At 38.6% G+C, this 144,179-nt stretch overlaps 2 long non-coding RNA genes and 5 pseudogenes across 3 annotated transcripts; 6 read left to right on the top strand and 1 right to left on the bottom strand.

Annotated features, from left to right (window-relative positions):
* Positions 1-24,731: 24,731 nt before the first annotated feature.
* LOC122342041 lies at positions 24,732-71,570 on the bottom strand (annotated as a pseudogene).
* Positions 71,571-76,926: 5,356 nt separating this feature from the next.
* On the top strand, positions 76,927-87,516 carry LOC122342054 (annotated as a pseudogene).
* Positions 87,517-88,609: 1,093 nt separating this feature from the next.
* On the top strand, positions 88,610-91,443 carry LOC122341364 (annotated as a pseudogene).
* Positions 91,444-94,574: 3,131 nt separating this feature from the next.
* Positions 94,575-107,301, top strand: LOC122342052 (annotated as a pseudogene).
* Positions 107,302-110,419: 3,118 nt separating this feature from the next.
* Positions 110,420-111,108, top strand: LOC122342067. Its single transcript, XR_006250520.1, has 3 exons — positions 110,420-110,503; positions 110,667-110,743; positions 111,091-111,108. It is a non-coding gene; the product is annotated as an uncharacterized LOC122342067 (long non-coding RNA).
* A 1,792-nt stretch (positions 111,109-112,900) lies between these two features.
* On the top strand, positions 112,901-122,854 carry LOC122341363 (annotated as a pseudogene).
* A 7,177-nt stretch (positions 122,855-130,031) lies between these two features.
* Positions 130,032-135,742, top strand: LOC122342060. 2 transcript variants are annotated; one of them, XR_006250513.1, is made up of 8 exons: positions 130,032-130,056; positions 130,166-130,271; positions 130,423-130,500; positions 132,368-132,561; positions 132,818-133,656; positions 134,798-134,866; positions 135,046-135,119; positions 135,626-135,742. It is a non-coding gene; the product is annotated as an uncharacterized LOC122342060 (long non-coding RNA). The 2 variants fall into 2 exon arrangements; XR_006250512.1 differs by lacking the exon at positions 132,818-133,656.
* The last annotated feature ends 8,437 nt before the right edge of the window (positions 135,743-144,179 follow it).

Here is a 144,179-nt window from a genome sequence, read left to right as displayed (position 1 = left end):
ATGCAAGTAAAATACAAATGCATGTCATGCAGGAAAATTCCATTTATTAGGAGCCAGACACCAGGTACCGTTCACTTTTGACTGTTAAAGTCGGCATGATATGAAAATTAGCCTAATCTCTCTAATAAATGACTTTTGTTGTACTCTTGTTTTTACTTTTAGGTGTATACTGAAATATCTAATATTGAAAGCCCGTGGTTGAAATGGATAGACTGTTGTAGTCCATATTGAAAAAACTGGAGAGCGACACATTGTTTTTCACATCCCCTCAGATTCCACTCTCATGTGGGTTGCCAGATGCAACAAAGAACGAGCGCACATGACATGTAAGTCAACTTGCCTTAAGTTGATGGGTTGCTTTTATCCGCATTTTAATATTAATGATACAGATAAAAAAGGTGAGTAGAATTTGAGATCTAAGCTCGTTTGCTAGCTTTCATGGCTGTGCCGTGCCCTGTTTTCCACCAGCTGGCAACCTGGGTTTTTTTTTTTTAATAACTTTGGAAAAATGGGTAGTGGGCCGAATCATACCGAAACAAGAAAAGACATCTGAACACAGAAACGCACATAATTTGAATATCTGGATGTAGTAAAACAATTAAGCGAACTTCGTATCTGCAAATATCTATATTATGGGATTGTTATGCTTAGAATTTAAAACAAAGTAATTTGCGATAAACAGTTTTAAACGATTTAATTTGGAAGGTTTTACATAGTCGAAATTAGCCAGAAAGACTATGATATGCTAGATGATAAATATATTTTACCAGGCATTGCGAGGGTGCTCTAGATAGATAGATACATAGACAAACACCATACTATTCTCGTACATAACGCCGATGCTGTGTTCACTGTAATACACGACTGCGGTTACGGTTGCGCGAGGCCTCTCGCTAGTGCCTAGATGATGCTTAATGTTGCGCTTTACCCCCGTATTCACGTTATTTCGAGAACGGATGAGAAGTAAGAACAAAGAGTCGAGCAAAAGAAAGGCCAGAAAAGAGGTGACGGGGGAAAAGAAATGGCTATGTGTGAAAATGATTCAGTACGTCAGCTCCTGGCGGGAGTACAAACCCAAGCGGCGATCGGCTCCAGGAGGAGCGAGTCTCTGCGCACCATGCTCATGCATATTCCATTCTGTTTCTTCATAAGTCGTGGTCCGTCACCTCCACACGCCTCCTCTTGGGTGTCGAGGCACAGCGGGAACGTGGAAACAACGCACTCCACCTGGGTGATCCACGGCTGTTGTTTTTGCACCCGCGAGGCCGGCAAATCAATGGCCGCCCGTCTGCAGGGACACGCCGGTCCAAGCTTAATGTTCGGCAAGACAGTTAACGCTGAATGAGTCAGTAGTCGTTTTAGTGAGCAGTAGTTTAGCAGATGGTTTTGTGACTTGCGCTACACTTATAAATAAAGTAACAGCGGAGTTCATGGCTATTCCCAATCATTTTAAAATAGGTTTTTCTAAAACATTTTAAAAACGTGTACGGTCCTCCTTTAATATGACGATTCACTGTAAGTTCATATGACTTGCTATATCTATGTGTGAGACACATACTGAATTCAATCGAATCTCCTTTTTTGGATGTGCTATTTCTTTTTTTTCTAACAAAAACACTTTTATGCAAACGATATGGGTGTGAACTTTTTTCAGAATATCTCCTTTTTCGTTCAGTGAAGAAGACGTGTAAATAACGCCAGCTGTTTCTCTGTTGAGGTGAACCGTCCCTTTAAGAATCGTTAAGCAACACTGCGCGCGTTCCAACTCTCAAGAACACCATGTTAACGCAACGATGTTAAAGTTTGTAATATATGATTCACAGGCTGACATGCATTTATTGTAATCCAGAAGCAGAAGTGTATTGCGACCTGGCAACGGTGAACGACGCTACAAACAGGCATTCCCAGGACTGAAGACAAATTAAGTTGAGGATTACCTTAGTTGTTCCTATGCTTTCATCATTGGATGTATAATGTTCTCCCAGGGAGATGATGTTTGCTGTTCGGTCACTCGTGTACCCACAAACCAGAAACTGCCAAAACATATTGTGGTTTGCCATGTCATATGGTGGTGCATGGTTCTCTGTCTCTGTTTGCTTCATGTCTGTAGTATGCAAGGTTTCAAATAAGGAAAAACAGCATCGGCCAGCCTCTAGCAACCAAAATATCTGATGCAACCGATTTTATGACAAAATAAAATAAATTGCGCTGATAAATGAATGCATTTATTTATTTAAAAATGTATTTACAGACGTTTAATCGTGATTAAACCATTAATCGTGATTAATTGCATTCCAAAATAAAAGTTGTGTAATGTGTATATTTACTTTCTATATACAAATACACACTCATGACGTGTATATTTTGAAAGTATTTGGCTACGCTTTACTTGAAGGGGTGTGTGTGCATAATGCTGACATGACACCTTCATAATTATGCCATAATACAGTTCATGAATATAGGTTTTATGCATGTTTATGACAACTGTCATTATGTGTCGTTGGCTCAGTTATGTCATTTTAATGCAGAGATTAAAACATTATTTGAGATGTCTTTGTTATGGATTAGGTAAGGGTAGGGTTATGTTAGGGTCAGGACAAATAAGGTCATCTATGCATTAAAAAAGCCTGATTTTCAGACAATTACTTCAGAACAATATTAATTACACAGTACACACACATATAGTATGTTTACTTTTTTTTTTTTTTTTTTTTTGGATGCAATTAATTAACTGTGCAATTAATGCAATTAATTTTGATCATTGCCCAGCACTAATTTATACCATTTGTATTTTATACTGGTGGAAGACTGAATTTTTTTGTATGTAACTAGTTTATTCAACGCCTTTATCATCAATTGTAAAAAATTACCTGCTTGTGTATGTCATTTACAATTTTGAGTAAAAGATAGTTAAGTATATGTGTGTGTGTGTGTGTGTGTGTGTGTGTACCTGCTATCATGGAGACCAAATGCCCCAACAAAATGACACATGGAAACGCAACGTGTGTGAAGAGAGTCGTAACGAATGAGCAGAGTTTATAATGTTCTGACAGACACTGTGCTCATAAGATCAGAAACGATCAATCAGTTGACCCCAACAACCGCAATCAACGAGCGAGATCAGATTTCCTTCTCCCCGCCATCTTTATGCCCAGTTCATAACTGAACGTCCCACGCAGATCCGCCCTGCGAATTTAATGAACTATTAAACGATGGCGATGATTTTGACCGCGGACATTAGTAAGAACTGGCTTCCTGTAAACACGCAGATGTATTTGTGGGTGGCCGTGTGCGATAGGGTCAGCGTCAGTGCGCTTGCGTGTAGGTTGGTGTGTCTTGCGGTAAGACCTTGGTTTCCTGTGTTGACTGAGGGCTTTATTGCAGAGCTATTGTACCCAAACATTTTCTTTGGCCCTGATTTCAGATCCACCACAAACAGGCTCTCATTGCCAACCTTTGTGTTTCCTCAGCTGGGGGATAACCTCTATTAACTCTCGTCTATTATAAAGAATCTCTCGCTCTCCCTCTCTGTTCTTTTCCCTTGATCGTTCGGTAAAACGCACATTTCTGTCTTCATAATTCTCGCAAAATGGCTTTCTCTGCTGTAAAAATACGCGCGTCTGCGTGTGCTACTCTTGCGTGTCTGAGACCGATTTGGTCGAAGGCTTGATTCTTACAGGAAACTTTATGCTTATAATGCCTGAGTAATGCGGTCCAGGGATCCAAGCTAAAAATAAAACGACCAGTAGGGCCACTGGCTCCTAAAATTGAGGAGTTTAGGAGCCAAATGACTTTTTGGGGTGCCAAATTACAGAATCACTCAGCGTAGACGGTTATAATCTTCATTTGGACATGCTGCAGAATTACTTACGATTTACTTACGATGGGTACCTGCTTGAACAGTAAATGAATGAGTGATTAGGGATTTCAAAGTGTCAAATTCATGATTACTTTGTAAAACAGTTTGACTGATTCGCCTCAAAGCAGTGATTGGTTTGCGGGTTACGTAAAACGAGGACGCAGAGACGGATGAAATATAAATCGGTTTAAGATGATTTTATTTTTCCAATTTATGAACGATAAACGCATTGGCAGCCAATCAGAATATAGACCACTTTAAAGAGCATTTAAAGTCGTGAGACGACAAATCTGCTTATAATCAACTAAATGTTGTATGACCATGTTTGTCTTTTAGATTTATTGTTATTGCTTATTGTTAGATTTGCTATTAACTGGGTTTGTATATGAACTGAAATACTGAATGTTAAATGAAAACCATAAAGATTTTTTTAAACTGAACTTAACATTTAACTCAAAATAAGAACTTAGATTTAAATAAAAATGAAGCTAAATATAACGTTTTTTTTAAAACAAAAAAGGAGTAATTAATTTAAAAATAAAAAGGACTAATTAATATATTTAATTTCAGTTTTCATTTTAATTTTAGCTTAAGTCAAATTTTATTTCAGTAACGTAAAAATATAATAATGAAAGCTATAATATTCTATAAATAAAAGTAACACCGATTGCTGTGGTTGTACTTTTTTGAATTTGCAAGAAAAAAATTACTTTTACAAATCCAACTAAAGGGGTTCATCTGATTTGCATGGAATTTGTTTCATTTTAAACACTTTCCCTTGAAAAAAATGTATTTCACAGACACAATTAAACACACGATTAAAGATGTTGTAATGTGCCAATGTAAAAATAAATGAATCAATAATTATTAATAAATAAATGTTATCAACAGTGTTTATCTATAGTATCTTTATATCTCAATCCGTCAGTTATTTCTCCTCTTGACCCTTCTACTCGGACGCTGATGATTTCTGCTGCTTATTTATAGTCGCAATAAATACAGACTTGTGAGACTTTACTTTTGAGTAAGGGTTGATCGGTATAAATCACACGAACAACTAAGAGTCTGAAAGCTGAGGAAAGTCTGGCTTTATATCAAAGTTTATAGAAAAGGTTGAGGTCACAAGCACTTAACCTCTCTCATAGTGGGGAAGTGCACATCTGTACCGCAGCTTTCCAGCTGCACACGTCTCCCAGCCCTTCCTCCTTGCCTTTCTCCACGTTTGGAAATGTACAGGTGTTAGGTCAGCTGCTTTATGTTGTTATGATATTGTTGAAAGAGAGTTTTGAATTTCCATGACTTCTTCAAAGAGTATCACCATGAAAGCGCTTTATGACGCTTGACAGTATGTCCTCTTAATATTGTTTTAACAGAAGTTATGAGAACAAAATTTCCTCACAATTCCGCTCTTTTTTTTTCCAGGGGGTGGAATCCGTGTAAAACTCAGATGCGCAAAGCAAACGAATTGTTAAACCGGCGAACTACTCGTAACACTCGGTGGTTTTAGCTTAAACGCTCTCGTGATATTCTCGAGCATGAGCTTTAGCTCTGAGAAAGGTTCAATGTGTCTAACTTTGAACTGTGGGAGGAGGATAAATTTACATTTGGCTTTAGGGATACGAAGCGGGCACGGGAGTGTGGATTCAGAATGAGATGTTGCTGCCTGGGGAAACGCTTGTTGTGGAAGTGGCAAAGATTTTTAAAAGCTCTCGTTGAGAGTCGTGTGGAGAACTACGAGGGCAGGAAGATGGACGAAACAGGGCTTTCTGTGAAAAGCACGACATTTTGAACAAAACGCGCCAAGCTTGTCTAAACCAAGCTATTTAGATCAAGATTAATTGATAGAAAATGAATGAGAGGATTATTAAAAACAAAGAATGTGTATTTTATTTTTGATTATAATAACGCTGTTGAAAGTTAAATGTCACACATATGCGCTCTAGAAGTGTGGTGTTTTATATAAACTAGATTGCCAGATATAAATTTGGAATAGTTTATTTATAATTAAGTCACACCAAGGCTGCATTCTGTTTTATGATAATACAGGAAGAACAGATTATAACTGTGAAATGTTTTTCTACTGTAACAGTTTTTTGAGAATTGAGGCTGAAATACCGCAGCGGACACCAAGCGCCAATTCTTAAATGTGATTTATTGATAATTAAAGTATTTAATTGATTTATATTACCTCATGACTGCTGTATTCGTATTCAAACACGCCATTATCGACAAAATCGCCATTTATCTTCGTGAGCAAGTATGTTTAATGTAATTATTGTTCAGTCTTCTTCATGCTGACAGCATTTAGGCTTTTTTTCTATAGATGAAGTTATTTAAAATTTGGAGTTAACAATTAATTAATAATATATACTTTGACTATGACAATTAATTAATTACAAATACACACACACACACACACACACACACACACATATATATATATATATATATATATATATATATATATATATATACATACAGTATATATATGAAATGTTTATCCTCCTCTGTTTTAGCAGCTCTATTATTTACCTTTAGTGTGATTTTCTGATTATTTTCAGGATAGATCTGCAACCCACAGTCTGTCAATCCAACAAAACAACAAACATTAGAAGCTATTTCTGATTTTAGTCAAGACAAACGTTCAAGATGGTTCCCCTCCCCTGAACTCTCTTCAGCTCAAGGAGTAGTGTGATCTGCTGGTGTAAAGTGAGGTATTTGTCCATGAAGTGATTGATGGATGAAGTGCTTACGGTAAGGTCAGCAGATCCTGACTCGTTCCCGGTCACACCCTCGCGTCCAACTTTCTTCCCTCGCTAACATCCAGTTTCCTGCTCTAACACCTCACTGACTCAGTCCTCATTCCTTCACTTGTCACTGCTCATTTTCCCCTCTGAGCGTCTCTCGTGCCCTCTCGAGGTCAGCGGAGACGGCAGGGCAGTAACGCAGAGGTTCCAGCGACGGACTCACCTGGAGCTGTGAAGTCGCACGTAAGGTCTGAGGTATTTGTTCTGGTGCTGCTGCGTTATGGGTCTTGGGTGGCCCTCACGGGCCCTTGAAGATTTCGGAGAGAGGAGCAAGCGGGACAGGATTAGGTTCAGGTCCAGCCGGGAGTGGAACTAATGGGCCCATGTGTGCACAGATACTTCTGAAGACCAGATGCTGAGGGGAGCGGGGTCTCCTTCTCTCACACCACTGTCCTTCAATACAGACAGGAAGCCAGAGGGCGAGCAAAACTAGGTTTAATGCTGCACACATGCTTTTGAAGTGTACTGACACTGTAGTGTTTGATGCAGAGCAGAGATAAATAAAGAGTTAAAAAGAATTTTTAATTTTACATTTATTTCTATATTGTCTTTTACAATGCAGTTTGTGAAAGCAGCTTACAGAGACATAAACAAACAGAATGAGTTATGGATTTTGCAGCACTGTTGATGTCCTTATTATCACTTTTGCTCGGTTTAACTTAACCCTATGGGAGCCGTTTCTGCCACTGAATAAAAAAAAAAAAAAAAAGGTTCTTGCAACTTTGTGAGATATAAATGTGCAATTACGAGCTATAAAAGCAGTCAGATATGAAGTTGCAATTCTTAGTTATAAATTATCGTTTAGAGTTATAAAGAATTCAATTCTAAGAAAAAAAGTCTGAATTGTGAGATAAAAAGTTTTTTTTACCATTGACTTCCATTGTAATGAACATAAAAAAAAACCCAGGAAGTCAATGGCTTCTGTCGGTTTATAAATACTGAATAATTGACATTTAAATTACTGTAATTAATGTGTGTGTGTGTGTGTGTGTATCTATACATATTTATATATATATATATAACATGAAGTACACTACAATATTGATTTGTAACAGATGATGTTTTGTATATTGTGTCTGATCGTGTGGATGAGTCAGGTCTTGGCTGGGACGAGGACTGGGAGGTACTGTTTCTTGGCTGAAGGCTTCTTCTTTCACTTGGATTAATCTCTCTCACCTTTCTCTCCCTCTGAAAAGTAGGTCCCGATAATGATTTCTGACTTAATAGACTAGAATAAAAAAATAATAAAATGATGTATTTTTTAAGTGCAGGCCAACAGATTTAACGTTAGTAATTTAACATCTGCTGGAGCGCCTTGAATGTGCGGCTTGAATGACTAGAAGGCAGTATCTTCCTGAGGAAAAGATGATAACTATTAGTGATTAGTGTTTTTAATTTCCATCTTTAATTATATAACAGTGTTCATGGATCATTATATGAATATCAATATATATATATATAATTCATTTGGCAGGAATGAATGTACCTTGTGCCACTGCCACATGTACTTTTTCTGTAAGGTACTTGAACAGAATCCATCTGATTTTTATGCTTTTCAATGCGGTCATCATTTCCCATCAAGCTTGTCTTAACACTTTGTTTTAGATCATAGTTCAGGCTTGACATCAAATCCTGAAAGTCTGGGAGCTTTTAAGCAGAATTGGGATCAATCAAAAGGTTTCTGCTTTCTGGCTTGCAGTGATCAATGCCTGACTTGTAACAATTTACAAGTGCAGGCTTTGGCAAAACAGGCAGAAATTTTGGAGGCGAATCTTTTTTAAAAGCACCGTGTAGTAGCTAGTAACATAGTTTTACATTGACATTTAAGGCATTTTGCTGGTGATGTTATCCAAAGCAAATTGTAAACATCTTTTAGCGTTTTCAGGTCGAAAAAAAACACTTTTAAACGAATCCCCGATGATCATCATAAGAGCTGGACGAATTCTGGCAAAGACGGAGAGAGAAACTCTGACACATTTCAAACAGGTGTCATGTGATTTTGTTCTTCATGCATCCTGGCTCTCAGAGCGATTTCAGCAAGTAGGACGTGTTCCTGGATCAATGTCCTGGACCTGTAACAAAAATCCTGATCAACCAATCAGATTTTAGGATAGGGAAGGAGTTAGACTTGGCATTAGGGACTTATTCCAATCAGTACGTTCATGGATCATCTAGCAGTCAACGTGTTTAGGAAGCGTTCAGTAAAACCTTGATTAATAACTCTTTATCTAGGAGGCATGTGTGTGGAATTGTATCTTCGTGATATTTGTCGGTAAATGAGTGTAGATGACAAGGGATTTGAGAGCTCTATCTGTTCACTGTCAGCAAGCGAGGACTTCGCCTCCAGCACGTGTTTATCAGAGTCTATCCTCCGTCACGCTGACAGAGGAAAAACGGACACAAGGCCAGATGGGAACTATTACTACCCCTCTCAGAGTACTTTATTGGCATGACAAGTTACGCTACATTTGTGTAGCGCTAATGCAATTGTGGCTTAGCTGAAGACAATAGAAAACGTAAACTCTAAACATAGCAAGAAAACAATATTAGTAAACTGAGGTTACAATATGAAGTCAGAAGAGTTGTTTACAGTACATTCAGAAACATGTCAAATCGTTTAGGCGCTATCTGAACTAGGAGTCTGCTCAAAAATGGACGTCCAGGATGAGAACTTGAACAGATTTTGGAGCCTCGTTCTCACCAGTGGATCCTCTGCTGTGAATGGGTGCCGTCGAAATGAGAGTCAAAACAGCTGTTAAAAACATCTGTCCATCTGTAATGTGTTGTGAGGAGAACGTTTGTAAGGAGCAATTCTATTATTAAGACGTGTTTCTATTATTAAGACCTTAAATCACAAGCCCTCTATCCATAGTAACTAAGTTCTATCCATACTAACTCCTTGCTCAATTTATGTAAAACTCATTTTAGATGGCTTAAGAGTAAGTATATTTTCAATATATTTGTTATAATGTTCATAATTCTTGGCTGAACTACTCTTTAACTATTCTTTTAACACTACAAACCTGCTTCACCGACATTTGAATAAATGAATATCATATAATTGAATATATTTTTATGACATAATAGAGGAAATACTTGTATATTGTAAAATGTTGATATAATAATATATAGAAAAATGCACAGTCTAAAAAAATCTGTAATTGGCAATTGTGTTTGCCAGAAAAATGTGTAAAAAAATGTAATCACATTTATGGCAAAAAACTGTACATTTTACAGCATGAAACTGTAATTTATAAACACGTTATAAATTTTAATGTAAACCAGTAAATTCAACACTTCACACTGCTATTAAAATCTGTTTTGTACTTTTGACATTTTGACAATAAATTACACATTAATTTGTTCCATTCACTTCTAAAAGCTGTACAATTAACAGCATTTTACTGTAAAATCACATTTACTGTCTGGTTAGATGTTTTACATTGTTTTACAATTTTTCCCTGTATATAGTATTGGAACGTTACCGTTAATCTATTATAATAACAACTTAAAAATGATATTTGATGATGACATGTGGCAAGTTTTCAAAAGTTGATTACATCACTGTTTTCTATAAATTAATTTTTTTATTTATTTTGATGGCTGACTGAACGGTGTTACAATTATTTTTCATTGGCTTTTGCTGTAAAGAAGTTCATGCGCATTCTAGGTTTGTGTAAATGCTACCAGGTTCGTATGTTCCAGTAAACGCTAGTGAGACCGAAGGAGGTCGATCGTGATAAATACATGAGGAGGATTTCATTCTGAATTCATCTGTAACCGAGCTTCTCACGTCTGCGTGCGGCCGACTCTCTGCGTCTGGTGCTGATTTAGTATTCATAGTTTTAGACGTCAGTCCTGCTGAGAGAACAGCGTGAGTTTTGATGTGATGGCCAACATCAGGTGAAAAGAAGCATGATGCTATATGACTCACCCTGAGAGCTGACCGAAACGAGTCCGCCAGCAACAAGCCAGGCCTGGTCTCCAGTTGCACTCCCTCCATCATCCAGAAGCGCTGGCAGAGGTGAAGAAAGCCGAGCGAGAAAAGCCGAAAAGAATGATGTAGGAATGTCGGAGAGAAATCCTTTGGCAGAACTGGGTCTTGTTTGCACAGTAAACCTCACAGTCCTGTGTACCGCCGCGAAAGGAAATGCCCACATTGTTGAGTTGGGAGACCCTGGTTACGGTGGAGCGAGGGGCCCCCACCAGGCAAGTTTGGAGAAACAACAGGATGAAGGTCAGCTAATATAGCAGTTAATTCCACTTCCCTGTCCCCATGGCTCCCAGCTGGGGTTTATTTGAAGATCCCAGACGTCAAAGTCAGCGAGTACTTTGTTCGGCTGGTGAGTGCCGCGGGCCTGTGCCAATACTCCCGAATATTAATGTATTCTGATGAAATGGGGGTCAATAGGGATTGCTTGTGAAGGATGGAAAATTCCATGCTCTCACCGTGCTGTTGTATTTCTGTCCGCGCTTTTTTGGCCTTCTCTTTCTCCCCGTATTCCCACTGGGCTGTTAATCCAACGGCTCTTGACAGTGGACTCTCTTTTTCACAGAAATCACTCTTGAAATATTCCGATCTGATGTTCTTTAATGCGCGATGAATCAGTGCGTGAATGTTTTTATCTTCTGGGGATCTGCGCTGCACTTTGTTAATGAATGATTAGCTTTTGTCAGTGGTTATATGTTTTGAAGCTCTCTTAGTGAAGATCTCTCACTAGCACTATTGTGTTGTAGTCATGAATGACACTTAAACGCTCAGGGATGCTTTTGTGGAAGGAGATTGAAGTGGATGATAAATCAGGTGAAGAATCTTATAGACTTACACCGAAGGACGAACACAAACAGCACTGGAGAGGAGGGCTAAGCAACGTCCTAGCAACCAGCCAGAACACACTCCAGTCATCGCATGTAACAACACACTAGATAAAAGACGTTAGATTTACTGTACGAAGAAAAAAATGACTGACCCCAAACTTTTGAAAGGATCCTTTGAAAAAGTATCACAGGTTGCAGAAAAAGCAGCGCAAATGTTTCCAACGGTGATTATAAATCATCATATTAGAACGATTTCTGAAGGGTCATGTGACACTGGAGTTATGGACGCTTTGAGGATGTTTTATTTTGCTGAAAAACAAGACAAAAATACATATTTAGCAAATTTTGCAGCACAGTCGGCTGCATGTTTTCTACAAAGATTAGAATATGCTTTGCAAAAAGGTTTCACATTCAATTCAGTGTTAGTTGTCATTTTTCATAACGAATAAGTTAATAAAATAGTTTCTGCACCAATTCTGTTTTCAGTGTGCAAATGCTGCTTTATTTTTTAGCATTTTTATTTCTAAATTGTTATAACTTTGGTATAACACTTTACAGTTTTGTCTATTATAAAGCATCATCCCAACTTTAATAGTCATTAGTAAGCAGTTTATAAATGCAGCTAAATCACTCGTTCCCGATTCATAAGCATATCTATTACAAAGGAGTTTTCTTTACCTAACAGAAAAAACAGAGAGATACAGAACTCAGACATATTTTTTTTTCAAGATGTAAAAAGTTTAACTGCACAACTGTAAACTTGAATTTCTTTCCCTATGAAATTATTTTTCTTTTCTTTTTTAATCAAGTGTTCAGTTGTGCAGTTTCCTTTTTTTGCATCTTGAAAAATATTTCTGTGTTCTGTATCCCTCGGTGTTGTATTTGGATAACTTTTCAGTTAATAAATCTTCAAATCTACCTTGCTTTACAAGGTATAAATATTCCTCAAAAATCAGGTGGCTGGCAACTACTGAATGTTTTACAACTTGACTTTATCATTAATTACAGTAGGGATATGTGTTAAAGCGCTATGCATCTATTATGTGCACAAATAATGAGATTTATAAATATACATTTTAACAGCTTTTTTGGAAATGATCTTATGACCTTATGAACAACCGACAACTAAATAATTGGTTTGTCAACAACATAATAATTTAGAAACGATAAACTGAAAAACTCAATGCGAAGTCGCTATTATTATTATTTTACACTGACGTAAAAAGCGTCCTCCCTAAGTTTTAATTCCTAATTAAGTATACATAGTGTTTCTAAAGTTTTTTGCCCCGGAATGTGAAGAGTCCATCTTAGTTGTCATCCCGTCGTGTTCACACCTGCCTTTGCCCTTTCTTGAAAGCGTGTGAATGAAAATTAAGAGCGCTTGAGCATTAGCGAATTGTCTTTTTGGTTGTTTACTTGCAGCCGGCGAGAGTATACCTATATATCCCAGAGAAAGGCTGACATATATAACATGCAGGTCCTGAGGGCCAAGTGCCTTAATCCTGTATGGAAATGTTAATGAGATAAAAGCAACCCAACCTCACATTCCTGTGCTCCGTGAGGAATCCCAGCCGCTCTTATGCACATAAGTGGCAGCTTTGTGCCCGTGTCTCGTAAGCCAGAAATTAGCGCTGAAAGAGAGGGGGAAATGGAGAGAATGAGTGAAAGGAATAAGGGAAAAGGACAGAGAGAAATGCCAAGGGCGTAGGTGTCAAACACTTGGGCCCCCATTTTGTGTGTAGGTGTGTGTGTGACCGGGTGAAGCGCTTGATATTGAGCACCTCTTTGAATCCTGCTCTGATTTGGACTCCATTAAGGCGCCTGGGCATTTGTTTCTCATGGAGCAGTTCTCAAGGGCTTTGGGCCATTCTGTGAAAACCATGTGGGAGCAGAGAGGGCGAGAGACGGGGAGAATTAGAGGGGTGGGAGAAGGAGAACTGGGAAGTGCACATGCTCAATGTGTATTCGCTTTGTTTCCAAACTGGCAACAAGAAGACGCTGAACCCTGATGCTCACGAGACAAGACACCAGAGAAGCATCGCGCCTGATTGGTTTGGTTTTTAAACAGGAGCGCTGTAACAGCCCGGTTGATAAGTAAAGGATTTGACTCAATCACTGATGTTGTGTTGCCTTCCTTTTGTGTTTTTATTGTCACAACACCGTAAGAGCTAAAGTAGAAAAATAAACAATATAGAATCTACAATGAATTCACATTCATATAAATGAAACAAAGTAATTACTCAAAACTGCACAATTAATACTAACAATTAACTTAAACTACGTAAAGGTGCTCAAATTTAATAAAGCAAACACATAAAACACAATACAACATGTAATTTACGTATATATTAGTGAAATGCTCTACCTTGTTCTCCCTTTCAACCAGGTGTTAAAATATCAAAGTTAAAATAAAACAAAACGATGCTAATTTCCTTTTCCTTTTTAAAGTGTTCTTAATTATTTATGTTAACTTTGTTCCGTCTCCGTTTCTGTCGCGTGCTCTCCTTCTCTGCGATCTCCGCGGTCTCTGTTTCCGTGTTTCAGCGGGCGCAGCGCCTTTTTCGGCAAGCCGTCTTTCAAAATAAAAGTCTCCATCGGATAAATAACTTAAAGAGTGCAAAGAAGCATTTCAAAACATCACAAACATATAATTATTATCTAGAAAATACCTAACTAATATCAAAATAACATATAAACGCAGGAAATTAACTCAAATAACCAGAGGGTTATTTATACTCCCACCAATCAAGAGTAATTTTTTTTTTTTTTTTTTTTTTTTTGTAACATTTAAAGAACAAATTACAAATGATTTTCAATTAAAGATGACCTTCTGCTCAAAAGCACGCACATAAAGTGTTCTTACTAAAGTAAATTAATTCTGGAATGTAAGTCATATGAAGAAAAGGATACACTTGGTTGCTCTTAGAATTAGCTAGACTGTTTCTAGCAACAGGACCAGCTTCTGTACTGGGCGCTCAATGACAGACAGCTTGTTCAGGCGACGACCATCCTTTTCTAGATTCCGGTCACCAAAGCATATCTTGACTCTTCTCACAAGCCCGTCTTTATCTGTAGTAGTCTCCGTTACTCTGGCCAGTCGCCACTCATTTCTGGGCAGATCTTTTCCATGACAATGTCTCCTACTTGCAGATTTCTCTTTGCTGTGTGCCAGCACTGTCTAGTGGCAATGTTGGACAGATATTCTTTACGCCAACGACTCCAAAATTGCTCTGCAAGGTACTGAACATGACGCCACCTCTTCCTTGCATAGATGTCTTCTCTAATAAATCTGCCGGGTGGTGGCAATGCTGGGATGCACTTCATTGTAAGCAGGTTATTAGGTGTGAGAGGTGCAAGGCTGTTTGGGTCGTTTAAGTTATCAACTGAGAGTGGTCTGCTGTTTACGATTGCCATAGCTTCATAAAAGAATGTCCGCAGTGACGCATCGTCCAGTCTTCCAGAAGAGAGTGAGAGAGTTGAGCGAAGAACATTCCTCACTGTTCTGATTTGCTCTCCCATACCCCACCAGTATGACTTGCATGGGGTGCATTTAGGACTGCTTCTCGGCTAAGAACACAGTCAGTCGATCAGCATCAATCTCCTTAAGAGCATTTTTCAGCTCATTCTTGGCTCCTACAAAGTTGGTGCCTTGGTCACATTTAATTTGGCGCACTGCTCCACGCAATGCAATAAAACAGCGCAAACCATTGATGAAAGCATCGGTAGACATATTGTCCAGCATTTCGATATGAATAGCTCTAGAGCTGAAACATGTGAAGATGAGGCCATATCTTTTATTCTCCCTTCGACCCTGTTTAGTGATAAAGGGTCCAAAGCAGTCCATACCACAATATGTGAATGGTGGGGATGGATTTGTAAGCTCTGGTGGGAGATTGGCCATTCTTTGTTCTTCGGTTGGTCTTCTGAGCTTCCTACATGTCACACAGTGATGCACATGGGATGCTACTGCTCTGTTCATTCCTGGAATCCAGTATCCTTGTGATCTGATCTCATTAACTGTGAGACCCTTTCCTTGGTGCTTGACATTCTCATGACAGTGAGAGATGATCATCTTTGTTATGTGGTGATCTTTAGGAATGATCACTGGGTGTTTGATTAAGCTAGGTAAAGACGCATCGCAGAGCCTTCCTCCCACCTTGAGTACTCCTTCTTGATCTAGGAAGGCATCAAGACGGTACAACCTGCTGCTAGGTGACAGCTGAGCCCCCTTTCTCAGTAATTTGATTTCCTCTGGAAAGTTGTTTCTTTGTAAATCTTTAACAATTAAGCATTTTGCATCTTCTCGTTCAGCTACAGTACTGTAACTGTTGGATTTGTCTCCTTTTGCTCTGCGAATGAGGCGAGCCACAGCTTGATAACTCCAGACCATGAAGACAGCTTTGACAAGCGATCTGAGAAACAGACTTCTGTTGTATGCGAACTCAGTGTCTGAGCCTGTCTGACTTCAGGATCTCCAATCGTTAGTGCTATGTCAATATTTGCCACAGGAGGTTTATCCTTCTTCCACAGGAAATCTGGCCCTGTCAACCAATTGGATGTTAGAATCTCATTAGTGTTTAAACCTCTTGATGCATGGTCAGCAGGGTTTTCATTAGTGGGAACATATTTCCACTGTTGAGGAGTAGTGCTGAGATGTATCTTCTGCACTCTGTTCGCTACAAATGTGTGAAAGCGACGTGCTTCGTTGTTAATGTATCCCAACACCACTTGAGAGTCAGTCCAGAAGTGCTCTTCTATGTCCGCATAATCCAGCTCCTGTTTAAGCATATTGCTCATAGCAACTGAGATGACAGCAGCTGTCAGTTCAAGCCTCGGAATAGTCTGGACCTTGATGGGAGCAACTCTGGATTTACCAATGACCAGGGCACAATGTATGTTTCCTTCTTCACTTATTGATCTCAAATAGGTACACTGGCCATATCCGCTGTTGCTCGTGATCAGAGAAGTGATGCAGCTCCTTTTGACAACCTTTCCAAAGTTTGCAGGCACATAGCAGCGGATATGCAGATTTTTTCCAAGTTCACGAGATCAGCTTTCCAATGCTCCCAACTTGACTGCAATTCTTTAGGAAGGGGGTCATCCCAACCAGTTCCGTTTCTGCACATTTCCTGAAGCACCAATTTTCCACTGAGCAGGAAAGGAGCAATAAAGCCTAGGGGATCATACAGAGACGCAACTGTGGATAGTATGCCACGACGTGTTGCTGGCTGGTCTTTGAGGTCAACAGAGAATCTGAAGTTGTCAAAATCAACATGCCAGTGGATCCCTAAAGCTCTCTCTAAAGGCATGTCATCAAAGTTGAGTTCAAGCGCCTTTACTCCAGTTGCTCGCTCCGGTTGGAATGCTATTCAGTACAACTTTGTCATTTGAAATGAATTTGTGAAGTCTAAGACCACCTAAGGCACACAGTTGACGAGCTTCTCTTGCTACCTGGATAGCTTCTTCTGTGTTATTACACTGATGACACCGTCATCTACATAAAAGTCTGTTGTGATGAATTTTGAGCCAAGAGGATACATACACTCATTCTCTTTAGCCAAATGTTTCAGACCATAGTTGGCGCATCCAGGTGATGAGGTTGCACCAAAAGATGGACCTTCATTCGATATTCTTGTGGCTGTGAAGCCAAGTCACCATTTTTCCACCAGAGAAATCGGAGGTAGTTTCGATCCGCTTCTTCTACATGAAATTGGTGAAACATCCGCTCAACATCGCACATAAGGGCCACGGGATGTTTTCTGAATCGTGACGAGAACACCAGTCAGATTATTCATTAAATCTGGGCCTTGGAGTAAGTGGTCATTGAGACTGGTTCCTGGTACTTGGCGGAGCAGTCGAAGACAACACGGAGCTTGTCTGGCTTCTTAGGGTGAAACACCCCATGATGAGGGACATACCAATTCTCACCATCCTTTCCTTCATTGTGCACTTCTTCTGCATCACCCCTTTCCATGACTTCTTCCATAAACTTCACATAGTGTTCCATGTATTTTTCATCTTTTAGCAATTTCCTTTTAAGATGATTGAGTCTTACGATGGCTAGCTGCTTATTGTTAAGTAAATAGGGTCTCCTTTTGAAGGGCAGAGGCATCTCGTAATGCCCGTCTTCATTCTTCCTTATGCCTTGTTGCAGTTTGGTCAAGAAGAGGATGTCATCCTGTGAAACAGTTTTATCATCTTTGCCAGCATCTTTGAAATCAGACTCCAATACTTTTATTACATCTGCTGGGGTCACTGGAGGAGCTCTTTAGTGCTGACTCTGTGACAAATGGTGTTGAAGCTTTGTGATTCATGGTGTGAAGACAGTCGACCAACAATGCTCCATCCTAGGTCTGTATAGACTGCGTAAGGTTCATCGTCTCCTCCTAGAATTACCTGTTTTGGTGCTAAAGCCTTTGGACAGCTGTAGCCTATGAGGAGACCAACCTCACAATCCTGCAGAGGTGGAATTTTGTCAACCAGTGAAGAGAGATGCTTCCAATGTCGTGCTGTGTCACAAGTAGGGATGTGAGTATGGTTCACTGGAATGGAGTCTTTAGTGTAAGCAGGGGCAGGTTGAGGATAACAGAAGAGCTGTAGCCTCTTACTTTGAGACCTGATACCTTTTGACTTGGCATGATAACATCCTTTGCGGTCATGGTTGTCAACTTCAGTCTCACAGGACAGGAGTCAGCTTGTAACTTGTTGCTCAGCTCTCGGTCAACAAACACAGTATCACTCTGGGTGTCAAGCAGAGCATAAACAAGCCTTTCACAGCCTGGATTCCTCTCCGTTGATACCCACACTGGCACGATCATGGAAGTGTTTGTGGATGGCTCATCATTCTCTACTTTGTGAGATGTAGCAGTTGCCGTCTCAGTGTCACCTTGGTTTGAGATTGGTGCAGTGTTGACTTTCTTTCCATAATTTTCATCATGTAGACACATTGGATGTCTACGCTACAGATGTCACAGGATAGACGGTGACGGCAGTCTTTTGCGCTGTGGCCTGGTTTCATGCAACCATAGCAGAGTTTGTTCTCCTTCACATAATTTCGTCTATCTTCTAATGATTTTGACAGAAATTTAGGACAGCTATGAATGTTATGCTTACTGTCTTTGCAAAAGAAACACCTTTTGTAATTTCCTTTAGTGGGCCTTTGTTCATTTTCATCATTTTGTTTATCTTCCATGGCTGTTTGAGTATGAAAGACATTAGCCCTGTTTCTTTTACTGTCCGTAAGGTTCCGTTTTTCCAAAGTTGGTTCAGAGGCACGAAGAGCGCTGAAGGAGGTGACAGGATTACAATTAATCTCTGCTTCCATTGACATGAAGGTCACAAAATCGATAAACTTTGGAAAGTCGTGAGTCTCAATCAGTGTCTCTGTTACCCGACGGTTCCAACGTGCTGCTGCCCAGTCTGGTAATTTGTGTACAAGTTTCTGATTTTCATCACAGTCATTTAGTATTTCAAGCCCTTTGACATGAGGCATAGCTTGCTGACATGCATTCAAGAAGTCAGAGAAATCTCTGAAACCTTCAGCATCCCTAGGCTGAATCCTAGGCCATTTGGCTAGCTTTTCCCTGAATGCCTTCTGTATGACAAATGACTGCCCATACCGTTGGTTCAGCTTGTTCCATGCATCATTATAAGCCTCATTATCATTTCTAAAAGATACCACCCAGACATTTACGAGCAGGTCCATCAACATACCTTTTAAATAGTGCAGTTTGTCAGTAGAAGAAATGGCCTTTCCATCAATGAGCGACACAAATGCAGCTTTCCACTCAATGAACTGGAGAGGATCACCACTGAACACAGATGGTTCTGCAGTAGGCAGCCTGTTCAGAGCTATGCTATCTTGAACAGCTTGAGCGAGATATGATATATCAGATTTTGGAGGTGAGGATGTTGCTGCAATGTTGGTGGAATTTTGGAGAGGAGATGGAGTCACATGCTGATGTGGCACTACACTTACATCCCGCTGTTCCTTCCTATTTAAGTCTGAAGAATGAATGACGTTTTCCAGCGCCATTTCTTGATCATAGGCCTGCAGTCTGGCTCTAGCTGCTTTTAGATCCTTCTCTCCCTTTAGTTTTTCCAGTTCACACTTCTGAGCCTCGATCTCTTGTATCATTGAGTATTCTGCTTCTTTGACTGCTAATTCAGCTGCTGCTTCTGCCCGCTTAGCTGCTATGGACATAACTGTAGACTTTGATGATGTGGGGCGTGAGACTGTGGATCCGTAGACAGAACGTGCATAATCACGCTGCAGTAACTCACGAAGACTGTGTTTCACATTTTCTCGGTCAAAGTCCTCAAGGCACGCCATTCTGTCAAAAATGATCTTCGAAATATCTTTTGTTACAGCTTCACAAGTATCGATTCTACGTCTAGTGTCACTGGATGGAGCGATGTAGTCTCTAATTTCTAGGTAGGCCTGCATAACATCATCTCTTCCTTTCTCTAGTGTATTAATAAGCGCTATGAGCTGGCTTTCATGAACATCTGTCTTTAGCTGTTCCCTGTGCTGCGAGCCAGGTCTTTCCATTGTTCGTACAACTGATTCAATCCTTTTTCCCTTTTCAGGGCCTCCTCTCTTTTATACGCACGCATCTTCTCTGTAGGGTTCCGTTGTCGATCAGAACGGTGAAGCTCCTCTTTTCTGTTCCATTATGAGGGTTTTCAACCTGCTGGTCTGGATCTTTATTTTCAGAAACATCCATTTTTTTATTTTTATTTTTACAGGACAATCACAGACTCACATCAACTCCTTTGGTTATCATTAGACAGCTTTCCGTTGTGAGGTAAGACTCCTGAGGTGAAGCAGTAGATCTTCTACGTAAAGCACTTACTCTTCAGAGTAAAGGCAAGCTCTTACTGTAACAGCCCGGTTGATAAGTAAAGGATTTGACTCAATCACTGATGTTGTGTTGCCTTCCTTTTGTGTTTTTATTGTCACAACACCGTAAGAGCTAAAGTAGAAAAATAAACAATATAGAATCTACAATGAATTCACATTCATATAAATGAAACAAAGTAATTACTCAAAACTGCACAATTAATACTAACAATTAACTTAAACTACGTAAAGGTGCTCAAATTTAATAAAGCAAACACATAAAACACAATACAACATGTAATTTACGTATATATTAGTGAAAATGCTCTACCTTGTTCTCCCTTTCAACCAGGTGTTAAAATATCAAAGTTAAAATAAAACAAAACGATGCTAATTTCCTTTTTCCTTTTTAAAGTGTCCTTAATTATTTATGTTAACTTTGTTCCGTCTCCGTTTCTGTCGCGTGCTCTCCTTCTCTGCGATCTCCGCGGTCTCTGTTTCCGTGTTTCAGCGGGCGCAGCGCCTTTTTCGGCAAGCCGTCTTTCAAAATAAAAGTCTCCATCGGATAAATAACTTAAAGAGTGCAAAGAAGCATTTCAAAACATCACAAACATATAATTATTATCTAGAAAATACCTAACTAATATCAAAATAACATATAAACGCAGGAAATTAACTCAAATAACCAGAGGGTTATTTATAGCGCGCGCACATGCGACTTCGCATGTATGGGGTTTAATCAGGCTCGTGGCCGCTTCTGTCTGTGGGTTGGGGCAAATTAGGTAATCTGGGACGGTACTGAATAAATAATAATTAAGCATATATATAAATAAATAATACAAATAATAATAGAATAATCAAAGATGACTTTCAATTCCATTTTGTATCTTTGCATTCAAATCTTTTGTGTAAAAAAAAAAAGAGATCATTAGCATGAAAGGGTTTCATTTTATGTCGAGGCAAGAGTTTTAAAAATACATCCGTTTTACTCTGTTACTGTAATTATAAGCACATTTTCAAGTATCTGTGACCATAATTTCCTTTTAGAAACCTTTTACTTACACTTCGCGCATTCTAAAACCTTATATTTACATTTTTATTAAAATATCTGAACTTTTTCGCACTTAATCGAACGATTTGTTCGGGAATCAGACTGATTTGATCAGTTATTGATTCAGTGAACTCAGCCATTTAAAAAGATAAGACAGAAATCAGGTAATTCAATAGTATTAGGTCTTGAAGTAATATCAGTCTAATACTGCTCCTGTCTGTCATAAAACATGAATGAAATAACAAAAACTTTGATAAAACTTGTGTGCGGACTGTGCATTTGCACTGAATTATTTCTGGGGGGGCTAAGCATGCAGCGGTGTAGAAGCAGGCCTTGATCTTCTTCTGTGGAGGCGGTGCTTATCCAAACTCTTACGTCACAGAGTCGAACATTTCTCAAGCTGTCTTTTTGGCAGACTGTTTTCAGACTAAGTTTCGAGGAAACTTACAGGCACTTTTTTTGCACAAAGACGCTTACTCACAAACCCTTTTTGCACAAAGACCTCAGTTCATGAGATCCTTAAAAATGAGCCCTCGGAAATGAAAGAGATGCCGATTGTGGATTGTGATAGAGAAAGCGATAGTTACTGCAGAAAAGAACTTGTGAGACGGCAAACACTGCATTAAACATTTCTCCTTCAGCCTTACAGGAATGAGAGCGATATACAAAAGCAATGTTGACTGATCTCTAGGAGTTAAATGAGATTCCCGTGGAGTCATTTCCCTCTGAAGCTGAGGCTGAGAAACCCTGAAGAGCGGTGTTAATCCATCCTTCCCGTCACACTACCCATCTGATGCTCTGAGAGAAAAATACAGCCTTTTGGTAGTCGTCCTGTCTTGGGGTGATCTGAACTTGACCTTTCCAGCCCTCCACACACTTACAGACATTCAGGAAGCTGTTGTTTTAGGAGGTGCCTGATGGCCGTTAACAGAGACACAATGGTGGGAGTGTGTCTAAGATAAATGTTTTGAAAGCAGGCCGGGGAGTTTGCATGTAGCCGGTTCTTCCCTTAAAATATCACCCTCAATTATTAGACATTTACATTTTCCATTTAGGCATACGTCATTGTCTCCTCTTTCGTTGCTTCAGTGGTCTGTTCTCATATTTTAGTTTTTTTGCCATTTTGCTTCTTTACGCTATCGCTGCTTTTAATACACCTGCGGTACTTCTCATACGGATGGACGAGAGGCAGCTTAGGCCTAGCGTTTCGGTTCCTCCGCGTAGAAGATTTCTGATGGAAGTGAACTTAAAAATGGTGCTTTTCACGTGAGTGCTGTGCTTTGCCTGTTTGGTAGGTTAGTTATTATCTTAAAATACACACACCTTGACATTTACGTTGAAGACGTAATTCTTCAAAACCCTTCTCTTTATTGAGGTCCAGAGAGCCAAAGTAAATGATGATGCAGCTTATCGCGTCTGCTGCTGGGTTTCGTGACAAAAACAGGACTGTATTTTACCTGCGTGTGACATTTATTGTTCACACTAACTCTTTGCTTCACATTTAACAGGCCCATTCATGCGGCAGTTGGCGTTATTCGGTTGTTTAACTTGGCTTTTTCTGGCTTTTGAAATTGGTCAGTTTGATTATATGTGTGTGTGTGTGTGTGTGTATGGCCACAAGGTTAAATTAGGCCATTTTAAATTTTACTACTACACATAATATCAATTTAATACTACTACTACTAATAATAATATATATTGTATAATAAAAGTTACTTTATTTAAAGGATTTGTTAATATATATATATATATATATATATATATATATATATATATATATATATATATATATACAATAAAAAATGCATCTTAGATACTATTTATGGACATTTGTACGATTGTGCCACAATACAGTTGATAGAAATGCAATTATTAGTATACATTTAGTAGTTTTTTCTCCTAAAAATATTTAATAATGTAAATGTAATAATATGTCATAATATTTAGAAGATCGTATTTGTGACCAAAAATAAACACACAGCCATGTGAGTTCACGTATCATTAAATATGTTCATTTATGAGAATCATAATATATTAGTATGCATTACGGGACAATACACAGCTTTTGCAAAGTACACAGTAAAACATCATATACAGGAGGAACATGAACATTGTAAATGTCTCCAAAAAATAAAACTGTTCAGAGTCATTTTCCAAAAAACGTCTGGAAAACTGGTCAAAGTCTACTTGTGAGGTCAAGGTTCCTCCAAAGAACCAGACCATCTGTGAGTTTTAATAAACCATAGCCACTGACTTTCAGTTCATGAGGACTGTTTCAGAGCTGGACAGTGACTGAATGTTAAAATGTGTGTGTGTGTGTGTGTGTGTGTGTGTGTGTGTGTGCGCATGTGCATTTTCCTGTCACACAGACATCACAGACATGTACAACAACCTCACTACACTATCGACTCATGTAAACAAAGAAAATCTAAAAACAAAATAATAATTTTCTTATTTTCAGAATATCAAGTTCGTGGCATAAAAAATGGTTAATTGCATGAGAATATAATCTACTAAATATTGTACAAAAAAAACCAAAACTATACAACTATACAAAAACAGTAGAGCATATCACCTTAGTAAAGTACCAGAACAAAGAAAGGTCCCACGTAAGTGATAACACAGAACGTTGTTTCTTTAGATAGTAAGAGCCATTTTTATCTGATTTATTTTGGCTGACGAAACATTGCGCTAGCATACACTGGAAAATACAGACCATTCAGGCCTGTTTTTTATCTTATATCCTCCATCACTTTATCACTTCAGCAATGACGTACATAATATCTCTCAAATTTAGTATCTAGAACATTATAATTTCACAAAAGTCTTAATGGCTTTGATTTTTGTCACTCTTCGTGATGTTTTGACTTCTACATCTGTGGAAGTCTTTGTAAATATTGTAAGATTATGCTTATTATAATTGTGACCTTCATTTTTAACAGTGAAAATAGAACTTGATCAATAAAGTAAAAAAAAAAAAAAAAAAAAATTTAAATCATAAATTGGTTAAAAATAATACTCTATTTTTATAACTAAACTCAAACTACAGCTAGTTATGGAACGGAAAGTAGAGTTCACACTTTAAAGATCACCACAGTTAATATCAAAGGCCAAAACTGTCGGCATAGCAAATAAACATTATGATCTCATTATGATGTCATGCCATTTTGAACCAATCACGATTCTTCTGAACAGCAACAGTGAGGTATTGTCAAAAGATACTGAGAAGAAAGTAACGTAAAGGATGCTATGTGTCATTTTGGCAAGTATCAGATCTTATTTTTATTTTTTACTTTTTATGATTCTATCATAATCACGCAACCGCTACCTTTTGAAATCAAGTACAGTACCGTGGGGCCCAAAATGCTTTTATTTTGCTTTTTTATGATAGTGATAATATTTTGAGTCGGAAATTTGTATTTTATTGACTTGATTCTTGGAAATTTCTACTCAGAAGGCGGGGCAATGGTTTTTGAGACCATTTTTAGTTACATTTGAAGAATGATAAATATTTTGTCCTTGGAATGCATCTTTGTTTTACATTGTTAAAACACTACAACGTTCTGTTTTAAATCCATATTATCAGTAGCTATGCTTCCATCCAAAACCGCAAATTTAACTTATGCGCAAAACGAGAATATCGCATCGAGCATGTGTTAGGATGAACGCAACTTCCATCCAATGAGCCCAAGAAAACAAAGTCATTTTATATGACAGTTATACAGAAATACTTGGACAGACATTTCAGAATGACGACACCAACAAAAGTTATTCGACTTTTTCAATGAGCATGGTGGAAATTATTCCGTTAATGTGTTTCCTTCATAGCTTATGTGCATCTTTTCTTATTGGATATAAAGTTTATCCTGCTTTTTTTAATGTGCATCTTATTGTTTCCATCCAGCGTTTGTTTTTTTATGCAATATTCCAAAATGCGCATAAAAATTGTTGGACGGAAACACAGCTAGTGTGCCCCCCAGAGTTTTGGACCCCACTGATTGTACTTTGACATGTCGACCGCCAGCAAACTTCTTCACTTAGATAAACTGACTCAGTAGCTTGTTTCTTTTTTTTATCTTTTGTGGAAAAAGACAGAAATCATAGAGACACCAGAAAGGTTCACACATAAACGACTTTACATATACGTATACTTAATAGTAGGTGCAAATTCTGCAAAATTGAAGATATGAAAAAATAAAATCTTGATGGGAAAAAAACAAAAACAAAAAAACGCTAAACAACGGAAGGCAAAACTGCACAACTGGTTGTCCTTCACCACAGTTCTGATCAATCGTCAATCAATCTGCTCCGAAGCTGCTCGGGACATTATTTTTCTTTTCTTCTCTGCTGATCTCTATGTTTCTCTAGCACTTGCCCCTCTTGTCACGCTGCTGGAATTTCCTGAGCCGACGGGCCCACAGGTCCTTCCACGGGATGAGCAGGCTGCCCTTGTCCGCCACCACCCCGTTCTGACCGCGGGAGTCCTCAACGTCGGAGCCCATCAGCAGATACTTCCGGCCCGCTTTGATTTTGGGGCATTTGCAGGCCACGTCTTTAGCGCGCACCCACAGGAGCTGGTCTCCTCTGCGGATGCGATGTCCGCCCTGCTTATAGACCGAGATGATATTGATGGTGAATTTCCACCATTCACCCGCCTTATCTCCTTTTAGCACGTGAACCTGGACAGCTGCGGAGAAAACAGATTAAAAAACGTTAGAGCAGGAAAGATGGATAGATAGATGATAGTGTGTGTGAATGTGTTTTATATATATATATATATATATATATATATATATATATATATATATATATATATATATATATATATATTAGTGATTTAAAATGATTAATCACATCCAAAATTATAGTTTTTGTTTATATTATATATTCACGAGTACTGTGTATATTTATTATCAGTATATAAATAGACACATACAGTATATATTTAGAAAATATTTTCATTTATACATTTATTTTTATTTGTATTTAAATATATACATGCATGTGACTGTATGTATGTATATATGAATATTATAATGAATATTATTGTTATTGTTGTTTTTCTAAATTGACTATTAACTATTATTGAATTATTAAATGACTTCTCTTTTTCCATTAAAATAACCACAGTGTAAGTTTCCATAGAAACTCCTTCCTTCCATCTCCTGATAAAACGGAAAATCAGAGACCAACCCATTCCGTTCTCTTCATTATCTTTTGTGTGAAACTTTTGTAACTTTAAGACGTTTATCTGAGCACCACCCATAGAAAAGAAAAAAAGCACAACTGAAATCTCTTTAGTAACCTGTTTCTCCTAGTCAGCAATGCAAGCGATTTATCTCTTTTAAAACTATTTTATACGCATTTTTATTTAACTGAGGTCAAAAAAGTAATTTCACTTTATATTAATTTTATTAATTTCATCTCATTCTTCATTTTTATGTAAACGTTGTTTTAATTAACCTTAACATGAAAGAAAGTCTTAAATTTATGTAAACGTATAATTGAGATCATATACTAAAACATTCAAAATCCTATTGGATATCATATAAGCATAACAATTCTAATCCTAAAACTTTGAAAGGTTTACATAAAAAAAAAAATCTGATTTTTCTCAGTCTTTTTGACACAGTTCAGTAACAACGATGCAAATGTTAAAGGTCTGAAATCAGATGTTAAGGTCCATGTGGTAACCGCTAACAAACGCAGAGATCCCTGCGGGTCACACCATTTTAACTATCATCAGACTCGCAGATTTCGAGCTAATCTGTACTTGACGTGAAGTGGTTTCACACGGGGAGGACGCCCAGAGGGAGAAAAAAAACTGCTCTATTACACATTTAGCGCAGAGCCGGTGCGTAACGGCGAGGCATGGCTGTGCCGCCCTGAAACCCTCGCTCACACACACACACACACACAAACACACGTCCTGCGGCCAGTAACCCATGAACCAGTGGCACGTCATGTTTAAGAAATATGCCATTACAGCATTGTGTGAAAATGACACAGGAAGTGCTCTTTCTTTCCTAGAGCTCTTTCTTTCGCTCTTGAATGTGAACACTCTCTTTAGAGAGGGAGGCAAGGATCGCCCCGATCGCTGAAAGGAATGTCCCAATTGAGCAGCAGGGGGGGAGGCTGTGAGCAAATTGCACCCAATTTGAGAGAACGCACTCCCACAGGCCCGCCATTCATCGCCTGTGTTTCTCTGGGCCGGAGCCCGCTTCGCCATCCAAATAACAAGAGATAAAAAGAAAAGAAGGGTGTGCGGAGGGTAGCGCGGCCCAGTGAGGAGGGGGGCCGCTGTTTATCATCCCAGCCACAGAGAAGGTGGCAGAAGAATGGCGGATGTGTTTGGAGCTCATGAGCTATCTGAGCCCGGCCGGCGTGAGAATCCTGCTCCGGGTCTCGCTCTTGACCTGCTCTCGCTCCTCCACGGCGGGAGACGGCAGCGAGCCGAAAACGGACTCAAAATGTGCCGTTGGGCTCCTTGAAGCAGTTGAAAACAACCGCTTTGACTTGTTAGCCGTGTTTGCGGATTGGTGCTCATGTGTGTTAAGTGCCGCCGCATAGCTCGTCCGGGATAGAAATAAGTTTTGTTCATGATTCAGAAAGCAAACCACCCAGAACACCTGAGCAACCGTTTTACAACCACCTAGCCACAATCTGGCAACCACTCAGAAAACGTTAACCTGGATTAACTATTTTAAAATAACATAATTTACTCAACCATTCTTCTTCCCTGATTTACGTCGTCCGCCATTTTGGGGAGTACTTTAGAACGTATTTGACGTAATAAGCGTTGTTTATGCTTAGACATATTTGCTTCATGTTCACCATCCTAGATAATCACACTCAACTTCATGTGATGAATTAGGTCAAAAGTAATCTAAAAGTAATCCAAAACGAGTCAGATTAGCTAATATGGCTATTCCAGGCTACTGTATTTTGCTAACTACAGTTTTCATCCTGTACTGTAATTTGTAATCAGCAGCAGACTGCAATTTCTAAGTAATCTACCCAGCACTGCTTGTCAAACACCCAGAGCACTGCAATGCCCCGGCAACCACAAAGAATATGTTAGCAACCACATAGCAGAATACTGGCAACTGCTGTACGGTAGCAACTACATAGCAACAACTGCACACAATACATTAGGAACCACAATGCATCGTGTATATTGCATACGTTGTATAACCTTTGAACGAACACAAGGAAAACCAACCTGCACGCTTAGAGCTGAAAATATATTAAAAGTGATGTCACCACTGTTTGTTTTGCACGTATGAAGTGTGGTATATTGAGAATGTGTTACTGTAATATTTCAAATCTTTCCCCTCTCTCTGTGTGATGCTTTAATGCTGTGATCTCTGGCATCGCTTTCATTAAACCCTGCCAAACGGGCACAATTCCTGTCTGAATGCAGCCCTGAGCCACAGATACACGCCGTGCGGGTGGCAAACACTTTCCAGACTTCGTCCAGGTATTGAGAAAGACTCCCGGCGAGTTTTTTTTTTCCTCTGAAAATGTTTTGTTCGTACATGCTAGCGGGTTAACTTCGTCTCTGCCCACGTTACAGCTGTAGAGAGGAAACTGGACAGAGAAAGGCGACTTCTTTAACAGACAGTTTCTCCTAGTACGCAATGACTTTAAATGGAGAATCTGCTGATTTTTAAAAAAAAAAAAAAAGACCCTGGTAAACTCAAGGTGAGGGTCTCTTTTGGAGCCTCAGACAGAGAGGTTTACAAAGATACCGGATGAGAAGTAATCACGCAAAATGAAAACGACAGATCCACGTCAGATTCAGCAGCAGCAGCTCTTAAAGTAATAGCAGCCAAATAGCATCGTAACCCTGCTGCTGTGATGTCTGTTAATCAAAGGAAAAAACTCAAAATCTATCACTTTTGTAGCTTTAAGGACTAATATGTTTTACGTAGAATTCAGTGATGGGAATAACGGCGTTATATTTTTTTCAAGTAAACGTGTAATCAAACAAATTACTGTTCCCCCGTTACAATGGCGTTACCGTTACTGACAACAGCATGCGGCGTTATCGTACTTTACCACAGGCTCAGTTCGTCTTAATGGACGCGCAGTGTCACGTACCTATATTTGACGTACCATCAACTCTAGCGCGAAGCTCTACTTTGACACAGACAAAGAGAGACAGAGTGAGAGGGTCTCAACTGACGCGTGCGTAAACGATATTCTTTGTTGTATTTTCCTTTGGAGTTCCTTTGGAATTCTCCAGCTTTTAAGAACTTTCTCTGGTAATGGGCGGAACTAATGCACTAACCAGAGCCGTTTAGAAACAGAGCTGCGACTCTCCCACAGGCTTCCATAGGAACCGAGGAATGCGTGTCTTGGAGCGGCCAATAGATCCAAACGACCAATAGTTCCAGCACCGAGGACCATTCACGCATGCTCGCCAGGATGTTGAAGAAATTACAGCACTTTTTGGCATTTTAATGAATTAGTTTGCCTCCCGGAAATCTGGCCACTAGTTGTATTCAATGTGACGTGTGTTACAGTTAATGAGAAGAGAAACACCTCGATATACCTCGTCATATTTGTACGTTTTTTGAGTTTCATTGAAGACTGCCGTTTAAAGGAATAAAAGAAAGAGTTTCCCTGAATGCAGTCGGTGCCCTTGTGTTTATTGAATGTTAATTACAATTTTTATTGGGTTAAATGACATATTTGTTCAGCTATTTTAACATTCACTTGATACATAAATGTCATAAAATAAAACTGAGATGCGAGTAAAATGATACTTTTTAAACTCAGCAGCTAAACATTAAGCGTTTGATAAGGTTTTCAGGCAAAACATAAATAAATAAATAAGCTATTATGACCGCTTTATGTAAGTTATATTTATTTAACAGCCATGTAGTGTTTAAACCATGGCATACCAAACATCTCTAATTTGCACTAAAGAAAAATTTTCTTCTATTTTAACCCTAAACACTAAGCTAATTTAATGAGTTAATTAGTTACTTTTATAATGTTGTAAATCAGTTACTAACTCAGTTAATATTTGTGGGAAGTAACTATACACTCTTGATAACTTCATTCAATTTGTGTATGCTTATACTTGCTAAAGGGCTTATGAAGATTGTTTTAAGTTGATTTAAATTATGGCCTGGTTTCACAGACAGGGCTTAGGTTAAGATAGGATTATGCCATAGTTCAATTAGGACATTAGTTATAGTTAAAGTTATTTTATAAACATGCTGGTGTGCATCTTAAGACAAAACAAAGTGACAGTTTTAAGATCAGTCATTGCAATTGTGATTAAAAAAGTTTCTTTATGAAACAGCACTATTTTGAATTTCTTTTTCCAGTTTTCATTTAAGCCTCATTGAATTTTCATCAGTTTTTAAAGATGAGTAATTTAATCAACAACAACTAATTATTCAATATCAGCTCAAAAAATTGTCATATCATTCCTCGAGTCACCTTCAAAAACAAAATAAACAAAATAATCAAAATAATAAAGCTGCTATGATTTTTACAAATAATTTTTGTGCTTACATAATGTTTGTATGTCTTTGTATGTCTATCGTATCTGCTTATATCTTTTGTGTTTTTATTATTATTATTATTTTTAAATACTTTTATAGCTATTTACTCTTAGAGCATTTCAGCAGTTCTGTCATTTATTTCTCTAAACATATTTAAGTTAACAAAAGTTGATATAAACTCAATTAAACGTGTTTAAACAAATGAAAATGAACGAGACTCCAGTAAGTCTGAAGAGAGTCAGTGAGCAACGTGAGCAAATTTGGATTGAATTTTCATGTCTTAGCATGAATTATTGTACTCATATTGTACTCAAATGACAAAAACTTTAATCTGCTGTGGTCTGACATGCCATCCATCCGACATTAGTTTAAAACACTGTTGTTAAACGTTTAAAATTTGTATGAATGCTGCATATGAACATTTGCATTTAAAAAAATATATTTCACACAGCAGGGGAGTTGAGATGCACAAGTGAAGACAACAAACTGATAAAAATAATGTAAATAAACTCTCGAAACGTTCCTAAAATACACAAACAGATGTCTAAATGTTAGATTGCAACAGTTTCCACTTTTTGTTCTACGCAACATTAAAAACCTGCTATATCATGGTGATAATAACATAGAATAAAAAGCTATGCACAGTACAATGAGACTACGTTAAAGCGCCTGTTTAATCTGCCGAGTTAAACCCTCTTTTGCATGAGGCCACACGGCACAGGCCAGCAAAGCCATCCGTCTCCAAAACTCCATTAGATCGGCTGAATGGGATGAGACCACTTTTCTTCTCCCGTCATGACAATGTGAAGAGAAAGAGCTAGAAGGTGAGGGATTTCTCTCCTGATTGAGAGTGGGAAGAGAAATGAATTTAAAAAGAGGAAGAGGCCCACAGATTTGCCAGGTGTCCCGCTGGTTTTCAGTGTCCGGGGCCAGTGTGCTGGAACACGAGCGCACGCACGGTACACAAGCAGGCCTCTAATCTAATTAGTGCGCCTGATTAGCACACTGAAGCTCCTGCGAGCTCCCCGCTGGGACGCCCTACGCCCAGACGCTTACGCCGGGGCACTGACTGCTGCTCCGCCGTGCGTGTGTGTGTGTGGGGCAATGCTAAGGAGCTCCGCACGCACACACACACACACACACACACACACACGTTCTTTTGATTCATTGTCATTCTCCCCCCACCCAAGAGTAGGAGAATGCGCCCTTTCAGGCCGCTGTCTCCGTAGTGACGGCAAACAAAAGCGGATCAATGGGGAGTATTTCTTTCTCGCCTCGCCTCTGTGTCTGTCTCATCCATCCAGCGCTGGGCAGATTTAAACTTTTGGGCGACGGAGAGCTGGATGCCACAGCTCTACCCGTTAATGTCCTGTGGGTTTTGATATGAGCATTCGCTGCCATTGCAATAACCTTTGTCCGGCATCTTTGTTATATAAGTCGTATTGTGTTTTCCTAATATACATTTTTGTGGAAACTGTGATGCAAAAATATAGGGTAACTTTTGGATCAGTTCCTTAGAACACATCAGAACGTAACACTTTAAAATAGGGTTCAGTTTGTTAACCGTATTTAACTTCGCATTAACATTAACTAACATTGCGCAGTTTTCTACGGTAGGCTGTTTATTCTTTGTTACCCGTTGTTAGCTGGGGTCCATTAAATACAGCTGTTTAGATACAACTATTGATTTTATTAACGCCAAAATTAATTAATAAGATTGTATTTTTAGCCCTATCTTGCAGCAGTTCGTACATATTTCCCGAGGTCGCTAACTCTGCACAAATTTTTTTATTTATTAATTTTACTTATTTATTTCAGGCAGCTTTTTTTTTTACAGCATGGAATAATCATATAAATATTTTTCCGGATGGATAATGTGACACAGAAGATGATGCCGGAATAATTAAAATTAAAAAAAAAGTATTTTTACTGTCGTTTTAAGCTCCGATTTAAATGCGCAGAAAAATAAAAACCATGGGGTCTCTCTGACACGTAGGGGGCCATTAGCCCTTTCATACTCCCCACCCGACCAGATTTATACTGCAGTCGGCTCAGTCAGTGTTACCCGTCCTACATAACCCCAACATGATGAACGACTTCCCTACGAGAACAACCTCCGAGTATGAACACTTGTGGCTAAGAGTGAAAAACGAATGAAACTTAATATCACGGCCTGAACGATAGCGGCTACAGATGACCAGCAATGTCATTAATAGCTCCTTCTCCCGCTTTCTCTGCTAGATTTTATTGTTCTGCTAGTCTGAGCGGTTTCCGAATCGACCGGTGGATATTATCTGTATTAATATTATCAGCTTCGCCCCGGGGCATGCCTAAAAAATGTTTTGGAAAGCAGAGAGGGATTGTAAATGAGTCATCTCAAGTAATGAGCAGCAAGAGATGTTAATATAGATAAGGTGCTACTGATTAATGAGGAAATTGCACTTCAGATGGCCTGCGTGCGTGGGATAAATTGGACACCTGTGCATCTAGAACTTTAATTCTCTTTGCAGCGGTTTTCTTCGCAAAGTCACATTTCGGCGTGCGCTAAATGCACCCTATACGCCCGTGTCTGAAAATCTGGAAAGTTTTATCGAAGCCTCGAAATAAATAAAGTTGCCTCTCACCATTTTTAGGTTAAATGGGCAAACGAGCACGTTAAAAACTTTGCACAGATGTTTTTTGCTTCAATCCAGCGAAGATCAAGATGCTCTTTGGATCATTTTTCAAATCATTTTTGCTCGCAGGCTTTGTTGATCATTTGTACCAATTCATACGAATCGACAAATCGTAAAACACCTACGATTTAGCAAAAACTGTAGGAGTTTGTATGAGTGAGCTCGCATTTAATCTGTAAAGAGATCGGGCTGGAAAATCATGTTCATTTTTAATTTCACTTTAAACTGCTCATTTTAATTGTTATGCTAATCATACGGAACGTTATTGAAATAAATGGGGAAATGGTACTCAATTTAAAAATATATATGTATTTCTCGTGGTCTGAAGACTTTTAGAGCTCATTGTAATGTACTTTAAGCAACAGGCAAGCAATATTTTCCATATTAATCTGGAATTGAGCCAAAAACAGGCAGCGATGTAATTTAAAACCTAATTTTTGGTTTCCAGAAGAACCTTTCAGTGAACAGTTCTTAAAAGAACAAATGTTCTTAGAGCGAAGAACATCTAAACAAGCTTTTGAGTAACAGATAAATACATAACAGATGCCAATACAGAACCTGTATTTTTACACACTATGTTCAGTTATATTTTTTCCTGTTTAGAAACATTGCTTATGTTAGAAACTTCATTGTCTTTTTGTTCTTTCTCTCTGGCGGTGTTTCGAGCAGAGTCGGTTGGGTTCTCGCTCTTGGACGCCGCACATCTCAGATGTGTTTCCAGACTTGAGGCCAGTCAGGGATGAGTTTATGATATCACACTGTGAAATCAAACATCTTTCTCTCCACTCTGCAGACAGCCAGAGGACCTGCGCGCAGTCGAACACAGATTCTGCTTCTGACGCATTTGCATTTATACTGCACCCTGACAGTAAAGAACTACAACACGTGTACTTTACATGTGCACTTTCATTTCATAAATACAGTTATCAAAGAATTAATTACATTTAAAAGCCTATTTATCATAGAATGATGAAAAAAATGCCACGGATTCCTCCAAAAATATGAAGCGGCACAAGTGCTTTCCTAATTAATAATAATAATAATAATAAATGTTTCTTGAGCAGCAAATATAACAATGACTTCTGAAGGATTATGTGATACAGGACAATGAAGTAATGATACCGAAAATTCAGCTTTGCATAAAATTAAATTTTAACTTAGTTCTTTTAAATTGTAATAATATTTCACAATATTACTGTTTTGATTTTTAATTTTAATTGGTGAGCATTATTCGGTTATTTAGTTAAATTCATGAAACTGCAAAGATTTTTTTTTTTTTATAATAATTTTCTAATATGTTTCTCATATGTGGTATTCATTTCTCAAAGAAGACGATAAAAACCTGCGTGGAGCACATTTTTAAGAATCCGGCTATCTGCTGTCCCACTTCTAACCTTAAAACCCATAACTGCATTCTTGAAGTCCGTTATTATATTAACTATATTAGTATTTAAACCTGTGAAATCTCTCTTTCAACAGGAACCAGCTGTCCCCTTTGTCCTCTAGATGCTGCGAGGCACTTTGAGCGTGTCCATCTGGAGAAACCTGCTGGGTTCACACGCTTTGATGCTATAACATAAACCTTTAGCCTCTGAATAAGCTGTCAGCACTACGAGAGAGGGGCACACATAAAGAGAGATAGAAAAGACGTAGGAGAGGAAGACGTCTAGTGACGTGAAGTGAAAAGGAAGCAGGCGTTTCTCAATAGGAGCTACTTACCGAAATCTTTTTTGCAGTATTTTTTCATGGTGACCTTCATCTTGCCCTTGGGAGTCTTACAGTGGGAGTCGCAGTCTGAGGAAGATAACAGACAGACAGCTTGTGAAATCTGCGTGAAATTACAAAAGGGGGTTTGGCAGATGTGGAGGAGGAAAACCTGAGGTGGCAAAAATGGCATTTTTTAAAATATATTTGCATTGGAACATGCATTTTTTGCATTGGAACATTTATCAAACCTCAAACCTCTGAGATCAAAGGAGACTACTTAAAATGCATAGACATGTCAGCTGTCACTCTATATTTCCCAAAAATATGTTTTAGTGAGACGATATTTAAATGTTTTATGATCAAAGCACTGTAGTTTTTATCGTAAGGCAAAATATACAATGAGAGGTTAACAAATAAACATTTCGGTTACACTTTGTTTAGGTTACTTGCTTGTAATAGTGCATGATTTATTATTATTATAATAGCAAGTACACCTTAAAATAACGTTAACAACATTTCTCAAATGCCTGTTATATCATATTTGTATCATAAACTCATGGTGATTTTTCAACAAAAAATATAATCAATAAACCAATGTTGCTTTTGTCCAGCAGCCGTTTGTTTTAAAATATTACAAACAATATAAAAGTTATTAAAAGCATGAAGATTTAAAAGACATGAGAAACATGACGGTGATGGTTCACTTATTGAGTGCCTGATTTTTTTCTTTAGATGAACACAAGCAAAGATTTTGAGTCTGTATAATGCAGGACCTCTACAGAAACCACACGAAGTGAACACGACAGTCAAGTTTAATATAGTAGTATTTCTGATCTTCTTACATATGCCTCTGTTTCTTAACAGAGGTTGTATTCACATTTTCACTGTAGTTTTAAGTGTCACTTTTGGATACCTTCCCAAACTTACGTCATACAAAGAGAGATGGTTTAGACCTTAGTTTGTGTTTATCAGATAAATGAAAGTCCTTTGATTGTTATAGCTGCACTTGATATGTGTTTGTTTGCTTTCTCCCTTTAACCAAACTTCTGTATGTCTGTCAGAAATAATTTGATATTTTTAATACCTGAGCATGAATTTAAAGTTGTACTTTTACGCAAGTATGATTTTGTCCAGATACGTTTAATTGACTTTTACTGAGTTTCTTCGCTTTCACTTAAGTAAAATGTTTGGGTACTTTTTACACTTCTGGTAACCCATGAACAATAGGTTTTGAGCCCAATTTTTGCTCACACTGATAACTGAGAGGCCTTAGAAATGTGCATATCATAGGATTTAGGGTAATCAAAAATGGACGACATACAAAGTGGACAACATATATCACAAAATATCAAACCACGTGACATTTAAAAAGAGGTTTATGCAACAATCAATGTCCTGCTCGCAAAGCAAACTCTGGGACTAATTCAAAATAACAGCAAAAGCATAATTTCTTTGCGGATTCCACTTGTTTGGCATTATATTGTCTAATGCAATAACACTGACTCACTTTTAGGTGTGACTCAAGTGTCCAGATGGTTTTAAGGCCGCTGCTTCATTCGCACGCGTTAAAGAGAGTCACGTTAGACCTAATTAAGACTTAATGGCTATTTAATCATTTAATCTTTTCTTCACTTCACCCAGTCATTTTCTCACCCTAATTATCAGCGCCTCCCCATATCCCCCCACTTACTCAGCGATGTCAGGGCAGGGGGGGTTCACAGGTCATTCAAACTTCATTCAGACGCAGAACACCCCCGTCACAATGCCCACAATAGCCAACCCTCATTTAACCGCTGCTTTCCACGTATAAACCATGATTTATAGCTCTAGCGCTCAGCGGATCTATTCGACACCGCCGTGGAGATTTCAAGTTAGCCCGCGGGAGCTCCTTCAACGCCAGCCACCTTCTGGACCCAAACCAGAGCGCTGTCTCGGCTCTCCCGACGCAAACCGAAACCCGAGAGCCCCTCGTAGCTCGCAGCTACTTTAACGCAATAACCGCGCGATTTCTGGCCCGCTGGAAGAGATGGGAGCGAGAAGACCTTTCAGCTTTCGCCTGAATATGGACAAACTTCATTATTTTCTCCGGCCTCTGTCCAATCCACCCTTTTCATGTCCCTTTATATTCCGTCTGAATGCGGTTACCTGGGCAACGGCGAAGCAGAAGAGAACCACCAACCCGAATGAAAAAAAAAAAAAGTTTGAAGGGGAAAGAAAAAGGGGGTTGAGGGCTAGAAGAGCGAGATGTCTGGCAGCTTTGGGGGTGTGTGGTAACACAAAAAGGTGGTGCGCAGAATTAGGATGTGAAGGACCGTTGGGGGGAGAGCTGGAGGCAAGGAGTGAGAAAAAGTGGCGTCCCAAAAAGTAAATGATTCTGGCGAGTCCATATCAGCCACGCCTGATTTCCATGTAAATGCATGAACGGAGGACGGGACGGCTTTTGTGTGGCGACGGCCTTGTCCGCCTCATCCTGCCTCTCTTTGATAAGGCTGGGCGGACACTAGGCAAGCGGCACAATGCCTGACGCTGCCCCTTACACCCACGTCCCTCCATAATGGACGTCCCCTGCGGAGGGACAAATGTCTGCTTAATAGAGTCCCTGAAGCACAACTGTGCTGCTCCTCTAACACCGGACTGTCCTCACAGTAAACTACAGCAGGGGGTTAAACTTAGTGCCGTCAAAAGATTCATCGCAAATTTTCAACACTCATATATTATGTAAATAGGACAGTTTACTTCGGATGTGATTATTCGTGATTAATCGCTTGACAGCACTACTTACTGTGAAATAGGCTTTGGCGCCTTTTTATGATAAAATATATCATTTAAATATTAATAATTCAAATTTTTAACATATTCTACGTGAAACTTATTCTTTTCCAAAGTTTGCAGCCAGAATGTTTTTGAAAGTCTCAAGCCTGCATTTTTTTGGTCACACTGTGATGGCAAATGTCGAAAACAGTTGCTTAAGGGTTTTTTGATGACTATAAAGTTTAAAATAGCATTTTTTTGAAACAGAAAATACATTGAAATTTTTTAAAAATATATTTTTAGACAATTTTAATTTATATAATTTATTTATTTTAATTTATTTATAAATTTAGTCAATTTATATATATATATATATATATATATATATATATATATATATATATATATATATATATATATATATATATATATATATATATTTAAATTTGTATGTAACATTTTAAAAAGTTAATGTGGGAAAAACAACTGACTCGACACAAGCCAGACCCAAAATCATGTCTCCCAGATGCAGAATAACTGCCACAGATGTACATATGAAATTATTGTTTAATAATAATTATTGCTCAAACAAAATTGGGACCGGATTGCCGCAGACCATATTAGAACGTGCATGTCACAATGGCCACCACAACTGCGCTAACCGGGAAATGTAATTGCTCTTAGTGAAAGATCCGAGCGCTGATAGAAGCCAGAAAGCGTTCAGCAGCTGAGTTTGGCTCCATGGGACGGCTGCACGTCACAGGCGTTACTCCCACAGCGCAGACAGTGATCGGGCAGTCTGGGTAATTGAGTATGAATGAAAGTACAAGGGTGTGTTCTCCCTCACGGCACAGCACTGCGAGAGTGTGACGGGAAAGCAAACGCATTCAAATGAAGCATGTAATCAGATTAGGGTCCCAGCCAGTTTCGATGCTGACTGAGACAGAGCGAGCGGAGAAGGAAAGCCATGGCTCATGTTGATATCCTCCTGATTAAGAAAACCTCACGCTGATCCACCGCTGCATTTTTATGGCTCTGTTTTGGCAATGCTGTAAAATCGGCGTGCTGGTGGGGTTTATCGTGTGATATTGACACAGGTGGCAAATAAATACATAAATGTGCATGAAAGATTGATTAGATTTGTTTTGGCATGACATGAGAGACAAACTAACACAGAGACTTTGTTTCCTGTGACATTATACTAACAACTGGAAGTCCAATTACTATATTCCTATTTAATAATATTTTACATTTAAATTCCAGTTTGTTTCTTTTCTTTAGGTATTAAACATGTATTTATTTATTGTTTTTCTTTTTTCCACTTTCCACTTTTGACAGATATTTTTTGGTAGATATTTAGACCCTGTGAATTTTAGAATTTATACTATTAATTATGAAACGTTGAATTAGTGCATTTGCTTTTTTTTTTGTACTAACATTGTTTTGTGTTGGTTTTCATGAGGACACAAAATGTGATTTTTTGCACGTGAACTAGCAGCATTAAGGGCCGTCTGCTTAATATCTTTATTTTGATGGGTCCATGACATACCACATACTGACTATCGGAAACTTTTCAAGCATATGTCGAGTATGTGTTATTCTGCTAACCCTAAACCTACCCTTACGGTCTACTCTGAGAGTTAGCAGACATGTAAGTGGACTATCGTAATAAAGTGTAACCGAATGTTTGAATCACATCGCAAAAAATCACAAGCAAAATGCTAATTTGTCTTTGCAATATCTCCCCATATAGAGCTGCACATACGCCTCACTGAGCGAATGTGAAGCTCCTGAAAGGTTTTCTTTTCTTCTCACCTGTGGGCTCTTCTGAACTGCTGTAGGTGGCTGTGGGTGCAGCAACAGGAATCTCTGCAACAAACAGTCAAGAACAAACGATCAAAACCTCACGGACGAACTGCTTTCAACGAACACATCTGCATTTACATCAGGTTTATTACGCGAAGATGTGGCAGTGTCCGGTTTTAATGGCTTTCCGCCTGCGCCCTTCTTTTAGGCGCTCTGCTGTCAGATATACGCCGATGGGGGACGGGGGCTTGTTAAAATGCGCGGTTGGCAAAAAGTGTGATGTCGCAAAAAATTTAATATCAGGCTATTAAAACAAAAGCACGTCGTATCACGAAATATACGAGAAACCGAATATTTTCCACTCAATTGCCGGGGCTCATTCATTCTCTCCAGGTTTAACAGCACATTTGTTACCTACCCTGAGAAATTAAGGGAAATCTGGTTTCTCGGGGATCGGGGGTTTCGTTTGTCTACGCGAATTCTTGCCAAGCGAATCTGAATGGCTTCGTGTGTACAGTCGCTTTTGTCAGCGCTCCAGATAAATCTTTATTTCCATGTCATCGGTTACTGCATAATAGAAGCGGTTCACATTAATAGGCGAGCATTGTATTGCGCTCCCAGCCAGTATCTTATCGAGAAATGCCAGCTGCCGTGTGGGCCTGTCCTTAATCGCCACAGAGACGTCTGCTGCCTTGTTGATACTGCCAATAAACATATCACCCATCATGCCCCTGGAGCAGGCTGCGAGATTTATGAGTTGAAAGGCCGTCAGCGAGGTTCAGGGCAGACTAGGTCATGTCAGCCAGGGCTTTATGGTCTGTTTGACTTAGCGGAGGGCAATCAGCAAATGTCCATCCAAGGAAATAATGGAACAGGGGACCGATACGGAAATTAAATGGGCCGGGGCCATGAAATCATGAATAATAATAGGTGTTTATGCAGAATTTCTTGGGAGTGTTATTATTGATGTCTCTGTGGGTGGTAATGGGTCAACGAGTCATGCTGGACCACCTCATTTAGCTCAAGAATGATTTTTGAATAACAGATTATTATTTGCGCTTTTGTATCAACCATTTTGTGTCGCTGTGTTATTTATTTAGAGGTCACCCTCATTTTTCAAGAGGCAGAGGAGGGTATTCAGTGTGCGTCAGTACCGTTTTCGGACTAATGTGTCTGAAAATGGCTTTTTGTTTAGTTGTGGTAAGTGTTTTTATTAGTATTTTCATGTTTGATTGTATAGTAGGAGGTGTAGCATTTATTCTGTGGTACTCTGATAGATATGAATAAATATTTTAGACAAAAATACACTTATTATTTTTAACCACAACCAAGAAATACAAAGGTGTTTTACTTAGAATGAGGAATTAAGGTTTTAAGAATTAAGGATTGCACAAATTAGGACAGAAAATATTGATTTGGCTAATAATTATTCACCAGCAGTGGCTTATATTTTTATAAGTTTCATCAGGCAGTTGTATATTGTGTATTGTATATGTCTATTGGACTATTGTATATTTATGCGGGCTTTCTTATTTCTTGTTGATTATAATTTAACATACACACCTGTCCAAAAGTTCGGAGTTAGTAAGATTTGTAATTTTTTCCCCTTTTCTTTTATTCTCTTATGCTCACCCAGGATGCATTTATCTGATCAAAAATAAAACAGTATAATATTATGAACAATTTTTTCCGATTCAAACTGTTTAAAATGCAATTTGGTACTGTGATGCAAAGCTGTATTTTCAGCACTATTTAATGTGACATGATCTTCAGAAATCATTATTAATATTTTTGTGAAAAGCATGATATTTTTTCAGAATTTTTCAGACAACATTGAAATATGTATAATTTGTAACATCATGAATGTCTTTATTGTGACTTTTATCGAATATAATGCATCCCGCTAAACAAAAAGTATTGATTAAAATAAATAAATCTCACTGACCCCAATCAGAAGTGCAATTAAATTACTAATTTTAAAACACCAAGAATTTACACACAATCCTTAATAAAGAGAAAAAGAAGCCAGGTGAGTCTTACTGATGCAGGGGGCGATGGGTGATCTGCTTTGCTGGTATCCTTTAGCGCAGCGGTTGCAGGTGATGCCAGTCACGCCATCTTTACACGGGCACTGTCCGGTCGTCTGGTTACAGGTCTTACCAGCTGCACCAACCGGATGACAATCACAGGCTGAAGAGAAAACACAAAACCAAAGGTTACTACTTCAGTGCTGTAATCCCTAGATCTAGTTACTGAGCAAGTATACAGGATACCGATTCAGTTGCTGCTCTGTTTAAATCAGACTCGGCTTTTAAGTTTAAAACAAATGGCATGCGTTAGAGAATCAGACTACACAAGTCGACATGTATGTTGTTGATTCAATAACCAGATTGTTTTGATTTACAGCGAACCAGCTAATAGGAGGTTTCACAGATCACTGACTTTATTACGTCGCATGCACAATGCAGACTACAAACTGATCAAATATCATTTCTTTTGCTGTGGCGGTGAAGATTTCGCAGCAGGTTAGTGCAAAGTTATGCACCTTAAAGTGATATTAAAGGGTTAGTTCAATCCAGAATGAAAATTCTATCATTAATTACTAACCTTCATTCAACTTCAGAACACAAATGAAGATATTTTTGGTGAATTCTGAGAGCCATCTGACCCTGTTCACTACTTTTCTAGACCTGGATCATTTCTAGTTGTGTTTTTATATATGGGGGGATCTAAGATAGCTCTTAGATTTCATCAAAAATGTCTTAATTTGTCTTCTGAAGATCAACAAAGGTCGTACAGCCAACTTGAGGGTGAGTAATTAATGACAGAATTTTCATTTTGGGGTGAACTAACTCTTTAAGTCTGGAACTTTACTTTGTCATATCACAAACTGGAAACTTCTGTTTGAAATTAGTTTGTGGAGTTTCAAGAATAGTTATTGCCTGTGTGTGTGTGTGTGTGTGTGTGTGTGTGTGTGTGTGTGTGTGTGTGTGTGTGTGTGTGTGTGTGTGTGTGTGTGTGTGTGTGTGTGTGTGTGTGTGTGTGTGTGTGTGTGTGTGTGTGTGTGTGTGTGTGTGAGTGCAAACAGTGCCTGGGTCCTGTCCAGACTACTTCCACGTGAGGGTGTAAGTCTATATGGAAATAAAGGATTCCCGCTGTATGGAAGCAACAGATACCTGGCGTGTGTCTGCGTGTGTTAATTCTTCTCGTCATCCGACATAGCGCTGTCATATGTGGAGGCCACGCACCGTCTGATCAAGTTTCAAACGTAAAGTCATTTGGCCAAGCGTAACCCTTGCAAAAAAAGGCTGAATAACGTTCCTCTTAATGACGGAACGGCGCAGCATTTTCAAAGGTGCTCTGGCTGAGCTGTTAGTCGGGACGATCACACGTTAAAATGTGAGAACTTCTTTGTGCGCCGCGCTGCCAAACGTTTACCATAAAGCTGCTTGTTTGAAGTCTCAACTCAACTCTTCCCTTCAGCCATTTTTATGATGCCAGGGATTCATTTGGAAATTATATGAATATGTGGTCTAGCCGCAGTAAGAGCTCAAAGCTCTTGGGACTAAAAAAGTTGATGAATATTAGAAGTCACTTCTTGAATTAATAACAAAGGCAATTGTTTGTCTCAGATTTATTTTTTCCCCTGAGAAGCTGAACACTAGTCATTGCTCCAGTTAATCATTTGCCATTTTTCGTTTCTGTCTGCAAGTTTTATGTAGCCTCATAAGTAACTGATTAGTAACATACTGTAGGTATTAACTTTTCATAGTGTACCACACAAATAGCTGTCTGTCTGCTTGTCCATTTATTTGTCTGTCTGACTATCAACCCATCTGTCCGCTCTGTCCGCTTGTTCATCTGTCTGTCTGCCCGTTCATCTGTCCGCCTGTCCATCCGTCGCCTGTCTGTCTGTCCATCTGTTTGTCCATCTGTCTGTCTGTCCATCTGTCTGTCCATCTGTCTGTCCGCCTGTCTGTCTGTCTGTCTGTCCATCTGTCTGTCTGCCAGTCTGTCTGTCAGCCTGTCTGTCCATCTGTCTGTATGTCTGTTTGTTTATCTGTCTGTCCATCTGTCTGTCTGTCCGTTTATTCATCTGTCTGTCCGCCTGTCTGTCTGTCCATCTGTCTGTCTGTCCGCTTGTTCATTTGTCTGTCTGTCTGTCCGTTTGTTCATCTGTCTGTCTCTCCGTCTGTCTATCTGTTTGTCTATCTGTCCATCTATCCATTTGTTCATCTGTCTGTCTGTCTGTCTGTCCATCTGTCTGTTTGTTTATCTGTCTGTCCGTCTGTCTGTCTGTCTGTCTGTCTGTCCATCCGCCTTTCTGTGTTTTTCTGTCCATCTATTTTTTTGTCTGGGCTCCATCTATCCATTTATGTATGTAATTGTCTGTCTGTTTATCCATTCATCTATGTTTCTGTCTACCTATTCACCTATCTGTTTGTAAGGCCTGTAAACCTTTTTTTTATTTCTAACAAATTCAGATCTAGCTAACATTTCAACTTCAGAGACTATTTGACGTCAGAAAACTGGCCGTAGAAGGCATTTCTCAAAAAACATTTTGGAATGCAAAGGCAGGTAAAATATATATAGCATATCAGTAAATCATTTGCACTGATACTTCAGCTGGCTAATACACGGCAGAAGGTTTGTAGATATGATGCTTTGAGAACAGAAAACTATTTTGATAACAGATGTTTTAATTGGATTGGTTGCGCTATTTCCTCTTATGATGATTTAGCTGATGTTAAAAAAATGCTACACAAAGTGGTGGGATGCTTTGAATTTCAATGCCCACTTAACATTCGGTAAAAAGCAGCTACAGTTCTGCACTTGAGCCACCCACCAACCAGCCCACTGCCTGCTGAATTACGACACCACTCTTACGCCTTCACAGACGACCCTACAACTCTACAGCACATAATCTAAACCAGAGCTACTAATAATTCAGCAGTAGTAAGAAGAGATGCTGGGGAAATGAGTGTGGAGCAATGCGGCATGGACTGTAAGTTCTCATGGCTGTTGAAAACCCCTCTCCATGTTTAAAGGAACAGTTCACCCAAAAATGTAAATTCTGTCATCATTTGTTCACACTTATGCCGTTACAAATATGACTTTTTCTTCAGTTTAGTTTTTTTTTCCAGACCACACATTTCCATGCAATTACAGTGAATAAGGACTAAGCTTTTTAGGCTTTAAAAAGGATGCAAAAGCACAATAATAGGAGTCCAAATTACATAAACTATATTCTATATATGCAGTCATAATAATAATAATAACCCTGCAGAGGGAAATCAGTAAAATTGGATCAAAAAAGATTAGTCTGATTCGTGAGCTATACATTTAGACCTGTTTTGTGAAATCAAATGGTTCATTGAAAAGATCAGACTCATATAAATGATTTGTTTATAAATCAGATAAGACAGTCTGCTACTTTCTTTAAAAAGTTGCCTTAGATTGGATTTTTACTTCTATTAAGTTAACTTTTTAATGACATATTTTTAGAATAATAAAAATACAGCAAACAAGCCATTATGCTACATAGCAGCTAATGTGCTTCCTGCTCAACATTCAAATATATGACTAAAGCTTGCTGTAGAGGTTGTAGTGGGCTTCAAAAGCCCTCCACCTTCCCTAGCTCCACCTGTATAGATCCGCTACGGGGTGATCATGAATACTATTGGTTTAATGCACATGTGTTATATGTGTGCAGCAGTTTTTCTTACTCTCAGCAGCATGTTTGCCAAGACCTAACGCATTAACATGCTAACCCCTCCAAAACTTATCACAATAGAAATGTATTTAATTAAATTGCAGCCTTTGCAATCTGATAATCACACTAAGTCGTACAGCGATATTGGGTTTATTTGGATTAATCAAACAATGATATATGGGTGAATAAATAATGAGAGGATTTTTTTATATTTTTAGAGGAACTATTACTTTAAGTGCAAAGGTGAGAGAAAGAAATTGCACCGTTCTTGTGGGTGACGTGGTATTTACACTACAATCAATGAGGCATGAAGTTGTTAATCTACAATATATAGCATGAGGTGTTCCAGACTGCCACTGACAACGGATCTGGTTTGGGGTCTGATTTGTCTTAGTAGGTGCTCTGTCACCTTATTTACAAGTGATATTCGTTTCTTTTCCAAACGACCCCCTGTAGTATTTTCAAAAGCTGGCACAGTGTTGCGTTTCCTGTCCAAAGCAAGCGCAATGAGATGGTTGGCTGACATGAACAATAAATACGGCAGTCGGCTAGATGACGTCGCAATGTTGAGGAGTTCGTCACCTGAGACGAGTGAAGCAATCATCTTGACAAAGGTGACTGGAATTCCTCAGCATTTCCCAAACAAGCTTCGACTGTACCGCCATTAACTGTATGTTAAGGCTACTTTTGTAAAACTAGAAATGCTTGGCCTCCCAGCATCCCATATATAGCCTGAGTAAATGTTTTGGCTGGCAGAGGAAAGCTGTTGAAACCCTCCCCTGAATCAGATGCATTCCTCATGCGATAATACACAGCAATGTCAATGAAACTTGGGCAGTGTTTGCCATCCATCACATCTGCGCTTTGGAACATGACAGTGCGCAAAAAATGAAGCTGCCCCGGTGATTGGGTTAGCAGCCTCTCATATCAATTATGCTGCGGTTTGTTGTAGCTTTCAGTCCGTCAAACCTCCGGGTCTGCGAGAGTCAGATGAGAATACAAGTTATCTTGGCTTGAAGGTGGGAAGTATGCAATTGCACAGAATGTTTTGTGAGTGAATGGAGTATGGGAACACGGGGGAATGACATTGTGAAATTCATCTGCGAACCAACAGTGGATAAAATTCATGCGTTTAAAACTTGAGAGCCGTCTCAGTAGGTGTTATTTCAGATGGCTGTGTAAGACATAATGTTTCATGTTTTCTAAGAAAAGCATTATATATGCATTTAACGGCAAACTTCTTTCAGCTGTACGCTAATCTTTAAGAAATGTTTCTCCCTTCATGCCCACAATCAGGCTCTGTTAGAAAACACAGTGAGTGGCAAGAGACTTATTTGAAACGTTCTAGCGAAGTGCATGCGAGATTTGACTCACAATTCATTCAAACCGATATTGCATCAATAAAATTATTTTTATAGACTAATGTCATTTTGGAAATTCTGAGATTATAACCCAATTCGGTTACACCTATTAGTCGCTTATTAACATGCATGTTACTAATGTAACCCATTTATTTGTGCTAATCAGGCAAATTAAGAATTTATTAAGGGAAAAGTTGTGGTTAATAGTTAACAAGCGTTACCTATTCTAAAGTGTTACCCACATTTCTGTTTTTTCTGCCACAGAATAAAAACTAAAACAGTACTTAAATACTTTTTCATCTTACTTTTATCAGACTTTGGTTCTCAGAACATTGAGTTTATTTTGTAATTCCGAATGTATATATCTCACAATTTGTATATATTTGTATATATCTCTCTTTTTATGTCTTGTTTTTTTGAACAAGCTAGACTGAGCAATTGAGATACCTTTGTGCGATTGAGTTTACATCTCATAATTCTTTTGTTTTTCTCACAACTGTGAGATATAAACTCTGAATTGAAAGGGGGAAAGGCATAACTGTGAGATAAAACCAATTACCTTTTTATTTTTTTATCCAGAAGAGGAATGAATTTTTATGTTCGCTAGTGAAAATGCAATTTCTTCACATCAGGAGTGTTCTTTACAGTGCTTTTAAAATGCTGCCTACATAGCCAGCTCACAAAGTTTCTGAGCAGGGCCTTACAGACCGTCTGACCTCTAAGTGTGAACGCGAGGTCTCTCAGGTCTGGAACATGTGCATAATCTTGGGTGCCTTTACATTTATTTTTCTTTTCATGGGTGAGTGAATAATTGGCTTGTTTCACTATTATTGTTAATATTCTCTGTTGTCCCAAATTCCAAGGCAATCCTACTTGTCCTGTATTCATTTTCCAGGAAAACCCTTTGTATAAATACTATCTTATTCTAATCTCCTTCAGCTCAAACCCATTAGATTTATCTTAATGAAGCAATTAAAAAAACATCCAATATAAAAGAACCTGGGACATATTTCAAAACATTTTGTGGATTTGAAGGACCTTTTTAATGCAAACCAAACCTACCATGTTTAAGCATTTATTATGTTATGTTTTACATATTTCAAAATGATTTATAGTCATAAATTACATCATTTCTTTTGCATCAAAGATCTCACACTGACTTAATAATTGCTCTCAGTTGGTTTGCCCAATTTTGCTTGTCCAGTAGTTATAAAATATCTTGTTCAAGTTAATTGTTACATATGGTTCGTTTACAATATGGATTCTTGGTATCACTTAGGGACCAAACATCACTATTAAGTTGCTTATCAGCATGCCTATTATTAACATATTGGCTGTTTGCTAGTATTTCTAAGTCAAATATACTACCATATTAGGAGTTTATTGAGGCAAAGTCGTAGTTAATGTTTTGTTAATAGCAAGAATTGAACCCTAAAATAGTTTGCCTGTAGATTCTCAATAAGACAAAGTCAGCAAACTGTCTCTCGGGAAGGAAACATCCTACAAATCAAAGCAAAGCTAATATTTACAGTTCCTAGTTCCTGCTCTTGTAACTTGGAAATATTGATTCCCTGTGATCATTTGTGTGCGATGTTGTTAGTCACACTGGATAAAAGCATCTGCTAATTGATCAAATGCAAATGTATGTTTTCATAAATACACACAGACCTTAATAACCACAACCATTAACAAACTCGCAACAGCCCCGTAATTACCACATCATTTATTCATGCTGTTCAAAGACTGAAACTCTCAATCTGCAGCGCTGAGATTTTCTCTTTTAGTTATTTTAGGTGAGTTGGGACAACATTTTGGGCGATATTGTTCATCTAACGTGTATTTTTTTCTGCAGTAGTTGATATTTTGTTTGCTCACCTTTGCAGGCGCGTCTGTGCGAGATGGCCTTGGTCATGTCTCTGTAGTAGCCCTCTTTACAGTAGTGGCAGTGCCGTCCGGCTGTGTTGTGTCTGCAGTTGAGACAGACTCCTCCGCTCCTGCGGCCCGACAGCTTATACAGCTCCATGTTAAAGCGGCAGCGGCGGGCATGTAGGTTACAGTGACAGGCTTTGGGAGAGACGGACATAGGGAAGACAAAATGAGAGAGCTGTTTAGCACCAGCTGCTGAATACTCAGAAACACATGATCATGTCTGTCTATATTCATTTTTACATATTCCATTTGAGAGCTTTAAAGATATAATACATAAAAAATAAAAAGGTGCTGAACTACACTCAGCTGACAAAAATATTAGTTTTCCATAACTAATTCTCTCAACTCATAAATAAATTAACTTTTGTGACGTAAAAAGCTGTGAGTTTGTAATAAATCCATCTATAGGATGTTTTTAACTTAAAACCATTACTTCCAACTAAAATATGAGTCCGTGATATTGCTTCTTCAGTGAAAAAGTCGTCTTGTTTGAATAAGAAGAGAAATATGCATACAGCGAACTTTGTTTACAAGCCAAAACGGTGCCTTAGTGATGGATGTGTTTCTTACAAACTTTAAGTTTCTGGCTTTGCAAGATGTTCATTGATGGAATGAGTCCATGTGCATTATTGTTATCAGCTGTTTAGACTCTCATTCTGACGGCACCCATTCACTGCAGAGCATCCACTGGTGAGCAAGCGGTGCAATGTTAAACAGCTATACCCTGTATGGACTGAGGGTGAACTACTCCTTTAATTGTCAGAAAACTGTCCCAGTAAAGGGCAAACGACTAAGAGATCACATTCCCACCTTTTTACAAGTGCTTATCTGTAAAATACCCACGACGCACATATTCACCCTCGCAGAGTATCATATATTTCAGTGAACAACCATACAATTGCTTTATTGCCGCAGTATAGTATTCTTTGGGGCCGGTCGCTCCAGGCAATGTAAAAACTAAATCTGATGCGATGTGAACTGATTTAGGTGGTGTTTTCTGTCCCCTGGTGATCACAGAGGAGAAGCCAGAATCATTGAGACGTTTGACTAGCATCCTGAGAGAGCTTTATTATTTTAATGACATCACTGCATCTCTGGGCTCCCATCCATTTACAGCATTTCATTAAAAGACAACGACTCGCTCCAGATCCCGAGCTCTCTCACACACACCTGCTCATGGCTTTGACCTCTGACCTCTGACCTCTCCTGGCCCGATCATCCATCTATCTGTCTGTCTGTCTTGTTATATCGCTCTATAGTTCCATCCATCTGTCCTGGAATACACCGCGTGATTTTTGCCCCAATTGTCCCCCAGTTTTACAGTCTGAATAAGTTTCTTCCAGTTCAGGAAAGTCTGCAGACGAAAGCTGACATATTTATCCACAGACTTTGATTTCTATCCAGTCGAGAGGTTATCAAACGTATTTAAACTCTCCTAGCAACAAGATGCACGTTTCGATCAGAACAACTTTAAAGTCTGGTAAGCGTATGATCCTCGGCCGTGTAGTTTTCTCGGTCACTGTTTACAGAGTCAGATGATACGTTTTAGAAATCTGTTCAGATTATAGCATATTCCAGCCTTTACCCGTTATATCGTTCATTGTTCACTCCATGCCTGATATCTAACCATACAATAACCGTAACAACCTTAACAATAAAAGAGAACAAATCACAAAAGAGAAACAGCATTTCTTCTTCTACACAAATCCTTCAACCACTCTCGCACCGGCTGAGGAGTCTAGATGTTAGTGACTAAATAGGGACACGGACTGTCACTCACACATACACAGGAAGGAAGTGTTAAGCAGCTGTTTTATTCTGCAGACACCTACAACACTTCAACCACTTGGCGCAGTGATGATAACACACCAGGCCACGATAATCTCTCAGTCTTCTACACACTATCTTCCACGCTACTTCTGACAGACACACAACTTTGACTTTCTGAAAGCAACAATGCGTTCGGTTTTGAGTTAAGTGATAAAGTACAGTTACACAAAACAACTGAATATTATAATAACACTCTAGAATCGAAATGCACCCGCTTTTTTTATTCTTTCCTCAGTCCTCTAAAAAGAACAAGCATGTTTTTCCATAATATTATCCTAATTCATTACGATTAAATTTTTTTATTTTATCGTCCGCAATTCTGCCCTCTCACTCAGCAGCTCTGCATTCGTGTAAAGTTAAAAACGTCCCTTTGGCTCTTACCCCGCTCTCTTCTGATAGTATCACAATATCATTAACGCCAAAGTCGGTCGATGATTCATTATCGGTTGCCTAAACTAGTCGGGAACGTAAAAAAGTCTGGTGAATATTGTCATTCATCCAGGCTCGTCGTGGAAAGCGCACCAAGCTACTTTTTGCATGTGAAAGACATCCAGCCAAGCATGGCTCCATTATTCAGATCGGCTCCTCTCACTACGGAAGCCTTGCAGGGTTTTTGGGTGAGTGACTGGTAATCCTCAGAGAAGGAAGAGGTGTAGAAATGGGCCGAATTATCAGGCTAAACTGAGATGGCGTAAACATGGTTAAATGAACTGAATCCTGCCATTAACGTCAACGCTGAGTGCTTCCAAATGGGGCATGTGGACCAAAGAGGGCGGATAAATCTGTAAAAAGATGGGCCATCGGTGCTCACATACTTTTAACAGGTGTCCAGAATACACACACACACACACACACACACGTATATTACATATACATAACAGTATACAGACTGCTTTCAGAGCTTGCACTACTGGTCATTTCCACAGCGTGTTTTTTCCATGTAATGGAAAGTAACAAATCTTCCAGGAGAGTGACTGTGTAATAATTAATCTCAGTTATCTATCTGCAGTGCTTCTGATGGCCTTAGATAAATGCAAGCTTATAGGAAAAGAAGACTCATTCATGAGTCACTTGTAATCTAAGTGAGGTGACGAATACGCTCATCGATATGATAAATTGTCATTTGTGAGTTGAGAATAAATATGTAAGTGGAAAGGAGTGGACGCACAGTATGCGCTGTACTTTAGTCTCTTGCTTTAGTCATTCTGTCAGGAATAATAGCTAACAGAACTGTATGAAAACATAATTTGAGTCGCTACCAGCTATGTGATTCGATTTTCAGCTTTTAAGGTCAAAGTATAGGCTTGTTCAGCCAAAGAGAAACGCATACTATGTACATTTGAGTGACAGCAGGTAACAGGTAAGATATATTAATGTTTTTTTTGATGTCTGAGATGAATCAAATGTTTACCTCACGAGTCCCGTCTCTTTCACTCTCGTATGTAGTGCTGGAGTGTTTGGATCATTCTAGTCCATCGATTCACCTGAACAAATCTTCCTCTCATAGTTTGTCATTCCAGTGAATCAGCGAAACAATCCTCTTTCTTGCATAGAAAGCACTGAAATTTTATTGCATTTTATTCAGATGAAAATCACTTATGTAAAATTATTACTATGTTTTTTGTAAATCATGGCGCATTTATTGTTTTAATATAAATTTGCCTATTCAACGGCCTATTCAACCGTAACCTAATTGACTTAAATCGCTCAAAACCAGCTCTGATTAAATTGTCAAATACGTGATTAGTTTCTTAATATCCTAATTCCTTAAGGAACTCTTTTTCTATGACACGGAATGAAAAAGTTAAAACCACTTTAAATTATTTCATTTTAACAGCACTGCATTACAGTTTCAGAAAGCGCTCTATTTAAACCGCGTTTGCTTCTTCTCATTTTAAAATCTTTCCTCTCCCGCGTGGCCATCTGGAAAGGCCTGTGTTCGCCTGAGAGTGCTGTGATGTAATGACGGGTGAGAATTAAGGGGGCGTTTCCGTTATGGGCCCTGCTCTGTAATCGTTTGCCAGCACCAATTAGCAGGGCAATCGGACCTCCCTGCTTTTTTGTTTGTGTAACTGCTTGCCACTGTTGCCTAGAGAAAGTGATATACAGCGTCTCAACAAATACGATCAGACCAAATAAAACCGCAGTGTGCCCTTTACTAGCTAAAGACAGCAAAGAGCTTTTCTTCCACTAACTGGCTGTGAAATTGCTATTGCATTCATCACAAATCGGCATAACGTTGCACATTTGGGGGCAGACGTTCTTGTGACCTTTGAAACGGCATCATCATTAAGCCCGTTGAAGTATTATTGGATTACAGGATTATAAATGCACAGTTAAACAGCTTACTACTTCATTTAATGTGATGTTTAGTGATGTGAAAAGTCAGTATGTCTATGTGTGTGTGTGTGTGTGTGTGTGTGTGTGTGTGTGTGTGTGTGTAAGCAATGCATAATAAAGGAGAAATGTTAATTACATATAATTAATATGAGTACAAACACAAATGAGTAACACTTTACAAAAAGGTTCCTTAGTTAAGATCTACAGCATTTATCGATCTTAGTTGATATTTCAGCATATACGAATGCATTATTAAAATAAGAAGTTGTGTTTATTAATATTAATTAATGCATTGTAAACTAACGTGAACAAACAATGAACAACTGTTTTTTTTATTAACTAACATAATTAGTTCATTGTTCTGATATAATAAATATTTGTCTTTGTCATTGTCTTTGTTTGTTATTGTTATTTAATATATCAACTAATGTTAACAAATGACACATGCATATATGTATATATGTACACTTTATATTGTTTTTTATATTAATCGCATTATATAATGTAATTTCTCACACACTAAAACTTGCATTTTACACTTGTTCGTGCTAATTGGGCCTCATAAAGGTGTTGTGAATCTTGGGACATCTCAAACACTCAAATGCAAATAAATTATTTGACTCCAAGGGACTGTAAAATTGTATAATTATAATTAATGTCCGGGTCTCCATTTCTTTTATGAATAAATATCACTAGCACACCATGCCAATGATAACAACATGTAATGGATAATAATACATAATAGCCAGAATATCTCTGGCCATTTCTCCCGTTTAGAGAGCTGGATTGGGCCCAGGTTATTCCATAAGGAACCCGGCTGGTACCGTTACTACTCTCCTCGCTCGGAGGGCAGCGGTCCAGCTCTTCTCAGAAACGTAACTTGTTTCTCATGGCCTGGGTATCTTCATGTCACACTCTATTGACTCCTCGTAGAACCCCTGCGCCGTCTTATTAAACTTCCAGGAGGCTTTCCGAATCAAAATGGCAGCGCGTATACGAGTCCTTACAGCAAGCGTGATTTGTCTGCTTGGGCGGCGACGCTGGAAAAATTGGCCCATAAAATTTCCAATTAAATCACTGGCTGACACATTTGTCCTGCTAATATTTCAGGGCTTCTGAGCAATTTATGAAAACAAACAAAATAGATGGGATGTCGGCGTGTTCTGTTAGGAGCGCATGTTTCCTTCGGAATATAATGGCGGCAGAGACGTGCCAGGATGAAACTCATCGCACCTCGCTGACTTATTGCATCAGCCAATCACCGCGCGGCTTGTTAGTCATTTGATTTATCTCTGAGCTTTGCCTGTTTGTTTTCCTAAACGTAACACACCCATTGAGTAACCGGTGATTAATTTGCAGCGCTTTCATTTTTTTTTCTTTACATGTTCAGTGCTAAGAGTGTGAGAGCAGCTGTAAATCTCTCAAGCAAGAACCTGCCAGCAGAGATGCAGCAAGACCGGCCTTAAGACTCTTCAGATGCTTTTCCAGTTCAAATGAAAACATCCTGTCACGCTGAAACTTACATCAAGGGACATGGAAATTTAGCTGGATCCGTAACCGAGGTTTAATGGCTCTAATTGGACTTCTAGTGGTGTTCCTGCAGCTTAACTAGTATAGCATGACTCTAGCTCTTGATTACTGAACTGTGTCAAAATGATTGTATGATGATTATGACTTGATTTATCTTTAATATATCTAATTATCTAAATCTAATTATTAAATCATGTGTATTTTTACATTTTTATTTTGGAGTTTATATGCTTTAGACGTGTTAAAATATATTTCAATGAATTTTCTCCTTTTCAGTTTATTTACTTTTTTTTTTATTGATGCTTCAAAAAACAAAAAGCATGCAGAGCTTGAATAAAAGTGTCTGTATTTTTAAACATTTATTCATTTAGCTGATGCTTGATACGCTGTGTATATAAAAATCTATTCATTACAGTTGTAGCTCTGGACAGTACTTATGACTATGCTTTTATTAATATATTATGATTGATTTTAAGCGGTTTTACTATGATAAAACCATTATTAATTTTGGGAAGTGTTGTGATGTCCAATGTAAAGAAATTAAACAGGCTGTAGCATTTGTACTGCAAAAAGGGGACCAAAAGAAGATATTGAAATTAAATGTTAATATTAAACAAAGATTGTCCTGATAAGTGTAATAGCAATTATCAGCTCTTACCAAGAATTTGTAATAATGTAAAATACATGTTTTATATACATATTATATATATATATATATATATATATATATATATATATATATATATATATATATATATATAGTCACTTTTTCTAGGTCTAGGTCAGTTCTAGGTTGAAATAGGTCTCCCAAAATAAAGTTAAAATGTAAATAAAACTAATCTGAAATCTAACTGAAATCCTTCTCAATGGCAACTACTCACTGTTTGTGAGACTGTGACTGCAATTTTCTATTTAAATTTATGCATTTGGCTTTTATTGCACATGCATACATATTTTATCTGTAAAAATGTGCTTCCTGGAATTGAACCCATGACTTTGGCATTTTTGGTACCATCTTACGATCCAGCATAAACATAGTTTTAGACAATGACAGCATTTACTGTAAGCTTTGGCTTTAACGTCCTCAGGTTTCTCACAGTTGTGTAAATTTTGGTAAGTTTTCAAAGACCGTTCCACTGTGTATTTACTGTACTGCTCTGGGTAAACACTCAGTAAACTTCAATAAAGTATCTCGTGTTGTCTCAGAGTTGAAAGCGGAAGACGAGTGGAATCGGTGGAATCCTAGATCGGAGCCCGCTCACAAGATAAAGACGTTTGCTGCAGCGCTGGACACCAGACGCTGAAGAATTTGGCAGGGCTGGATAGGCTTCCCTACGGAACATAAATCAGTTTGAAAGAGGGGGACCACAATGCGAGCGCTTCCCATCGTTTTGGCATTCCTTCTGTTTTTCAAGCCTAAGTAAATCATCCTCACGACAGGCCCGGGCTGCAGATGTGTGGCCCATCGGTTCCACCGCAGCAGGAGTCTGGGGTCCAAATCCCAAATGATCCGTAAATAGGAATCTCCCTAGGATCGCGCCGTGATGTGGCATGGGACGGACGGATTGTGCTTTTCCACTGCAGGTGTCGTCACTCTGGTCTCATTGTCTCTCACCAGCGGAGATTTACAGCCCTTGAACGGCGCTAAGAAGCCTCATTGACGCCGTGTTACTGGAATGCAGCTCCACGCTGAGGGAAGGCCTCCGTGATGTGCTTCACAAGGTGTACGGTTGATGAGGGCGATTGCAAGGCAATGCTCCACTACACTTTCAGGGGAAAAAATGGCACATTTGTGTGCCTTATTTACCCGCTAATCGTGCAAATTAGTACCTTAAATACTTTCTGAAATGGTATTGGCTGTGACGGTTTTTAACCTTTTTGTTTCAGTCTGAATTTAGATGCAAAGCATAGAAATATCATAACCATTTTTTTATATTTGTAAGTATTGTATATTTATCAACTGATGATGGGCATTTAATTATGGATGCTTATTTAACCTTTAACCTTGTTTTTTTTTATTCCAAATATTCAACATTTTTTTAACCGTCTTAAAGCTTAATCATAAATTAATGTTTTAATTTGCTTATAATTAAAATCCTTTACCCAAATAAGTGTTTCCAGTCATAACATATTGGCCTTTAAAAAAATTTTTTGGCCATGTTCACTCCAAAACTAAGCATAAGCTCAGATCAGTGAGGCTGGTCTTATTGAAAGACGTTGACAAAATCAAATGCAATATTTGGTAACAACGTCCTCATAAGCAATCATTTGTAGTTCGGTCGCTGCCAAACACCACAATGTGATCAGGTGGGGAAAAAAAGGTCTAAAATAAAAAACATCACTTTTTTGTAGGAAGTTCTTATGCCCCATGTCAGTAAAGCAGTAGTCCAGTGTGATTAATCTAGCCTTTTCCGGGAAAAAAAAAAAACCTCTCTGGGTCAAAGTGATCCATTCCACAGGTTTCCCGCAAAATCAACGCAAAACATGTGGAAAAAGTCTACATATTCCTCTCCTTAATGTCTCAGTGCACAGGAATGTCTTAAAGGGGGTCATATCACGCGGAATCAAATTTTCCTTGATCTGCTGAGATTTAAAAAGAGTTTAATGGACTTTGAAAACATAATGTAATTTTAGAATTCAAAACATCCTCCTCATAGGAAAAAAAAGTGTTTCATTGGATCTAAACTGCTTATTCCAAACATTACTAACATAATGAATGGGGGAAAAAAACACTTGATGGGTCACTTTCAAGATCTTAGCCATTTGTATTGCATGCTAGCGACCAGTTTGTAACAGTCAAGTCTATTTCAATGAGTAGAAGAAAGAGTTCAACTGGGAGGTGTTCCGATCAATGAATAATATGAAGGTGTTTCTAAAGCTACTAATTAAAAGTTTGCCTTGGGAACAGAGAGCAGCAGCCTGCTGTCAGTCAGACTCAATTATAGAAGAAGCATGAAAATGAGATGAAACTTGCAGTGTGCTTTCTGTACACCACAGCGGGCTGAAGCTCAACCAATCTGCCACGCGCTCGAGCTGCAGTTACCCCACCGCGGACAAGAAGCCAAGGAGCAGAGCTGTAAATTACAAACTCCAGGAGATGGTTCATCCTGAGCGTGGTTGGACTGTGCTGCTGCAAGCCTCTCGCACATAACAGCACAGACTCCACCGGATTGGGCTGAATAGCCTCAAAACTCAGACTTACTCTAAAATTTCATTACTGAGGTTTCAAAAATAGCTTTCAGATAACAGAGCTTCCTGAAATAAACATGAAAATGCATTAAATAAGACATAATTTTTTTTTTTAATTATCGGTCAAAAAAAATTAGTTTCAATAATTTGATTCATTTTACTAATTCATTTAAAAATTCATGTTCAAATCAGTGTGTTGCTATTTCTTTGTAATTGTTTATGAAATTTAGGCTACTATTAATTCCTGAGTGAAAATTCTACACCAATGATGGTGTGAACAGCATTACTGGTGCTTGCAGAGATATTATAGAAATTTTCTAAAGTTACTGGCTACTTTACACGTTTTCTTTGTTCAGACAGGAAACAAAATTCCTATTATAATTATTACAGTATCTAACTCTTAAAATAAATAAATAGTTTTTACTATATACTAAAATGTATGATTTGCAAATTTTCTACTTCAAAATGTCATGAGTTATCCAATGTGATATTTGATGTTTCTTTCTAATTATTTAAAATAAAAATTTTTTTACCAATTTTGGAGTAAAACCCACTTTACTCCGCTAAATTTTTCAAGCGTTATCTAAAGGAAAAGAAGAAAAGAAAAAAATAAATCAAAATTATTTTTAAATCATATATATTATATATATATATATATATATATATATATATATATATATATTTTTTTTTTTTTTTTTTTTTTTTTTTTTTTTGCTACTCCTTCCTCCTATAGCGAACTTTGTGATTTACTGAATAATTGAATAATTGAACATCTGTGTGCAATGTGAACAAAGCCTATAATATTCTGGTGCCTAAATGTGAATTTTTCTCCCCACCAGTCAGAAGTTATACTGCAAATGTAACAGCACATCTCTGCTCAACAAGCCACGTGTTTTCAGGTACCACCGTTATTTATCATTAAAGTGACTGTGTAAAGAAAGCCTACAGCTGCACTCTACCACATACGCTTTCTAATGAAAAGTTACTAGCAACTAGTAACTAGGTGGCTTTCAGCAACAGGGTGGGAGAGGAAGAAGGAAAGAACTTCCTGCTGTGAGCCACAAGTGTCCTGGGAAACACACTGAAGCCAATTACATCCTGAGCTAGAAAGCACACACAATGCTCTGACCTGTGTAACTGTTTGTCTGGTAACCCTTGGCAACACCAACATGCAATATGTCATCGTTCTGTGACCGGCTTCCCGCATCTGTCAATACAACGTGGAGCATCATCGGCTTCATAGAGTCATGCCGTCTACATTTATTTGACTAAAAATGCAAGAAAACTGTAATATTATTGCAATTTAAAATAACTGTTTTCTATTTGAATGTATTGTAAAATGTATTTTATTCGCGTGATCAAAGCTGAATTTTTAACATCGTTATCTAGTCTTCAGCGTCCACGCAATCCTTCAGAAATCATTCTAATATTATGATTTGCTGCTTAAGAAACATCTGATTATTGCTATCATATAGATCTTAATGTTTCTGAAAAACGTGACTGCATGTGAGTATTTTTAGTGCATTATAAAAGGAGCGTAAGTAAGGAAACGGCGAGTGTTTTAGCTCAGACCCTTGACTCTACTTCAGAGCAGCTGCTGAGTGATCTTGACGTTTATGCTTTGTTGTGTTGGACACAGGACACAGAATTCGCTCTGTTTCCCATTAGAGAGCGTAGAGGGCAGATAGCATATCTCAACAGAGTTATCCTGCCGGAAATAGAGGTCGTTATCTGCACAAATATACCAGTTATAGGGCTCAGGCCCTTGGCGTGATTTGAAATGCCTCCAGCTTCACGCTTAGCTTACACAGGAAGGATTCACCAGTTTCCAAAAAGTAAGTTTTTCTGTATTCATTTACTGAATGGAAGAAATATTTTCCACACTGGACGCGAAATGCTGACGTGAAGTGATGAAATCAAAGCCAGTGAAAACATTTTTCATGTATGCTATAGAGTGCTACAGGGATGATGCATTTTTGTAGGACAAAATCCAGAAACAAGTTTTTTAGTACCTCCGGCCCCCATCGTCCTCAAAGTCAATAGGTTTCTGTGATGTTTTTCGGTCTGAAATTGGTTCTGTGGTTAACACAAGCTCAAAATATTTTCAAATTTGTTATACAACATTAAATGCATAAGTAATACCCACTTGTGTGTGTGTATTTTAAAGCTTTTACATGTCTTGACAAAGCTAACAGGTATCTAAATGCAACTAGGTTGTTACATGAACTATATTCAGACCGAACAGGCAAACTCACCTTAATCTACTCACTAGTCCACTTTCACAGCCATTGTGTTTATCAGGGAAAAGTCATATTTAATTTTTTTTTTATTTGTTAATAGGGCTGTCAGTTTAACTTATTTCATTACTTATGAAAAAATAACTTGATTAAAATATTTTAACGCATTGGCCCCGCCCAGACCTGTACGTCATCTCATATTTCATACAGTTGACTGTTAACAAATATGATTAAAGACTATAAAGGAATGCTCTGTATGGGTTTTTGTCTCATATGATAATAAGTTTATATGTGCTGTTTGTCCCAAATCTAATTTTACAGTTCAGTGAATAAGAATTTGGGTAGAACTTTATTTTACAGTCCTGTTCCTTGTGTACATACTGTGTACTTATTCTAGTGTTCATGTAGTTACCTTATATTGCCAGTGCTTTACGTAAGTGTATGTACAGTAATGTAAAAAATAAAGTGCACATAACATTTGATATTGTATTACATTTTAAACACAACACTGTCTGTTTTGCTTAGATTTGCCAAAAACATTTAATCTGTAAAGCCACAGCAGAATTGTTGTGCGTATCCAGCTGCACAGCAGTGTTTAGATTCTGAACGAATCAATTAAAACCCATTCCTAAATGAATCAGCAATTTGAACTAATCAAATTAATGAATGACTTGACCTCTATTTGCTGCCAGATTTATTAGTCTTATTTAGAGTATTAATACATTTTTTTAAAAGAGATAGTTTAAAGGGATAGTTCACCACAAAAACAAAATGATGTCAATTACACTCAAACCTGAATGACTTGCTTTCTTTTTGGAGCATAAAGAAGGTACTTTGAAGGCTGTTGGTAACAAAGCTGTTTTGGTTACCAATGACTTCCATTGCATAAACGGAAAAAAAAAGTTTGAAATAAATTATCTTATTTTATGTATGTGCAATAATTTTTTGTTGGATCAAATAAAACATTTTCTTTCTAAAGCTACTATTTGTAGCATCTACCTGATACTTCACTCATTTAACACACACTCACACACACACACACAAATGCCTCTATATAGTCTTTTGGGGGTACTTTCACAGCCATATTTAGTTTAAGTGATTAATTCAATTAATTAATCAACACATTGTGCATTTAATTAAGTTAATAGATTATTGATGAAGTTTAATGCCAGTGATGTTGAAGAACATGACCATGGTGTGTTTGTTTATAGCCTAGGTTCAGCAGAATCTGTCTAGTGCGAATTTATTTTGAAAAAAGAAGAGATACAACATTAACACATAAGAGAATAAATTACTATCATTTTCATTTTTCGTAGTTAACTATTTTTTAACCAATGAAATTTCTGTGTGGGTGGAGTCACCGAGCATGAAGCAAAACTTAAATACAAACATGCAGAACCTAAACGTTTTTGCAAATGCTTCATTTGACTTTATAGAATGAGAAAGACAGTCGCATTAACAACTTGCTGTCAGCAAATACGAGGCAATGGACCTTAACTGGTTTCAATAGACAGAACTGAATTTAGATGGTATAATATGTAGAATAGTTATTATGGTTTCGAAAATGCCTCTGCTTGACAGCATGTGGGCCACCAGCCGGAGATCACGACTGTCTGAATTCATCTTCAACAGCCAATGACAGCAGACCTTCTCATCCATCATTTTCTCCCACATGTTTTCACAGCAGATGTAGTCATGATTGGACTGGCGTTTCATTTCAAGTGCTCACTGCAAAGGCGCCTTGATGACGCTACAGCAGTGTTGAGGTGGCCATTGAAACTGTTAGGCCAAGCCACATTACAAGCTACTCATCATTTAAAGTAGTTCAACTACAGATCGCCCAGCAGCGCAGCAGATCTGAAAGGAATCGTGGGTACTGGCTGGGATCATACAAAAATTAAAAAGTGGTAATAGTAAAGGAATTCGATTTTGGCCCTGGCTTGAACATGTGGTGCAAAGTAAAAGAGTTACTGAATCAAGAAGCACAATTTACTGTCTGTTCCAGTGTGTGTGATACATAAAAAGTGTGTGAGAGAGAGAGATATAAAACACAAACGTGTCCGTTTTCATTTCCATTCATTATTCCACCTTTCTCACTTGTTTAGTAGGTTCTGCAAAGTAGCCAGAGCGCTATCACAAACACAGGCCAAAAGATTCCATGCTCCATTGTTAAAGTAGGAAGTATTTTTCCTTTCTGCTCAGTGATGCTCCAGCAATGCAAAATTAAGTAGGCCAACTGATTTAAAAAAGAAGAAAACGAAAATAAAAAAATGTGATCAATATTTAATAAATTATTTGGTAATAACTTTAATATAAATCTATTACAAAAAAGTAAATAAATAAATACAATAAAATAAGAAATAGTCAATTATTAATTTATCATAATAAAATTTAAAGATTATTTCCCCCAAATTTCATAAAAATACTAATTTAAAAACATTTTCGACTATAATTAAACTTCTGTTCTGAGCAATTTTCACACTGCATGAAAACTACATAATTTTAAAACCTGAATTAGTTGATTTTGAAAATGATACACCTAATACATGTAAGCAGGTTACAAAAATCTGAAATGAATTCATTTAAAAAGGTTAAAATAACAAAAGATTTAGACAGACACAGCAAAACTGTACAGAAACATAAATGTTACACCACACAAGCAGATACTGACTCTCTCAAGACATACACAACTACACACAACCCTTAAAACCCCAAAATACATGTTTACTTCTGAGCTGCTGCTGTGGCGTTCACTAAAAGAATGTCACACGGTCAACATACTGTGTCATCAGTTTTTTCAAACAATACCACAGACACACGGTGTAAGCTTAATACTCATAATGACGCTTTGAGGAATTTGCGGTATTATGTGGTGCACACCACAGGGTGTCCCGAATGCTCAGAGAATCGTGGTAGATATAATGGTTTTTAATTAGAGCGTAATGTTGTGGTAATGTAATGGGTGAATTGCTGGTATTGTTACTCTCTCTAAAAATAAGTTACGTAAGATTACTTTGCAATGATGCCATTCCTCAAAAAAAAAGTGTAAGAGCATCTGAAGAACCTTTTGAATGGAAACAATCAATTTATCAAATAACTTTTTTAGATATATAGTAATACTTTGGGAAAGGCGAAGAGTAGCAAGCTGGGCTTGAAAAGGCACATATGAACGCATCTGAGACAGAGCATGGTGCTGACCAGACACGTATGAGAGATGTCAGCCAATGGTGGAGGACTGAGTTAACCTCTAATCATTCACCTCCCGAAAACATTACAGTACAACGCTGTGACATAAACAATAGCGCTACATTGTCGAACGATCGTGATCTGCACAAACAGTGACACACAGGTATCGTGAATACATATTGAGCAGGCAGGCAGACGCCGGATGCAACATTTAGTTCGACAAACATTTTATGGTCCTATTTTATATTAAATGCATATAAATTCATTTATGCCAATTTAGAGACTTTTAAATGTTGGCATAAAAACTTTTTGGAACAGCATCACCTACCCTTGAAACTATTCTACTCAGCAACAGTGTTTGGAGGCCTGGAAGCTATGAAATGTACAAACTTTAAAACATCCACATACTTGTTGGCATTCTCAGTTCATGTATGTGCAATTGTTGTGTAAGTGCTTCGTTACATTGCCACCTACTGGCCTGCATGCATAATACAGTGGTTTTAGCTCTTTATGTCTGCTAACGGTATCGTCTGGCAAGATTGTCATCCATGAGTTAAAACATCACCTTCACTGTCGGGTAAATGTACCCTAAGAGAGTGGAGGACTACAGATTCAATTGCATTAGTAATATACAAAGATACATCTAAATCAAAAGTGCAAATAAAGGTGTACATATAATTTGATTGTGAAGGTGGCAGAAATTTCCTTCAATTATTTGTACAGTATCGTAGTAATAATACCATTTGTTGCTGTACACTGCTGCTCTTTTATTTCAGCATTTCACAGATGAGCCTCTTCATTTTCTCAAGACAAGTGAGCTCAGGTGCGACATCATCATAGGACCTGAAACCTGCCGGAAAGTTTCTTTGCTTACATTTTCAATTCCCTGGGATGAAACAATTAGCGAGACATCCAAAAAAAGAGATTCAAAACATACCAAAAGAGCGATCGTAAATACACAATCTCACTGACGGATTAAAACATAAATATGTGTTAGGGGAAACAAGCAGAAGGCCAACGCAAGCAGACCCTTCCACCAGAAAACGGACCTCTCTCCTAACCAGCCTCTAAGAGCAGGATATATCGTGTTTTTCTCTGAACTCCCCCATAAAAAAGCCAAACAAAGCCTTTTTGGCTCATAAGTCATGTGTGTTTTTGAATTATGAGCTCAACAAAACAAAATCCCTAAAACATGGAGCTCTTTTGCCCAGAGGACTGGCGATACACTGGGTTAGGATTTTGAAATCCCAAAATACATCCCTTTGTGTGTTTTTGTCTTGTTCAGTTCAGATTTTTCCTTCCCCTGTACTTCTACCACAAAATCACAAGCCTATGATCCCACAGTTTTGGTTAGTCAAACAATGCTAAGCGGTATGGATGTTTTTTTTTTTTTTTTAAATGGCTATAAATAAAACGAAATGTAATATTAAAGACTTGCTCTTCTAGAATACAAAAAGGCACAAACAGTCAATAACATTATTGTCACCAATACTGCAAACCTGTTGGGGTTTTTTTTCATAATTTAATAGCAATAAAGTAAAAGTAATTTTGCTAGCAAGCTAACAATTGATGATAACCACTGACTTCCGTAGTAAATAGGAAAGAAAATACTATGAAAGCCAATGGCTACCGCCTACTTTTGTTTGCCGATGTTCTTCAGAATATCGTCTTTTGTGTTCAACGCAGAGGAAAAAAACTCTGATTTGGAATAATTCATTTTGGGTATATACCTTCCCTGTAGGGTTAAGGAGGAGAGGAAATACGCTAACTAAAGCTAAGTGTGTGCACCTTGTAGCTGGATTCATCGACGATTAAAAAACTAATCATGAAGGAAGTTCAGGTTTTATTTTTTGAGATCTCTTAATGAAGTCAGAGCTATCTCATTGGCACATGTCATCATGTTTTCTGCCCTGGGTGAGTCACTGAGTCGGCTGACTGCAGGGGCATTAAGAGATGTAAGTTTCCATGCAGTGGGTGTCGTAAAGCAGCCCGAAGGACTGACCAGCAGTCCACCTGCTTCTGATTAGCGGCTCCAACTACGCTCCTGCTCGTTTTTTTCTCTCTTAGCATTTGTTTTCATTTCTGTGGCTTCATTATCTTCTCATTTAGGGACAGGGATCACGCAGGAGTAGTTTGGGTGTGATTACTTAAACAATTTAATTTCCTGTTTTTAACAAACAGCTTGACGTTCTTGAGGCACATTTGTAGCATAAATGTTCTGTAACCACAAACTGCTGTGTGGTTACACAGTGGGTGGGGCTGTACTCATTTGCATTTATGCATTAGAAAGATACATATGACTTATACTGTATTTTAGGTCTAACACTGCATGCATGCTCCTGAAAATCATATCCATGACTCAGGGTTAATGGTTCCATTGCTCCATTGAAGTAGAAGTAATTTTCCCCCATTCTATTTAGTAGTGATGCTGCAGTAAGGCAAATTTTAAAAATAGACATATTATGCCCCTTTTACAATATGTAATAGAAAGTCTGGTGTCCCCAGAAAGCGTCTCAGAAATTTCAGCTCAAAATGCCCTACAGATCATTTATTATATAGTTTTGAAAAATGCATAATTTCGAGTGGAAACAGAAACAGGCTGATTTTTCACGCCTGTCCTTTTAAATGCAAATGAGCTGCAATTCCCCGCCCCTTTTCAGAATCATTGTAGCTGGTACCTACTAAAATCATCTGTTTTGATTCTGATTGTCATTTTATTGCACTGAAATCATGCTTTAAATCCTATTCGATTAAACTTTGATATTTTATCAGCGAAAACAACATCGAGTCACAAACCAGTCGACTAATTGTGTCTGTGAAGGTAAACAGCTGGGAAATAAATTCGTACATTTATAGTTTTCTACATTTTCACTATGGCATTTGAACTGGTACAGCTGTTGTCGCCAGAAATCCTAACGATGATTGCCTTTGGATGTGAAATTTACGGATTAAGAGATGTGTGTTATTATAATGAGATCCCTTTGGCAACATCACAAGGAGCAAGATCAGATGCGCTCATTATTTTTAGAGCTATGTAGAAAAGGCTTAGTAAAATTACCATTATTAGTTATACTGGTTAATCTTTTTCTTACATTTTCTTAGTTGGAAAAGCAGCAGGAACTTGATTTTAGTCGTTAAAACCTGAAATATAGATTTTTCTTATATGATATGTCACCTTAACAAATTTTTTTTAAGAAACTTTTATAAAAATTATGCATTTATTATTATAAATAATGTATTAAAATAAAATATCAATTTAAATCAATCAATTGTTATATATATATATATATATATATATATATATATATAATAAATAATTTAAATAAAACAAATATAATTTTAAAAATCTATAAAATATCATAAAATTTGAAATTTAAAACTCAAAGCAATTGTTCTCCTTTTTACTTTTACTATAATGCTAAAAAGCAAGAAACTAAGTAATTAATTAAAAACAGCTGAAAAGAAATGTAATTAAATTAATTGAAATATTAATATAATAAAACATGTAAAAATAGAATGTATATATGTGTGTATATATATATATATATATATATATATATATATATATATATATATATATATATATATATATATATATATATATAAAATAATAAATAAAATATTATTTAAAAACATGTTTTTCAAAATGTGAATTTTTTTGTTACAAATTAATAAATGAAAACGAGTTCCTAGAAAGCTCCTCCAGCACCCTTTTAAACACACATGAAGGCCTGAATGTCTAGCAGTCATTGTTTTCCGCGGGGGACTGCAGCAGAGGTTTTATGACATCACCCTTTGCACAATTCTTTTCATCAGACTTTTGGTCCGGCAACAGCACTGAGAAAACCACAGATGGTCGCAGACCTCAAGGCAGCTCTTCATGGTAGCCCAGAAATCAGCTCTACGGTTCCTCTTAGTCTGCTCGCATCACGGCAGGCCAAAAACACCACGACCCCGAGGACCACAGTGGAACAATGCAGACGGTTCGCAGTCTGCTCTGTGTCTGCCTTCACCAGCCTCCACGCACGGGTTAACTTGCTTACGTGGGAACGCTCCAGTCCACAGCAGAGTTTTGCTAACAGAAACCGCAATCTGTAAACTATATCCATTCAATCTGAGCGCAATTCCTGATAGAAGTCGACGCATAAATCTGGAGCGCAGGACGTGCCTCGCGTGTCTATTTTTACGCTTCTGACTGAGCTTTGCGTCGGACGGAGGATTGAGCCGTATCTGGCATCGAGTTAACCGCAAAATATTAAAAACCTCCTGCCTGCTGAAGACGTGTTTTGTGCACAATGAAAATGAACGCTTGATCTTGTTTCCTTTAGCTAAATCTTTTGTGAAATCTTAGAATGCTGTCGGTCCTCAGTGAAATTTTTACTTTTATCGAAGGAGATTTTATCACCACTGTATGGATTGATGCTCGCACTTTTATTTCTTTTTCCATGGTCGAACAAAAAAGAAAGAAAAATAGTAAGAAGCAAGCTAAGCATCCTGAGGGGAAAAGACTAAATTGTGAGATATCGACTGAAAAAAAACTAACTCCAGAAAGTAATTCATCCTGTATTTTTTTCATTCTCTAAAAATAGATTATGAGATATATAAAAAAGATGATTTCTGTATTGTGTCTGTGTCTATGCACCTGTGAGAGATCCTGTCTGATGATCGATTTTGTTATAGCGCTTCTCATGTCTTGCACAAAGATAAAGCGCTCATACCAAGCCATCGCGATCTGAGCACTCTAATAGTTTATGAAAAGTTAAATGCGCCATAAACAGTGGACAGTGTACCTGACTTTTGAAGAGCGTGTTAGTGTGGATTCTGGCTTACTTGAAAACCGATGTCCTCTCAAAAAATACACTACTGATCTTTTTTGAACTATTTCATGTAGCTACTTTAACTCCATTTGAGTTTTCTTTTTTATCTGTACAAATGTTACATTTCACTAGTCACATCATTTACAAAGATACAATGTTCTCCTACAATACCAAGCCATCTGTAGCTCTGATAAACTATTACATATTATAAAATTAAAATGTCAATTCTGGATTACTTGACAAGATGAAACCATCTAAAATAAAATACCTTATTAAATTTCATGTTTTAAAACAAATGATAATGATGGCACCTGTCCAATATATATATATATATATATATATATATATATATATATATATATATATATATTTATGTGCAGGCATTTTAGAGCTTTTATGCACATTTATTTGAACAAATGCTTAATTTTTGAAGAAGTCACATTTAAAATAGTCTGATTGCACACATTTGGGCGCTTTTAACTTAATCCAGAAATGAATTTTAAACGGTTTTTAGGTGATGATCAGTATCAAATAACGATAGTATTTATTAACTATAAAAGTGACATGGTAATCTGCACATATAATTTCCAAAAATATTTATTTTAAGATATTGTGCAAATTCACCGAATGCATCTATAAGGTAACACCTTCATCTGAAATACTCTACTTACAATCGTGATGCACAAATGTGGAATAAATAATAAAAATAACTACATGGCCTGTTTGAACAACGCCTTCAGTCTCCTGCTCCTGCGTGTTTTTGCAAGTTTGGCAAAACTGTGCAGTGCACCCATAAAACCCAGAATCTATCTAGATAACAATCCCACGGTCGTATGAACGCTTACACCTAATTTGCCATTAAATACCTTCCTTGCCCGCCTCTTCCACCGAGCAGAATGGAAAGAATCCTGTGACAGAAAGGCTGAACTCTTAACTACGGCACTCGATCAAAGCAAGCAAATCTGTACCAGATGCAACAACCTCTTTGAAAAAAAAAAGTTAAACCAAGACTATTGAGAAGCCTTTTTTCCTCATCCACGGCTTGATCATCGAAGTCTTCCCTGCTCACCTCTGCGCCGTCCTCGCAAAAGCAAAACGGCTACTGTCAGTCATCTCGTATCATGATGGTGCCTCATTCTCCATTCATGGGAACAAACTTTCATTGCGATCCACGGGCCACACGCTCACCCGCGCGCTCGCATACGCACGACGGCCATCTGCCAGAGCGCTTGATATCTGCTCGCGCTTCATTTCATTAACAACCACCACGTCAAACAGAGCACTTGCTGACGGTTTGACGCCTTTCTTGTAAAGAGTTGCGTTTAACGAACAGAGCAGACCAAATCTTTCGTGACAGGCCATAAAAACAGCAAGTTACCAATTTGTTTAAACACCTCTATTATGGCAAAAACTGCAAAAAACAAAAAGGATTTATTCGCTTCTTTCACGAGATCCTCTCGCCGTGTTTTCGCGACAGATGCTATTTTCTTCCTTAGTGGGAAACTGACTTTCATCTGGAAACAAGCGGTTTGCTTTCGCTCGCCAAAACAAACAAGAAGGCCGATGTAATCTTTCCTTCAATCTGATAATGACACCTGCCTTGCAATAACACGACAAGCCTTTTCAGCAGATCTCGCCCTCCAGAACGCTTCCTTCCACTGAATGGATGTTGAAAGGCACTTCCAAGCTCAGTTACACCCACCCACCCATCCAGATGAGAGGCTACGAGCACCATACGGCGCAGGCTGTATACACACGTGAGCCATTTCAAGGCAAAAAAATGTTTTAAATGAGATTACACGACAGATTTGTTTTGATCTACAGTCTCAAATCTGATCTAATGATCGCCTGTGGAAGTAAAACCGGTATGGGATTTTATAACAGGACTCATGTGAAAACACAGACACATGTTCACGTGGGTTAGAAGTCTGTAATGTATCTTTTCTTTTACGTTAAACGCAGAGTATTCGGAGCGGTTTGATGGTTTTTAAATAATAAAATATAACATAAAATCACCCCAAAGCTCCTCAAGTTAAAAAAAGACACACTTTGATTCAGTATGTTCATTTCCATTACTTTTGGAACTAAAGTTGATCAATTAAACAAGAAAAGGAAAGAATGAAACTTAAGGTTGAGATCTTTTTTTTTCTTTCTTTACATTTTAGGGATGTCTGCATCTTGCGAGATCCAACAATCTGAAACCGCGCATGGAGTGTCTCTGTATTCAGCATTTTTCTAATCTAATGCATATTTCTCACAATCACAATCCCATGCCCAACCGCTTTCAGAGCCATGCAAGCTATTCCAAAGTTTCGGTGTATATTTCGTACGTGGTCTTCTGGACCGAGAAACCCTCGCCACTGCATTTTTCTGTAGTAACCACAGGTCCTGTGACTTTCTTTCATAAATGATCGCATACCACCATAACACGCATGACTCAACAACGTAATCTTTTATGAAATGTTTGCCAATCATCAGCATTTTTATGAAGTATAAAGTAGACCAGAAATGACTCATTCGATGTCTGTTAAATGCATCCTCGAACTTTTTTCGGACAGGGATACGCGAAGCAGCAGCCTGCGATTCCTACTTTTTTCACCATTATTATAATACGACCGATTAACCCTACACGAACCCGATCGTGAAATGTTTCCATCGACTCACCGACGCATTGTTGGCTCTCTCGTGCCGTCGCGCGCTGCCACGGCCGGTCGTAGTGGAACGGCTTGCACCTGTCGCACTCCGGTCCCGCCGTGTTGTGCTTGCACTCGCACACTCAGGTTCCCTTCGCGGTCCTTGACGCACTTCGACGCGTGCCCGTTACACTTGCACCGACCGCCGACCTGCAGGTCGGACACGGCGTAAAAATACGAGTCCCTGGCGAGCCCGAGTCATCCTCGCTCTCGTCCCCGAACGTGTGCAGCCGGTTGAAGGTCACTTTGATATCGGTGGCCGTGACCCAGTCCTGCAGGACGGGAGAGTTGTCGAAGTCGTGCGCGGAGGGTCTGCCGTCCAGCGTGCTGAACGCGATGAGGCCGCCGGTTAACGGCTGCATGTCCGTGCGCGAGTCCGTGCAGATCGCTTCCTGCTCGTTCTGCTTGGTGATCGCAGCTTTGCTCGGTTTGTTGTACATTTTCTTGCACTGGGTCGAGGAACTGAAAGGGGCACTCCAGGTCTTTCCCGTAATCCATGGATTTGAAGATGGCCATGGATTCGTGGGCGAGGAGAGCAGAACTGGAGGCTCACGTAAGTCACCTCGAACTTTTCCCCAGGGACAGCGTGAGGGTCACGTTTTTGCGGGTACTGCACGTAGTTCTCCGACCGCCAGCAGGTGAGGTTGTGAGGGTTGGTTGAGGTCCGTCAGGTACGCGGGGATGCGACTTCTTGGGGTCCGCGGCGTCGCAGATGTTGCAGTCCCTCGATCTCTCCTCGCCCTTCTCGGTCACCACGCAGTAGCGCGACGCCGGGGCGCCGCAGGTGCTAGATACGCGCACGTCTTTCCCGAACGCGGAGTTCACAAAGTCGGGGATGCAGCGTCTGGGGTTGCCGTTCTCGTCGTAACACGGGTCCGGGGGAGAGGACTGAGCCGCGAACATACTCATTCCGTATCCACTGGCGAGCGCCGGCCACCATCCTGATGATGGACACCGTGGAGACGCACGTTACCAAAATTTAGCATCGCGACCCGGGGTCCTCGGTGTCCCTAAAACAGCACTGAACAAATAAAGAAACTTTTGCTTTTAAAAAATAAAACAACGAAATGCGTGTATTCAGGATAATTTAGCTCGGAATGTCCAGTGGCTATGCTATGTGTGAAAGATTCGTGCGTAATTACAGGCGACTTTTTTTTTAAGACGAATCCACAAAGTGCACTATACCTCTTTGCTCGGGTGGAGAAGTATGGCAAACCCTTCTAAAAAGAAATTATAGGGTACTCTTCCTTTCTTTCTCTACCGGATATGTTGTAATCTCTTTTCCCACTTTCAACCGATATGAAACAGAAAAACCTGCTATTACTTTTTCAAGGCTCCCTTTCTTCCTCTGCCTAACTCATTCACACTCTCTGCCTCTTCTCTGTGACTGGAGCGTCGCAGCTCAGCCCTTCTCTCTTTCTGCTGCTCTGCCTGTATTCAATAGGGGGTTCAGTCGTTTACCATTCTGCGCGCCTGCACGAGTAAAGCACTTTATTGCCCATGTGCAAGAAGCACAATGGAATCCCTAACGCGCGCCCGTCTGTAGTTGCATCGCGAGCTATTTTTAATTACAAGGGGAACTTTTGACTACGGTGCGACTGATTTATTCGTGCGTGGGGCTTTGGTTAGAAACAGGCTACAAAATCGAATACCGATTCGTGCTTTTATATGCGTTTTGCATTGTTTTGTTTTTTTAAGTAAAACCAAATGCATCACTTTTCGTTAATACGCCACATTAAAGACAAAAAATTATAAAAAATAACTCAATCACGGATAGATAGACGCATGCAAACTGAGTTTTGCACGATATGCGATGGTTGCGCATTGCGTTTTGACCGGATGCGGCGTTTAGCGCGTAAAAAGAAATGAAATAAACAGCATATGCACGTTATAAATGCGCACTCAAATCCAGACGCGGCGGTGATCGCGCATGTCCACTGCTGGCCACCCCACCGTGTCCTGTACTCACTTGTTGATTCGCCGTGCCTCACAATAAAGACACAGCGACACCGCGCGGCAGAGCGCGGGATAGTCTGACCCTCTGCGCTTTCCCTCGATTGCTTACTTGATGGCGTTTACGGATCAGAGCAGGCACGAGATTTGAGTAGGCATATAAATGACCAAATGGGCGACTGTCCAACAGCGTGGCATTTAATATCTGACACGTCTCAAATTGCATATGAAGCAAGAAACGTCAAAACGTTTCTTTTCTTTTTTTTTAATTATGATTAGGGTGTGGATGCATTACTGCAGAGTTTTAGTTTTTTCAATCTAATAGTGCTAACACTATAGTGCATTTCAGACTTTCACGATTGGTCGTATGTGAACTGCGCGTGAAGCAATAAGCATTAAGCTTGTTAGAAACATAACTGGAGAAACTTTACTCGTGCTTTCAAAGGAATGGTGATGCTTCAGTAGAAGATGAAGAGAAGTAAAGATCATTAGTGTTGGTATTCTGCGGTAGTGTGTTGAATCAGCGGTTAAGTGAAAGCCACAGTATCAGAACGTCATGCCGCTTTTAAAAGAGCAGCACATTCATAAGCAGGGCTCTATTCGCCTTCTAAAATGGCTCAATTGATCAGACATGCTCTTTTGGTTCTTGGTAGTAGATGAATGTTGCGTCTCTTATCTTGCTCGTCGCTTTCCTCGCCACTGTCCTTGGTGCTGAAGTCGAACCGAATGTTGTCGTTATCGCAGGTCTCACAGAAATAGCAGGTTCGAGACATTTTTGGTAGATGAACGCTCTTTAACGGGTGACCAGATCTAGGAGTATTTAAAAATGTTCGACTTCTGAGGTCTGATCTTCTTTTTCTTAAAGCGTCTTGTTATGCTTCAGATTATTCAATAATTCAGCTTATTGATCATTTTTTACAAATGTATTTCAATGTGAAACTACATGTGGAAATATAGTCGCCTCGGGCCATCTAAGGTGTAGTTTGTTTTTAACATTACGTCCCTTTGCTCACAAAACGGATTCCTCTGCGGTGAATGGGTGCCGTCAGAACACGCCTTTGACTCTGTCAATTAAAATCGTGATGATGGATTTGTTCATTACAAACAAAAAAATGAATCGATGGACTGGAGCTTTGGCGGATTACTCATACGTTATTGTGATGACTTTGTCAGCTGTTTGGACTCTGACGGCACCCATTCGCCACGCCGAGCATCCATTGCTCAGACACTGATGTAATGCCTGTCTCACATACTAAGAGTGAAGTTCCATTAAACTGCAACACACCTTTACACAGACCCTAATTTAGCACTGGTGTGTCTGTGGGCAGCTTCCCACCTGCGTGGTACAAGAATACTTCAGAGTTTTCCGTCAGCGTTGGGTTGTGTTTGGTTCATGTAGGCACAATGGATTTTTATTGACGAGTGGCCACGGATGGTGACTCACATGAGAGATGCACAAATACAGAACTTAGGTCAATTTAGAATAACTAAAAACAGGAAACGCATGTGCACGCCGATGTTCGAGTTTTTCACGTCCTCTTTTTTTACCAGCAAAGGTTAACGCCACCCATGAACTTCCTGTTTCACCTCTTTTGTTTGTTTGTTTGTTTTTTTTGCAGCACGTAAAAAGGATGGTGCAGGGATTGTCGCCAGCCAAGCTCCTCATCTCCGTATCTTCTCTCTTTTTCAGGCTGAAATGAGAATCAGACTGTTATGACATTACAAGCCCACGTGGAGAGTGTCCTCCTCGGTGTTGTGGTGTACGAATAGAAGTAAACCGTTTCCTTCCCGTACAACAAAACCTGTGTGCAGATATACATAAAAGAAAAAGAAAATCCTTTCATGCATAAGACTATAATAGGTATATAAGGGTTACAGAGTCTGTAATATTAGAAAGCAAATGTGGTTTTATTGGTTTGTTAACATTTATTTATTAATTTCTTGCTTGCTTTTCGCAACAAGCATCACTTCAAAATGCAATCATTCCATCAAGCGATTTTTCAGACGTCATTCACTTCGCTGCTGATTGCAATGGGAAGCGCTCCAGTGACGTGACGTAGTTCGTGGGCGGGGCCTCATCACGCCACGCCCTCCGTCTGTATTCTTATCGTTAGTAAAATTAAGCAAAATGCATTATTAACATTTTTAACCTCGTAAAGGTGCTTTACATTCTGTCGCTAATGGATTTAAAAATGTTTGACAATTTTAATATGGTCATTCACATAGGATGCAGTTATATTCATTTGAACACGTGCAATATCCGAGATCATTTTTGAAACGTCGGCTCAGAGTAATGAAGCGTAAATTAAACAAGATAAAAAAGTTCATAATAGAGAAATGTATTTAAAATGCGCATTAAAATGCACAATTGAATTGCCTTTGATCAGTATTATAAGTTTATAGACAGCTGGTCGTCCAGCTCGGACATAGCTGGTTTGCAGGATGGTTTTAGAGTGGTTTTGACCACTTCAGTCTGGTCTTAGCTCGTCAGGCTAAAACCAGCTCGACCAGGCTGGAAACCAGAAAACAAGCCAAACCAGCCAACCATCTTAGGCCGGTTTTATCTGTCTTTCATTTTAGGAGTTATTAGTGTTTACCTATTGTCATTAATAAGTAAAGATCAATTTTTAAATATTACCTGACAAAGTCGGCAAATTTTAACCCGTTATTGTCCTCAATTCTGTAAGTTTGTCATGTAGAAGAAAACTTTCTTGATGAACCTCTGAGCGCACTGAATATTTCTTTATTACTTTATTAATTCATAGATTCGCTCATTCGCTTGTGCTAAAACTCTGCATTGGGCTCATGTTCATCGCTGGCCCTGTAAGTGATCTGTATTGCTCAAGTATATCAAATGTGACATGAAACGGTGTGGAACTTGAGCATTGGCCTCAGAAAGCTGCTATGTCCAGTTTTATTTTCATTTTACTATGAGGTAACCTACTGCAGTTTGTGACAAGCGTAAGTTTCTCAGCGATGTGGGACTTTCTACTCCGTGCACACGCTGGTGAAAGGTGAAAATAAGCGGCAGTCTAAAAATAGCAGCTTAGCTACACATTGGTATAGCAGGGAAACCAAGCGAGTCTAGTCCGCAGTCTGCCTGTGTAGAGAGAGAGAGAGAGAGAGAGAGAGAAAGACAGCATTTGAATGTGAAGCGCAGTGAAGTGCCTGTTTTTCTCTTTTAGCGCAGGTAGGAACCAATACAGATGATCTAAGAGGAAGCCGGTTGAATTGTTAGATTATTGGAGTTGCCAGACTACATAGAGCAACAGTTTTACGGCAGAAGGTAGGAATTTACTGTGCATTTCTGTTTTGCACGTTATGTTTGTGAGGGTAGTAGAATATATTAACAAATCATTTATTAAAAGCTTTGGGTATAGGAAGAAAGCAGAGGCGTTCGTCTTTGCACAGCGTCAAAATGATAAAGAGGTTGAGGTTGTTTGGTGCAGTTAAGCATCATGGCGACCCAATGCGATGGCAAAATGCTCGGTATAGGGAAGTAACCTCAAAATCAAAGAATAGCTATAAATGAATATGTGACATTAGCTGTGAAACTCCTACAACGGTGCTGCTTTTTAACAAGATTTGTGGATCACTCTTAATTGTGAGGCAGACGTTTCTGTAAAGCTGCTTTGAAATGATGTGCATCCTGAAAAGCTTCGCACGAATAAAAGGGAATTAAAAGCTGATGGATAGCACGACAAACCGGACAGTCCTTTGACCGGAAAAATGCATTAACAATGAAAGCGTGATTTACTGGTTGAACACGCAGAGCTAACGCTTTTAAAAGTACCCGCAGGCCTTTGACATGACAACAAAATATGTAGGAAGCATGTTCTTCTTCTTTTAAAGCCGCTTATTTATTCTTCCATCCTGTGTGAGATTGTGATCGTGCGATTATTTGCATTTCACGTCGATCTTTTCATTCACGCCCGACCGCGCCTGTTTTTCGGCTGTCAAGTCATCGGTTGGAATCGCGATTTAACGCGTTCGACGCTCATTTATTTGTCAGCTGCAGATGTATATTTAAGTCTACCGCGTGATTTATAAGTAAATAACAACATTTCTGTCAATATGAAAACCCCTGAGGTTTTCACCTCTTTGAATTCTGCTTCCTGTGCCGAGAACTGTAGGGTCTTTTTCTGCATCCGGTTTCTGATATACTGTATTTTCTTGACTCAACAAAGGGCATGACATGCAGAAAGCATGTTGTGCCGAAGCGGTCACGTCATCATTCATTCAACAAGTTTAGGACGCTGATGTATCTGTGTGCTTGCATAAGAGTCTCTCTCTCTTTATTTTTGTGCTTGCAGACATGAAGGACCTTTCTAACTGACTCATCCATGTCATGTGGATGTTATCTGAGCTCGTGAACCCCACCATGGAAGAAACATGTACTAAAAACACTCTTTGCTACTCTCTTTGCTAGTTTCATGCATTTTATTTTTGCACAGAAACGTTTTTCTGAGGGTTTGATAAAACGGTATAAGCTTTATATTTATTCCAGTTGTATTTTATAGACTGGATTTGTTGCATTTTTAGTTTTATTCACCGTACCATATAATATTTAGTTAATAGCGTATACTTATGGGAGTACATTTCAACTACAGCAATATACTGTAGTGTACTCCTGTAATGTAGCATATTACTGTTTAAAGTTAAGGGTCAGTAGGATTTTTAAATATAAATGTACAGTATTTCATTCTCATAAAATAATAATGATGCATCATGGTTTTTCTTCAACAATATGAAGTAGCACAACTGTTTTCGACTTTAAAAAGCAGCAGCAAAAGCATATTAGATTTCTGAAGGATCATGTGACGCTGAAGACAGGAGTAATGATGCTGAAAATACAGCTTTGAATCACAGGAATGATTACGCTTTATATCGTATTAAAATAGAATATGCATATTGAAGATTGCAATAGTTTGTGTTAATGCTATATTTATTGTATGCTGGATTATATAAATGAAGCCTTTGTGAGCAAACACATTTATGTAAAATAATATTTAAAATGCATTTCATACTTAAACTTCATTAACATATTTATTGACTTAAGACTTATAAAACTGTAATTAAAGTTTACGTCATTGCAAAATGCACATTTCTTCTTATATGATGCCTAAAATGTGTTTCAATACCACTACTAACAAGCATTGTATGACCTCTGTATAATATCAGTATTTAAACGCTAGTTATTTTAAAGTGTAACTGAGGTGCTCTTGCTATAGTTTCACTTTAATCAAATATACTTTGGTATATCTCTAGTTAGACTTCAGCACCATTTCTGCACAGTTACAATGCATTAAGGATAAATTAGCTTTAAGTATACCAGTCAAGTATACCAAAAGTACAACTACAGTGTATTTTTAAGCACGTTAATATGTTAACGTTTTTGTAGAATACTTGGCACTCATAGTTTTTTATGAAAAGAGACGAAAAATCTTTTAAACAGTAGTGTATATATATTAAAACTTTCTTAAAAAGTGTAAATCTGCCGATTCGAGACTGACTTGTGGGTGTTACACTGTGTTTTGCAGTCGGTGGCGTGTCCTCAGTCGTGGAGTCCAGCCTCTACCACACCGTCCATTCCATCCTCAGAGAGCTGGACTGTAAACCTCAGGCTGGATCAGTCTGCAATAAAGGTACCTGCTTTACCATGACTATAGAAACTACAGGGTAACACAAATCTATGCGTTTCATATCGTGTCTGGACAGAGATGGAAGAAAATGTGTTTTTCCCGTGTTTATGAATCGATCAGCAGAACAGTTGAGCCAAAAAAGAGCCCCGAACCTGTTTGATAAGCGTTTTTGACTTTGACTTTTTTTGATATAATTTTTTCGCCATAATCGCGTCTGCCAAGCTCTGAAAAAGCAATCGAAACGTATACGCAATTCAAGATTGTGTGTTGTTACGATATATTTAAAATATATGTGTGTGTGTGTGTGTGTAGGCATGTTGAGATGGACCCTGCATAACAGGGTGGACAAAAACCCATCGATCAGTGTCCTCTTTGAGGGTTCTCATAAAAGAGCTCGAAAAGGTTTGTCCCCGCTCATTCTTTTCAAGTTATAGACATCAAAGATCTGTTCAGAACATCCACAGATTTTCCCAGTGAGTGATGAGCTGTTTTTTCCTTGATGTGATTGACTCCCAGGCGGAGAGAATCGATTCCAAGATTCGCATTATTCCTTTACTTCACACGCTTCTCTACACGGTCCTGCAGGTCAGATTTCTAGCTTGTTTTCATTTTTCCGCGCCGCGCCTGCGAATGCTTTATTTGTTTTGTTATTGTTTCCAGTCGGTGATATGCGTCTGTAAGCAAGTTCCGGCAGATTTGTTATTGTAGGAACAGTTCCTTGTATCTTAACAGGAAATCGAGGCGATTGGGTTGTTTTTGATACTCATCAGGTTTTCTGCTTTGTTACAGTCTCTATTTATTCCAGAAGATCTGTATCGGAGGATGTATTTTTGCCTGAAAAGTTTAGTTACTCTACCCGAACCCTACTGCTCAATCGCTCTCAACTACGCAAGACAGATGAAAATGGAACAAAACGCGCCAGGTAATACATGCCGTCAGACTAAAACCATAAAAGCATCTCACTGTGAATTCAGCTGGGATGCTTTCCATGTAACCAATTGTTAAACTGGATTTTTGGAGTTTCTTTTTCAGTAAGATGCACTCATTCGTGTGAGGAGACAGCATGTTTGGATACAGTTCATCTAGATCAGATTTAAGGCTTTCGGGAGATAGAACCCAAATATGCTGTGATCGATGCTAGCATATTCATAAACACATTCAATTCGGTGGAAATCCCATCCTGCAACATTCTCCGGGTGCTGTTTTTAATTTATTTTAGGAATGCTGTATCAGAGGAGAGTCAGCGCCGAACACAATCTATGCAATGATCTTTATCCGCTCCATGAGAAGTAAGTGCCATGCCAGGTTATTAATATTATTGTCATTTTTTGTTGTCAAGTTTGGGGGCAGTAAGGGTTTATTAACAAATGAATGCTGTTAATCAATGAGGATGCATTAAGTGTATAAAATAAAGACTTTTTCACATCGGTACCCAAAAATTCTATGTAAAATTTTATATTATTTATGTTATCATTTTAGCCTCCATAAAAATATGGCAAAAATTACATTACAAATTCAGCTTTGCATCACAGGAATAAATTGCATTTTTAAATATATTTTAATAAAAACAGCTATTTTACATTATAATGTTACAGTATTAATATTTTTACAGTTTTACAAATAAATGCAGACTTGGTGAACATCTTAGCGACTCCCACACTTCTCGTGTGGTTCTGTTTGCAGCCTCTCCACCTTTCTTTCATTTGTGAACAATCTGTTGCTTTGTTTCTGAACCAGATATTTTTCTCTTCTTTATTTTTTTTTAATCATTTTCCTTGTTAGCAACATACTATCCTTAATGACTAATTTCACCTACATGTCACCTACATTCTGCCCACATTTCTCTGTAATTGAACCGTAGTGAGTCATTTATATTTTTCGCCTGAAATCGAGGTGTTATTACTGTGCCTTTTTACAAGAAGTGTATGCGCGTCCGTGGCCCGAGCCACAACGAACGGCTTTATTCATGAACACAAATGTTTGCATTTCACTGCGTGTGTGTTCACTGCGTCTGTTGTTTCTCCAGGGTGTTTGTGTTTGTAGACCCTGCCGTGTTTCCTCTGTCTCTGGTGAGCGCGCTCAAGGCCGACGTGGAGCGTGCGGACCCTGGCAGAAGCTCAATGATCTAAGCGCAGAGTTTTACTGCACACAATGCTAGCTGCGTTAGGGAAAGAAGTGCCAGGCTGGCCAGCTATCACAGTCTCTAGAGGTTAGTTTGCGGTAGCTTACATCTGTTACACACTTTATTTAAAAAAACTCATCCCAAAAAATGATATACACTACGACTGAAAACTCTTTTATATTCAACAAGGCTGCCTTTATTTGTTTGAAAATACAATCGAATATGTCACATGATCCTTTAGAACTCATTCTAATATTCTGATTTGCTGCTCGAGAAACATTTCTTATTAATACCAGTGTTAAAAATGTTTGTTCTGCTTAAGATTTTCTTAGGGAAGTGATAAAGTTTGATCCATCTAGTCTTTGCTGAAAAAGACTACACTCTAAATAACTGCATATTCTGTTCATTTCAGCATTTAGGTGAAGAGCTGGAGCTCCACTTCCAGGATCTCACCACCATCCTAGAACAGAAAACAGAAGATGCACCTTCTGACGATAATCAGTACAAAACTAGATTACTAGAGATCTACCAAGACATCCTGTCTGCTGCCAATGGTCGTGTCCTCACCACAGTCCTGTAAGACACTTTTAATCCAAACATGGAGTTATTTGACACGTCTGTTTTGGTTTTTTTAGATTTGTCATGTCCAGCCTCACAAGCAGAAACTCAGCTGCCCAGTCCTGAGGTCAGCTTCACATCTGGACCAAAGAGGATGAGATATGTGAGCTCAGCTTCGCTTTTTCAACTAATGCTTGTACCTCTCTTAAAACTAAAAAGTTTGTTTCCACCATAGAATTTTGGAAACACAAAGCTCGTATGACACTACAACAATGCAATAAACAATAGAAGATACAGCATAAACCCCAAAAAATAAGAAACAAAATACTTTTAAATGTTGAGGGAACAATTATGAGATGTAAAAAATGGCGGAATTATGAAATATAAACTCTCAAAAAACTTTAAAGAAATTGCAAAAATTACAAATAAAAATGAATCATGAGAGGTAGACTGAACATTCAGATGAAAGGACAAAGGAATTTTTAGTTTGTCTTATGATTTTTATTCTTTTTCATAATTGCGTGAGAAATGACTTTCGTTGTGAAAACAAGCTTTGGTAACTTTTCCCCAATAAATTCTTAGTTTTCTGCTTATTAATAATACGGTAGTTGTTGAGTTTAAGTATTGGGCAGGACTAGGGATGTAAAATAAATTCATGTAGAATAAGGCACTAATATGTGCTTAATTACTACTGATAAATACGTGCTTAATCACTACTAAAAAGTATCCTATGCTCGGTAGCACCAAAATAAAGTGTTAGCATATATTTAGAAGACACACTACTAATAGCAAGCGCTTAGTTGACATGTAGTTGCATAGCTACTACATCAACAACTGAAACTATTTAAAAAAGTCCTATTACACTGATATTGTATCTGCTCTTATGGCTGTGAGAAAAGATCTGTTGCTTAAGGGGACGAATCATGTTTATTGTAAACGATCATGAACATCTTATGACTATTCATGAGATGATACTAAATATTATACAGTTGTTGCTTTCATTGCAGTGCCTTAAGAATACCCTGATAATGTGCTATAAAAAGGGGCTTGATAGGAAGTTTTCTTTTAAACAGGGAACGAGCTGGTTAACTTTGCACTGATGGTTCCTGCGGACAGAAACTCTGCTTGTCTGGATGAGGATGAGCTGAAGCGCACCTCAGTCGTGTCCACCGTGTCCACGGACAGCGGCATAGAGGAGACATGCCCATCAGCGAGAGCTCTCCTCCATGATGCTGGAGTCTCAGGAGGCCCAGAGGAGCAGAGCAGCTCTCAGTCCTTCTGCAGGAGGCCGTGCGTGCGATGCCCCAAAGCTGGCAACCGAATGACGCTCATGATGGAGGCTATCAAGGGCAACGGAGCATACAGCCTCGGTAAAGAGAAAGGAACCTCACCGCTCGGATCCTTGTAATGGGAGAGCGACAGAGCGCTAGGACGGCTGGCCAGAACTCTCCATACTATAACGGTAAGGTTCTTTTACATCCTTTGCGTTTAGTGAAGCTGAGTCTAATTCGTGATGTTTTCTGATGGCACGTTCGTGCTCAGGAAAAGGGAGGCGCGACATCTGCTGCTGACAAAGAAAGTGAACATGGAGATGTATTACATTCCGGTGACTGACCAGACGCTTTCTCCCGTTCAGGTCAAACAGGTTTTGCTTTAGCTTTCGTTAAAAAAAACACCAGCAACTACAGCTCACTGTAATGCATGCGCTTTCCAGGAAGGTGTTCCTGAAGACATGCTGACACTGGCAGGATATTTGGGAGGCTTGGATCCGTGGTACGACTGCAACATCAACAGTTTGGGGAGCCATGATAATAAAACTGGCTCAGATGGTAATTATTACTATTTTAAAGAGTCCACGATATGAATCGTTTAGGAACGTAATAATTCTGGTTACGGTCCATTGGTTCTATTCGGGTCATTTGCAGTTGCGATAACAACATTTGAAGGGGATAAATATGTCGAGAAAGAAATCAAATTTCATTGTTAAATCAGTTATGTGAGATATTCATTGCAAAATGTATGTATACATCTTGCTTAAATTCAATGAAATTGCATTTACGTTGACAACATAAAGATGAATGAGAATTAAATGGGGGAAAAATATTTATATTATTTATATATTATTAAGAACAGCACATCTTGTATCTTTATCATTTCTATAATGTGCGGAGTGGGAACTGAGAACATACACCACTGCTTGATTGCCTGATATAAATATATGTAGGACTATATTTAGAGTTTTTAACCTTCCCTTTAACTGATGTCATTGTACTGTAGCAGTGTTAAAGTCAATCTTCTGACCCCAACATATTCCATATCATCTCAAATTAGTATATATATATATATATATATATATATATATATATATATATATATGTGTGTGTGTGTGTGTGTGTGTGTGTGTGTATATATATATATATATATATATATATATATATATATATATATATATATATTTAGTGTTGGAGGTTTCATGGCTAAATTTAAGCAGCCTGGTGGCCAATCTCCATTGATTGCACATTCCACCAGTAAGAGCAGAGCGTGAAGGTTTAATTAGCAGAGTAATGGCACAGTTTTGCTTAAAATATTTTTAAAATTTTACAATTATTTTAACACAACATTGTGGGTGACATATCAGAGTTCAAAGAGAACAAATTGTTGGTGCACGTCTTGCTGGCGCATCTGGGATGTACAGGTGCTAAAAACATAAAACCACAGCTGGCCATCTCACTGCAGAATTAAATGTGCACCTCAACGCTACCTCAACTGAGCTTCACAGGGTCAGTATACATGGCCGGGCTGCTATATACCAAACCTTTGGTCCCAAATGTCGTTTCAATGCTGCCAGCAGCAAAAATCTTGGGCTGTGGATAATGTGAAACATATATTGTTCTCTGATGGATCCATTCCTAGGAATGGGAATGAATGGATGGCATTCCCTAGGTTTAATACTTGTGCTAGATGAGCAAGTCACTGCCAAAGACAGTCGCCAAACCATTCTGGAGGACCGTGTGCTCCCAAAGGTTCAAACATTGTATCCTGAAGGCGGGGATACTGCACCAATACACACAGCAAGACTGGTGACAGAGTGGTTTGATGAACAACAAAGTGAAGTTAAACATCTCCTAGTCACCAGATCTAAATATTATTGAGCCACTCTGAGATGTTTTACAAAAGCGAAGAAAAAGGAAACGTTTTGGTCCACCAGCATCACATAGTGACCCGGCCACTATTCTGCAAGAAGAATGGCTCAAAATCCTTCTGGCCACTGTGCAGGACTCGTATCCATCGTTCTCAAAACCACCTGATGCTGTGTTGGCGCAAAGGAGGCCCCTACACCATACTAATGAATTACTGTGGTAGTAATCTTGTTGTGATGCTGGGTGCCAGAATCAACGTAATACATTTTTCATGATAAGTGGGGCTATTTTTGACTATCATTTCACTTGTTTTATAGTGTTTAACCACAGCTGTTGTCAGTTTTTTGTCTGGCAGTGGCATCAGGTATGCAATCACATCTCTAATTTGAGGCTGTATTACGTCAATTCTAGCTCCCAGCATCACATCATCTTCCATATGTTTGAATGGCCCGCCTCCAGTCTTCCCTTTGTTTTTTGCATCCAGCTAAGCAGCTGACATAATTGTGATATCATTACATTTGAGACTGTGTTGCAATTGGATGTTTTTAATGTTTATTAGGGTTGTATGTGACATCAAATGTTGTTAAATGAATGTTTATTATGCCTTCAGTGTAAAGAGTCTCACCGTGATGGTGTTGACACTGAGCACCTTCTATACATATTATTTAAAAGCTGCTTGTGATTGGTTTTGGTTCATCGCATGACTTTCTCATCCCCACCTGCATTTGGTGGTTACCAGTGTATTTCAAAGATGCAAAACAGATCTCAGTACAATAGGTTGTAAGTTAAAACCTAAAATGTTGCTACCATATTTCATTTGGTAAAACTACAGCAACCACAGCTGCTGTTATGTTACCTAAAATCTTTCGGATTTTTTTACAATGTAGTTGCGTTGAATGTTTCTGATTCACTAAAAAGAACCTGTTCATAAGAGCCATTTGTTCTGTAATCAGACCGGTTCTGGCTTCCAAACCCTAGTTCACAATCATGAGTTATTCACTGTGCTTTCTCTACTCTTACTTTAAGGGTACATTCCTGCAATAATGTAGGCTGTTTTTAAAAGCAACTGCTGTCTGTCTGTCCATAGTCACGGACCAAAGGAAATGACGTTTACATGAACAGCATTTGGGATGAAAATACAAACGCTGTAGAGATACAGATAAAGATAAATGAGAGCGAATTTCTATAAATTGTGGCGCTGAAACTGAGAACGTGCTTCTCGCATGCGTCTTTATATAAATATTTATTTATAATTAGCGAGTTAGGGAGTTTTTAAACCTTCTTAATTGATGTCATTGCAGAAGTCAACTCAGAGCGAATCTTCAGACCCCAACACCTTCCTGTTAGATATCATCTCATACTACACGCGTGTCAGTCAGCATCCGGTGCACCTTCCCATCTACTCTGTCAAGGTTGGCTTGAATTGTGCAATGATTATCGTCTTCTTGCCTTATTGAATGAATTAATTCTTGGGTGCCTACCAAAGCTTTGTAATGATTGTTAAGCTTGTGGGTTGTTTTCCGTGTCAGAAGTAAAAGTCTGTATGTCGTCATGTCTAGATATGCTTCTCCAGCCTCAGTAGCACCACAGTGGAGGAGGTGTTTGTGGCCCAGCTCACAATGGACTTTCCCGAGGTCAAACGCTACAGAGCCACATTTAAAGACACGATTAAAGGTGCTGATGTCCTTTTAACTTTTATTTCCATCATATGTCTCGGCACTTTTTTTATCTGCTTTTACTAAATGCTTACAATCAATTTTGCCTTAAAGGTTCGGTGCGTTATAAAAATACAACCCACAAGAATTTCATGGTGCAGTCGTGTCAATCAGTTACAGAAAGGTGAGTATTTTTCAGATTTAGTATTATGTTTTTAAATATAGACTGCCATTTCGAAGTTTGGGGTTGGTAAGGCTTTTTGCAAGTGAAAGAAATCTCTTATGCTCACCAAGGCTGCATTCATTTGATGAAAAACACTAATAGTGTGAAATATTATTGCAAATTAAAATAGCTGTTTCTATTTGAACATATTTTTAAATGACATTTACACATTTGATGCAAAGCTGAATTTTCTGCATTTCTCTTCAGCATCACATGATCCTTTAGATATCATGTTTTATTTGATATGAACTTCTTTTTTTGCAATTTAATGTGTCCCTGCTGAATAAATTTAAATGAATTTAACTGCACAAAGATTCTTCAGTATGCGTGGCGTTCTATAATACAGAACCTGTCATAAAGGTTTCGATGTTTTCATTTCTTTTAGGCCTCAATAAGTGACAGAGAAAAGGAGATGGGGATGTCTTTACCGGCGAGTGGCATGTTGATCAGTGTCGTGCCTTCATGCAGAGTCAGAAGTATGTCATAAATACATGCTTTGTGATGCAATTAGGGTTAACATCATTATTTTAGTATCATTGATATACCTTTGTAATATCTGTTAATATTTTTAAAAACAGTTTTGCATTTTTGTTATTTTAAATTTTAGTTTCTGTTCTTTTTTTTAAGATGCTTTTGTATTTATTTTTGTTTCATTTTTATAATTTCATTACTATTGGTAAAGAAATATCAGAAATGCTACCTAAACTAATAAAATATTTTTTTATACATCTATATTAATTATCTCCGTTAACATCTGTTTTTAGTTTTAGTTAGTGATAACGACACGAATCTTGGCTGACAGTATTCATTAAAGTCTCACCGCTGACCATGTACAGTATTACCCCGACAAGAAGTTGCTGATACATATTTTAGATAAGAAAAAGAAACAGAGACGCAGGTTTCCTTTTTTTGTAATGCAGCGCTTTGGTCCTACAGGTCTGCACAGTGTCAGCATAAGTTTCCAGAGATACGAATCCCACAAGGCCCAGCACAGTAAGTGAACATGTCAAACTCACAACTGAGAGACTTTTCTGTTCTAAATGTTATCTTGAAGGAAATATAATCCCGTGTTCTCTCTAGCATTCAGTCAGAGCTGTTGGTGCCAATATCAGGGTTCTGGAGCAGCGGACATTCACAGTCTGCTTAGATAAAGACCCACGTAAAACATTCAAGAATGTCCAGAGGTGAGCACGCAGATTATAAAGCCTGCATAAAATATATACAGCAATGACCTTTTTTTTTTTTTTTGCTTTTGATTTCATTAACGTCCAGCCAGCGACGATCGTGCATGTCATCTTTTGCCCACAGCATTGAAGTTTCTCCATGCTTGGACCGGGATACACTCACCAGCCAGTGCAAAGTCCAAGTACAGTTTGGGAGACGGAGGTGAACCTCTGGGCAAATACGTGAACAAGACCCTCACGCTGCCCGATCAACACCTTCTGTGGCACTGAGCAATGACGATACGCCTCCAATTTAGGATAGCAGAGCTTGAGTCACGAGACGAACTGAAACCTCATGCCTCTCAGAGGCTTTTAGTGTTTTTCGGGGCGTGTGCATTTCCTCTTTATCTCTTCTCTCTCTCGCCCTAAAATACATGTAACCTCAAGAGGCCATGACTTCCTGCAGAACTGTAAACAGACACAGCGTTCGTGGCCCGTTTGAATGTGTCAAATTAGTATTTGTGAATTGACCTCGATCTCTGTAAAGCTCCCAGCAGGCTGCACATTTTAAAATGTCGTGTTTACACTACTTCATTTCACTTTCATGACAATGGTGCGTCTGTGCGTTACACGTGGACATGTGATTTAACACTCTGGAAGCGCTTAGACTTTCACTTGACACTTGCCATCGTCTAACACGAGAGAAAATAAAATGCGTTGAAGACAACAGCTGCATTCGAGTCACACAATCTCTGATTTTGCATAAGTAATGGCGTCACGGCTGTTAAAAAGCATGTTCTATACAGTACAAAAGTCTTAGACGTGCTGCAGATCGCCATTTGACACCATTAGCTGTGTCCCGTAGCTTCATGGGATATCAAACTGTCCATCTTAAGTTTCCTTAAGAATCATCATCTGGGTGCCTACTGTTTTACAAATACGCCGGACATGCTACTCTGTTCACACACTGTTTTTGGCTACTAAGGAAGTACGCAATGCCGCATGCAGCATCTATTGTAAGCACTTAGATCAGAATAGCATGGCACCCTAGTTTTTCTGCAGCATGTACTATGTATACAATATGTGCGATGTGCAAGTATGATTACATTTGCCGTATGTGTCGTAGTAGGCTAAAACAGAGCACTTTGTGATGCTACAGTTCACGGTGACTTTTATCTACTCGAGCTAACGATCATTTCTCCTTGACTCGTTTTCATTGGCCGGACAGTCGACAGCTGCAGAGCAATACCGCTCACGACTCGCTGCACTAAAGGTGCGGCGTGAAGCGCTCACGTGACTCGCGCTCTCCCGCTGTAAGTCGATCTTCTCGCCAACAGGGGGCGCGGTTAACCAGCGCGTGCTCGGTGCGCTGAGGCCGGCCATTGGCTGTTCGTCAAAGGGAAAGAAAACTTGTTACACTTTACCTGGATACGGCGCGGACGCGAAAGTCCGAAGAAAACATTAATCGACAACATCGTTTCAAGCAAACCACATGAGTTCACGGACAGGCCGCGATAGATCTCAGGTAAATGCAGCGCACGTGCCGTGACGTGTCAGAACAGGTGATGGTGAGGATTTACCTGAAACTGAGAGAGCTTGTCGTGAAGGCTGCTCGCTGTCAGGTGTTTTTCTCTCTTTAAGTCGGCTCATGCGATTTGCACGAGTTACGACAGGCTTTTAATGGGAAACATCTGCTTAAACTCTTAAAGTCTTTCAGGTTTCATTTCGGTAAAGTGCTGTACAGTGACTGCACGCTGCCTTCCGTAATTGTTCTAAGCGTACACTTTTAATTTACTTTGCTTTCATGCGGTGTTTTGTTTTCTAGAAGTTTCCTGTATTGGGAAATCGTGGTGATGGGATGTGTTTTTGTGTGCATGTGATTTAAAAACAGTTTACTGAACACACTTTTGCTCCATATGGAGCCATTGTTTATGTTATAAAGTGATAATGTAATGGGAATCAAACGAGTACCCAATAGTGCATTATTTTCATTAAAGTAGTGTTACCCATTAGAAATAGTTATGAAAAATAAAATGTAATTTCTACTATCAAAGCGTTACTATGGTATTAGGCTACTGTTGTACTGACATAATAGTATGTATAATTAATATAAATTTTAATATTTTAAATTTTAATATAAATATTAGTCCTGTCAAATAATTAATAGTTTAATCGCTTCCAAAATAAATGTTTTTGTGTACGTAATATATGTGCATGTGCTGTCTATATGTATTATGTGTTAATTATATATGTGTGTTTTATTAATTAATTATTCTTTTAAAAATATATACATGAAAATGCATATACTTTCTATTTGTTTTATATATATATATATATATATATATATATATATATATATATATATATACATAACAAAAATTATACACACATTATGTAAACAAATACATTTATTTTTAATGAGATTAATCGTTTGACAGCACTAATTTATATTTATTGTGTTTATTTAATATTTAATGAGGTAAATAATATCAGGCAATGGAATATAAAATAACATCTATAATAAGGAACAAGAATTCTAAACATTCCACAAAAAGTACCATGGTGCTATCATAATAATACTTTGTTTTTGACAAACTGATAAAACAATATTTTACCATAGTGCACAGTACTTAACTGTCCTGTAAAGTTGCATATATATTTCAATTAATTTAATTTTCTTTTAAATTCAAAGAGCGCTAACTGAAGTCAACAAGCATGATGAAGAAGGGAGCAATGCAGAAGAGCAAGCAATGGAATGTAAAGGAGCCTTTGCGGCTGGCGGCGTCTTCCACTTCCTCCATTCCTGCGGCTCCGGATGCCTCCTTCCCTTCCTGACCCTCTACTTCCGGCACCTAGGTCTCAGCGCGCCATGATCGGCATCATCATGGCGTCCAAGCACCTGCTCGCTCTGCTGTGGCGCCCGTTTTCCAGCGTCCTCGCCCGGCAGTACGACAAGCGGCGGGCGGTTATAGTGTGCTCTCTGCTCAGCTCGGCCCTGCTGGTTTTGACTCTTCTGCTCTTCCCGTCCGCAGGAATCCAAGCTGAAAGCGGGCGGTATGCGCTAGTGAACCCGATGCCAACCCCACCCCTGTTCTCGAGAGGACGACCGTCCCATCGCAATCAAACGCTACCGTTTACTCAATAAACCAAACGTCTGTAAGCACCAAACAACCTGTCGAAGTAAGCTCCAACTGGACAGCAAGAGGCCTGCGATCCTTAAAGCGCCTGACCAGGAAGAAGATCCTCACACCGAGTTCCTGGGGAGCCTAAAAGTCATGGGCGTCCAGCATCAGATGTTCTTTCTGGTTCTCATCGTAATGGGTTTGTGGGAGTTCACGGCCGCCCCGTTAGAGTGGACGGTGGATGATGGACTCTACGAATACTTGGATTTCGTAGACGCCACCGACCGTCATAACAGGGTTAAGGTCTGGAAGCAGCTTGGAGCCGCTTTTGGCACCTGTGCTGTCGGGGTTCTTGTAACCAGTCTGTTTTGTCTTACAGGAACTACTCTGGAGTTTTACTCCTACTCTGTATTTACGATCCTAACCGTCCCTGCAGCCACCCTGCTGCCTCTCTACCTCCTCCATAGCGAGCGGCCCACTAGTGGAGGCCTTAAGGCACTACAGTTGGTGCATGGGAACTCTCAGGCGATTCTTTGTGCCGTCACTGTGGTTTTGATGGGCATGGTGAGCTCAGCTGTGTCAGATTTCCTCTTATGGCACATGCAGGACTGCATGGGCCACCGAAATCCACATGGCGTCTCTTTAGCCTTGGCTCACTTAAGCCAAGCTGGCTTTGCTCCGTTTGCTGGGCGTCTCTCCCGGTTTCTGAAGTACCACGGTTGGTTGCTGGTGCTCTCCGTCGTCAGTTTAGCCCTGCAGTGTCTTTATTATTCCTTCCTGTGGGGCCCGTGGGCTGTAATACCTGCTCAACTGCTGGCGGGTTTCGGCACCGGCGCCCTCTGGTGGTCCGTAACATCGCAAAGCGAGGACATCGCCACTCCCGGCACCGAAAAGACCATTTTGAGGCTGTTTGAGGTGCTTTCTCTGGAGTTGGGAGCGGCGCTTGGCAGTCTGGCGGCTGGGTTTGTGGTGCAAAGGTTTGGGGTCCAGGTGCTTTTCCAAGGCACGGCGGTCGCTCTGGCTTTGTGGAGCAGCACCCTTGCCGTACTCAAGTGGAAGATTCCTCGGCAGCGCCGGATAAACTACTCACGCCTGCTGGCCGCGGACACCGAGATGAGCGAGTCTGAGTCAGACCAGGAGAAGGACTGGCTTGAGACCGCTATGGAAGACTCCAGAGGGAATAACAAGTGGGACGCTGGATAAATCTTAATCAATGGGCGCAAAGAGTGACTTCTTAACAGAGGCGAATTAAAATAACACTGAAACCGTTCAGTACGCTGAGATTAAGGATTTTCTTACTCTGTATTTTTGCCTTGTTTTCCATTATAAAAAAATTTACTTGAGAAGTAATGACATAACCAATGACATAAGTTTGGTTTTAAGTGTATTATTAGTCAAAATAACTTTGAAGTCGAAATCTACTGATACCTCAATATCTTTGTCGTTACTTCATGAGTTGTTAAGTTGTATATGCTTAAAATAAGACAATCTGTGAGTGGGGTGAGAAAAATAAACACCTCAAAGGAAGTGTTTTTCTTACCCCAGCGACATCATGACTTAATATCTGAAATCGTTTTCGTTCTCAAGTAAATGTATCTTGATTTCGTTTTTTTGAGATATTTGTAATTAATTCTAAACAAAAAATGTAAGAAAATATTTTTTTTCCATCAAAATATCCATCATGGATGACGTTGTATGAGTTTATTACTCTCTCTCGAGTATACTTGAATATCCCAAAATACATCATCTGTTTTTTTTTTGTGTGAAGTTTATTGTTTTACAGGCCAGCTTTTTCATAAACAGATGGGACTATGGCTGTAGATGAGCTGGTCTGGTGTGTTTGCTTACAGTAAGCATGCTCCTCTGCTACACTACCACACGAGCAAATAGCGCCAGTTGTTTGTAACATCTTCACACCCTTACTTCACCATTGTTAGGTTTTGCAAATATTTGTGATCTGGAGCCAAGCCTCGGTTGCATTTCATGCAGAGACTCGGTTCTTGCATTTATCGCATCTTTAACAATTAAGTGTCAATAGCACGTGTACAGCGGTTGTTTGAAGATGGTCGTAATAAAAGTAACTCATTTCCAGTTTGAGGTATTGAGAACACTCTCTTAGCAATTTCCAGAGAAAGTTTGCCAAACCTGTATTGAGAGTTGAGAGACTCGTTCTTGAGTAAATTTTCCTGTACAGCTTGTATAGAGCAGTTTGTCGAGGTGCATATTTGTGGCTCATTAAAAAAATATATATATATTAGAGACGGGAATAAATATTAACATTTCATTGTTTCAAATAATAATTAAAAATAACAATAATATCCTCTTTCAACAAATACAAAAAGCGTTCATCACATTGTCTAAATATCACGCGCACTCCGCATCCGTAACAATTGGCGCACTTTGACCCAGCTTTAATCATTTTACGGCATTATTATGTTTTTTCCGTGTTGACATTTCACGGCATAGCGTCAGTAGTTCAGAATTAAAGCTGGAATCTAAAGTGCTTTCTCCTCAAAGGGTTGCTTCAGAAGCATGATCTGTCAGTGCAGCCGGGCTGGTAATGGTTCCTTCCTCGAGCTCAAGCCCAACCCACACAAACGTTCTCTCTAGGCCTCGTTCACAGCGCACACACATGTTCATGTCCTGGCAGCTGACTGGAGTACACCTCTGGTTTTACAATTCAAATTCGTTTGAGCACATGCCTGTGTTATCATAGACGAAAGGCCGCAGCGCTGATAAAAGTGTTTCTAGAAATGTGGGACGCGGATCATTGACTGATGGGGACTGTTCAAATTAAGAGCGTTTCTGATGAAACAATGCATCAGTGTTGCAGTGCCTGTCTGCTTTTACTTTACAAAAGTCCACTGACCCAAAGACTGAGAGCGATTCACATTCAAAGTTAAGTAGTTGTGTTGCTTTGGTTACAACATTTGACTTTCAGAAAACGGTATGTAAATATTTTTAAGTTTGTAACGCCAAGTTATATTGCTAATTGTAGCTACAAATGAGTGGGACTTTTATTATTTTTATTTATGTGGTATTTCTAAACCGTGTACCAATTTATGTATTTTAAGAATTCTGCGTTTGTTGTATTTTATGAATTATTTTGGTAGCATTTCAATCAAAAATGTTCTGACCGTTACCAATCACTTGTTCATAAGCACTTGAAATCAAAAAGCGTACGCACTTTCTGTGTGTTCGTATTACTTTTTCATAACTTCCTGGGAATAGACTTTCTTTGATAACACACGTGCCACCGTTCTGGACGTCCTGTAAAAGGTTTCACCATGACCACTCCCTCTTCTTGCTTTTCTTTTCTTTAATTTGGAATACTTATGAAATATTAGATATAACAATTGTGCCAAATATGAATCCCATTAGTATGCAAATTAGATACAATGTATAGATACATTGTATACAACGAGAAGTCCCTTTTAGGACCATTTTACACACACTGCATAAAGTGTTATATCTTTCAATATAGTTGAGAGTCCTCCACCTAACATGAATAAAATACATTTATTCACGCTTTCTAATTTCAATTATTAACAAATAATTTACTCATTTTCAATAATAGTAAGGTAGTAAAGTGTCTGGTATTGGATAGGGTTAAGATTGTATGTGGTCCTGCAGAATAATGCTTTATATGTAGCCTACTAACAAGCAGCCAATATGTTAATGACAGGCATGCTATTTAAGCAACTGGTATATAGTGGAAACTGGTCCCTATATAATTTTCATAATTTTTAGTTGTTATTTCCTTTTTTTATTCCTATGCTCTAAACCTCCTGGAGTTTTGCTCCAGCCTTGCTCAAACCCACCGGCCAGGAGCTCACTGGTAATCCTGAACATCTTAAACAGCTGCTTCAGGAGTGTTTGATTAGGTTGAGAAAGCCTGCTCCAAGCAATGCAATGACAAAAATTCGCAAAACGTTTTTTTTTTTTTTTTTTTTTTCTGGGCCTAAGAAGGATAGAAGAACGCGTGCATGTTTATTTAGCACATTTTCTACACTTAAACCGTGAAGTCTCTATTCAACAATCGGTCATTCGACAGAGAGGCTTTAACTTAACGTCGCTTTTCCGGTTATTCACACGGTGGCGCTTTCAGGTAATGGGAGAATACTCGTGTTGAGCATCGATGTGTCTCACACACACACACACACGCTCGCTCGCGGCATCGGCAGCAGGTGCGGGCGGGGCGCGCGCGCGCATCACCGAGGACATGGAGTTAAAAAGCTCCTCGGTCAAACTGCGCTTTGATTCACCGGCCGAGGAGCAAAGCGGAGACCTTCTGATCCAGCGCAAACTTCAAGTGTGTTGTGGAGCTTGGAAGCATGGAGAAAGGACGCAGCACCCGAAACTGTACGGATCCCTGGATCAAACGGAGCTCTGCGGAGACACGGTCAAACCAGGTGATGAAATGCATCCCTCCCTGCGCGCCTTGACTTCATATTCCACTGTTTAACGCATGCATGGAAGATGGTACTTTTACGTGCTCTCTTTAACGTCTTCAGATCGCTTTGAAATGAAGTTATTTATAGTGTCGCTAATTCAGTCCATAGTTACAGAAAGCGATGGATTCGTGTTTCTGGGAAGTCATTTTTATAACTAGGCTGGCTGTTTTAAACAATTATGAAACGTGCATTATTATGCGTTCACTGTTTTTCTTACTGTAGGCTGTATTTACTGAATATTAAGTGGGTGTTCAAAAAAAGCTCAGTTCATTTAGTCTTTTTTTACTAACAATAAAAGCCACGATTTGTCCCTCACTTAACAGTTGGCTACATTTAAAGTTATTTTTCATGTCACGTTCCCGTATCGTTTTCACACCAGGAAGCGGCTGTTTGGTCATTCCGGCTTTTTTCTAAAGAAAATACAATCATATTTTCATCATTATTCTGACAGCAGGGTGGAAAGACTGCTGTCGGCTGCCCAGACTCAAATGTAGCTATTAGAGATAACAAAAATACCCTGAACAGCTGTAGTTTTGTGTATTTTTGCGACTTCAGAAGCTCCTTCGGTTAAATTGGTGGAATTTACTGTCGTAATTATAGTGCATAGCTGTACACGTGTGTTTATTGCTGCCGTAAAGCAATAACGTTTTGCGCTATTTGCGGCAAACTGTTTTGATTAATTTTTTTAATTATATGTATTTTTCTGTTTGTTAAATTTGCATACTACCAGAACAGACATTGATTTAAAACGCGAAAAAAGAAAAACCATTCGCCTTATTAGAAGTGTAACAGTTTTGAAACTGATATTTAAAGATATTTGTGTTTCTGATATTCATGTAAAAATAAGTACTTGTTGTGATGCCTTGTTTAGTTACAATGAAGGCAGCGGTCTGTTGACCTTCTAGTATTTTCAAGGATTACTGGTTGGTTAGTCGAAGCGTAACGTGTTTACCCAAGGTGTATTTAGTTTATTTAAATAAAGACCATGACATTTGGGGTGATTATTAGTGATGGGGGATTAAAGCAATCGTATACCCATGAATAAAAATTCTTTGCGTATGACTTAAGCGTAGTAAGAAACATTTGAAAAATTGTATAGTCTCTCTTTTTCCAACCGAGGCCTTTAAACTTACAAAAGGCGGTGCATGTAACTCTTACGCCAGCATTGTGTGGAAAAAATCCAGCCGTCTACTGAAATGAAAGAACTGAGCGGTCAGATATGTAAAATATATCAGCTGATTTGTTGGAGAGATTTAAGATCAATTGTGTCCCACATAAGAGTGAATATCTTTAAAAGAAGGGGTCCCTATAATGTGAGGCGATGCCAGGAATACCTTCTGCTAACATCATTTTCATCACGACGCACAATATGGCAAGGCGTTAAATACGGATCCTGCAATTAAAACTGTTACAGAAACGCATAAGCTTCGTTGACTGAAAGAATTCAGTTCTTAACGCGACAACGTGCGCAGAAAACAGCCGTGCAAGCGGTTAAATCTCAATGCCGCTCTCAAGAGATCTTTATGCAAAGTGACTGAGCAAATTGAAAACTGTCTTTGTGATTCAGCTCTTCTGCATGACATAACGGAATATCGCTGTAAATTGAATAAGAGAAGTCAGAGGAGGTTCATCGCAGATGTACGAGTCTGTTAGAGGCTTTTAATCTAATGTGGTCTGGGAGTCAAACCATCTTGCGCAGCTTACACTCCTGTGGTTCTCACAAATCAAACACAAATCCTGTTAATCAAAAAGTAGTTTACCAAGAAGAAAGAAGATTTGCTTAAATTTACTCACCCTCAGACCGATGTAGATAAGGTTTTTTCTTCATCAGAACAGGTTTGGAGAAATTTTGCAGTCAGGACTGATATGGACTGATAAATTCACCTTTCAGAGGACATAAATACAAATAAGACATAAAAATGCTGTTTTCTCTCACATCTCTTGGGTTCTGCTATAACAAGGTCTTCGATGCTGTTTGTTCAATGAGTGCGCAGGCAGAAGAGACGCGGTTTTAAATTGTATCTAAACACTTTAGGGTTGGTTTCAATGACCCACAGTAAATTATGGCTCAGTACCTCCCCACTAAACGTAATTGCGTAAATAATGACAGGTTTCTGATTGCTTGCCTCCTTTCCACATTGGCTGGACAAACAGATCGTTTTGAAGCGTTTACAGACACTTTTGAAGTTCAGTGCTGTAGTTCGTGTGGTAAAATGCAATCAATGTGTGTTGTGGTACTGCACGGTGTAGGAGTCTCTCCAGGCATTGTGACTGAAGCTGTGAAGATTGACACCGTGAGATCCCAGCGCCTCCACCGCTCTAACGGGAATAGCGTAGATTTACAATCTCCAGGTTCAAGGGATCCTCAAGCGTAGGAGATGTGCCACCTGATCTGTTACTGTCACATTAATGTTTTAAAGGCTGTTGATCCACCTACTGTCATTATTTACAATGGATTGTGTTTAAGGGTATTTCATAGAATAGACACTAGTGGAAGACCAGCATAAACATTTATGGTTCGTGGTTCATATATTTTCTATCGCCCAACACCAAAGCGTACAAGTAAACCGACCCTGACAGGAAACTATCTGCATTTTTAGATTTTCAAAAATCATTTAGTATGTTTAGGTTTTTTGGATTACAGGAACACAGAGAGTGTCTCATTCCTCAAATTACCTTCATGTTGTAATATACAGTACATTTATTGTAATGTATGTGTGTGTGTGTTTTTAAAAATTACTATTCTTATACTTGATGATGATGATGATGATGATAATAATGATAATAATAATAAAAATACTATTATTATTAATGGAACTCAAAAATATATAAACAACTGAGAGAAGGGAATTCATAAGTGCTTAATTGTAATGAACATAATCTCACTAATGGCTAAATATAGGCTATTATTTCCTCATTTATTTCTAGTAATAATAGACTATTCTGTTCACTTTCAATAATACCCACCCTCCAAGGCTGATTTATACTTCTTTTATCAATCATTAGGCAAAAATCACAATTTTTCCAAGTTCCTGTGGGTTTAGACGCCCCTCTGGTTGGGAATTACCGGCTTAGTTGATCTTCAGACACGTTTTTTCTTTCATCTTTCACACCACATCTCTTCTATCTCCATCTGAATCCTCTCTGACTTCTTACCTGTTCCCTGTCAGAGTACCGTGTTGTTTTGATACATGAAGCTGTGAATTCTTGTCGGTCCAGCAGAGTTTCCAGGAGTGAGACAGAGCAAGTCTCTGGTGAACTGACACATGCGAATAAATCTGTCAGGACCGATTTGGTGAGTGGCACTGACTCACACACACACACACACACACACGTCAGCACACTGATCAGACCACATCAGGGTATCCCATAATCCTGCTCTTGATTTATCATCCCGTTTTCCATCCCTTTCCATTCCGTGGTGGATATGGTTTGTTTAGACGTCTTTTCTCACTGACTGTCAGGCAATTAAAAGCCAATATCTGCTCAGCGCTGTGAGGTGACTCATAGTGTTTTTCCGAGGGCAGAGAGAGAGAGAAAAAGCATTGAAGTGTAGAGATGGAGGGATAAAAGATATATCAGAACAATGTGTTCGCTCTTTACAGCCCGAGGAAGGTGTCAGTGTCAGCCGCCAGAAAAAAAACGCAGATAGCGACGTCTGTAAGCCAGTGAACTTGCCTGGGTTTCCTGATTAAAAACTAGATCTAAGGTTGAACCCCTTAAAGAAAGCCAGTCTGATCACCATTTGCCTCATCGCTCGCGCATAGAGGCGATCAGGTTGTTGATTTTGGCCTGTTAAGCGTCGCAGTGCAGAAATGTTTTGGTTAAGCAAACCTATTATTGCAGCAGCTGTCCGGATAGCTGGTCTCAGGCGATCTTGGAGGTGAAGACGCCGGATGTGGAGGTCCAGATGCACTGCCAGATTCTCTGAAACGCCTTTGGAGACGGGTTATGGTAGAGAAATTCACAATCACAAACAGCTCTGGTGGACATTCCTGCGGTCTGCATGCCAACTGCACGCTCCTTCGTCGCACTGTGTGATAAAAGCTTTTATCGTGGCCAGCCTGTGCAATGATCACGCTGTCTAATCAGCATCTTGATATGCCACACCTGTGAGGTGGATGGATTATCTCGGCAAAGGAGAAGTGCTATTTAACACAGATTTAGACAGATTTGTGAACAATAGGTGAGAGAAATATGCCTTTTGTGGACATAGAAAAAGTTTTAGGTCTTTAAGTTCAGCTCATTAAAAATGGGGACAAAAACAAAAGTACTATTTAAAATTTAGTTCAGTGTAAATTACACACTTGTATTGGTGGGACTTCTAGTTTTCCTGTGGATGCTTTTATATTTTTGCATTCACTGCATATGTTTTAAAACCCACTCTACACGTAAAATGTATCATTTTGAAAATGTAGGTTTTTAAGTGTTCTAAACTTTTACATGTGCACTGTCTTTTATACGTGTTTTTTTTATACCAATTCAGCAAGGATGCATACAAGGTGGCTGTAAAGACATTTGTAACATTTTGCACAGACATTTTGTACTTTGCGTTCATCAGAGGATCTTGAAAAAAAGGTATTAAGCAGCACAACTATAATAACAGTTTCTTTTAGATTTCTGCATGATCACGTGACACTGAAGACTGGAGTAATAAATTCAGTTTGATCGCAGAAATAAATTAAATGTAAAAACGTATTCAAGTAGAAAACAAGAATTTGTAATTGTAATAATAAGAATAACGCTAATGTTAATGAATAAATAAATGCAGCCTTACCCTCAATTTTATTAATGATATATATGGAAACAAACACACTGACTAAACTAAAACTACAAATTATTAAAACTGTATTATCTGCAAAAATAAATATAATATTTATTATGTATATAGGAAACATGCATCACAAAGAAAGTGACATTAACATTTAAAAACAAATGCAAAAAAAAGATTTCCTCAACTATAAATGCATATTAGTTATTTTTTGTTAGAATACATTTTGTTTTTTTGTACAAGGACCCCCCAGGCGGCCCCTGAACCCCAACTGGCTCTTAGTGAGTCATGAATCATACTGACCTTTTGATAGCAAATTAGTTTGAGATCAAATGCAAATCAGGTTTTTCTGCTACAACAGAGAGATATTGTTCATAGAGGTCTCTTAAATCATGATAACCTGATATGTATTGGCTATCATAACAGCAGACTCCTTTAATAAAGATAAAATATGTTACCCAAAGGAAATGAACCGGTTGCTTACGCATGCTTTTTTTATTTAGCTTACATGTGCTAAAAAATCACAATAACGCTAATTCTCCTTTAACTCAGTTTTCTTTACCTGATTTGCTTTGGCATTTAAAAAAGGACAGCAATGAAAAATATCGAACAGTCCCAATAGCCCATACAGAGATATTTTTAATACTTAATACTTATTTTTAAAGTCTGTATATGTTTGTAACTATAGATGTGGAATAGCATATCATCGTTTCGATAAGTCATATTCATTTTAGTTTTATGGTGTAAAGATAAAGGAAATGTCACGTATGTTTGCGTTTGCCGATGTGCAGCAGGGTTTGCAGCGGCCTTAACCAGAGCGCCACTGGATTTGGGGTCAATCCCATTGTTTTGAAATCCAATAACTGTGTAAAACTGAAGGCCCGGATTGTTGCCATAGAGACAGAACTTAGTTTATGAGGCATGAGTTGTCGAACGCATCATGCGATCAGCCAAATGAGTCATCGGAGGATACAATACGCTTTTTAGGGTGCAAAAAAAAAAGAAGAAGCAAATATCTGATGTTTTGTTCAAGGTTGAAGGTCTTTGAAATGCAGACATCAAATTGAGAAGTGCAACTGTAAAAAAATCAATGCGCAGTGACCGTGCACACAAATAAAACATTAGCGGATCCTCGTTTCATCTCGATTTTTAGAGCTATTTAAAGGAGCGGTTCGCCTGAGATTTTAAACGTATTCACCTTCATAGATGAGTTTGTTTCTACGTGAGATTACGAGACATTTAGCATCAGTAAAGGATGCTCTGCAGCGAATGGGTCCCTGATAAAACATCACACTCATCCAAAACGTCTTATTTTTCATCAGACAAACTAAACAAATCAAAACAGATGCATTTTTTTTAAATGTTTAATAAGAAATTTAGTACCAGAATGCCCAACGAGTATTACTTTTTAGACGTTCTTTGTTTTTATCAGTATCCGCCTGTAATCCCACACACCCGTACAGAGAACTGAGTCTCTGAATCAGTGTTACATGGGATGAAAGTGATGCCGCTCGGTCACCAGAACGCTCTCGCCCACCCTCAGATTCACGCAGAGTTCAGTAATAATAACACGAGCCCAATTAGCACGGCTCCTTCGCTTCAGCCGGGCTTGACACGTGGCTGGACAACACCAGGGCGCTTGTTAGTTGATTCTAGATTAGAGAAGCCCTGCTTCTGTAGAAAATGTGCGATGATGCTGTTATTTCTATCTTCAAGGGAAGGACAACAAACTGGCCAAAGAGTACGCGGTATCTAAAACAAAGTTTCGGTCATTGTTCGTTTCTCTGAAATACCGCCATGCGTGTCCATCTGTGTTATATTATATCATATATTATATTTAGTTCCGTCAAGCGATTAATCGCGATTAATCAAATGCAAATAAAAGTTTCAGTTTACATAATAAATATACACCGTACACACAGATAATGTGTACTGTAAATATAAAGGCCCATTTACATGTATACTTAAATAGTATATTACGTAAATATATTTAGATACTGTATATTTAATATATAAACATAACATGTTTCTCTTAAATATATACATGCGTTTGTATTCTCATATATTATACGTTACACAGGTAAAGAGAAATTTTATTTAGTGATTAATCGTTTGACAACACTAATTATATTATGGCTTATTTTACGTTTTATTCTCATACAAATCACAGACTTAGCCTGATTGTGGCGGCAGTCGGTGGTGCATTGCAAACTAATGATTTTTAAAAACACTGCGTCTTTAACGGCACAGATGTCAGGAATGAATGACAGCTGCCGTGTTCATCCTTACATCAGACAACTAAACAGTCATTCTTATCTACACCTGCAGAAAGTGCTCATGATTTGAAGGAATTTGGGTGGATTTCTATCATTATAGGGTGGTTGTGTGCGCAGGAATTGTGCCTCGTTTGAGAATATTTAGTTTTTCCCCACTGTACCACCAGTCTCTTCTGAATCTTTACATACTCTTTATGGCATCTTTACATGCGAGTAATGCCGCGTGCTTCACCGTAGTTCATGTGTTCTTCGTCGCAGCCGAAGAGGATGTGGTGTCCATGGCTGATTCCACCATCACTGTGGAGGACATCGAGGAGAGCTCTTCAAAATCGAGAGGATAAAGGACGCGCTGGTCCGAAAAGAGTCTGAGCTCAGATATATGTGAGTCTGGTTGTTGAATGGGTTTTATTGGGTTCCTGTACTGTGGAAATTTCACTAAGTCTACATGCATTACATCACTTCCTCTGCAGTGAATGGAAGCACCCATATGAGGGAATTTACATTCAGTTTATCTCAACCGTTACCATTTTACATTAGGTATTGTCTAACTATTGTCTAACGGTATGTCAAAACTCTCTCTAAAGACAAAGAGCGAGGACAATTCACATTCATTATATGGAAAAAAACAGCTTTGATGAATTCTTTTAAAATAATAGAAATCAGAAAACACATTCCTGACCATCATTCCTTGATTTATTTCTTTATTTATTTTTTCATTCAATGCACACGTAATGCGCAGCCAGCATCAGTGCAGAGCAGGAGCGTGAGAGAGCGTATAGATGAGATAAAAGCAGGGGAAATTGTCGAGGACATTTATAGATAAAGGGATGCGCTGCATTTATTTACAACAGGGTCTGTCATAAGCCCTGCAAGTGAGATCTGTCTGTTCTGGCAGTAATATGTCTCTGCCAGAGCTAAACATCATCCACAGATATATGCGTCTGTGCTGCTATTTGTGCGTGTTTGACAGCAATATGAATAGTATCTAGAAAAACACATTATCTGTAATTTCACTGCTGAACAGTGAACCAGTGAAATCCGTTTTCAATAAAACCATGGTATTCATGCTATTAATACTAGCAAAATACGTTCGTTTCATCTGAAAACATTATTTCTGAATGTCAAAAGCATACATTTATTTTCTTACTTCATATGTTAGTTCTCGGTTTCATATGTTACATTTTATCATTTTTGCAAACATTATGATCGTCATTATTATGGTTAGGTTTTATGGAGGATGTGTAAATGATGTGCTAATGTTTTAAGAACATTGTTAGACCAGATAACTTTGAACAAGCCCTGTTAGCTGGGTGCCTTGATTCCTGACTTGAATACAAAATGTAGAAAAATCATAATGACAGTGGGTTTTCTTTTATTATAGAAAGAAACTGAGGATTTGAATGAATAGAATTAATGGTAGATTTTTTTTTTCTCGCTTATTTGTCAGGATGGATGACATCCAGCTGTGTAAGGAGATCACAAGGCTCAAAACAGAGCTCCAGAAACTGGTTTCCATTCCAGGTATGCTCACCAAAATATTTTTAATATTAATTTTGCGGCGTTGCGCTGAGCTTGTGAGATTCTCAGTGACGAAGAACATCTGTTTTTAAGAGACAACTAGCAGCTCCCGATGCTTTAAACACTTCTGAACCAAACATCATGTCTGTTAGATACTCAAGTAATATTTTATTCAGTACATTCAAACTATTTTAGTGCAAATTAGTCCCACAGCATGTTAGCATGACTTCTGAAGGATCACCTTTCACTGAAGACTGGAGCAACGGTGCTAAAAATGATGCTAAAAATTTAAAAACATATTTAAACAGAAAACAGGCGTTATAAATAATAATAGGTTTTCAAAAGGTACTAAATGCAGCCTTTTTGAAGATAAGCTCTTTATCGGCCTTGACCTTTTGTATCGCAGCGTATGATAAATCGATACAGCCTCCATCCACAGTCTATAGGGGAATTCAGTTATATCCAGGTTTATGCAAGTGCTTTTAATTTCAGCACGTTCCTTATTAACATCCTTCCGCTGCTTTCATGTCAGCTTGTCTTCAGCACATGGTTGTGACATACTTCACTATAGGTCTCCTGTTTCCAAGGAGATGCACGATTGAAGCGTACGCCGCGTTTTGTTTACCGCTGAAACCTCATTTGGCGAGTGCACACAAAGCTTGCGCGCAGAGGAGATGTTATTTATCCAAACCGGCAGATAATAATGTCTTATGCTGCATTCCAGCGCTAGAGGCGGCCCTTCATTGAGGACCTTCGGTGCTTTTCGCCTCATCTGTGATTCAGGATTTTGGAGTACTTTGATATCTGTCGTCGTTCACTCACACCTCGTAATGGTTTCCTGTCTTCACAACCAAAGAAAGTATTTTGAAATCGTTTATTTCGAATGACATTTGTTGTATTTCAGCCTTTTTTAGTTGACGCTGTACAGCGAGGCTCATTAGTAGACGTGAACTAATAATAAACAAGACTTCTACAGCATTTAGTTTAATTTAAGCGTGCATAATTAACAAAGGTTAATAAAGAGGGCAATAAATGCAGTGCTCGTTGTTCATTCATGTTAATTAACACATCAACTGTTATTAATGAATGGCATCTTATTGTAAAGTCAACGAGTCTATTGCTCAAAAAGGCTGCATTTATTTGATCAAAGGCACAATGTTGTGAAATATTAAAATGTAATTCATTCCAGTGATGCATAGTTAAATTTTGAGCATTACTCCAGTCTTCAGTGTAACGTGATCCTTCAGAAATCATTCAGATTTTCTGCTCAGTTGACATTTTCAGTATGATGAATGTAGAAAACATTTGTGCTGCTTAGTATTTTTTGTGGCTGCTGTGGTGCATTTACATTTTTTCTGGTTCTCTGACTAACAGAGAAGAAAAGAACAGCATTTATTTAAAAATAGATATCTTTTTGTAACATTATAAATGCCTTTACTTCCACGTTCGCAGACAAAGACAAGTCCAATGAAGACAGACAGCGAGAGGAAGATCTTCTTCAGCAGATCCAGAAGCTGGTGGAGACGCGGGACTTTCTAGTGGACGACATGGAGTTCGAGAGGCTCAGGTCAGTTTTAAAGAGCCGCCCGGCCTTCGGGGGACAAGGCCTTCCAGATTGCCTGCTAGCATGCGTGACTGTCGGCCCCAAGAATGTGTTTTGTGCCTCTTGCGGCTGTTCCCTCATCTGTGAAGATACTGCAATCCAATTACCCTCCTCTTGAAGCCAATAATCCACCCTTACCTCGCCACGGCGGTCACACACACGCACACACACACACACACACCTCGCATCCCAGTCACAGACGGTCCCAGCGGCTTGATTCTGAGAAACCAGAGATTGATTTGAAATGGAAAAAGAAAAGAGATGTGATTTTTCGGTGGGTTGGGCTGATTGCCATCTGCCAAGACCTCACGACTCTATATGTGTGTGTGTGTGTGTGTGTGTGTGTGAGTAATCGTGAGTGACGCACGCATCGGAGCCCAACACCAATGAAGTCATCACAGTTTATTCACGGGATAAACGAGCTGCCGTCACCCACATGACAAGCAGCTATTCCACGGATGCATGCTGGAGAGAGAGAGATGGCGGCTTGCATGCTGAACCCGTGTGCTAAGAGAATAATTGATTGTTTGGCGTTTGAGTGTGAATGTTTGGTTGATGCTCGGTGTCTCGCTTCACAGTTGTTTGCTCTGGTTTTACATTTCAGGGACTTTGTGGGAGCTAACAGCAACTGAACAAGAACAATGGCTTTGTGCGAAGCTTAGCGTGATTAGATTGAAGATTAGGATCGTTTGTCATGATTTTGTATCCAAAGTGGCGCTGTCAAATCACAATTAGTCCAAAATTTGTTTACATAATGTGTGTGAAAAAGCATTTGCACATGCGTTTGAGTGTTTGCCTTCCTGACGCCTGTTACTCTCCACTCAGAGAACGAGAAGAGGACAAAGAGATGGCTGACTTCCTACAGACCAAATTTCCCAACAGGTGCAGCGTGAAAAGTACGTATGCGTGTGTTACTCAAGGCCGAGCTCTTAAACCTCCGTTTTTCAGTGTCGAATGCACAAATTAACATAATAATACGTTCTTGAGCGTCTCCCTAATTGTTTTACTCACTGCCTGCTCGAGTTTAATGAAAATGGAAACTAGAGGAATTAATAAGGAATCCGCTTGTGTTGTGGTCAGAAGCACGAATGCTAATTCTGTTCTCGGGGTGTTAATAAGCCGTCTTCATTTGTTTTCTTTTAGTTCAAAACTAATGAGCTAGTTCAGAACCGGAATAAACGGTGCGGAAGTACACGGATGACACTGAAAGCGGGAAGTCTTCACAATAAATCAGAGAGAACACTAATCAATATATATATATATATATATATATAGGTGTTTCATACTCTCTCCACAACAGATATATATATATAGATATATATATATATATATATATATATATATATATATATATATATATATATATATATATATATATATATATATATAACTCTCAAAATATTAGTGATTAGTGCAGTGATTACATTTTTTTTATAGTATACTATATATTACTTTATGTGAGTGTGCTGTTTGTATCCAAATATTAATATATTGCTAGGTGGTAATATAGCTGATGACATACAAGTCAAGCAATTGCGATTTCTCTTAACATACATATTCAATTCATACTAATTCAGTTCAAATTAAGTCAAATTACACAAACTGTACTTTTCAGATTAGTTCAGTTGATCTGAAACCTGACTGCGACCTATTCAGTTCATTCATTTTAAAAAATATTGCACCGAATGTACTCCAATGCCTTTTATTCTATTGAAAACAATTTTTTGTACAGTGCACAGATAAGTTGGGCTCGTCTAACGCTGACTTCATTTGAGCCCAAAGCGCGGGCAGACGTTGTGGTATGAATACGCCTCTGATGCTCGGCGGTGTTGAGAAACGCTCGAGAGTGTGATTCAGAGAAGGTCACGGCGTTTCTTTCGCTCGCTCTCCTTCAGATCGCACCAAGGACAAGAGAATGACGTCCAGAGCCCAGCAGACCTCGTCTCCGTACGTGACCAAGACCGGTGTGGCCCTGCTGAAGGAGTGCTGCGGCTTCACCTGCTCCGTCATGTAGACGAGTAAACAAGCCCTCGGCTCCGTGATTCAGCACAAGCATTTCTTCAAAATATCTTCCTCTGCGGTTTACAGGTCTGGATGAGGGCGAGTAAACTGTGACAGGATTCTCGTTTGTGGGTGAGCTCTCTTTTTTAAAGCTGACTATGGTCAGGTTCAGCTGCTGAATTCCCACGAGCCGTTGTTAAGCTCCTGCTTTCGCCAGCGCATTATTTCCTGCCTTCCTTCTCGCAAAAAGACTAAATTATCTGTTGTGGAGTTGCATCACCGGCCAACCGCTATGTATGTCACCAAAAGCACTGACATCGCGCTCGGGGTTTTGAAGGAACAGTTCACCTAAAAACCAAGATTCTGTCAATATTTGATGACCGGGGGTGGGATGAAGATCAGCTCTGTCCAAAATCTCTAGAGGGAAATATACTTTGACTTGGGTTTTGGTTTATTAAAGTTCATATGAATTCAGAGCGGGGTTAGTTCACTGAAAGCATGAAAAAATCATGACTTGAAATAAAGTAAAAACATGAAACTAACGTGAATACATCAAGTACAAAACTTTTTTTTCCATCTAGTTGCCAAGGCAACATTTCTAATGTTCATTTAGTTAAAAAATGTCATAAAGTAACTAAAAAGAATACATATCGTATATATGTAATTTTTTATTAATTTGATTTTGATTTCAGTATTAATTTTAGTTCTTTTTAAATAAATAAATAAATATATATATATATATATATATATATATATATATATATATATATATATATATTTTTTTTTTTTTTTAATTTATATATATATATATATATATATATATATATATATATATATATATATATATATATATAGTGAAGAATATTTACCTATTTAAAAATGTTAAAAACAAAATTACTGAAAGTTTAAAATACTACATATAAAAACTAAATGTTTCATATGCTTGTAGTACTAAGGAGAACTAGCATGTTTTTTTTTTTAATGATGGTGTATAATTAAACAGCAGAAGATCTGCTTACTAATCAGGTGAATGTACTTCGCTTTTGACTTCTACCTTTAAAGATTTCATCTTCATTTTTAACTACGATACCGATGAAAGGTGCGTAGTTTTGTGGTGCCCAGTATGTATTTTGACATAATACAAATTTTGTTTGAAAGTTCTATATATATATATATATATATATATATATATATATATATATATATATATATATATATATATATATAATTCTATTTACATTGCATTCACATTTAATAAGGACATGTCTTTATCTTTCTCCACTGTAATGCGCTTTAATAGCATTATTTAAATGCACAGATTGTGTACACGCTACTGTTTAAAGGTTTGGGGTCAGCGATTATTTTTGTTTTAATTAATACTTAAAACATCTGAATAAAACGTATCGGTTTCTGCAAAAGCTATCAAGCGGCGATAACGCTTTCATGAGGACAATATGATGCAGAAATTAAATTGAGCTTTATTAACCTTTTAAAACTGCATTACCGTTCTGCTGTATTGTTCATCAAATAAATGTAGCCTTGGTGAGCATAAAAGTATTTTTACAAATCGAACCAACCCCAAACATCGGAGCGGTAGTGTGTTTGTGATGCATCGTATTAATTACAGTGTTTATGCAAAAAAAAAAAAAAAAAAAGATGTTGAAAGAGATATCAGATTGTGAAGCTGGTGATAATTGTCTGTTAATATACACGCAAACAAAATATTGTAATATTATGCACAGACATGTACTATGCTGCTTAGCTGATGCTTCTGTTGTTATTTTCACGCCTCTAAATGATATTTTTCCACTTATGATTATAAAAGGATTATGATGAATGAACCCATGCGTCGTTGTCTTTTAGTTATCTTTTACACAAAGAGCGAAACCAAGACATAATCATAAACATAATAGAAACCGTCTTACAGTGCAGTCCGGCCTCTCAAGATCAGCACCGAGTGACCATTTCTTGAAAAGTTCATTGTGCTATATTATAGAAAGAGTGGTTTTATGTTGGTTTCACATTAGTAAGGTCTCCATGCCGCTAGCGTCGCTCTTGTTTAATAAAGCAAGGTCACTGAGTGCGTGTCTTCACTGACAGCTTCCAGCAGGAAGGGAGCGAGAAATTACAGCCAATGAATGACTGCCCGCGTCAGATCTGCTGGTGTTTTGAATGGCCAGACTCAGTATAATCAGGACTTACAAGGCCGGTTCTTCTTCATCAAGCTCTCACAGAGGACCCAGCGTCTGTGACGTTTGTGTTGATCGGCTGAAGTCCAGCTCGTTTCCCTCTGCTGTCAGAATCATCCAGCTCGTGATAAATATCTCCTAATCGCTCTCGACAGCATCGGCAAGTGAGGTCGACGTTCAGCCGAACAACCGAAAGCTATATATATTATAATTATTATAATAAACGAATCATCGACTCTTGTGAGACGCTCTCAGGAGCTTTTTCTCTTGCTTTGTGTGCCTGTGGGCAGCACAAGACCAAAGATGTTCAGTGTTTTATGTCTATTATCTGCACAGGTCATTCACTGTAGACTTTTTAGGGCGGGCTCCTAAAAGTGTCTGTTTGAAGATACAGAACATTTGAAGTCTATGTGATTTTTTTTTTAATTTTTGAAGTCTCTCTCTCTCTCTCTCTCTCCTCTCTCTCTCTGTCTCTCTCTCTCTCTCTCTCTCTCTCTCTCTCTCTCTCTCTCTCTCTCTCTCCCTCTCTGTCTCTCTCTCTCTCTGTCTCTCTGTCTCTCTCTCTCTGTCTCTCTCTCTCTCTCTCTCTCTCTCTCTCTCTCTCTCTCTCTCTCTCTCTCTCTCTCTCTCTCTCTCTCTCTCTCTCTCTCTCTCTCTCTCTCTCTCTCTCTCTCTCTCTCTCTCTCTCTCTCTCTCTCTCTCTCTCTCTCTGTCTCTCTGTCTCTGTCTCTGTCTCTGTCTCTGTCTCTCTCTCTCTCTCTCTCTCTCTCTCTCTCTCTCTCTCTCTCTCTGTCTCTCTCCCTCTGTCTCTCTCTGTCTCTCTCTCTCTCCATCTCTCTCTCTCTTTTTACTAATTTGGCTTTCAACCTTTCCCTCTGTTGATCTGCATCACACTCAAATGTGCTGTGAGTCATAACTGAGTCATTCTCGACCGAGTTAATTACAGGAGGATGTTCTTGTGAGTTCTGCCTCTAATGAAGAACTGTGTGAAAAGCTCTGAGATTTTCTCAGGTGTGGTAATCAACAGTCAGACACGCGCCAAAAATAATTATTTTGCTGTTCAGCTGTCATTTTCTTTAGACATTAGGATCAGAAATGACGTGCAACGCCACGAGAAATTAAAGACCGTGAAATGAAAATACAAAAATAACAAAATAATGAAAAATCCGCCGCTTTATTACGGTATCTGTAGTGCAATGTGAATTTCTGACCTTAATGTAACCCAGAATGATGAATAATAGAGCAAATAATAAGATTAAAAAACGCTGCCAGAACAAATATATGACCGGGATTAAATTCGCTATTTATAAAAATATATTAAAAAATAAAATATGCGGGATTATAGTAGTATCCAATGAAATCGCGTTTAGGAATGACGTCACTCTTCCGGATCCTTCCGTCTCCGAGAAAGCGCGTGTCCATCTCTGATTCAGAAGTGAATATGAAAAGAAGTAAGAGCAATTTAATATGTTTCTATATCGTAGTGCATCAGTGAGATGAAACTACACACTTGTGTAACTACAGTAAAGTTTTGATTTATCTCGCGTGGTGTCCTAGACGCTTTTAGCGTTAGCATAATGCTATCATAGTATGTGACGGGTATTTTCTGAAAAGGTTTGAGAGAAAAACATGAGCACGTTGAGAGTGTGTCTTCAGCCATTTACCATCTGGACTTTCCTGGAGTTTCCTTGGTGAGCTGATGTGACTTTCAGTTGTTTTCATTTCGACATGAAGTCTCGCGTTTCATAAACTTAACCGTTCATTTTGTTTGTTATAAATGATGGAAAGAGATAAATGGAGGCAAAAACATTAGGGTGAAATGCCAGAATTAACACGTTTTGTGTTTTAAACAAGATAATAGTACAAATGATTGCAAAGGATTTAAGTGGAATGTTTTGCTGTTAAAAAGGCAATGCAAAATAAGAGAAATAAAGAAATTTAGTACACAGAGGCATGTAAATGGATATAAATGGTTGTTTTGTTTAAAAATGTTCCTCTTTATAAGTGCTAATTGTTCTTTTGGCTTTTTGTTTTCAAGGCCAGGTGTGGTGGTTTCAGGTGTTCGTGATCCGCTTTGGATGTGAATTGAGTGAAGTGTGAACCCTCCCTGGATTGTGGACCGCTTCGTCTCTCTTCTGTGTGAATAACGGCCGAGTTGGACCGGCGAGCCGCCCGTTAACCGGACCCTTTGAGCTGTTCCTGTTTCAAAGAACACAGACATTTAGCGTATTCTTCTTGAATGGTAGGAGAGGGTTTCATATCACTTTTCCCATTTGGGAATAGACTTTAGAGACGGTGGATTTCACCAATTCTCGGATCCCTGGACTAACTTTATAAACTGATTGATTTTCCAAAGAATCCTCCCCAGTGATTATCGTGAGTGTGGGCATTTTGAAGTGTTCAGACTGAATGTACCTTTTGTTAATGCGTGTAATCTTTTCCAGTACTTTGTTGAGGTTTATGGACACATGTTCAAAGTGCTGAGTAACTAAACTAAGAACAAATCAGTTAAATAAGGAAAAGAGGGTGATAACGGATAAAGGAAGAACAAACAAGAAATATCAACTTACTTATCAACAGTGATATTGAAGAAAAGCCCTGTATGGAAAGGAAACTAAACTGAGGCCACTGCACACTATCTTTTATTTCTGTGGTCATTGTTAAAATAAATTGTTTTCTTTATTCTTACCTCAAACCCCTGTGTCTGAGTGTCCGCTGCTGTTGCCAGATTGGATCTACGCTTTTGATATTTACTGCTTAATTAATAGACAAATTATAAGAAATTGGGGCGTCACGGGTTACGTTAACAACAGCAGTTTTTATTTCAGGTCAGTTCCACAGGTGTTGGTTTGCTTGCTCTTACTTTTGCTCTGTCTTTATTGAAGTTCTGTAGACTTTCACACAGAGACATACGCCACCGTGTGGCCCATCACAAGAATGAATCAACTCTTATTATATTAATAATAACCTATTTCATATACAGCCTGTTAATGTGCTTTTTCCAGAATTGCCAAATTTACTTCAAATGACCAACTGAATACATTTAAGTATTACTGATTTTTTTTTTTTTTTTTTTTTTTTTTTTTTAATAGGCCTGACATGGACTGTTAATGGTTTTGTAGCTTGTATGTAGAATGTGGTTGACCTTTAGAGACAAAAAGACTAATATTACTCCAGACAGATGCGATGAAGTCTGACGTGCATCAAAACTGGCTCGACCTCCCTCGGTTTTTATAAGACCTGCTATAAAGCATTTGATTCTAGTCGGTGCAAGTCTAAAAAATAAATACATCTCATACGCCAGTGTTTTTTTTTTGTGAGAGCACACACACCCTGACAGGTCAGCAGAGCGCTTTTGTTATGAAATCCTTTAAATCAAATCATGTGGGCAACACACAGGGCAGGGCCTGCATTTCACAGCACCACACCTTATACAGTAATTTATGCATAACTCCATGTTCGTTTGCACTGTGCTCTAAATATTTAAATTAATCCTAAATTAATTTTTAGCGTTTCATTTGATCAATGTAAAAAAAAAATGCGTATAAAATCTTTGTTCTCAGTTCATCGTTGGCTCTTTTTACATTTAATGTGATTAAAATGACACACAACTGCCTTGAATTCCAATTTAAAATAGCTAAACTTGTTCATTTAAACGTGCAAAATATGCTTGCTGCTGCTGGTGCAGACAAAACTGGCACAATGTTGTTTTAAACGTGTATTGTTGCACAATGCGTTCTGTTTAACATACTAACCAAAGCAGTACGCAGCGCACAGTGTATACTTAAAAAATCCCCGCCTGTCGCTTTAAGAGACGGTGACGTAGTCGGTTAAGTTTGTTTCAGCTCTAGCTGATCATCAGCCCAAAGCCGAAACACTGAGCACCGGACGCGCTCGGAGGATGGAGTTTTTCACAGGAAACCCCTTTTCTACACCCGTGGGTCAACTTATAGGTAAGTGGCTCGATGGATTAGATCGCGAATCTCACGTAATACGTTTAAGAGAGCATCGTGCGCACGGGGTAGTTAAACTTGATGTGTCCAATACGACTGCTTCATTTTGACATCGATTTCAACACGCATGCATCGTTTAATTAAGGATGACGGCAAAGGATACGATTAAATATAGATCGCACGATGAAGCGTCGGTCCGCGTCTAAAGGCAGGCTCAAAGCCCCGGCGCTGTGTTCTGATTTGACGGAACGTGTGTCAATCAATGCTGTCCGCCAATAGTATCGAGGAAGGGCGGGACGAAGAGGGTTTGCGTTGGACGTCGCAAGTCTCTGTATATCCTAATAACGTTTTGACCCATTTTCTTTGTCGCTGTTGTTTAGGAAAGAACTATTTACATCTGAGCATTAAAACGGTTATGTAACCCATTCCAGAGTTTACTCTCGGTTTCGCAGAAAATGCAATCTCGGGGATATCTTTCATTCATTTCAAGGGCCCTTCTGCTTTACTTGTCGTTGTAGGTGGACTCTCATCTAAACGGGCTGCACAGAGTAATTAGTCGGGGAGGAACTGTTTGTTCCTGCCAACCACGATAATTATGCATTAGCGGGGAAAAAGTATTTTTTGCAGCGCTCTGCTCATCGTAGATGAATGGAATAGAACTGCAGAAATAAATAAACGCCAGAGTTCACTTTATGCTGTTATTTTTCTGTGCGTCATAAAAGTGTAGTGTTCCATACGGAGCGTGATGTATGTCTATATAGTGAAGACAGTGTGCGTTTAAAAAAAACCTATTTTTGCATGATCTGTCCCTTTAAAAATGGTATTCGGGTTTGTGTCATTGCACAGGGTGAATACCAGGGAACTCGCCCTTTCATACTGTTGTAAAGCCTGTTTTCCCTGCTTAGATGCAGCACTGTAAACAATAGGACAAGTAACCTAGTTTAAGTGATCAGTTCAGGGTATAGGTGGGATTTCTCTAATCCACTGCAAATACAAGGGCTTTTTGTTATTAGTATGGGCTCTTCATGAGGACGAGGAGCTGTTGTTATGTCACCAGGGTTGAGTGTGTTTGTAACTCTATCAGTGTTGTCATGAATCTCATAAACCACACCGCTGCCGACGAGGAAGACAATAATGTCCTGGTGTAAGCATGCCGTGACGGCTGAGAGATGTTTGCTGTGTGTGTTACAGTGTATAATCAGTTGTTTAAAGGCAAGGTTACGTTCCTCCCGAAGTTCATTCCGTTAAGAGTTTAGCTTCCAAACATCTACATAATCTTGTTGGGTTCACCTGCGTTTCTACTTTTTGCACAAAAAAGACGACAAGTTTATGATCAAAACATGTTGTGTGCTTTCAGTCGAGATTGAAGCCTTTGTTTGTTTCTTGGTCTCTTGCTCAGAACATGCCACCAGTTCCTCTCTCCCGTCCGAAGACTGGAGCCTCAACATGGAGATCTGTGACATTGTCAATGAAACCGATGAAGGGTGTGTATGTTGTCAGATACAACAGCTTTCTGTTTATATGGTCGTGGCATTGAATTATTTGTAGTTGTGTTTGGACACCTGCACTGCACTTAACGTGACTGAATGTCATTGTGTCAGGTTGAATGATCTGACCTAAAACATTAGCTTAAAACCCCTCCAGGCCGAGATGTTGGTGAGTTTGGAGAAATGTGGCATTACGTCACCAAAGGATCCTCTGCAGTGAATGGGTGGTCCAAACAACTGATTAAAAACTTCACAATAATCCACAAGTAATCCACTTGTGGAGTGAAACGGTGCATGCTTGTAAGAAAGAAGTCCGTTATTAAGATGCTTTTTCAACTCAAACCTTTGCTGCAGTCCACTATCCATAATATTAGTAATATTGCTTTCATCTGGAATGATTTAAGAGTGAAATATGCACGGGTCAAGCACTGTTTACAGGCAAAAACAGTCCGAAACTAAAATTTTATATGAGAGGGCAACAGGGGTTATGAATGTTATTATGAGTTATGGAGGCATATTTTGGCCAGAAGCAATGGTTTAAAGTTAAATAAGGAAAATTATGGATTTATTTCTTAGAAAAATGCAAATTAACTGCATTTCTGTTGAGGAAACTAATCCTTTGAGTAAATATTTCACAAAACTGAACAACACGTGTTCACGTGACGCATAGATAAACAATTCAAATCTACTTCATGTTTTACTAAGTGTTCTGTTTTATCAGTTTTTATATTACAGTTATCTTTATCATTTTACATTTCTGTGATTTTAATGATTTAATTTGGGAAACTGTGTTAGTTAAAAAAAAAACTTATGATGGATAAATATGATGGATAGGGGACTTAAGCAAAGGTTTGAATGGTAACACTTTATTTTAAGTTGTTACATGTATTTACTATTATAAAAACAATAAATTATGGATAATTACATGCAGGTAAATCTAAGCCAAACCCTAATCCCAATCATATTGTAAGTACATGTGGTCAGTTAATATTACTCTGTACTCAAATGTATACTTGCACTGTAACAAGGACACCTTAAAATAAAGTTTAACCACAGTAACTGATGTTTCTCATCCAGAACGTATCGCAATACAATTTGTCTTCATTTGGAGCTGCATGGCTGTCTTTCAAAATCGAATAAAACTTATTTTTGCCTCCGTTATTATTCTATAAAACACAAAGTTAAAGATGGCTTGGTGTGTGAATATAATCATTTAACTGTGCGGTGCTTTGAGGTTTTTGGTGGTATAACACGTAACACGTGCTCTATTTGCAGACCTAAAGATGCTGTCAGAGCAATCAAGAAGAAGATACTGGGAAATAGGAATTTCAAAGAGGTTATGCTGACTTTGAGCGTAAGTGTCCCGACGCACGGTGCAGTCTTTACGTCGACCCAGTGTCCTATTTCACCTAATCTTTGGGTTTCTCTGCAGGTGTTGGAGGCCTGTGTGAAGAACTGCGGGCACAGATTCCACATCTACGTGTCCACCAGAGACTTTGTGGAGAACGTTTTAGTCCAGACGATCCTGCCTAAAAACAACGCCCCAGTGGTTCTTCAGGACAGAGTCTTGAGCATGATACAGGTCCAGATGAACTAGAAACTCTCAGAGCAAACGTTCATGTTCCAGCTGTGAAGTATTCAGGCAGAGCTGTGGGTGTGCCTGGCGTCTGATTCTATCTCTCTCTCTCTCTGTCTCTCCAGGCGTGGTCCGATGCCTTTCGTAGTTCTCCAGATTTGACCGGTGTCGTGACTGTCTATGAGGACCTCAGGAGGAAAGGCGTGGAGTTTCCCATGACTGAACTGAATGGATGTTCCCCTATACACACTCCCAACAGGGTATAAACCACTGCACGTTCAGATATACGTGACAACCAGCTGCTTTTAATAAATGACTACAAGTCCAAGTAAAGGTTTATCGCACCGTATGTGTTTGCACATCTCAGAAGCAGTATATCGTCTGGTATGCAAATATGTGCCGTTCTTTAATTTCAGGTTTGGGTTTATTAATTTATTCATGCTTGACTCCCAACAGACCATCGAAGTCGGCGTCTCCGGTGACGGCTCACAGAAAGTCACTCCGTCACGTCGTCACAGCCACAGAATACAGAGACGCCCATCACACTGTCACCTCAACAGGTAACACACACACACACACACACGCTGACTCGGCCTGAAGTGTGTGGGTGGGGCTGGAACATTTTAGGAATGAATAAAGTGTGTGTGTGCGTGTGTGTCTCTGGACCACAAAACGAGTCTTCAGAAGCACGGGTATATTTGTAGCAATAGCCAAAAATACATTATATAGGTCAAAAGTATTGATTTGTATTTTATACCAAAAATCATTGGGATATTAAGTAAAGATCATGTTCCATGAAGATATTTTGTACATTTCCTACCATGAAAATTTTTTTTTTTTTTTTTTTTTTTTTTTTTTTTTTTTGGACAACTTCAAAGGTGATTTTCTCAGTATTTAGTTGTTTTGCGGCCTCAGATTCCAGATTCACATGTTGTTGTACCTCAGATATTGTCCAATCCTAACTGACCCTACCTCTGTGGAAAATGATTTATTTAGCTTCTTGATAATGTATACGTACCAATTTCAAAAAATGTCCACTTGTGACCGGTTATGTGGTCTAGGGTCACATATATGCAAATATACACAATTTCATTTTTGATATTCGACAATGTTATTTTTAGCATTGTTAGTACCGGTTGATATTGCAATAAGGTTTAATTTGTTACCATGAAGTGACAGTTGTTTAATTTCAGCATTTATTAATTATTAATAGCATGTTTAAAAATTTATATGAATTCAGATTAATATACCATTAGTAGTTTTAATTACTGTGTCATTGAGTGCTGCAGGGTTCAAGAGCGTTTTTTTTGTTGTTGTTTCAGATGAAAACAATGAAGACCGAACTGGAGGTGGTTCGTAATAATATATCAGTGATGTCGGACATGATGAGTCAGATGGAGCCCGCGAGTCTTGAGCCGTCAGACACAGAGCTGCTGCAGGTTACACTCGAACACACACCCTTGCTTTCTTTTCTCGCCACGTACACGCTTCATGCTCCAGTCGTGATTTGAGGATTGCTGCTGTTTCTCTTCTGTCTGCCGGTCAGTAGCAGCTCTACTCCATGACCAAAGATATGCAGGGCCGGATGGTGGAGCTCATACCCAGACTGAGCGATGAGAAGCTTATAGAGCAGCTACTCTGTGCCAACGACGACGTTAACACCACGTTCGCACAGTATCACAGGTTAGAGGCTAACTGCCTTGACGTCGGGGTGTTTGTGAACATGCAGGGAATAAAATAATGCACGTCTGCGATGCATGTGTCGTTAAAAAAATGGGAAATAAATCTCTTTTTTGTCTCATACTAAAACTATATAAAATAAATAGCAAAGGTGTTAAGGCTCACAGTTCCATCATAGAGTTGAGTTTTTGTTTTCCATGCTCACAGAATCTAGAAACACACATTATGAGCGAACAGACGTCCACATTTTCCTGGTTTTGAGTGTCCTGTCCACTCCGATCTGTTCCTGGACTTATCCTTGTTTTTCAGCACATTCAAAGCAGACACAAAATAATACTAAAACAGCCTCCTGTACCAAAGCAGTTGAGTAGTTTATTGATGCTGCCAACAGGTGGCGCTGAGAACTAGCTTGAAAACTTCATTTTCAGCAAATATCAATTATACTAATTTCAATGTAGCCGTATTAAATTGAAATAACGCTGTTTGTATATTTAAAATAAAAAAAATGTTCTTGACTTTCTTGGTTATGGAAATAAATAAAATCCTAAACATTTGTGAAATGATATAGATAAAAATGCACCTAATATTTTTTTTAGCTGAAATGCTGTTTGTGGGGGGCTTAAAAATCCTTGGCATGTGGAGCCCTGTATTGATGTCACCGCATTTAGGTGTCATATCTCACTTCAAGTTCATTTACTAACACATCTCATCAGCGTTACCTAACTTTTTTTTTTTTTCCTTTTAGATTTGAAAGACATCTCAGTAGACAAAGCAGTGCACAATCTGTAAGAATTCATCGATTTGATATTAAATGCTCTGTAACGTCTGTGTATTGATTCTTAATTTGATTCATTCATGATTCGTTGTTGTATTTCAGAATTCAGCTAACACCAATCTTATTGATTTGGGAACTCCCAACCAATCAAAGGCAGCCAACGGCGCTCACAGCACAATCAGCCAATCAGCAGTCAGCGCACTGTCCAATCAGATGGCAGGACTGAGTAAGTTATATTTCGAATCATTTACGCTCGCATTTTATTTTAATATTAATCTTCACCGATATTAATCCATTATTTGTTGCATTATCTGCCACAGGCACAAAAGCTGATGATTTAAAACTAAGTAAAAGCGGCTCTTCACAAAAAAGGTAGGGATTTAAGTAATAGTCCGACCAAGAATGAACATTTGATGAAAATGTACTCATCTTCAAGCCTTGGATTAATTTAACTTAATCATTACATCACCAGTGAATGGGTGCCGTCAGAATGAATGTCTAAAGAGCTGATAAAAAGTGCATAAAGATAAAGAGTCTGATAAAGAGTCCAGTGCATCAGTTGATGTCTTGTAAAGTAAAAGGTTTAGTATTGATTGACTTTTTTGTAACTGTGCTTGATCTGTGCGTGTTTCCACCGAAGAAAACAGTATTGGGATTCGTGTTAAGAAAGTCTCGACGGATTTGTTTCTTACAAACATTTGACGGGCTGGGGCCGAGTGAATTGCTTGTGGATTATTGTGACATTTTTATCAGTTGTGTGGACTCATTCTGACGGCACCCATTCACTGCAGAGGATCCATTGGTGAGCAGGAGATGTAACGCTAGAACTCCTCCAGGTCTGTTCTGATGAAGAAACTAACATCTCCATCATTTCTGTGTATGCCATTCCTTTCATTTTTATGTAAAGTGTCTTTCTGCTTGATTTCAGTTATTCACTCTTAAAAAGAATGCATGCAACAAAACAAAAATCTTTGGTCTCTTCACAGACATTTTGAGTTCTTTTAAACTATACAAATCCTTTTGTGCAGTACAAAGAAGCAACTGATGTTTAAAGCCGTTCGTGGACTCAGATGCCAATAAAGGACATCTTTATACAGCAACGCCTAAATGTCATACTTGATCTTTACGTGATATATTCTGTGTGGTTTATTAGCAGTCCAGAATGCTCTGCAGGTCCAGAAGCTCTTGCAGCCACTCGAAGACAGCGACAGGACACCGGAGCGGTAAGTGTCTCTGAATTATTTAGTCCCGCAGAAAGGATATCATGCTTGGAATAGAGAGTTCAATTAGCATCTCTTTGTATTTCAAGAGAGCAGCAGTCAATAATGAATGTAACACCATGCAAGATTTTACTGTGTTGTTTTCACCTGCCATTTGATGCAACGATACGCGTCCGTGATTGAAAACGGTTGTCTGTCTGTTTTAAGGATGACAGCCTAGACTCCACCTCCCTCGGCAGCTCGCCTCAGTTTCACTGGATGCTTGAAAAGGGAATGGTGGGTCTGATTGGCTGATAAAGCGGTCGGCCTGTTGCTACTGGTCAAGCTGGGAGCTTTTTTTCTTTTTAGCATGTCAAAAGTTGTTTTTGTCATTTGGTGGATAAGAGTCTGTTGTCTTGCTGTGGCCCGCATGGTTTGAGGAGCGTTTCGTTGTCTTGATTTGCTGAAGGTTTCGTGGGAATTTTGGTGTTTAGCTCGTTCTGTGTTTCAGGCCTGGATGCTGAGCGATCCATAGCTCCTCAGTGCTTTATTTTATGATGTTGCCAAATTTCGAAACGACTTACTTTCCGTCTTCAGGACGGAAGCATATTGATTCATCGTTAACGCTTTAAAGCGCTGAGAAGCTGGAAGCATGTTTAAGATGGGAGTGGTTTGCGACAGGTAGTCGTGATTTATTATGTTAACGTAAAATAACTTAAATTTTTTTTTCTCCTGTCAGATTCCTGTCAGTCAGAGTGAGGTGATGGATGACATCGAGCAATGGCTGGACGTAGATGATGTAAGTGACACACGGATCTTTAACTGGGTGCAAAGCATAGGAATTGTGGGAAATATAACTGGCTCTAATTTACAATCCTTTACAACCAAATAATTGGTCATATTATAACAGTAACACTAACATTTATCATTACAAATATCAAAACTCTTTTATAAAACTAAGTTCAAAATGAATGGTATTATTAACTCAACAAATTGATTGTAAAGACATTTCTAAAATTCGGTTATAAAACTACAGTTCAGAAGTTCGAAATGAAATATGAAGCAGCATAACTGTTTTCACGCCGATAATGCTTTTGAGCAGAAAATCTGCATATTAGAAAGACTTCTGAAGGACTTCATGAAAATTCAGCTTGTCACAAGAATTAATACATTTTTAAATACACTCGCCGGCCACTTTATTAGGTGCACCTGTCCCACTGCAAGTTTCTAATCAGCCAGTCACATGAAGCAGTGCATTTAGGCATGTAGACGTGGTCAAGCATCAGAATGAGGAAGAACGGTAATTTAAGTGTTTCAGAAACTGCTGATCTACTGGGATTTTCATGCACCACCATTATAGAGAATGGTCCGAAAAAAGAGGAAATATCCAGTGAGCGGGTCAGAGGAGAACGGCCAGACTGGTTCGAGCTGATAGCAAAGGCAAATAACCACTCGTTACAATCGAGGTATGCAGAAGAGCATCTCTGAACGCACAACACGTCCACCCACACCCGGTGCCACTCCTGTCTGCCAAGAACAGGAAACTGAGGCTACAATTCACACAGGCTCTCCAAAATTGGACAATAGAAGATTGGAAAATGGACTGATGTTGCCTGGACTGATGAGTCTCGATTTCTGTTGCGACATTCGGATGGTAGGGTCAGAATTGAAAGCATGGATCCATCCTGCCTTGTATCAATGGTTCAGGCTAGTGGTGGTGGTGGTGGTGGTGGTGGTGCAGTGGATATTTTCTTGGCAGACTTTGGACCCAATAGTACCAACTGAGCGTCATGTCAACGCCAAAGCCTACTTGAGTATTGTTGCTGACCACGTCCATCCCTTATGACCACATCTTCTGATGGCTACTTCCAGCAGGATAACGTACCATGTCATAAAGCGCGAATCATCTCAGACTGGTTTCTTGAACATGACAATGACTCACTGTACTCAAATGGCCTCAACAGTCACCAGATCTCAATACAATAGAGCACCTTGTGGATGTGGTTGAACGGGAGGTTCTCTTCGTGGATATGCAGCCAGCAAATCTGCAGCAACTGTGTGATGCTATCATGACGATATGGACCAAAATCTCTGAGGAATGTTTCCAGTACCTTGTTGAATATATGCCACGAAGGATTAATGCAGTTCTGAAGGCAAAAGGGGTCCAAGCCGGTACTAGTAAGGTGTACCTAATAAAGTGGCCACTGAGTGTATATTCAAATTGAAAAAATATTTAACATTTTAAATACCCTTTGAGACCATAAAAGAATTCATAAAAGATGTTATTCAATGTAAGTGGGTACAAATCGATTTCAGCTGATCATGGTTATTCTTTATTGTATTTCACAAGTGTATTTGTGTATTTTGTGACACAGGACGACGATGCTGAAGGAGTGACCAGTGAAGGTAACCTTTCTTAATAGGGCTTTTATGATAATGCTATCAGCTAGTAATTTTAGCATTAACGCATTTTCAGTGGCCATGTGACCAGTGTGTGACCCAGACTTCCTGTTGAGTTTCGGTCATGTTGTGTAATGAGCCAGCCTGGCCCACCAGATGTTCTGACGTAGTCACCTTGGTGATCAACACGTACATGGCCTTTGTCACGTACTCTTGTGGTTTCTTGTGGCCGTACCCTCTTCGTAACCATTTTTGCGGTCATCAAAAGGCTCCTGTGTTTTTCACACTTGCAAGTACTTTTTGATAAGGATTGCTCAGTTCATTTTCATTATCATTCGAAATTATTTCACTTCATAGACAAGGGGGAGCTACCGACTAATTATGTCATTACATAAAATATTAACTTTTCACTAAACGGTCAAACCCTCAGTTCATTTACAAACCCAACAAACATCGATTACCAGAAGCTACCTGTGGAGGAGCTCTGAACTAGGCCACCGGGGTTCTTGTAGCACATTCTGAAGCATTTATTAGGCCATTTCGTATGCTTATCCACAAATATTCAGCAATATTTTCTTAAAACAAACCACATTTCTTACAAGCAGGCTAATCTCATTTCCGTCTCTCCTCAGAGTTTGATAAGTTCTTAGCAGAACAGCGAAAGCAAATGGGCGTCTTCCTTCAGTGAAAGCATCGCTTAGCACGACCGGGCCGTTCACAACTCTAGTTTGATTGTTCATAACTTCCAACATTTGTATTTCCGTTGATTTAACCATGTGCTCACTTTTAACTTTTATTTATAGTATTTTGGTTGATTTCTAAACCATGTAATGTCTTTATCAAACTGTACGAGTCTTGAGTTAGGTGCGGGTTTTGTTTTTGCAGATGTGTAACCTCATGAAATATTTTTTAATAATTTCTTGGGTACATTCTTCAGTAGAGTGATTTTTCTTTCATCTTTTAATGGAGAAAGGCTCTGTGGTGACGTATGAAGAACTTGAATCGATCTTTATTAAAGATCTTGATTTGTTGAGGTGAAATCCCTTGTATGTATATACACTGAATATATTAGGCTGTTTTGAAAGGAGGAAGTGTTTTTTTACAGAGAGGAATTTTATGGGGTTGTTTTTCTCTAGTTTACACTTTGCTCTGGAAAAGAAAACTACAAAAAAAAAATTAATTGAATAAGAAAAGGCCCTCGCAACTTGTTTTTAAATGTTTTAGAAATAAAATAAATTCACTTGAAAATTACAATGAATGTGGTTTGTCTGCAGGCTGCTGTATGTCTCTAGTATGAGTGTTAATAAGTACAACCTTATACGTTTACGTTGAGGTTATGTTAAAATATTCAATAAAATGTCATTTGAAAATCTTGGATTTTGCTTAGCACTGCTTTGTTTACATATAGCCCATAAAGACATACGTACGTATGTTTGATTCATAATACTGTGCTTCATTACCTGGATGATTCATGTCTGCCGCGTTTGGTGATAAACTATGTACCGTTGCATTAATGTTAATCTCTTAGCAGTTTTTCAATAAATTAGGATAATCTGTTACAGTTTAGCCATTAGCATACTCCTCACACTGTCTCTACTGTATCTTCTTGTATATACCATAGTATAGATAACTTCAGCCTGTTAAAGCCTCTAGCGCAAGATAAATAAAGACAGCAAATGGATTTATATCATTCAGGTTTATTAGTTCACAGCATAAAACACGTTCAGGCTGCTGTGTGATAACAGCCACGTCCTGCGCTATGAAACAAACATCAGTATTTCATTCAAAGATCTCTTTTTGGACACAAATATTTTCTTAAATATATTAAACATACAAACAGCTGACTCAAAAACCTCAAAAAATGTCTTCACTACCATCAAGAGCCATGCAAAACACACAATATCAGCTGCTTTTGTTGGTAGAAAATATTTTATATTTAAATATAAAAGAAAATATTTAAGTGTTTTTTTGGACATACATTGCAAGTCGGTGGTAACAAAAAGATATTTGCTTACCAACATTTCTCAAAAAAAAAAAAAAAAAAAAAAAAGTGACAAAAAGTATTGACAGAATTGAATTTTTGGGCAAACTGTTCCTTTTAAGTCCGAAACAACATTCGGCTGGCCCAGACGAACTGTGGCAATTTCATCATACTCCTGTGTCGCGCAGTGAGGGAGATTCAAAGACAGCTGCTGATCCACAAAAATCTGATGCAATAAGAAAAACTATTTTCTATCACAGATAAAAACCCAAACCAGCGCACACTGATGATGTTTTATTCTTCTGTAGCAGCGCGTGCATCATATCGTACGAGTCAATGGGTCAATGGTTATTGTACAGTCTACATAAGTTATAGACAAATTTATTAGGTCCATGTCACGTAGTTTGTCCTGCAATGATCTTAAAGGATTGATAAAATCGTGCAGTGTGTCTCAGGCTTAAGAGCTCAATTCATCAGCAGTAATGCAATCCATTACATAAAAACAACATTGTAAGAGTAGTAGACCAAATCATTAACTCAGCAGAAAACCAGCAAAAACCCAATGAAAATATACAAAAGACATAAACTGTTGTCAGATTCACCACAGCAGGTCCGTTCTTTTCTCGATTAATGTGGATTATTATAAATGAGGGCATGGCAACCTCACCTTTCTCTCTAGAGGTGCATTCTCATCTGAGAGGAAACAAAGTTGGTACAAAACTTCTGAAGCAATGGACGAAATATGATTTCTGTATGAAAACAATCACGCACCACTTTTTATGCTCCCATGCCTGCATATTTACATTAAAACTATTAACAACAGACAATATTTGAAACAAAAATACCTGTCTAAAATTGAAGGACACTTAAAATGTACAGCCGTTTGTTATCTTCAAGTTGGCCAGCTAATGATTGAATGCCTCCTGCACCAACCAGATCAACCAACTTGGGTCTGTTTGTGCATTATTGTCTTTGTCAGTTTGGCAAAGTGAAGGTCATGCAGGCCGACATGTTGGTCAGATGATTTAAGAAGAAGCATATCCATCTTCTCAGTCTTTAATCCTGAACGTAGGTCCAAGAAGTTCTTGTTTGACTGGCAGCAAATCATTCAAATTCATTCATCTATATAGGAAAGAATGAAGAGGTCATGAGCAGTAACCAAGTGTGCCTTAAGGCCCAAGATTGGTGACTGTACTATTATCCACAGAAATGGACGCTAATACAATAAAAGTACACTGCAGTTCTACGACCCTTCACTGTAAGATCACAAGCTCCTTAAAGCAGGACAGAATCTGGTTGGCTTCAGGGTTGGGGCGAGATGGTCATTTTTCATATGATCATATCAGCAGCCTGTGAGATCGCCGTTCATGGGTGGGTTATATGCCTGTCCTTTTAAAAAAACGTAACTTAAATGACTTCTGTTGTAATCTAGCGCGATAATAAACAACATCAACGTCCATACTGATTGAAAGTGTGACTGGTTTCCCTCTCTCTCTGTTTATGGATGATAGCCACAAACGCCCGCATGCAGACAAGGGGTGCGATTTTTGAAGAATAGAATAATTCCCAGCAACCTTTGAATATTATTCAGTCTTGAAAAGTGCCCATCCTTAACATACCTTTTAAATTCCTCCTCCTCGCTTAAAATCCGCCAACCGCTTCATAAAGGAAACAAAAAAACGCCTCTCTGATTAAATCGACGCATTCGGCATCCTCTTTTCGTCGGTGCTTTTACCAGTAGGTCCATTGTACTGAATAAATCTCCGCTGTTTTAATAAAGAGAAGAGGTTTCCGCTCGGGCTCAAAGCCTCCAGTGTCCAGTGGATACGACAGATCTTCACAAGCTGCCCGTGGTTAGGAATTTTTAAAAGGTGAGACAACAAAAGGTGTCTCCCTTCATCATAATTTTTTGACTTGCTCAGTGAATGTATACTAGAAGTAAAGGCTTGTGTCAGTCATTCGTTTCTAAGTAATCTCGTTGCGCTGAGAGTTTCCTGTTTCTCTTGGTTTTGGGCAGTCCTATGACTAGCACGCATTCCCCTAAACCTAGTCATGCAGAATGGCACGTTCATGAAGCAGTTGCCTTATTTGGGCTGTTGTTCAGGGTCTCCACAAGAAATAGGGTCTGTTTAGCGCCTCAGTGCCCAGATGGAAAGACCCAGATGTGGGAGACAATGAGAGCACTGTTAAAGCAGTGCGTTCCAGCTTTCTGAATCAGCAGAGAGATGCAGACATGGCCTTTCATTTTAAACACCAGGTAGTTAATGTGTTTAAGTTAGTGCTGTTCATTAGAGGGGAAACGCATTGCTAAATTACTTCTAGTGTAGTCTATTTTTAAACCTGGACCTCAGAGAGAGCTACAGAGGTTCATGACCATTGGAAACCAGAATGAAAATTGTCCAAGTATACATTTGAGTTCAAGTGGTTGTTCGGCTGGTTTAAAACCACATTTTTAATAATCTTGCCTATTAAAAGGAAGATTTGATATTGGTCTGTAGTTACTTAATAGGGTAGCTTAACAATCGCAGTCTTCAAGACGTCTTTCTAATATTACTGATTTTCTCTGAAAAAATGAAAGCAAAATTGCATAAATGTGTGTGAGTGAGTGGGGAAGCCCTGTGTGTGTGTGTGTGTGGGTGACAGAATGCAAAACCAGAAATGCATAATATACAAATAATAACTGAACCCGAGTATCAACATAAGGCCAATTTACATCCTACAAACAGAGCAACACCAACGCCACTAGACATCACTTCTCAACAAGACCTCGGTGAAACTCTTGATGGAAATAAATATGACCCTTGACCACAAAATCATAGGGTCAGTTTTTTAAACTGAGATGTATACATCATCTGTGGCCTGTAGGGCGAAGAAACATGCACCTGAAAACATGCCAATTTTGACATTTGGAGTCAATTTTCAACAACGGGGAATGGATTCATTGCTTCAGTATATGACTTTGCTCACAGCTGATAGCTATGTAGCGTATGTTTCTATAGTGATGAAACCCACTCAGGGTTTGCTCAAACTAAAAATGCATTTTATTTAAATTCTGAATATATTCATTATTTTTTGGAAATAGTTCAAGAATATAACAATGTTTAAACATTAAAGCTGCGCTATAAAAGTAGCTAAATGAGAATTTAGGACAAGGAGGCATCAGAGCAATCTCTTGCATTTTTTTCGTCGTTTTTTTGCATCGTTTTTCTGAGTAATACATCACCTGTGAAGGGCCTACTTTAAATCTGTGTTCACTCCCAATATCAACAAAACGTTATTTCATAAATGTTTTGTTGCCTTCTTGTCTTCTACTTTATTATTATATTACTATGTTATTCTCAAAGTATTTTGACTTTATTTTTGTAATATTTAATCTCGTAGTGTTTCGACTTTATTTTCGAACTATTACAACTTTAATATTTTTTTTAAAAGGAGAAAACTTTTACAGACTCCGCGACAACAATCTGGCCATAATTACAGGATGCGAAAAAACTATTACAAGCCCTACCACACCACATAGCGATTACATCAGAGGAAGCCGAAAAGTAGTTTAGAGAGAGAAAAAAAATGAGTCAGTTCCCCAGAGGGTGAAGAGTGCGTCACATAACGTCCTGATATGGCAGACTCAGACAGAAGAAATATATTTTTTTAGTTTTATTTTTAACACGTAAAAACAAATAGTCAAGTAAAGGTAATTTACAGAAGTCTCCCACTTTAAAACACGCAGCCCACTACTAAAAGATGATTTTAATTTCTCTCGTCGACCACACTTTTGTGCTTCTTTATTTTCAAATGTCGATGCCATGAGTCAATGACTATAAAACAGCATATTATTCAAAAACAGCAGATATTCAACCATTTATGCAATAAACATGCTGTTTTTAACTTAAATGGTTTGATGATTTTAAGCAAAAAGTGTAAAAGTTCACCGGCTACATCTTATGGGCTTATGTCTCCACAAAACAGTTCACGTCAATCAAAGTAATGCCAAGTTTGCCACTAGTTAGTCAGTGCTGGATACAGCGACCGATCGGTGTATGGCATCAAAGGGACATCGATATCATATGACGATCGATCGTTGCAGCACTGTTTCAAGTCACACACACCTTTTGTGTTTGCTATATCAACATTGCTGTCCAAAAATAGAGGCTTATGCCAATCCCTACCCCTAAAACTAGCCCTACACAAAATGCATGCCCAGAATCAGTGAGAAATGATTAAGTAGGGTGTAAAAGCACCTCATGTCCATGTTTCACCTCACACTGCTGCCCCGGGAAGATCTGACCGTTTGTCACTTCCTGCGGTGTTATCTGGTAAACAGATTTTTAGAGAAAATTTTTGTTTTTTTACAGAAAGGATCGCATTTTAATATGATGAGTTTTATGCAACAAAGAGGTAAATACTGTTTCGCTGCTTAATATTTTTGTGGAAAATCAGTAGAAAGTTAAAAAAGGACATCCTTTTTGTAACATTATAAATCCTTGCACTCTGATAAAACTAATGCACCTTTGCTAATATGTATAAAAAAACAAAAACATACAGACTTCAAATTTTTGAAGGGTGATGAATTTCTTTAGTTATCATTCGAATCTATAGATGCTACAACTTTTATTTATAAAATGTCAAAAGCATTTAAAATAACATTATTTATCATTTATTAAGAAATTAACCTAAAAATTATTTCATGGCACATAATGCATAAAATAATATTTGTGTGCGGTCTAGTGAAAATCATGTTCACTCCTTCTGGAGAAGTTCTGTTTTGCCTCATAGTTTGGAACAAAAGAGTGATTGTGGCCGAGGGAAAATAGAGAAATACTAGACTGATTGTTTTGTAGTGGGTTTCAGACCTCTGCTGCGTGATGAATATGGGTTTACATATTACATATTCTCATTTCCTGTTCTACTCAGTCCAGTCACAGATTTGGGAGGGGGTTGGGTGCCGTCTCTGATGGAAGAACAGCTGGGGTGACTGAATAACAGCTCGGTGCTGATTTGAGACCTCTATGACAATGAGTCATGGGAAAACCAAGTTAAAAAGAGGTTAGCTCTTAGGAGGAAGGTCTTCTATGTAGAAATATTAAAAATATAAAAAGATGAATAAATTCAAATTAAGACATGCAGAGGGCTGGTGTACTGACATAACTTGCTACCTATCAGACTGTGCTACCAAATATATTTTGCAATCTTTTTAAGGGTAAATTTAGGAGTGCAGGTAGGTATGAACGTAAAAATAGCCTCAAACCACATGATCAAAGAACAAATCCGGCTCTCATCACACCTCGTGACATAACATCGACTTTGCTTTGCAACCTGGATGAATGAAAATGCTCAGAAAGATGACCGCCGACTGTTATGCTGAATTGATAAGACTGATAGATGATAAAAGCTTATCACTGATAAGACATGAAGCAGCTAATGATGGGAAAAAGCCCTGAAAATGCTGAAAGAACATTATTTAGGAAGAAGTAAACCAATATGTACACAACGTTAACCCAGCTACGCATGGCGGACAATGAGAGTGTTACTGACTACCTTATACGAGCAGAAAACAACATCACAGCTCTAAGAGATGCAGGAGTGATATATATATTATATTTATATATATATATATATATATATATATATATATATATATATATATATATATATATATATATATATATATATATATATATATATATTATTATTGTTATTATTATTAGTTAGTGAACGTTGGTGTAATTCATCTCTAAAAGAAAGGTGGCGGTAGGGGAAATAATGGGTCAGAAGACGGGAAAAACAAAGAAGACATTTCCCGAAAACAATGTGCTCATGAGAAGTTATTAAAATAACGGAGATTGAATCATATAAAGGAGTTACTGGCTAAAACAACGAACATGTCGATGAAGGCGATTTAATCCTGGAGAAATCCTCCTTCAAGAAACAGGGAGGAACTTCAGCGAGAAGAGAGGTTTAGAAAGAAACTTTAATATTTCTTTAATAACGATCATACTCTATAAATATTTCGGTTTCAGGCAAAATAACATTGAAATAGAAGTTGTCTGTCGTTTTTGTCGTAGAAGAATAGGCTTCCGGACAGACCGAGACAGATTGAGATGAATTTATTGGAGCAGCAGACAAGAGCTCAGAAAAGACTCGAGTCAGCCTGATGATTGAATATTTCGAGTAAGGGACCAGAAGAGTTCAACAAATACTTCTTTAAACCTGTTTTAGGAGCCTACACAACTATCGAAAGCTGTCTGCTCCTCAGCAAGCCTGCATTTCTTGAACTTGAACCTGAACCCTGGAAGACTCGAGCCTTTCTTTTTTCTTTCAGACAAATGCCCCCGGTTTGACCCTTTGACCCCTGACTGCAGTCAAGCACACAGTCCAGTCTGGGGATAGAGACGGACAGGTGACTGATGGAGGCTTCTTGGTCAAACATTACTATCATGTCAGATCATGTGTGTAAGATGTCTTTTATTCTTGTGATTTTAAGATCAACTTTAAGCCTGCGGTCACACGATCCTTGAGAAATCAGAAAAGGGGACGTTTAAAATAAAAGTAGGAAAAGAAAAGTAAAGCATTTCTCTAAAATAAAGGTATTTTGTAACATTATACATGTCTTTATCATCACTCGATCAATATAAAGCATCCTTGCTAAATAAAAGTAGTAATTTCTGTAAATGTCTGTCATTTTGACCCTTTCTTTTAGTGTGGCCTGGATGACTGGGGTTTCTCCTCAACTTGTGTCCAGACCCGCCATCATTTCTGTTTTGTAACTTTGTGAATAATATTTTTATTGTAGGCAATGGATTTGGTTTATAAACTAAAGGCTGCGTATAATATATTTTTGTGTCTTTGTCCGTGTCTGTCTGTGTGTGTGTGTGTGTGTGTGTGTGTGTGTGTGTGTGTGTGTGTGTGTGTGTGTGTGTGTGTGTGTGTTTTATCGCCGGCTCCGCGCCGCTCCGTTTTTTTTTTTACTGCAAATATAGATAAATATAATTTATTCGTTCTGTTGCTAAATGTTAAGACATGAGGTTATTTTTTTGTAAAAGGTAAAAGTGAAAAAGTGTAGGTTTCTCGTGTGTTTCTTGTATAATATTTCATGCCGCCTGCTCAATCTGTCAGTTATTTTTATTTCTTGTAGCTCAATGTTTCTGTAGACTCACTGATATCTTAAAGCAAAACTATTTATTCGTCGGATTTTAAACAATGTGTGTTAAATGTTTTCGGTTCGGCTTGAAATAAATGTTCTGATCTGAAATATTAATAATACTAATAATAATAATGATGAAGAATAAAATGCGTAAGTCAGTTGTAAATGTACTCTAAAAAAGTAGTATTATTATATTTATGATTATATGTATTTTTTAAACGGAGAGTAATCTTTAAAAAGCCGTCGAGAAGTTTTCTTCAAAGCCCGAGTGGCGGGAAAAGCGAAGCGCGCGCCTTCATGACTTCAGTGGTGTGTGTCGATACAAGCAGTGATGTTTGGGTTCACTAAATACTAAATACAGGTCTGTTTTATTAACATCTGCTCTGATCTGATCTCAGCTGCTGTTTTTGGGTCACCGGCTCTGTCCGTCCACGGCGAGGAACAAGTCGTTTTCTTCTCTGAGGAAATTAACTCTGATTTTAACTCCTTTTAACTCTTTACCAAAGAAGAAACCCAGATGTGGAGTGCATCCTAATCGAGGACTTGCTTAACTTTTGTTTTTATGTGCCTGAAGTTTCCATGATAATTCTATTATTACTTCTAGAAATGTATTCTTGGAGACATTATTATCTATTTGTACACCATCTATGACTACTTGTAACTCTAAATGTATTTTATCATTTCCAAATGTCACGAGTTTAGTTTTATTTCAAGGTGTTGAGACTCCTGTCATGAGTGATGGTAAAATCTAGACGATTAGTTTGGGCTACTTGATAAAAATAATTAGTTGACATGTGGTTATACAAAGTTACTTTTCTTTAGTAGAAGGTCTAAAGTGGACACTCAAAATAAAGTGAAAGCATACAGTCAGCTCCAGACCCTGCGGCCTCTCACAGCCTCGGTTTGTTCAGCTAGATGTGTTCAGTATATGTTTTAGACCCTGGAACAACATTTTAATCTAGAAATTTAGTCTTGACCGTATCTTTACACCTAACCTTACCAGTGAGTCTTGTCTAAAATCAGAGGAAACGGTAGATGAATGACACGGATCCTAAGCCTAAACTTAACAGAAACTATAAACAGGTTCTTCAGATCTGATTGGCTAATCACAATGTTGTTTTAGGGCAAACGAAGATGTTGAACCGGGAAGACGTCAAACTCTCTGAAATCAGGGTCTTCCCCATGCGGCCTCCTCCTCATCCTCCTCCTCCTCCTCATCCGATGGCCCTTGGCTCGGGGACCGGTCTGCAGTGGAGTCTTTTTGTTGTCTGGTCCCTGGATGATATGACGGTGCAGAGAATGTGTGTTGAGCCGAAGGTAAGAGGGCTGGATCTGTTTTATTTTAACGTTTAGCCTGTATGCCAAAGGATGAAATGACTCATTGAGAATAATGTGAGTTGATAAAGAGTTCCCAGGGAGCAAACACTTTCTTCTAAGCTCAGGAACAATCACTTCAAATATCAACCACTAACATTTACATGAACTTTATGAAGGCAAATAATGTGGTGAGATTAGGAGCAATTGTTTGGCACAGTAGAGGACGCTTGCAGTCATACGTCTTCTTGGGGCTCAGGTCCTGGGAGAACTGAGAGGATGCCTGAACATCCCGAGACATGAACATCAGAGAAAGAAGGGAGATGGTCTGGTCCTGGTCCTCTCCATCATCTCCACCAAGTTGTCTGGGACTCCGTCTGGGTGCGAGTCAACACTGATGAGCTCGTCTGACAAAACCTAGGGTCATGAAACCCCAGAACAAATGGAGTCAGTCCAGAGTCGGTCCTGGGAGTGTGTTCAACACAGGCTGCTGTGGCGAGAGAGGGCCGCATCTCGTTTCTGAGCGCTTTTCTGTGTTTATTCATCAGAAAGAGCTGTAGCATGTGTAGAAGATCTCCATCATTTACATCCAGATTGTGGCCAGGTAGCGTGAGCCATGCATCCAAGTGCACACACAGAGCACTAAGTAGTGAACATGCGCCCAGGGAGCTGGTTGTTCCTGTAAAGGGACCCTTCGTTTTGTTGTTTTAGGCTGAATCGAAACTGAAACAAAGTGTTTGATTTACTTTTTTTCACTCGTTTCATTCAGTCTTGACTGAGCTTGTAAAAGAAACACAAAGCATTTACTTTACATAAACGTATAGAAGTTAAAGCAAAGGTATAGTTGCTTTTGTTAGATCTCAACAGCAGAAAAGTTTCTTTCAAAAACCAGAAAAGGAAAGCCTGGGACATGAAACGGGTCTTTGGTGAACTAAGGTGTCTCGCCAGGAAAGCATTTTCTTTCTGGGAAACAGCCTGAAGGGGAGGGCATGACGAATCTCTGACAAGTTGCCTGTAGGGCAGCTAAAACAAACGCAACAGTTAAGACACTGATCGCAAAACCAAGCTGTAATAACAACATGGAGAGCGACACTGAAGGTGAGAAATAACGGTACTTTCTTTTTACTGCGGTTTCCACCTGTTTGGAGCTGCTTGAGCTTCTTGACTCATCTTCTGTAAACGTTTGGGGTTGACTTGCAGGTAAAAGCAAAACAGCATCGAAGTAGAAGTTATTATAGAAGTGAAGTGTTCCGGACAGACTTCACGAGCTGCCGTTATTGCATCAGAATGCATTATTGTCAAGTATATTATTATTAAAGTAATAATAATAATAAAAATGACCAGCCCTGATTTCTTGTGATTGTGCTCAGTTTTGTAACTGAAGAGCAGGAGCTTGTGAATTATTCGTTGAGTAAGAATGGCAAGAGTTTTTAATTCATCATTTATGCTTAAAAAAATCGTGTGTGTGTGTGTGTGTGTGTGTGTGTGTGTGTGTGTGTCTCCTGCAGCTCCGCTCCGTTTTTGTAAATGTGAAGAAATGATTTATTCGTTAGTAAATGTTAAGACATGAGCTTATTTTTTGTAAAGTTGAAGTTAAAAGTGAAAAAGTGTAGGTTTCTCGTGTGTTTCTTGTATAATATTTCATGCCGCCTGCTCAATCTGTCAGATATCTTCATTTCTTGTAGCTCTATGTTTCTGTAGACTCACTGATATCTTAAAGCAAAACTATTTATTCGTCGGATTTTAAACAATGTGTGTTAAATGTTTTCGGTTCGGCTTGAATTTGCCCGTGATGATCTGAAATAATAATAATACTAATAATGAAGAATAAAATTCGTAAATGTTAAGTCAGTTGTAAATGTACTCTAAAATAGTAGATCACAATAACCTGTACTGTGTAATATTAATAATTATTTCCTTATTTATTTTTGTAGATGCAGTATTTTTAGATTTCCTCCATTGCATTGTTTTAGAGTTAACAGAAATGCCCGTAAAACTAATGGATAAAGTCCCGGCAGTAAATGTTCTCTTATTTGACCGATTTCTGTATTTTTTAAACGGAGAGTAATCTTTAAAAAGCCGTCGTCGAGAAGTTTTCTTCAAAGCCCCAGTGGCGGGAAAAGAAGGCGCGCGCCTTCATGACTTCAGTGGTGTGTGTCGATACAAGCAGTGATGTTTGGGTTCACTAAATACTAAATACAGGTCTGTTTTATTAACATCTGCTCTGATCTGATCTCAGCTGCTGTTTTTGGGCGTCTGTGGAGGTGTCTGAGGAGAATCTGGAGACTTCTGCGCTGCTGTGAGTCTGGTGAGGATCTGACACGATATTATCAAGCAGCACTTTACAATAGTTTGAAGTCATTAACATTATGTAGAGTTACTGAATAGATCAGTAGTCCTGCAGTAAGGAGCTATACTTGATCTGGAAAGTCTGCCTTATTCTTTAGAAACACCGTAAAAATCAACAATGTTGTGTCATTTCACCAGACCTAAAACTTTCAGTTGAAGAAACATCACCAGCTCTGTCCGTCCATGAAGATCAAGTGGTGTCCTGCTCTGAGGTGAGACACATTAACTGTCATTTACCCTGGGCTTTTTTTTGCCAAAATCTGTTAATGTCAATTTCACTTTTAATAGCTCATGATAAGCGTTTAGATTATGTACATTATTTTTAGTTGAATACATGAACCGTGTATTTTCTGTCAGATAGAGATATCTGCATTTAAAAAAAATAATAGCCTGATAAAACATCTTTTTACATTATGATATTCAGTATTGCTGGTCGAGGTATTCTGGACAGGATTATATGATTCAATTATTCTAGCATTGTCAGTGAATTATTAATACTGTCTGGCAGGTTGTTTTTTAGTTTTTTTTGAAGAATGAAAAACGTCCAGTATATTTGTTAGCAATATTAAGCTAGGTGTTTATTCTGTGCTTGATAGCATTGATTTAAAAGCTAAGGAAACACCTACAGACCAAACTAATAAAACTTCAATTGACAAAGAAATGAATGCAAACAAGACACAGGGTTATTTCTAATGTCCTCTTTGTGTTTCTAATACAGATGATCGTTTTGGATGAACTGATGACAAGTGAACGTTTCTGAGTTCCCAGACCTACATTTCAAGCCTCTTTTAAAGTCTTCCCCTTCAAATCATCGGCTGCTTTACTGACAGGGAAAACCAGTTTTTACTGCCGAGGTACTCACTAAACCTGCTCAGGAGGCCACGCTAAACTAAAGTTTTCACTTCAAACATCTTTATACACTTTGACCGAACTGGACAAAAACTGTAGTCTTTTGGTTCATCTTAGATGTTCAGAAGAGTTTTGTAAAGCTCAGCTGGTGAAGCTCATTAGAGCATCACTTCCTTGTCTCATTTTAGACGGGTACTACTGATAATCAGTTTACACACACATGTGATGCAGTTACACACTCTCTCACTAATTCCTGTCCAGGTTAATGATGTGGACTAGAACTTAGAATGGATTGTACCACTGCTATGACATTATTATACTCTTACATTACAAAGGGTTTTAGTTACGTTTGGGGGAAATAGATGTTACACGGTAGTCATGAAGAACAACAACAATAAAGTGTCCCAGAGGGATGTCATTCGGGGCATGAACGTGATTGTTTACATCCTGAGAATTTAAAATGCTATTAATAGTATGTGGAGATACAATAAGAAACATTATTATTTAGATTATAGTGTTCTGTTTTACTCTGAATCTCTACAACCTCAGCCCAGTTTGGATACGGATAGATGAAGTTGAGTTCATTTAAATACAGTGTTCATGGTGATAATAAAACAACCGTTTAGGAGCCCTTTCTGCTAACATGCAGATCCGTATTAAAAAGCTGTGCACTGGGATTTAAGAGAAATCTCTAAAGACCGAGGCCTGCATTCACAAAACACTTTCTTACCACTAAGAGATCTCTTAAATAGTTTTTAGCTAAGTTTACTTTTCAAAAACAGCTGAGACCATCTTTTACTGAGAAATAGAGAGAAGTCTTGACCTGAAGTGACCTCGTGCCGCCGTGGATGATGTCAGCAGGCTCACTAACTTTGCACACAGTGATCGGCTGATAGTCTCTGTCGGAGATTTATTCATAGAAATATTGTAGAGAGCGCTATTATGGTCCCATGTTCAAATAAAAATGCTAATAGCCACATTCAAAAGATTTGACACTAATTAAATGTTCAGCTACATGTACATGTATCCTTCTCATAAACAATTAGCAGACGTGCATATATACATCCTTTTAATTAACTGTAGAATGAAGGTGGCTGACTAAGAAAACCAAACTGGATGCAAGAGCAGCTGTTATTACAGCAGGGATATATTCAGAGGAATTTGGGATAACCACTAAAACCATGTTGTGGTGACTTAATAGTCCATGTTTCACGCTTTGTAAAATACTTTACTTTACAAGCAAAAGAGGAGTCCTAAATTTAAAACAGACACATTACTGAAGATCGTCTCCTAAACCTGCGAGTAATGAGCCACTTTTAGCCTTAAAACGTTTCGTGAATACAGGCCCAGGAAGTTAGTTACAAACCCTATCCAAACCAATCGGTACCAAAAAAGGCTCGGTTGACCTATCATCATGTTACCCTTCATTTATTGTTACTTGTGCGTCGTTTTAACACAACGCTGGCCGTTTAGTTTCATTCAGCCTCAACATGTAAGCAGCACAATGTCGTGAAACTTCTCTTCACACTGGGAATAATGGCTGACTGAAACGTCCTCTCACTTTATCTGACAAAAGCCTGTGTTAAACACTGTTCACGCGCTGCTCGACCTGAAGCAGGATTTCTCAGCCCTCACCTGCTTGTCATTGTCTAGTGATCCTGAAGACCTTGATCAAGTAGTTCAGGTGGATTTGATGAGTTTGATCAGGATCGTTTGAGAAATCCTGGTCTAATGAAGAGTGCTGACCTCATTAGTTCATGCTTTTTAGTCTTAGATATAGTGATGCTTTGTCTGCACCAGACTAAAGCTCAGTGTTTTTATATTTTATATATTATGAAGTTGCCAAGTGTTTAAAGAAATGTCAGTAAAAGTGTCAATAAGGAAATTGATTATTTGTCATTTGTTTGTTTTGCTTTATACATTTTGCATCATGAGATTCATCATACGGCCTTATTGTCACATGCTCTGAACAAATAAAGTTTGATTATCTAAATAAATTTTGCTGCATTTATTTACGTTGCTCTAGAGGGCGTCATGATACGGCTCAATTGTAGTCTTGTTTTGGTGTGGTAGTGATATTAACTTAATAGTCATCATCTGGCCTAGCATGTCCATGTATGTGAAGATCATAATGTGTGAAGTGAAACGACAGCGAAAGTCATTTAGTTTGAATCACGTCTACGTTCTTACTTAAGTGATATTTGTCTCGAACAACATGAATGAGTTCTTACTGGAAATGAAATAATCATTATTAGTACATCTGAAGTTCATGTGGATTCATGTGAAGTTTTAAAATATGAAATCACGTTGAAGTAAGTCTGGAGTACATTTGCGTGTAGCATTATAAAATATAAGGATGTTTGTATTACTGATGAAGAATTTAAGTATTACTTGAGTCTGACCACAGAAAAATAAATGAAAGTAATGATGTAGAAAGTGTTATGGACCTATCAGGAATATTTGGATTCTATTGCTTGAAGAAGCTTGTGTTTCCGTTGTTCATTGGTAAGAAAACACATGCACTGTTCTAGAGCTAGTCTCATTTCTCTGTGTACTGCACAGCTATATGTAGTTGAAATGACAGTAAAAACCATTTGACTTGACTTAGGTCTGAAAATTTCAACCAAAACGGGTAGTGTTGCCAACTTAGCGACTTCTCTGACCCACCTGGCATCATTTTCCAGCGACTTCCTGTAAAGAAAAATGCCAAAAAATGTGCTCCTGAAACTGTGGTACAGCATAAAGTGGAGCTTGCATTTTATTGTGCTTTAGTATGTGATTGTAAGAAGTGGCCATTTTTAGGATTCTCTGCTTAACCTAAGTCTCTGAGAATCTGACACCTTGTACTTCAGGAGACTTCAGGAAGAGGAACATTTTTTCCGCTTCCACTGTGCCGACCAGAATTTAAAAATCAGCTGCATAATGGAGGCCATGTGCATAACTCCGCTGACCTCAGAAGGTCCACTAAGACCAGAAGCAACGGATGAGGAATCACTGCGCTCTGTATCGTGTCTGCCTATTTCAATGAAAAGTAACTAAAGTGTGCTTGCAAAAAATAAAATAAATGGGATATTTGAGTCTCTTTGGAGGTGTCTGGGACGTGACGTGATGTTTTACGACAGGGTGTCAAACTCAATTCCTGGAGGGCGGAGCCCTGCAGAGTTTAGATGCAACCCTAATTAAACACATCTGATCCAGCTAATCAGGTACTTCAGACATACATAGTATATATGTTTTAGCAGGGTTGCATCTAAACTCTCCAGGGCTCCGGCCCTCCAGGAATTGAGTCTGACACCCTGTTTTACGAGACAATGGCAGACTTACCTGATTCTAGAGTGCCCCGTGTGTGAGCCTCCATTTACACGTGTGGGACTATTTCGGACCATTCTTGGTTAAAAGGGCACGCAGTGATCAAAAGATGTGTGTTTACATGTCTCACTACGAGAGCTATTCATCTCGGGGTCCCTTGATACGGATTCCTTTATCAACGCATTACAGCGATTCATCGCCAGGAGAGGCCCACCTTCTGAGATACCATCAGATAACGGGACTAATTTTGTGGGTGGGTTGCGAAAGTTGCGAAAGGCCATTCATGAATGGAATCAACAAAAGATTTCTGATGACCTGCTGCAGAACAACGTAAAATGGATCTTCAGTCCACCTGCCGCCTCACACATGGGTGGTGTATAGGAGCGACGTATTCGCACCATAGCTAGCTAGTTTATTAAAGCATCACCCTTCCTTTCTTTGAATGACCCTTTTTGGGTCATTGGGGCCGGGATGTTGGCTGCTGCCCCTTTAAGAACGTTTTTTTCAGTGGACTCATGTGATCTTTAGGGCAGTGGTTCCCAACCAGTGTGCCAAAAATTCCAAGGGTGCCTCAAACAAGAAAAGGTTAGGAACCACTGGTGTAAACAGTATTCTCATATCATCTAGGACTAGGTATAAGGTGTTGTTGCATGCAAACTCTCGAAATGAAACAAATAAATAAATAATAATAAAAAAGCTACGGAGATTTTAAATATCTATTTCCTTATAGGGTGCAGGAACTTTTGAAAGGCTTTCCAAGGGTGCCTCAAACAAGAAAGGTTAGGAACCACTGGTCTAGGGGAGGGGAAAAAAAGGAAAAAGGCCAAGTTTTTCGGTTCTAGGTTGTTGGACTTCTGACGATTTACATAAGTGTTTGATTAAAACCTACACACTCCTTACATATTCCCAATAGTTTTTCTTATAGCATCAGATTTTTGTTGCTCGGTCAGTAAACGTGGATCAGCAGCTGTCTTTGAATCTCCTCACTGAGACACAGGAGTATGATGAAATTGCCTCAAATGTTTCACAATCTTTCATCTGGGCCAGCCATATACTGTTTCGGACTTTAAAGGAACAATTTGGTTTGAAAAACATGATGAGAAGTACAGAATTGTTCCTGAAGTGTTGTTTCACGCAGAGGCTTGTCACGTTGATACGCTCTCTGTCTTTCTTTAGACTGCATTCCAGTGTCGAGAGTCGAGATCGTCGTTTAAACCCCCGGTGCAGGGTCCCTTTCGTGTGGATGCTGCCTGGTCAGTTTTCCAGTTATGGAATTTCCCTAAAATTCACGAAGTGTTGGATCCCTTGAGGAATGCAAGTAACAAACTAAATCACCTCTCTTTTTAACCAACAAAGCAAATAACTGATATTGTGTTTTGCTTGACCACAAAATGCGATAGACACAATAATGCTGCTGTAACACATTCATAACAGGAAGGAAACTCTCCTTTTTGTAATTTTCAAGTGAAACTGAAGGCCTTAAGTTGTTTACATACATTTGATAAGTTGACAAACCTCGTCCCAAAGGTTTTTGCTTAACTGTGCTGCCTTTTGCATAGCTGTTATATAAAAGAAAAGTATATTTGTTTAATATATTTAAAGAAATATTTGTGTCCAAAAAGAGATCTTTGAATGAAATACTGATGTTTGTTTCATAGCGCAGGACGTGGCTGTTATCACACAGCAGCCTGAACGTGTTTTATGTTGTGAACTAATAAACCTGAATGATATAAATCCATTTGCTGTCTTTATTTATCTTGCGCTAGAGGCTTTAACAGGCTGAAGTTATCTATACTATGGTATATACCCACTTACATTGAATAACATCTTTTATGAATTAACGTCTTTTACGGTCTCAAAGGTTATTTAAAATTTAAACTTTCAATTTGAACATATTAAAAAATGAATTTTCATGCAATCCTTCAGAAATCTTTCTAATATGAGATGTGTTATTAAATGAACTTGAAGTGAAAATATTAGGAGCATTTTTATTTATATCATTTCACAAATGTTTAGGAATGTTTATTTATTTCCATAACCAAGAAAGTCAAGAACATTTTTTATTTTAAAATGTTATTTAGTACATACAAACAGCGTTACTTCAATTTATTAATTGATATTTGCTGAAAAGTATGCTCTGCTCCTGTCCAGGACAGGTTAGGTTTTCAAGCTGGTTCTCACCACCTTTTGTTGGCAGCATCAATAAACTACACAACTGCTTTGGTACAGGAGGCTGTTTTAGTCTGGGGTGTATTATTTTGTGTCTGTTTTGAATGTGCTGAGGAACAGATCTGATCATGGACAGGACACTCATTATGTAGACAATTCTAAGGGCCCCCAGAGATCTGCTTTAATAGTAATAACGTGTCCCGTCTCTGGACTCCTTGTTTATTGTTTTTGTCTCGTGCCATGTGCTTTCTGTGCCCTGCCTTCCCTCCATGTTAATTGTATTATTGTCTTCAGCCGTGCATAGTTAATTTAGTAATCTACCTGGTGTATTTAAGTCCTGTGTGTCCGATCTCGTCTTTATGTGCGTGTGATTTTGTCCTGTCTATCTGCCTCCCTGCCTGTATTTATATTGTTTATTTCATCCCTGAGTGGATTAAAAGTCCTTATGTTCATTTATGCGAGACAAATTACACCCCTCTCTGATTCACTGCATGGTTCAGTCCATCCTACCCTCATGACGTTACCCACTCTTCTGCCATTTGAAGGAGGTAACCAGAATATCCTGCCTTTTAAAAACAGGCTAAAAGGCATTGCAGTTTGATTAGAAGCATTCATTTTAGTATTTGAATGTCTGGCATAGCTTTACTTAGTATTAAAGATGAATTTTATGTCATGTAGATCTGGTTACAGATTCTCCTGACCCTTTTGCTACATTCATCTAAATACTAAACCAATATGAAATATCCCTCCACATGAAGGAGAGTACCAAGAACTGGAATTTGCATGAAATCTTCAAATCTTTCTTACGGTTACATTTACTTCTGTAGAAACAAGACCATTGTACCAATCGAGACGTTTCAATTATACTAGTCATGACTTAGTTTATTTATATTGGCATCTTCATGTAGCAAGCTGGGAAAAGGGGTGGAGGAAGAAACAATTTGTAAAGGAATGCGTCGCTCTCAGGAACTTCGATGGATTGCCACATGTGCCACAAATCGTGAAATTTCCTCCTAAATAACATGTATTATAAGAACATGGAAGTGTTTGGGCAAACACACTGAGGCCAAGTGGGGTCTGGTCTGGGGTCGTAACTTTCTGCAGAGACAGAACACCTTTGGGAGTCTGGTGTGGATGAATTAAGTTGTTCTGTTTATTTTTGCCTATTTTTGGAATTCATTTACCTATGCCTCTTATTGCTTGGCTCGGTCCATCACAGAAGGTTTTGATTTTCTCAACAATAATGAAGACAATAAACAACATAACAGTAAACCAATTAAACTCGCTGTTGATGAAAATATTAATATAGTGCTGTCTTAATATACGCTAACAATTCTTTTACAGTGTGGTAGAAATAATTGATTCACAAATGTAAAAGTGACTGATTCAAATAATCCATTCACATATTGAGGACTAACCCACTGAGGCAGAATGTCGGTAAACTCACATTTTTATCAGCGGGTCAATTATGGAAAATTTTAAGATATTCCTGATAGGTCCATAACACTTTCTACATCATTACTTTCATTTATTTGTCTGTGGTCAGACTCAAGTAATACTTAAATTCTTCATCAGTAATACAAACATCCTTATATTTTATAATGCTACACATAAGCGTACTCCAGAAAAGCAATAAATGCCTTCAACGTGATTTCATATATTAAAACTTCACATGAATCCACATGAACTTCAGATGTACTAATAATGATTATTTCATTTCCAGTAAGAACGTAGGCGTGATTCAAACTAAATGACTTTCGCTGTCGTTTCACTTCACACATTATGATCTTCACATACATGGACATGCTAGGCCAGATGATGACTATTAAGTTAATATCACTACCACACCAAAACAAGACTACAATCGAGCCGTATCACGAGCAACGTAAATAAATGCAGCAAAATTTATTTAGATAATCAAACTTTATTTGTTCAGAGCATGTGACAATAAGGCCGTATGATGAATCTCATGATGCAAAATGTATAAAGCAAAACAAACAAATGACAAATAATCAATTTCCTTATTGACACTTTTACTGACATTTCTTTAAACACTTGGCAACTTCATAATATATAAAATATAAAAACACTGAGCTTTAGTCTGGTGCAGACAAAGCATCACTATATCTAAGACTAAAAAGCATGAACTAATGAGGTCAGCACTCTTCATTAGACCAGGATTTCTCAAACGATCCTGATCAAACTCATCAAATCCACCTGAACTACTTGATCAAGGTCTTCAGGATCACTAGACAATGACAAGCAGGTGAGGGCTGAGAAATCCTGCTTCAGGTCGAGCAGCGTGAACAGTGTTTAACACAGGCTTTTGTCAGATAAAGTGAGAGGACGTTTCAGTCAGCCATTATTCCCAGTGTGAAGAGAAGTTTCACGACATTGTGCTGCTTACATGTTGAGGCTGAATGAAACTAAACGGCCAGCGTTGTGTTAAAACGACACACAAGTAACAATAAATGAAGGGTAACATGATGATAGGTCAACGGAGCCTTTTTGGTACCGATTGGTTTGGATAGGGTTTGTAACTAACTTCCTAACTTTGTAACTAACATTTAATTAGTGTCAAATCTTTTGAATGTGGCTATTAGCATTTTTATTTGAACATGGGACCATATTAGCGCTCTCTACAATATTTCTATGAATAAATCTCTGACAGAGACTATCAGCCGATCACTGTGTGCAAAGTTAGTGAGCCTGCTGACATCATCCACGGCAGAGGTCACTTCAGGTCAAGACTTCTCTCTATTTCTCAGTAAAAGATGGTCTCAGCTGTTTTTGAAAAGTAAACTTAGCTAAAAACTATTTAAGAGATCTCTTAGTGGTAAGAAAGTGTTTTGTGAATTAGAGATTTCTCTTAAATCCCAGTGCACAGCTTTTTAATACGGATCTGCATGTTAGCAGAAAGGGCTCCTAAACGGTTGTTTTATTAT

The sequence above is a fragment of the Puntigrus tetrazona genome, chromosome 3, assembly GCF_018831695.1.
Source record: "Puntigrus tetrazona isolate hp1 chromosome 3, ASM1883169v1, whole genome shotgun sequence".
In the NCBI taxonomy this organism is placed as follows: Eukaryota; Metazoa; Chordata; class Actinopteri; order Cypriniformes; family Cyprinidae; genus Puntigrus; species Puntigrus tetrazona.
The sequence above is the reverse complement of the archived record's forward strand: the minus strand, read 5'-3'. Positions and strand labels throughout refer to the sequence as shown.